Here is a 144,179-nt window from a genome sequence, read left to right as displayed (position 1 = left end):
TGACGACCATCAGAACGACCTTTCCGTCTCAGTAAGCCGCCTACATGGTTTCATGATGTTAGCGGTGTCGGCTATAAACCTGTGATAATATGCACGAAGACCTAGGAATCTTCCTAGCTCCCACTTTTTATTCTGCATTGGCCAGTCGCTGACGGTTTTTAGCTTCCCAGGATCCTTGGCTACTGCTTCCCACTACACGATGTGGCCCACAGACAGCACCTCCTTCTGGAACAATTAGCACGTTCCAGGATTCTGCTACAGGTGAGCCCTTCGAGGTCTCTAGAACACTCTCCGGATATTTTCTATGAGTTTCCCGAACGTGAGCCCTACTGTGATGTTGTTGTTGTTGTTAAGATACACAAGCTGGGCGTCGTGCGTTTGCCCTCTTTGTACAGACTCCATCAGTCGTTCAAAGGTCGCTGGCGCATTAAAGAAGCCGAAGGGCATCACGGTAAACTCTTACAGCCCTTAGCCGGTAAAGTGCCTTCTTAATCTTTTCTTCAGAATGGAACGCCACTTGCTAGTACTCAGATTTGATGTCCAAGGTCGAAAATCACTGGGCTCCAGACAACGTGTCCAATGTGTCGTCTATCCGGAGTAACGGGAAACGGCCTTGTTTGTGGCAATACTCAACTTGCGGTAATCGACGCAGAAAAGGAGCTCACCGTTGTTCATCTTCTCCTTCTTTTTCATCAGGACTCCTGGTGATGACCACGGGCTGTTAGACTCTTCAATGATTCCCCTCTGCTTCATGTAATCCAGCGTCCGGTCTATTTCTGCCTTCTTCGCGAGGGTATACTACGGGGAAATTCCCAGATTGAGATGGAATCACCAGTGTTGATGCGATGGTACACCTTGTCCATCCAATCGTATTCGCCCCATGTAGCAGTAAGTGTGTCCCTGAACTCGTGAATTAGTTCCCTTCTCTCTCTCAAGTACCTAACATCCTGGTGTTTCCGGGTGTCAGAAATAATATTCTGAAACTTATACGAATCTTCACCTGTTGACGGGTATTACCTGTTCTCTGAGACGTGTCAGTCTTGCTGCTCGACGTTGCCTTCCGTGGCGTCAGAGCACCATCTCTTGTCTACCTAATCACAGCACACGCCGTCCCACATCCACAGTTGCCTGACACACCCGTAACGCGTCAATGTCCAAGATGGCCCCGTCATTGATGATTTTCCGTGGTTTAACAGGTTTCACACGAGGCAAATGCTGGGGCTGTACCTTAATGCCACGATCAGTTCTTTCCTATCCCATCGTCGCCTTAAGACCTACTTGTGTCGGTGGAACGTAAAGCAAATTTTAACAAAACCACTGTGACACTTTCATACTAGAACCAACGCACTACAACTCTTCTGAAACTGTCACATGACCCTAGGGTAGTTCGTATTTATGCTCGCTGTACACGATCACACAGTTCTTGTCTTGCTTGCGCGCACCATAGTCTTACAATTGTGAATGTGGTAGGCAGTCCGTACATTAACAGCTGTCTTCGTTCACTGTATCTCGGCGCTTAGCTGCACTGTCCCGCACTTGTCTTCAATTCACACACACACACGCAGAGAACCATTAGCACTCAGTCATCATCGTCCACCAACTGACTCGGTCATTCGCAGCTGACTCACCCGACTGAACATCTAACAGAAATGAACCATCTCGATCACTGGTAGAACTGAACCATCTCAATCCCTGCCAGAATTGAACCACTAACGCTCGTCCGGCCTACCTTAAATTGGTAGGTCGACCATTCCAGATGCTTCACGAAAGGAAGAACCTGTAGAGTCCCTTCTAAATCGAATGCTCTGAGTTCACCATCTAGTCTTTTTCGGTGCCGTTAGGGAAGTCTGTGATGAGATCACGTAGAGGTTGGGCCTTGGCTCGATCCTGACTGGTTGCTGCAGTGGCAAGCGGGCAGTCCGTAACTTAGTGACGTCACTCGCAGCTGGAGCCAGCCTTACAAAGAAATGTTGTACACCGTCACAGTATGTTACTCTTTCATTGCACTTCATGTCTGGTCTCATAGCTAAGTGATCAGCGCGTGTGGCTCGGACTTTTCGGGCTGCATAAGTGTTGCGAATTGCATTTGTAACCACTGACACGACGAAAGATCAAATGTATACGATCCACTAGAAAAGTACCAGCACTACATAATTCTCCCATTACCCTCTAACTATTTGATGGAAACGCTTGCAGCCGAGCTTGAACACTAAACTCCTTTGGGTCAGAGATGTTAAAATGGTGTCACCATCTATACTAAGAGAAGAAATTCCGTCTTTGTTAATAAGTTGAGGACGACTGCATTTCTCATAGATATTACCTTCTCCATCAATTGCAACCTGCAACTAAAATCTCAACAAAAATATCGAAGTAAACGCTACAGGAAACAGGCAACCGCTCTGTAACCACTCCTACAATAGCTTCATCATGAGCTCAAGTCGTTTCCAGAAACTTCACAGCTCTTCAACCACCCTTTGTTTAACCCATCCACTTCTACAGAATGTCAAAAGGCTGTTTTCCTGAATATTTGTGATATTGTGAACAAGCCCCTAGGTAGGAGTTCCCCACTTCGTCAGACGGGTATCCAGCATCAGGATCCAATGATTAGCGAGAGATCAGAGCGTTAAACTGACTCAGGTCCCAGCAAAGTGGCATAAACCTAGTCTACAGTACTTTTGTAATTGTGTGTAAATTGTTCATGCGCCTATTGTGGGTGAATCCTTGTTACGGTCGACTAAGTCCATAAACTATACAGGTTTAACCCGTGAAAACAAATAAATAAATAAATAAATAAATAAATAAATAAATAAATAAATAAATAAATAAATAAATAAATAAATAAATAAATACATCTTCATTACGGACCGTTGTGCCATTCAGAGTTTTGTCTGCAAGCCTCTGTGAATTTACTAACCGCCGACCCAATCGCCTATTTGTAACTAGTTCTGTCGCCTCATCTAGTTCAGTATCTCTTATCTTTAAATCGTTAGAAATTGAGTGTACCCATCATCGTCATGGTTTCCCTCTACTCTTCTTATTCTCCTTAGTAACCTTTCACCGAGCTCGATAGCTGCAGTCGCTTAAGTGCGGTCAGTATCCAGTATTCGGGAGATAGTAGGTTCGAACCCCACTGTCGGCAGCCCTGAAAATGGTTTTCCGTGGTTTCCCATTTTCACACCAGGCAAATGCTGGGGCTGTACCTTAATTAAGGCCACGGCCGCTTCCTTCCCACTCCTAGCCCTTTCCTGTCCCATCGTCGCCGTAAGACCTATCTGTGTCGGTGCGACGTAAAACAACTAACAAAAAAAAAGTAACCTTTCCTCCACCAATCGCTTCACATGACCCCAACACCGAGGCCGGTTTATGCACACAGCTTCATCCATCGAGTACATTCCTAACTTAACATTTACCTTCTCATACCGAGTACCCACCTGCAATTCTTCCCGCCTGCTTTTACCAGCAATCATTCTCGCTAATTTCATGTCTATTACTTCTAGGTTAAGAACTTTCACTCCCGTAAAACAAAGTTGGTCTGAAAACAGACCGATGTAAAGATAAGCTGACTTCTTTCTTACAGAATACTGTTGGTCGCAACTAGAGCTCATTGAATTCCCTTACTGTTTCTACTACAGCATCTCTGTATGCCACCCATTCTCTTTCTATAAACTGAAACTTTGTGCTAATTGTATCCATATTCTGCACCCATATCCAGAATTGATATGAAATGGATGATCATTTTAATCAATATCTAGTCGCAAATATAGCCAGTGCAGCGAAATTCACTTCAAGTGCTGCATGGTGTCTCAAATGAAAAATTTGGGACGGAAGCCTTAATCTCAGTAGGCAACATTAAATCACGTAGCAGGAAGCTTTCAAACTGACAGCAATTTGTTGAGATCCCTCAAATTAAACTGAGATGCCGACAGGTTACCATTTATGTTACTATGTTGTCACGTGATCCGCTTGTCGAGAGCAATAAAGACACTCCCAGTCCCTGAAAAAAGGCAGAGCTGAAGACAAGGAAAGGAAATTTGCAATGAGGGATAGAGCGATACAAGATACCCCTTTTCGCCGGTAGTTTAACCCATCCGGAAGAATGTCAGAAACCCCCAGGCAAAGTTAAGCCAATCACAACGCTCAAAATTACTCTTTTGAAACCAGCGCCTCAGATAATTAAGTAAATTTTAGATGTGTGGATAATGTTAAAGGAGAGATAGTGTGATGCACACAGCAGGATAAAATGTCAGATATTCTGTACAGTTTCTGTTATTAATTATACGTGTTAGAATTATATTTGAGAAAGTGCGTAGCTGTAACGCACATGCCGCACTGTGAATCACGTGTTTCCGTAATACACCAACGTACAGTGCGTTCCAAAGAGAAGTTAGTGCTACCCAAGCCGATAAATTAATTAAGCACTCTACGATCGATTTCCGAGATAAATTTCATAGGGAGTAAGCGCCAATATTGTGAGTTCAGGAATACATGTGGTCAAAGTATACAACGTGTGAAATAAAAATTCATTCTGCTAAGGATATCCACCCCACAGCGCAGGAATATCAAGTGCACGAATCCCCTGAGGTTAGGAAGACGAGCCCTGTCGTGTTCACGCAACTACAAAGGTGACCTGATCACCGCGCTTATCCTCAGCGTGCAGTCAGTCTATTCTCAGTGTGTATTCTCACAGTTCATTCTCAGTGTACTCTCAGCGTATAATTAGTTCTCACTGTTAGTTCGTCCATGTTACGTGTCACCTGTAATCGTCTCGAGTGAGTAAGTTACTTCAAAACTTTCAGTTGTTCTGTTTCAAGCTATAAACCATCATTAGCAACATTAACTTTAAATCAGTCATGCCGACAACTAACTTAGACCAGCAGAGTATCAGTGCTCAATGAGTTAAAGTATTCATTCAGAATAATAGTTTCCAGTGGGAAAATAAACAACCTAAGACTAAACATATTAGTAATTCGACGCTTTGCCGTATATACTATGGCATTGACAAACGCAATAGCAACTTGTGTTCCAGTACGCCTGAAGCAAATATAAGACAGATAGATTACCAGGAAAGCAGACGGGCAGTGGTTAACTAAATGGACGCTTGGTCATAGTTGTTTGTTCAAGAAGAATGGATTCAGTTACCGAGCAGCTCGCTCAGGCCAGTTCAAATTCCGAGAATAGCAGGGTGACCGACCTTCAAACGTAAACAAATGTTAAGCGACCTTGTGGGAAGGGAGCGGAACTAATCCGATATGACTGACCACCACTTTGGTGAGAATATCTCAATGTCCAGCTGATCAGGAGGTTACGAAGGAGTGTTCCGACAGTAGTTTCATCATATGTGCAATATTATACCGGTGTGTAGAGGCAATTATCCATAATCAAATGTGTTAGTATAATATAAATTGTCTAACTAGTAAGTAAGTTCGTCAAGATCAAGTTTCTTGTGTGTGACGAAGTGTACTTGAAGACACCAATCATGTCTGGATATGGCGGTTTTACAACGATGCCCCGTGTCTCAGTCGCCATGGGCTAAACGAAGCAGGGCAGCTGAATAGACTTCAAAAGGCACGCCGTGAAATCTTCAAATGAGTAAGTGGACTGAAATCTATGGTGTTGTTTATTCTAATAATGTACCGTACGTAATTCTTTTATTTAAGACGCGAGTTTGTGAAAGATAAATGTCAGTAGCATAATTCGCACTCAATGTTAGTCGATGTTAGTAGTAATAATATCGTAGTCGTCACCTTGTGAACAGTTTTTACTATTCACGCACTATGATATTAATTATGTTATTTAACTTCAGATCGACGAGTTGCCAACAAAGTCTCGAGTTTCATTATGGTACAGAGTGAAACGTATATTTCACGGAGAAAAATTATTTTACATAATATATTCAATTACAGTAAGATCAGTGAATTTTCATTCTCACAGAATAATAATGATATTAATTATCATTTTTCGCGCAGAGATATATTTAGGACGTTTTGACAGTCGTCTTCATGGTACGCTACCCGCTAGTTGTGATTTTTATGTTCATGGTGACATATTTTACGGTATAGTTAATAATCACGTAAGTCCTGGGAACCAGTTGAGATTGTTTTGTTCTTTTGAATAAAAGTAAAAGAGTCATTGTTTCTATATTGAACGCGATGAGTTAATTGTGGAAGTCTGTTGAACATTGATTGGTCCGTTATGATGGAGGATTACGAGCATTTACTGTAAATTGATTCTGAGAGTAAAGGAAGAGATAATTTCTATGCCAGCGGATAAGCTGAGAGTTAAGTGATAGAAATATTAAAAGTATAAGAAATGCGTGAAGCTCTGTATACGAAAGAAAAGGGCAATAATTTGTACACTCAGGAAGATGAATGTCATTTGAGGTCTAAGATGATATAATTAAAGAAAGTGCTCAATACAGTGACAAAAATGACCTAGTTATGAAAAGAGTACCCATGCAACCAATCATTAGATATCTACTTATGCAACGGTTATAAAAGACTCGCTGACACTTGCAGTGAAGCTAAGATAATTTTTAACGAAAATAATATAAAATGGTTTCCACCTTAAAATTTTGTAAGGAATAGTATGTTTCATTGCTATTTAGATTTACGTCGCACCGACACAGATAGGTCGGAATAGGACGTAGCAGGTATAACTATATTTTGGTTTTCATGTCAACGTCATTCGAGAGGTTTTCTTGCTCCACATTTTTGAATTGATAATTACACTTCATGCTGTTATGAGAGATCGTTAAGTTGTTATATGTCAGGAGAGAGCCATGATAAATCCACATCAAGGTCATGGTCGACGCTGATTTCAACGATAACACATCCGTAGATATTGAAATTAACACGCGTCATAGAAATCAGTAAATTCATTGTTCAGCATTTTTGTATTGTGAATAACCATATACGTGAATCGGCGTGTATAACTATTAGTGTATGATATTAGCATAGATGTATTTTTATTTCAGCAGTGTTTTCCCTTTGATTATTTTATTTAGCATAGGTTTTTACTGACTGTGGTTATAAATGTAGATAGGCTTTCTTTTATTAAGATGGGTGATTTTCCGCTGTGTTTTGTATAATGTTAGGTTCATGATAGCTCGCCTCAAATTAACTAGACTGCATCTTAGATTCACTTCTTGTTTACATAATAAGAGCAACATAATTACCTAGGGTATAAACGTGACTGAACAACGCACCCCACAATTACAATTTTTCTCATGTGTAAATTCAGACAAGGTTAATCTAGAAATTATAAATATTTGTTATGTATTTTTGATATTTTCAGGTAGTTTGAGTCCCTGTGAGACCAATTATGATCAACGCTTGTTATATAAATGGAAACAATAGCTGTTCAGTTGACTAGATGCTCAATTAAACTTGAGGTGATTGTCCTCCTATCTTCATGGTTTTACAAAGTGATACCACCTTTAAATCTGTAAACTTGTGATAAAGAAACAAATCAATCATTAAAAATTAACGTTACGAAAAACTTTTGAAGTGTTAGATGGAGATATTCAGCTTTGAGAGGCCATTAAAATATATGTCAAATTCACTGTAATTTAATGAAGATGAAATGTGTAAAGGGGAGAAGTGAATCCCAATGACTATTGAATGTTCTGAGTCATATAATTGCACGTGTGAACACCAATAACTGGTAATTGGTAATGAATAATGCTCATTTTTAATTACTCAGTTTCAGTCATTAATCCATATTTAAAGTTCATGTTAGTAAATAATAATTCAGTTGCGTAAGCAGAGAATATTGTAGTATCTCATGGTTGTCTATAAACAACGTAGTTAACTAGTATAAAATTTGATTAGTTAAATGCATTCGGTGAATTAAGTAGTGATGCCACTTAATTTTGAGCCTCCAGGATTAAATCAGTTAATTGATGTGGAGAATGTGCAATTGCATTTTTGTATGTTTACTTTGAGTTGATGACGAATACACTTGTTACACATATGCTTGAATCAGATTTTAATTTTATTTCAATTCAAATTTTCTGATGCTTGTTCAGTCTTATTTGTCATTTTTCTTTTATGAATTAACGCATTTAAACTACAGAGTGGGCCAGTATTTCTTTTATTTCAGTAGAATAGATTAGCCTATAGCCTAATAGCCTCATAACCTCGTATCGCATTGCACATTGAGAGTCTAGTGAACGAAAACACCCCTGGAGAGAAGAGACGTCGGCGGTGAGTATATTTTATTACAGGGCAGAGGAAGCAGTACGAAGGGTGCAATACTTCTGTCCAATTTTCTTATCCTTGAGATTTTCTACCCTTATTCGTCAGCAGACAGATTTCACTTTCTCTATCTTAGGCCTAAAGATAGTCAATTCACTACAGATCAGATAGTGTCCGTATCATTGAAGACTTCCTGTATCAACCGCACATTTCTAACGGATTTCCTGAATTCAAATTCGGTTAATATATAGCCCATTTTGGATCTGGTTCCCCCACCCTCCCATGTGCAGCGGTGAATAGCCTTATGCTTGAAGAATGTATTCGTAAATGCTTATCCCATACTAGCACAGAAGTCCAGCAAACGCTTCCCATTCGTATTAGGATCCATATCTTCCCCACATTTACCAATCACACTTGCGTATCGTTCAACGTTCACCTACATTTAGAGCCCTACACGGATTTATTCGCGGATATCCGCTATGTTAGTGTCTCGGCGGATGCAAACTGTATGGCAGTGCGGATAATTTTGCGGATAATGAAGTTCATTGCTTTTCACTCAGATATGCTGTTATTTTTACTTGTGGTTAGGCCACCGTTGACATTGGTATGGGAGTATGGTGATATATAAAGAGCCTTGACACCATAAAGCTGTAAATGTGACCTAAGCTTAACTGGCTCCTGCCCGCAGTTAATGGATAGATGGAACAAAGGTCAATACGTCGGTAGTTGTTGCAAAAGAAAAACCCTCATAAACCTGTGACAGTAGGGGGTTCTGATGTCAGGTACCAGGCCTATTGAATTATGTTAACATATCTATCCATTTCAATACATTAGGTGTAATATACTGCAGTTAAATATTTACAATATCCTCGGATAGCCATTCGAGGATGCGAATAACAATTCGCGGATGCGGGTGCGGATGAAGGAAGTGCGGATGAGGATAATATTTTGTATATCAGTGCAGAAATCTACCTATATTCCGCCCGAGACGTCATCTCTCTACAGATTTGTTCATAGTACAGAGTACATGAAATATAACCGTAACTACCTGATTCTCTCGTAGAAGTTTTCAATTAATTGACACACATAAAGATATCGTCGCCTTACTTCTAAAACCTCGTATGTCACAATGTTCTTCCTACCCATTATATTCCTTAAGACTGGTCAAGCCACCCAGCCACGTATTTATATCAATCCATCACAACATTTTTCGTAGTGTTCACTTTCCTATGCTGATGTGTGAAGGAAAATGGACCTTACCACACCGTATTGTAGGGATGTTGTTTTCATGGCGAATTTAAGCACTCCTACAGTTTAATTTATTTAAGGTTAATTTTCCTTTACACACAGCCATAGGAAAATGAACACAACGAAAATTGTTCTGATGGACTCTACATCCATATGTGGCTGGCAGGCGTGACCAGTCTTTAGGAAGAAAATGGATAGGAAGTGCATTGGGAGATACGAGGTTTTAGAAGTAAGCCATCGATATATTAAATACATATTAAATGTTTGAAGCAATGTTACAACTGAGATGAGATCAAATATTATCTCATTCTCAATATCAACGAATCAATTTCATTTTCCTTGGGGTTTCTATGCTCAACTGGGTGTTATTGTTCACTGAAGTCGTCTGGTCTTACTGTACTTTAATTTAGTTATGAAGCTGAATATGACGATAATTTAATGACAGTAAACACATTTTTTCTTTCCTATATGCTCTGTTGCACTTCCTTCTCACCACGTATCAGTCAGTCGAGGTAGTCGTCTGCTCCTTATCTGCCCGACTGCCCATCAATTAGTATGCAACATGGACGCAGCTGCAAGGTAATTTTCATTTATAAATCTTGTAAACATATCATATTTGTTACAAAAAGTACGTTTCAGTCAGCACAGTGGACAAGGGATTTACAGTGATGTGCATTTTAATCTAGGATTGTTTTATCTGCTGGCTGTCATGAATGAGACTATAATTTCATTAACCTCAGTGCTAGGACGTGCATGCCACTGAGGAAAGAAGTAATTCCTCTCCATTTTTGACAGGATACATATCCTGTAGTTGATTATGAAATGAATATCTGTGTCAGGTATTACTGAAGCTGAATATTGACGAGGAGATTTAATTGAAAGCACGTTGATTTTATTACTGCTATATTTAGGAATGAGTATTCTGAACGTTAAGGGAATGGAGTTGTCTAGGAAACAAAACAATTATTTTTGTCAAACTAAGCCTGCATATCGTGGTTCAAAGTAGCTTGAAGTTCCCGTCGTTTAACTGAAAACTACGATGTAGATGTATTCTGTGTCTAGTCTATTAGAGTGGGCCAAATTTACCTCCAATAATTCGTATAAACTGCTTCCAATCTCTTATCAGAGCATGATAGCTGAGTCGTATAACCATTTTCTTCTCACTAGTGTGTCCTGCTGTTCGAATCTCAGCCAATTCAAATGTGATATTTGAAATGGAAAATCACGTCCCTGTGTTTCGAATTCCACGTAGAACTAGAAATCGCATCCCCAAGACTACAATATCAATAGTCACGTTAAACTACAAGCTTACGTAATTCATTCATTTATTTGTTTTCATGGTTAAAAGTTACAATTCTCTTTAACTTTGAACACTTTCCCTCTTATCCAACTTGGCAGCGGAATTTCACTGCCGTTAGTTGGTATGACTCTGAGAAGTTACATAGTTTATAATATAACGTAAAAATCTCGACACAAACAGAAGTTCTTATAAAAAATAACTTCCATACATACTCCAGCTGAACAGCTAGTTGAGTAAAACACAAATGTTTATTTTTTAAATAATTTTAGTGTTCGTTTTGAGTTTCAGTTCTATATTTTACACAGTAACATTCCTCGGTAGCTGTTTGGAACGGTGCGGTCTCCCTTCTTATTTCGAGGTGTATAAGGGCGAATTTCAAGTCCCTGGGGATTTTGCATTTGCTGTTATATATACTAAATATATTCTGTGTGTGTAATAAGTTATTAATTCACCCGTATGCAGAAAAATGATTAGTTTCTTGGACGTCCTTCGAATTAAGGGAAGGTAAAAAACGTCGCAAGTTAAATCACTTTCCTGTAACCGCAAACATTTCTGAACCAATGAGTTCAGTGAGTTTAGAATCACGGGAAGACCATGCTGGTTTAATTCGATCTCGATTGACAAGGACTTCGTTTGATGATACTTGACAATCAATCAAGGAAAGTATCTAGGACAAGAATTTGATGTTCATAATCAACAGACTCAACAAACGATCTGATTATTGAAATGCGCCCTTGTTCGTTCTAGTTAAAGGTTTGTGCACTATTTTCAAATGTTTTATGAAACAGCTATCTGGACAAGTTCTGTGTAAATACGTGCATTTTCTTGTAAGTGATTTACGTGAGAACAATGATAGTCACTCTTGTCTCACGAACGATATCGATGATCGTAAAATTGATAAGTAGCAATAATTCGTAGAATTCAAATGAGAGTTCATTCAGTTATTACGTTTAATACGTACATCAGACAGCACCGGGGAAGAACAACTAATACATACACATGCACCCAAGCACGCTCGAGCACACATACACACATACGCACACGCAAACGCAAAAATACACGGTTACACACCGGTAATTTCAGTTATTAGAAACTCGTATTTCTAGGAGCCTTGAACTGAGTAAGACAAGAAGTGTGAATATATTGAGTTAAATTTAACATATTTCGTAATGCTAGGTTCTTAAATTTGAATTCATTTTAAGACATTCTTGACCTATTGTAATGCTGTGGTACAGACGTTTACAGAATAAAACCCGGTACTTCAATTTGGCTGAAAGACATAATATTACTTTCCTGGGTGTCAATTCTGAGTTTGATTTATAATGTTCCTATATATACACACACGTTAGAAAGCCTCCGTGGCTCAGGCGGAAGCGCGCCGGCCTCTCACCGCTGGATAACCTGGAACAAATTCCGGTCACTCGATGTGAGATTTGTGCTGGACAAAGCGGAGGCAAGACAGGTTTTTGTCCGGGTACTCCGATTTCCCTGTCATTTTTCACTCCACCAACACTCGCCATTAACATTTCATTTCATTTGTCAGTCATTAATCATTGCCCGAGAGGAGTGCGACAGGCTTAGGCAGCCGGCACAATTCCTGTACTCGCCGCTAAATGGGGGCTTCATTCATTCCATTCGTGAATCGGTAGAATAACTGGAAACAGGCTGTAGATTTTCATATACGTCATACTCTGCGCTGTAAACACTCGTGTTAACGACACATCATCATAGACACTTCTTTTACCATACTTAAGGCCATCAGGCCCAAAGTCCAAGTGCTACGAAGAGAGACTGCCTCCACTTCAGTCTGTCTTTTGCTTCACTTTGCCATCCATCTAAGGGTCCAACGTCTTGAAGGTCTTTGAACACATCACGTTCTTGATCATCCTCGGGCCTCCTGCCTATCACCTTGGTGATGAGTGTTATGCTTGGTCATCTACTATCCTGCAATGGAGCGGCATGTCTCGTCCAGTGCAGTGTTCATCGGGTTTCAAGGAGGAGATGAACGTCATAGTGGCAGTGATTTCCTGTTTGTAGTATCGTCTGCATTACCGTTTTGCTAGACGGTCATCCCATATGTTTGAATTCACTGATAGTTTTTCTATCGTGGTCTTTAAAGGTGGGCGTGGTCATCGAATTTAATTATATTTTCGGTGTAGGACCACATATTCTATCGGATGTTTGATTCCGGAGTGTCAGAGTGTCCATTATAGCACTACATCACCAGCGTGTTGAAAGCATTTGACGTTTTTGTCCCCGATTTCAACTCCCCAGAGGTTGTTACAAGTCATCTCTGTCATGGATTCCTTAACTGTGACGTTAAATAGAACTGATGATAATCCATCACTCTATCGTAGCCCGATTTCATGTTAGACAGTTGAAGTAAAAAGAAGGTTGCAGTGTAAGAGCATGGAAGAGTCGGTTACAAAATGTGATGTTCTCTTCTTTTAGAATACAAATTCTGAAGTTAGATTAGAATTTCCCCAGACTAGAGCTCTAGAAAATTAACTATTAAAATTCAAAGTAGCCATTTTCTGGGAATTTCTTCCCTTATAGTTTTTCAAGTGGTACACACTGCCCGATCATATAACGGAACGTAAGACTATATGAGTCTCACAGCTCACTAATTCACTGTCAATCTATTTGTATTTAAGTAAATCAACATTTTCTAAGGATTACTTTCCGTTATTTAATAACGAATTATATACGCAGAACCATAGAACTGTCAGATTCAATGTTTCTCTGGCTAGTACATATCCCAAGTGGTATGACCCTATTCCAATTCCACAACAAATTAGAAATAATTTGGAGGCATGGGAACGAAAAGTGATGAGGAAGATTTATGGTGCAGTATTCGAGAAGGGCGGATGGAGAATTAGGACCAACAAAGAGCTGTATGAACTCAATAATAATCGATAAATAACTGCAGATATAAAGGTTAGAAGACTACGGTGGTTGGGACATGTGCAGCGAATGGATGAACAGCGAGTGCGAAGGACGTTGTTAGTTACCAAGCCCGAAGGAACGACCAAGAATACGATAGATGGACGATGTAGAGGCGGACTTAAGAAGACTAGGAATACGGAACTGCAGAAGGCTTGCCGCTTCGAAAGACGACTGGAGGAGGCAAGTGATCGACAAGGTCCAAGTCCTTCAGGGACCGTAGTGCCAGGTAAGTAAGTAAGTAAGTAAGTAAGTAAGTAAGTAAGTAAGTAAGTAAGTAAGTAAGTAAGTAAGTAAGTAAGTAAGTAAGTAAGTAAGTAAGTAAGTAAGTAAGTAAGTAAGTAAGTAAGTAAGTAAGTAAGTAAGTAAGTAAGTAAGTAAGTAAGTAACTAAGTAAGTAAGTAAGTAAGTAAGTAAGTAAGTAAGTATGACCATATTTTGAGAAGTAGTACAGCTAAAATAATAGAACTAAACGATGCTGCACTCTCAGGACCGAGAAAGTTTTACGCGAGAAACAAAGAATGTATGAGATGAATGCATAAGTTTTTGCCGGTTTTTTGTGATAAAGAAAACACGTAATTTCAAGAGAAATTCATTTTTGATTTATTCAAAATATTGGATATCGGCTTCTACACACTCCGCCCCATCTTTCAAGTAAGTCATGAATACCATGCCATATAAAGTGCTTGTCTTTTGCGGCAAACCATTCATCGAAAAATTTTCCAACTTTCCCGAAATTGCTAAAGTGCTGCTCTGCAAGCGCGTGCCCCATTGATGCGAAGATGTGAGAGTCAGATGGCGCCAGGTCTAGCCAGTACGGCGGGAGCGGAAGAGTGTACCATCCAAGTGATTCCAAGGTGTCTTTCATTGGTTTTGCTGTGTGAGACGGCGCATTGTCGTGTAACAAATCACTTTGCCATGTTTTCCGGCCCATTCCGGTCGTATTTCTATCAATGTGTGATTTAAATTAATAATTTATTGGCGATAGCGTTGTGCATTAACAGTTTCGCGGGCTTCAAGAGTTCATAATACACAATACCGCTCTGGTCCCACCAGAATCAAAGCATGGTCGTTCACATTGAAGTCACCACGTTTAAAGTTTCGAAACCATGTCTCATATGTTCTAATCGATGGCGCGTGTTCATTTGTTTCTACAGCAAACGATGATTTTCCACAACTTTTTTCTTTTGATCAAATTAGAAAAACAAATCGTGCGTGCCGCAAATGTTCTATTTCAGACACAAACGTCGACATGATCATTGAACGATACAACACAGACGCTAGTGTTTGGCGAACTCAACTTTTGTGTGCTGGTAGGCTAATGTCAGACGAACAAACTGACGTATTTGTCAAATTCATAAGCTGCGTACTGTTCGCTGGCTCCATCTCTTAATGAAACCGGAAAAGACTTATGCATGCACATGGTACAGTCCATCAGAACAATTTTCGTTGATTTCATTTTTCTATGCTCGTGTGTAAATGAAAATGAACCTTAAATACATCATACTCAAGGAGCGGGTAAATATATAATGCAAACAAACATTCCTACAGTACAGTACAGTACAGTAAGGTTCATCATCTTTTACACATCAGAATCGGAAAATTAACTCAACAAAGTTTGATCTGATGGACTGCATATCAATATGTAGCTGGGAGGCGTGACCAGTCGTAAGGGAAATAATGGATAGGATGTGCATTATCACATTCGCGGTTTTGGCATTGTAGCGACGATATCTGTAATAATGTGTTGAATCATAAACTACATATACTACACATCGTAGGCTTACTTCTAACACCTCGTATGTTACAATGTTCATCCTACCTATTATATTCCTTAACACTGGTCACGCCTCCCAGACACATATTTATGTGCAATCCAACAGAACCTGTTTCGTAGTGTTCATTTTCCTGTATGCAGAAGAGTAAAGGCAAAAGGACCTTACCATACAGTATTGTACTGATGTTGTTTTCATGGCGAATTTAAGCACTCCTACAGTTTAACGTATTTAAGGTTCTTTTTCCTTTATACGTAACCATAGGAAAATTAACACAACGAAAATTGTTCTGATGGACTGTACATCCATATGTGGCTGGAGGGCATGACCAATCTTAAGGAAGAAAATGGATAGGAAATGCATTGGGAGATACGAGGTTTTAGAAGTAAGCCATCGATAAACATATCATATCGTCGTTGCCGGGACAAAACCTCCTATGTGATAATATTTTTGGAGACATACTGACCCGCAGCACACACATTATGAAGAGCGAGAATGCCTTGACATTATTCACACAATATTGCACCTTAGATGACAGAACATTACCGGCCAAAGCTCTAAGCTAAAAATTTTCACATAGGAGGTTTTGTCCCGGCAGCGACGATATACTACAGAGCTTGGTTAATTTAATGGCTAGTGAAAAGGATAAATTACTGACTAGGTGGAGTTCACCACCTTAAACACAATGTAGAATGTAGCTACATTAAAACCTCCTACATGGCGTTCTAATAAATGTTTCTTTGCCGGTTTGGTTCCTTTCCGATGACTAAATCAATTAGTAAGAAAAGCAGCATCAGCAATCCGTTTCCCCTAAGAAGGTATTTCCCTTGCCTGGTGCAAGGCAAAGATCTACCTTGCTTCTCAGAGGCCAAAGCAAGTGCCATAACAAGATTAAGCTGCTGAGGAACATGTGAGAATCTGTAGTAAAGACTAGCATCTCTGATGTGAACGTGCCACACGCATTCCAGCAGCATGCGGAATGCCACGCTCGCCTTGAAGACAGACCGCCGTATCGGAGACCAGACTGCGGTACCTAACTGGTGAACGGTGAAGTTGTACGTCACAGAGATGGAATGGGATCCATCTCAGGATGCAATACCAGAAATTTAATTGCAGATCCAGTCTGTAAAACGATAGGTACTAATGAGTTTACGCGAGAGCGTGTGTTGGGAATCAGTTATTTCCGAATGGGAAGGAGAGGGCATTGTAGCTTCTGTACTTTGTTTCTCTCTTCGCATAATTAAGGCCTGCACAATGGACGGAAGGAAGTTTAGAATTGAATACCTCATGTTGCCTTTCGTCTGACAACAAAAGTTATAAACTTGACCTGTTCTATTGAATAATTGTGTAGCAAATGGACACGTAATTCTCTAGATCAAAGTGTACACAGAATGACAAACACAGATTGTAATTCAAGCAAGCAAACTGCTCATGACGTAGTTATAGGCATGCGATTACGAAACTTTACGTGGAATTCAAACTATAAGCATTAAACTTCTCTTTTCAAAAGTCATGCATAAGTCGCGATTCCAACAGGAGACATTGTGGCGAGAAGCCAGCTATCATGCCTTAATTCATAATCCATATTTTTCCAGTCCTTTAATAATAATCTTTATGAAATGAATGTTCCTTAACAAGAATTGTGAATATATATGTTCTCCTCGCTCATCCTGAAACAGCTGGTTAGTTGTGCGAGTGTTCATTACACCTGATAACCTGTGGCTGCGGAAAATATTATCCATAAGTAAGCTCTCATAATTCATACACTTGTGTCCAGCCGCATCCCAATGACACCTAACACAGAGAACAGCGAAATAGCTTAGTTGTGTCGAGCATTAATAAGAAATCGCATTAACCCACAATGGCGGTACCAGCATACCACTTCATCATCCTAGGGCTTTTATTAAGATGAGTACACATTTATTTAGAATACTTAAGGTGTACATAGTACCAAGGCACGTGAAATAACTCGCGCAACCACAAAAATCTAAGTTTTTCGTTTCACCCTTTTGAAGTGTCCCAGAGGGTTATGATTACATTATCTCCGTTTACTATTAGTACTATTAATAATCATATTAATATTAGGTATTTTAGGACCTTTGTTTGAGGTTTGAAGAAACATTCAAATGAGACTGGTATCCTAAATGTAAAACATCAATATTACAGAGATGAAATTCTGTGTGGAGAGAAAACCAACTGAACAACGGAGATATACTTGCAAGAACACAAGTTTCAATTCAGGAGATGGTGGATTCGAACCCGACGATCGGCAGCCCTGAGTATGTTGCTTCAAGGTGTCCCTTTTCCACACCAACATTTACTAAGACAACGGTCGACTCTTTACCAGTTCTATACGTTTCCTATCCAAGAGTTGCCGGAAAACCTATTTGAATAGTGCGACGTTAGAACATGTTAAATAGTCAATACGAAGCTGAGTAAAACACTGCTTGAAGCAAATATCTCTTGAGACGGTAATTGAATTCCGGATTTCTCGGAGAGCAATTGATTGTGGTACTAAAAAGACCTAGATTCAATTACTATCTATCTCATTAAGTTTTCATGATTTTAAATATTCACATCGTCGGTCAAGGAGCAATATCTCGTATCGATGGCCTAGAGTGAATACCTCTTATCTCCCAAAGTTCTTGATATCCATTATTTCCCTTTAGGCTGGTCACGCCTCCCAGCCACACATGGATATGCATTCCATCAGAACAATGTTCGTTGTGTTCTTTTTTCCTATGCCGATGTGTGAAGGAAAATGAACCTTTCCGTACCGTACTATAGGAAAGTATGTTTGCATGACGTATTTACTAACTCTTAGAGTACAATTTTTATAAGGTTCATTTTCCTTTACTCGGCAGCATAGGAAAATCTACCAAACGAACATTGTTCTGATGGACTGCATAACCAAATGTGGCTGGAAGGCGTGACTAGTCTTAAGGGAAATAATGGATAGGAAGAACTTTATGAGATACGAGGTATTCATTCTAAGCCATCGGTATGTCACAATGTTCTCTTATCCATTATTATCCTTAAGAATTGTCACTCCTCCCAGCCACCTACGGATATGCTGGTCATCAGGACAATGTTCGATGTATTCATTATAGGTTGCGAAAGTGTAAAGGAAAATGAACCTTATACTATAAGAGTGCGTAAATACGGCATGAAAACGTACATTTCAACAGTACGGCACGGTAAGGTTAATTTTTCTTTGCACACATGCATAGGAAAATGAACACAACGAAAAATTGTTCTGATGGACTGTATATTCGTATGTGGCTGGGAGGTTTGACCAGTCTTAAGTAAAATAATGGATATTAGGAAAATTGTGAGATACGAGATTTTGTTTCTTTAAGGAAGAAATCATCTTATAAACAACGTTAAGAAATTCCAATCTGCTAGTATGTTATAATAATACTCGTATACCTTCAGCTACCTTGCGCAGGAATTTCAATTTTACGCCATTTAAGCTGCCTGCCTGTCAATTTCCACTTTACATTTAGATAACTGCTGGGCGAACTACGTCAGAGACGTAACTGCATTTATCGATAAACACCAAATGTTTCACCAGAAACCATTTACACGCCAACATCGCATGACATTGAATGACGAATAGACTTTTCTCCGCCCTTCAAATATCCGACTACTTCTACCAGGTTTGAACCCGCGATCTTGAGATCCGGAGACCAACTCTCTATCACTAATCAACAGAGTGAGCAGATGTGGTAACATTCAAAGAGCTTGTTAGGCCTATTAATTAACAATATTATATTGAATAAAGCATTTAACAGCCACATAAATTGCCGCTCATCTTCTGAACACATTTTGATGTTGATCAGAAAACGTAGATAAAAGTAATGTTCATGATCATATAATATCCCATGAAGATTCACGGCCAGGTTCTTGTAAAACGAATAGTTGGAGACGACTGCATTTCGAAATGTAATATCGGAAATGGAATTCTAACTAGATGGGTCTGTAAAAGAAAATAACAGTATTGCCCGTAGAAGCTATACGGCTTGAGAAATGGTTCGATTTGTTTTTAGGTAAGGAGTAAATGAATAAGACCTTCTGGACCTGAGGTCAAATTCTCCTTATCTTCTGTTGTTCTTGATTTTGTTGCCACTGCATCGCCACGTAAGGGATTTTGGACATCCTGCTCCACAAGCTAGTACAATTCATGTTTATGAATTCTGTCTAATGACCTGTATTACTAAGGTATCAGTACTGGTGTGCACGTTGGTAATTAATAGGACCATGAGTTGGAAACGAAACGGTCATGATCTAATGTTAGGCATTTTCAAGGCAATAAAGTGGAAGTAACTTCTGGGATGGCCTAGGGGAGGTTTTTAAGCCCCTTGTTTGTACAGCTTTACCCCGAAGTAAGCACACCCCCTATCAGTTCCTCTAGCTACAATGGAAATTGGTAGTAGGCTCCGAAATCATCCGGGTCAAACTAACAAGAAAACTTAGAACACAACAGACATTGCTACAGTAGGATATATCTCCAAACACCGGTAGGTTTGAAGATGAGTTTCTTCACCTCATCTTCGCTTAGAAAAACGCCCATAGAACAATACGCTCATGGCCGCATATGAAACAACACTGACCTTCCTTTCTCAATTTAGAGACAACCCCAATATTATGGGTGATTACAAACTCTGCCAGTGCAATTTTCTCACGCTCTAATCCAAAAATTAACACACTGCATTATGAAGCATATACAATTAGCCAATATGCATAGTGATTGGGCGCAAGGATCAAATAACACACACACACGCCACCCTCTTAACTCCAATTTACGTAGTGAGATGGGGGCGGAAACGAATCAAAGAGTCGGGGAGAATGATTGGAAGGGGAAACTTCACAATAAGGGGTGAGAATCAGTAGGGAGGGTATAACAGTGAGATAATAAAGGAATATAAAGAGAAAAAGGGGAGCCTGAGAGTGTAACGATCAGTAGGCCTACATAAGAACTTTATATTAGCATGAGATACGTTCTAATAAATCATATACTGATATAGTGTCTGACTCGTTGGCTGAATGGTAAGTGTACTGGCCTTCGGTTCAGAGTGTCTCGGGTTCGATTCCCGGCCAGGTCGGGGATTTTAACCTTCATTGGTTAATTACAATGGCCCGGAGGCTGGGTGTTTGTGCTGTCCCCAACATCCCTGCAACTCACACACCACACATAACAGTATCCTCCACCACAATAACACGTAGTTACCTACACATGGCAGATGCCACCCACCCCCATCGGAGGGTCTCCCTTACAAGGGCTGCACTCGGCTAGAAATAGCAACACGAAATCATTATATTACTGATGAAGTTACCTGCTTGCCTGATTTCATTCTTTTAGTACCCCTTCTGTTTCTTATCTCGACATTGTATTGTGTAATTTCGTTTCTCTACTTGTCAGCAGAGTTTTGAAGTTATCGTTCTACGTATTTCGTTCCCAGAACAGTAGTTCACTTTTTACTGTATAGTACCTACTTTTTACTTTCCTATTTATTGTGATTCTTATACTGTAATTTAAGTACAAATTGTATTACTTGTACTGTGTCCTGTATTACTTATATGTACCAATTCTATTTCTGACATTACTGTAACGATTGTGAAAAACCGGGTAATTGTAAATGTACCTCCTAACCATTATTTTCCGTAAGACTGGTCACGCCTCTCAGCCACGTACGGATATGCAGTCCATCAGAGCAATTGTCCTTGTGTCCATATTCCTATGCCAATGTGTACAGGAATATTAAACTTACATGCATTATACGGTAGGAGGGAATCATGCATACATTTCTGCAGCAGGCCTATGCTAGAAGGTATGTAAGGTTCATTTTCCTGTACACGTAGACATATGAAAATGAACACAACGACTATTGTTCTGATGGACTGCATATCCGTACGTGGCTGAGAGGCGTGACAAGTCTTAAGGAAAATAATGGTTTGGGTGTGCATTGCCACTTACCCGGTTTTTCAGAATCGTTACAGATTACAATTCCATTGGTAGTGTTATACTGTATTACTTTCTATTGTTCTGTTAGTCTGTATTGTATAATGTAAATGCATAGTATTCTGTAGATGATATTGTTAAGTACCTGTTCAAATGATATTTTTATAATTACCTGCATTATTGCGTTACGTATATTTTTAAGATGTCGTTACCTTATTCAATAAATTCTCATCTCTTTATTTTTAATTTTTGACTTTTAGCGAGATGATAATTATCTTCAACACTGCATAGATAGATAGAGGGAGCTAGATTGATAGATATACACTGACTGACAGAGCAAATGCAACACCAAGAAGGAGTGGTCAGAACTTTATGCCAATTGCAGGGTAGACTGACGTCACTGAGGTATGCTCATGATGTGAAATGCGCCGCTGTGCTGCGCACGTAGAGAACGATAAATGGGACACGGCGTTGGCGAATGGCCCACTTCGTTCCGTGATTTCTCAGCCGACAGTCATTGTAGAACGTGTTGTCGTGTGCCACAGGACACGTGTATAGCTAAGAATGCCAGGCCTCCGTCAACGGAGGCATTTCCAGCAGACAGACGACTTTACGAGGGGTATGGTGATCGGGCTGAGAAGGGCAGGTTGGTCGCTTCGTCAAATCGCAGCCGATACCCATAGGGATGTGTCCACGGTGCAGCGCCTGTGGCGAAGATGGTTGGCGCAGGGACATGTGGCACGTGCGAGGGGTCCAGGCGCAGCCCGAGTGACGTCAGCACGCGAGGATCGGCGCATCCGCCGCCAAGCGGCGGCAGCCCCGCACGCCACGTCAACCGCCATTCTTCAGCATGTGCAAGACACCCTGGCTGTTCCAATATCGACCAGAACAATTTCCCGTCGATTGGTTGAAGGAGGCCTGCACTCCCGGCGTCCGCTCAGAAGACTACCATTGACTACACAGCATAGACGTGCACGCCTGGCATGGTGCCGGGCTAGAGCGACTTGGATGAGGGAATGGCGGTACGTCGTGTTCTCCGATGAGTCACGCTTCTGTTCTGTCAGTGATAGTCACCGCAGACGAGTGTGGCGTCGGCGTGGAGAAAGGTCAAATCCGGCAGTAAGTGTGGAGCGCCCTACCGCTAGACAACGCGGCATCATGGTTTGGGGCGCTATTGCGTATGATTCCACGTCACCTCTAGTGCGTATTCAAGGCACGTTAAATGCCCACCGCTACGTGCAGCATGTGCTGCGGCCGGTGGCACTCCCGTACCTTCAGGGGCTGCCCAATGCTCTGTTTCAGCAGGATAATGCCCGCCCACACACTGCTCGCATCTCCCAACAGGCTCTACGAGGTGTACAGATGCTTCCGTGGCCAGCGTACTCTCCGGATCTCTCACCAATCGAACACGTGTGGGATCTCATTGGACGCCGTTTGCAAACTCTGCCCCAGCCTCGTACGGACTACCATCTGTGGCAAATGGTTCACAGAGAATGGAGAACCATCCCTCAGGACACCATCCGCACTCTTATTGACTCTGTACCTCGACGTGTTTCTGCGTGCATCGCCGCTCGCGGTGGTCCTACATCCTACTGAGTCGATGTCGTGCGCATTGTGTAACCTGCTTATCGGTTTGAAATAAACATCAATTATTCTTCCGTGCCGACTCTGTTTTTCCCCAACTTTCATCCCTTTCGAACCACTCCTCCTTGGTGTTGCATTTGCTCTGTCAGTCAGTGTATAGTTAGATCGATGGATAGACAGATAAATAAATAAATAAATAAATAAATAAATAAATAAATAAATAAATAAATAAATAAATAAATGAATAAATAAATAAATAAACTACATTTTGATGGAACTGGTCACGGAAAGGGAATCCCACCAGCCTGGAACTAATTAAATCAGTGCCATACCTCCTTGCATCCCCACTGTAAATCTTCCAGTCGATCTGGACTTAGGTACGGCACTGATTTAATTATTTCCAGATTGGTGGGATTCCATTTTCGTGACCATTTCCATCAAAATGGAGTCTAAATTTGAAGAAAATAACTAACTAACTAAATAAATAAATAAATAACTTCCTCATTTTCAGCAACTGAAATGTATTCTTCAGACTTTCAGGCATTTTAATATTAATTTATCGCAAGTTAATCTTATCTTCTATAATACCGGTGTTTGGCCATGGGAATCATCCGTGCGTCATTGTGTGAACATCTAACAAGTGGAGCATAATGACTTGACCTAACGAAGTGAGATTATCAACTTTTACATTGTTTCATGTAAGTTGCCTTTAAACTATTTTGCTCATTTTATAGGAAAGAAGGACGATCATTCCGTAAATTCGAGCACGATCAAATGTCACTGAGGTCAGAGGGAACAAATCTACTATTTTACTTGATAATTTATTCCAACGTATTCATTAAAGCGCACTCCAACTCCTTGCCTGAATGGTTAGCTGATCCTCAAAGGGAGTATTAGATTTGATGACAGAGGTATTCACCTTGGATGCCACTGTACATAGAAACCCGTGATCTAAACAGAGCCAATTCACTACGAATATTACATCACCTCTATACAAGTAAGTACACTGGATGAGTTGTAGTTTGATTTACAATCGCACTAACAGACTTCTCGAGTGAAAGATCACACCAAGCAAGGGTGAAAAATCACAGGGTTAAATTGCTTCATAGCAATAAAGACGGAATTGAGGAGGAGAATTGGACTTGAACTGTATGCGGGCATGGAAGGAGTTTACATCCCCACTGTAAATCTTTCAGTCGATCTGGACTTAGCTATGGCACTGATTTAATTACTTCCAGGCTGGTGAGATTCCCTTTCCGTGACCAGTTCCATCAAAATGGAATTCAATAAGTTGAAGAAAATGATATGAAATGAGATGAAATATTTCCTAACAGCAAAATTGAACAGAATGGGTACCTTCAGGGAGATTTGCTCTTACTGTTAGTACAAAGAGGCTATTATTCTCTAATGGTCCGACTCGTTGGCTGAACGGTCAGCGTACTGGCCTTCGGTTCAGAGGGTCCCGGGTTCGATTCCCGGCCGGGTCGGGGATTTTAACCTTAATTGGTTAATTCCAATGGCACGGGGGCTGGGTGTATGAGCTGTCTTCATCATCATTTCATCTTCATCACGACGCGCAGGTCGCCTACGGGTGTCAAATAGAAAGACCTGCACCTGGCGAGCCGAACCCGTCCTGGGATAACCCGGCAATAAAAGCCATACGACATTTCATTTCATTTCATTCTCTCATGTACACATACACTTACCGCCTTACAGAAAGAGATACGCTGGTAAATTTACATTGGTGAAACGATGCATGTACCTCTGTTCAATATAGGATGTACATTGAATATGTGTCTCATGGCAATCCGCTCAGTTTTCATTTCCTACGATTGGTGCTGCTTCCCTTTGGAGTGTGGGTAGTCCGTATCTCTTTTGGTCCGACGGTGAAAGACTGTAAAAGGGACATACATTTGTCACAGGTCTAAAAGACTATTTTCTAATGAGTTATTTATTTTCATTTAAATTTCCTTGACAACAAACTAGAAGGATATTTTATTTTCTCTGACTCATGATAATGATGTTCTCGATTACAATTCTGGTTGAGGGGATGATCGTTTTGAAATAAGATAACTTATGATAATATTCATTGTGAGAGGTTTGACTGAGGCACACTTAATGAAAGACCGAGCGAGCTGGCAATGACGGTTAGGGTCGCGCAGTTGTGAGCTTGCATTCGGGAGATAGTGGGTTCAAACCCCACTGTCGGCAGCCCTGAAGATGGTTTTGCGTGGTGAGATGTTATATTCGAACGCAGCACATTTAATATGTGGAAGAATGCCTACTCTGGAGGTAAATTTATTACTCTATTACTGTGAATACATCAATAAACTTACTCTTTTCTAAAAAAATATATCGCCTATGAGAATATTATTGAGGTGATTATGTTACTGAAATTGAACGTAATATCTGTCTCCACAGAACTTGAAAGACTTACCTCGTGTTTGCATGAATGTAATTTAGAATATTTAACATCACTCCATAAATCTGGTTCAGAATGCTCTGTATTTGTAGGTAAGATATGAGGCGAGGGAGGGGTGGTAATCCTCCTTCATTCTGTCCTCAACTCTCTTAACTCCTGGCGAGCCGAATCCGCTTCCATATCTAAGTGACCACTCTCGTAGGTTTCCAAGTCCTTTCCACTGGCATTCCCGTTTATCATAATCCAGATACACCATAAATTAGACGCAATCCCATCAGATCTGTCCTGTACTTTAACTGCATTAGAACCCCTTTAGCTGAGCGTCCTGATTTATACGAGGCTTAACCCCGCGGGTTTCGCTGCCATAAACTGGATCCTAAATTTGTTTGTCATAAGATGCGACCTTAGGGCCTTTCAACTGATACCCGGATTAAAGTTGAACTGGAAGAGTTTCTCTGACATTACGGACTTCCCAGTCCTGGGTCAGCCGAGACACAAGACCCTCATTTACATGCGTCAAATAGAAACAATTCAAGTTATGAGAGCCCATCCTTACATAAGAATATAGCCTAAAAAGGCAATGATTGACTCACACATTAGGAAGTTCTGTCAAACTTCGTAAGACATTCAAGCTTAATTGATGAAGATATTGAACCAAAGAGGACACGGTCATTTGCAATGCGACAAGCAAGACGGCTGTTGAAATTAAAGCCCCTCAGAGGCATTCCTCATTCCCCGCGTAGTTAAACGTGTTTATGTTCTTAGAATGTTAATCTCCTTATGACGAGGATGTGACTACTTAAATTACTTGAAATATTTCAACGATTGCTTATGTTGTAATAAATGTTATATGCCGGGCTGAGTGGCTCAGACGGTTGAGGCGCTGGCCTTCTGACCCCAACTTGGCAGGTTCGATCCTGGCTCAGTCCGGTGGTATTTGAAGGTGCTCAAATACGTCGGCCTCGTGTCGGTACATTTACCGGCAAGTAAAAGACCTCCTGCCGGACAACATTCTGGCACCTGGGCGTCTCGGAAAACCGAAAAAGTAGTTAGTGGGACGTAAAGCCAATAACATTGAATAAATGTTATGTGACCTACAGGTATCATGCACTAATGTGCACATATGACTCACAATTACTTTTATGTCATCATCCAATGGCACAGTCTTCAGGCTTAGTGATAATGATAAATTGAAGTAGGAAGGAGATACACCTCTGATAATTTTTTAAGATGTTGAGAGTACTGTGTCCACGCAATGGTTAGTACCGTTAACTTCTGTCCGCCAGGCTGAGTAGCTCTGAAGTTTGATGCGCTGGCCCTCTGCCCCAACGTAGCAGGTTCGAGTCTGGCCCAGCTGGTGGTATTTCAAGGTGCTCAAATGTCAGCCTAGTGTCTGTTCATTTACTGGCACGTGAAAGAACTCCTGCAGGACAAAATTCTGGCACCTCGACGTCTCCTAAAACTGTCAAAACGTAGTTAGAGGGAACGTAAAAATGTAAATGGTAACACAGAGAGGGACTGTGAGAATGAACCAATGTTAACTTAGCACACACATACAGACTGTTGTGCATAATAATAATAATAATAATAATAATAATAATAATAATAATAATAATAATAATAATAATAATAATAATAATAATAATATATACCAAGCAACTGGCTGCGAAGATTGAGTCACGTAGCTGTCAGTTTGCATTCGGGAGATAGTGGGTTTGAACCCCACTGTAGGCAGTCCTGAAGATATTCAGTGGTTTCCCATTTTCATACCAGGCAAATGCTGGGGACGGCAGCTTCCACCACCTAGCCCATCATCGCCATAAGACCTATCGGTATCGGTGCGACGTAAAGCAACTTGTAAATAATAATAATAATAATAATAATAATAATAATAATAATAATAATAATAATAATAATAATAATAATAATAATAATAATAATAATAATCTTGTAAATGGCGTACGGCTTTTACTGCCGGGAGGTGTCCGAGGACTTCGGCTTGCCAGGTGCAGGTGTTTGGATTTGACGCCCGTTGGCTACCTGCGCGTTGTGATGAGGATGAAATGATGATGAAGACAACGCATACACCCAGTGTGGGTGTCAGGAGAATTAACCAATTATGGTTAAAATTCCCGACCCTGCCGGGAATCGAACCCGGGTCCTCTGTGACCGAACGCCAACACGCTAACAATTCAGCCATGGAGCCGCACATAATAATCTTGTGATTTGACGTGACTATTGATATTGCTGCCACCCACGAGTTGTAGGGCATTCCCGGCCAGTCCAAGGGTTTTAATTCTGGACTGGGGGACAGAACGAGATTCGCTGAGAACCGCGACACCAATTGAGGAAGTATCGAGTACGAGTGGCAGCGGACATAGTCACGGAAGCTAAAGAATATGACTTGAGAGGTCACAGGCTGATCACGTGGCCCTCCAGTGCTGCCCATTTGGATGGACAATAGTCGTCTTGTCAGGCCAGCGCCATTAATGTGCTTTATGTGCCGCGGGATTTGTTTGTTTTATTGATATCGCGGTTATTGCCATAGCCATAGCTTTACGTGGAATCCGAACCACAGACACGAGAATTTCATTTTTAAAATCTCATTTTCATTGTCCGATGTCTTCTTCTTCCCCTTCTCGTCCCTCGCGTCCTTTTTCCAATTATCTAGTGCGCAGCTTTGCGGCAAGATGCAATTGCTGACGCCAAAGCCATGTAGAGAGTTTATTGATCTACCTAGGTATAATACCAGTCTTTTTCTTCTTTTTATTATTATTCTCATTACTATTATTGCTACTTATCGGTATGCATTCAGCTATTGCCGTTATTTAATGTTGTTATCTCTCTCTTCCTATCTCGCTGGACTACCTTATCCGAATATAACTGATTTGATTTGTTTGTGTATTGGAAAGCACAGGTCGTTGCTCGTTACCCTTCACATTCTTTTTACATCTCAGGGTAGCTTTCTACCGGAATAAATGGAGCGAATATTGAATCACCCCTGGCAATCCATTTATAATGCTCTTAAACGACTTCCAGTGCCCTGCGTTGCACCAGCATTAAGATGAGTCAGAACGCTTTTACTCACTTGAACAGCTTGTGTAGTGACGTCTGACCGACATTTAGTATGAGGGCAAGTGTAAGCGTTTAGATCCTGCCTGATAAATGGAGGAAGGCAATGGAGAAAGCAATAGAGCAATATGTATTTTGCTTTTTAGGTTGTTGTTGTTGTTGTTTCTGCTTAATATCAGGGGACTGGAACAAAGTGTCCATAGTCCAATGTATTCAACTCCAATAATGAATGGAATGAACAAAATTACTCACTGAACCACGTCCACACAACAGCAGCAGTGGCTACCTACATACACTGCCTGACAAGAAAAATTTAAGCAGCCAGAAGGGGAGGAGGAAACGAAATAATTCTTCACTTGTTGAGAGGGTAGTAATCTTAATTCAGTGATTACAAAATCGAGTCAAACTTACGAAGAACTCGGCAGTACAAGCCCACATATCAGTATGACGTTGCACCAACTGTGGCCTGGATGCAAGCCCTGATTCGCTTGAGAAGGGTGTCATAAAGCTATTGTATTCTCTCCTGTGGCAAGCTAGCCTACAAGCATTGCAACTAGTCCTGGATATCCTGGAACTGTCACTGGGACGGAGTTGACGTCCGAGCTGGTCCCACACACGTTCTATTCGGGACAGATATGGGGATCCTGCTGGCCACGAAAAACCTCAACATCACGAAGACAGTTCACAGAGACACCTGCTGGGTAGCCAGCGACTTTCCATTCCCGAGGGATACAAGTAGTTGAAAGATCTTCCAAATATGACTCCAGTTGTAGTTGGTATACTTTTCCATGATGTGCGGTGGATTATCGCGTCTCTCCATCGCATTATTATAGACTAGCAGTTACCCGCGGCTTCGCTCACATGGATTTCGTAATTTGATAAAAGTAATCGTTCCCCCCGTAATGTACAAAGACATTATCTGAAAATACCTAAAGTATAAAACTTCACCGAAAAATTCAGTTTCATTTAATCCAGAACCTCTTTGTAAACAACGTTTGTGGAATTGCCTTTTGGGGCTAAGATGACTATGTGATATAGAACTGTACATGTGAGAAATAGTCCTGCCTCAAGTCGAAATAAATACATGTTTTTTAATTTTTAAAGGATATTCCAAATACTTATTTCCACGTCTGTAACATCTTCAGTTTGAGATATAAGTATGCTCATAAAAATAATTAATCTCTATCTTTACTACTTTTCACCCCCGTTAAGTGCCTTTATGAAATCAAAGAAATACCAAACCAAACCAAACCAAACCCCATGGCACTACAGCCCGTGAAGGGCCTTGGCCTACCAAGCGACCGCTGCTCAGCGATAAGGCCTGCAGATTACGAGGTGTCGTGTAGTCAGCACGACAAATTCTCTCGGCCGTTATTCTTGGCCTTCTAGATCGGGGCTGCTATCTCACCGTCAGATAGCTCCTCAATTCTAATCACGTAGGCTGAGCGGACCAGCCCTCAGGTGCAGGTAAAAATCCCTGACCTGGCCGGGAATCGATCCTGGGGCCTCCAGGTAAGAGGCAGGCACGCTACCCCTACACCAGGGGGCCGGCTATCAAAAGAAATACACGTTCCTGTATTTTTAAATCATTATCCAAATACCAAGTTTCATGTCTGTAACAAGTTACGTTTTTGACATATACCGTACATATATCAGTTCACCCGCTCTTTCAGTTTTTCAGCCCTTTAGGTTGATTTTACGAAAACAAAGAATACATTTCATTATTTGTAAAGAGATTCCAAATAACAGTTTTAACGTCTGTAACATCTTCGGTTTATTTAGATATAAGTATCCTCATAAAAAATTCAACTCCTTCAATCCATTCCCTCCCCATCCTCCTCAAGTGGACTTTCCGAAAAAAAATACATTTTCTTTCCTTTTAAACGAGATTCAATATATCAATTTTAATGTCTGTAAAATCTTCCGTTCTTGAGATATAAGTATCCCCATAACAGAATTAAACTCCTCTTTTATTTATCCCCCCTTTAAATAGATTTTCTGAAAACAGAAAAATACATGTTTCTTTACTTTTAAAGGAGATTCCAAATATCAATTTTCACTTCCGTAACATATTTAGTTTCTTAGATATAGGTGTCCGTATTCAAATAATTCAACTAAATTTTCAATTTCTTCATCCCCCGTAAGTGTTTTTTTTTTCGAGAACAAACGAAGAAGTGTTTCTTTATTTTTAAAGCAGATTCCACATACCAATTTTCACGACTTGATATACCGTATAAGTATTTTCATGCAAAGAATTCAATTCACTACGTGTTTCCTTAATTTGAAAGGAGATTACAAATACAAAATTTCAAGTCTGTAACATCTTCAGTTTTTGAAAGATAAATATCCCTAGAAAATTTTCCCTTACACGTTTGCACAGGGAATTGAACACTATGCAAAAGGTTCTGATGGACTGATATAAATATGTGGCTGGGAAGCGTGACAATTGTTAAGGAATATAATGGGTAGGAAGAACATTGTAACATACGAGGTTTTTTAGAAGTAAGCCGACGATGTATAGACTAGCACCTACCCGCGGCTTCGCTCACGTGGATTTCGTAATTTGTTAAAAGTAATCGTTTCTCGATACTGTACGAAAACATTATTTGAAAATCCTTAAAGTAAAAAATCTCACCCATGAAATGAATTTAATTTACCCCAGAAACTATTTGTAATGACTTTTTCAGTCAATCTCTACTGATCTGCATTTAGAGCAGTCGCCCGCGTGGCAATTTCCCTATCTGTTGTTTTCCTAGCCTATTCTGAAATGATTTCAAGGAAATTGTACATTTATTAAACATCTCCCTTGGTAAGTTACTCCAATCCCTAACTCCCCTTCTTATAAACGAATATTTGTCTCCTTGAATTCCAGCTTTATCTTCAAATTGTGATCTTTCCTGGTTTTAAATATGCCACTCATACTTATTCGTCTACTGATGCCAATCCACGCCATCTCTTCACTGACAGCTCAGAACATACCACTTAGTCGAGCAGCTCTTCTCCTTTCTCCCAAGTCTTCCCGGCCCAAACTCTGCAATATTTTTGCAACGCTACTCTTTTGTCGGAAATTTCCTAGAATAAATGAAGTTGCTTTTCTTTGGATTTTTCCAGTTCTTGAATCAAGTAATCCTGGTGAGGGTCCCATACGCTGGAACCATACTCTAGTTAGGGATCTTACCAGAGACTTATATGTCCTCTCCTTTACATCCTTACTACATCCCCCAAGTACCCTCATAACCATGTGTAGAAATGTGCCCTTTATTTACATTTATATTTATGTGATTACCCCAATTAAGATTTTCCTTCTACCTATAGAACTGTACAAGTGAGAAACAATCTTCTCTCAAGCCGGAAAAAACATTTTATTTAATTTTAAAAGAGATACCAAATACCTATTTCAAAGTCTCTAACATCTTCAGTTTTAGAGATATAAGTATCCCCATAAAAATAATTCAAACCCTTTATTAGTCCTTCCCCCACCCCTAACCCCTCCTAAGTGGATTTTCCAAAAACAAACAAATTACAGGTTTATTTCTTTTTAAATGATATTCCTAATGGCAATTTTAACGTCTGTAACAACTTCAGTTTTTGAGATATATATACATATATCCTCAAAACAGATTCAACTACTTTTTCACCCCCCCACACCCCCAGATGCATTTCTTTTTTTAAAGGAGATATAAGTATCCCCATAACAGGAATTGAATTTTTTCCCTTCCTTTCACCGTCCCTCCCTTAAGCAGATATAAGTATTTCCTCAGAAAAATAATTCAATTTCTTCATTTCATTCCACCCCTCTTCCCCTTACGTGGACTTTCCGAAAACAATAAGTTCGTGTTTCTTTTTTTTTTAAAGGAGAATCAAAGTACCAACTTTCACGTCTGTAAAATCATCCGTTTCTGTGATATAAGTATCCTCATAAACAGAATTCAACTCCTTCTTTACTTATTCCCTACTCCCCACAAATACCAGTTTTCACGTCTGATACATCTTTAGTTTTCTTAGATACAAGTATCTTCCTAATAATAATAATTCTTTAATTGGATTCTAGAAAACCAAAATACATGTTTAAAAGAGATTGCAAATACTTCTATTCCGTCGCGTCTGCAACATCTTAATTTTTGAGATATAAGTATAATAATATAAAGAATTCAACTAATTTTTAAATTCATTCACCCACTTAAGTGCATTTTCCCGAAACAAAGAAGTATTTTTTATTTCTTTATTTTTAAAGGAGACTCCCAATAACAATTTTACCTCCAGTTCTTGAGATATAACTGTCCTAATAAAAATAATTCAACCCCCCTTTTAGTCCATTTTACCTCCCCATTAAGAGATATTCCGAAAGAATAATACATGTTTCTTTATTTTTAAAAGATATTAAAATTGCCAATTTTCATGTCTTATCATGTTAAGTTTAGGAGAAGTTCCGTAGATATTCTCATTTTAAAAATTCACCCCCTTTTTCAGTTCCTTATAAGTGGATTTTCAGAAACTAAATTATCTATGTTTCCTTAGTCTTACAGGAGATTCCAAACGATTTATGTTTCTGAAATATACTGTAGATATAGCCTTTCTTTAATTCACCTCTTCTGTCATTCCTGTTCACCCCCCCCCCCAAATTAATTGGATCCTCCAAAACCAAAAACTACAGGTTTCTTTATTTCTAAAGGAGATTCCAAATGCCAATTTTCATGTCTGTAACATCTTCGGTTCTTGAGATATAAGTATCCTCATAAAAGGTATTCAACCCCTCTTTAATCCTTCTCAATCTCCTCCTAAGGTTATTTTTCGAGAATAAAAATACGTGTTTCTTTATTTTTAAAGGAGATTTTACATACCAGTTTTTACATCTCTAGACATTTAAATGTTGAGATATAGATATGCTCATTTAAGAAATTCAACCCATTTTCAGCACCTTAGCGACGGAATATCCAAAACCCCTCCTTAAATGGGCACCTACACTGTAATATATACGTACCCCCAAAATATCATTTCTTTATGTCCCGTAGTTTAGGCTCGGCGATCTGTTAGTCAGTCAGTCAGTCAGTAGGTCAGTTAGGACATGTTATTTCATATTTATGTAGATTAGTTTTTCAGTATGAATGTTGTAATTAGGTGGATAAAAAATCTTCAATGCCTACAGTTCACATTTAAAACGAGTTGAGGGTAAATATTAGGTACTTTTCACAACAGGTGAATTCTAAATTGGTGTGTTCTCTTAACAAGCTGAAGACTGCAGCATTTCTCTGAAAAAAAAATGGGCTTTACATTTTTGTGAGAACACTATGAGGCCAAATCAACCTTTATCAATGGGTTTCCTCAGTTGTCACCTGGCTACACGAAATGTATATCCTTGCCGTAACTAATATCCGGTACAGAGTTCTGTTCGATGGAAATTTCTTTCGGCACAGGTATTATTTGTGCAGCATAACATCATTTTGAAAGTGCAAACAACTTATATGCCAGACCGTTTGTACGGTATGTTGTTAAGATTTCTACAGATGCCCATTGGTGTTGAGCGCAACATTTTCGATTATATTGTTCCAATTTAATTCGACGACTTGTTTAATTTTCCACGTAAAAATTCCTCTTAACATTTTTATTCATTTTTTGACTGGTAGAGCGTATAACGTAATGGACTTTTACCAACTGCCAAGTGGAAGATGTTTCGATTTCTGATAGTTGACAAGAGCGTTAGATGCCATTTCGTAACTAGTTATTGTTTTCATTAGCTATTGGGCGACCTCCGGTTTCCGAAGTAGAACAGTCAGATCATCAGTGTGACCTATGATGGCAAAGTGCTTGTTTGAATTTTGTATTGAATTCAGCAAATTGTGAACGGTACTTACGAATGGTTCAAGCCTCAATGAAAATAGGATCATGCATAAGGGACATATTTTCTGGGGCTGTACCTTAATTAAGGCCACGGTCGCATCCTTCCCACTCATATCCCTTCCCTGTCTCATCGTCGCCATAAGGCCTATCTCTGTCGGCCTGTCGGTGCGACGAAAAGCAGATTGTAAAAAAATATCTTTGCCGTAGTGGCGTTTGAATGGGAATCGGTCGGGGGAAGAAGCCGTTGAGAAGTATTATAGATTGGGCAGATTGGATTTTTTTTAAATTAACATCATGTTACAGAAGGAATCTGCCAATCCCATATTTCGCATCACAGCAAGAAGGTATCAATGATGCTCTCGATCAAAATATTTTTGAAAATCAAGCCTTAAGATTGCACCTGTCAAATCCGTGTTCCTTTAATATAAAAGCACCGTGCTCCTTATAGCTTGGGGATTTTGCGTTATTTTTCTATTTGGAATACAACATGCTGGATGACTCTTTCCATGTAGGGAACTATCCGACTTGCAAGAATTTTCATAACAACCTAGTAATCGGTTTTAAGTAATGTTATTGGACGGTAGTCTGATAATGTTGTAGGTGTATTACTTTGAGTATCCTATTTATAACGCCTTCGTTTAACCCGGTACATTCTGACAATATTTTGAAAAGTTTATGCATTAACTCCACATAGGTAGTTTTGTTAATAGGCCCGTACGTCTTGTAGAAGACGTAACTGATGCCGTCAGGGCCTTGGGCGGACCTATTACTTGCTGCATGTTGTGGCCTTATACACTTCCTCTCCTGTGATAGGTCAGGTGAGGTGTTGTTCATATTCCTCAATTAAGTGCTGCTCAACAAATGATAGGATTTTGAATTGTTATAATAAAGAATTTCCGTAATATTTGAATGTTCCTTTGAAATACTTCTCGGCTTCCTAGCGAGAACCTTGTGTATAATTAAGCTGTCTACCATCTCTTGTATGTAGAGCGTTTACAAGATTACTTCTCTTTTCCTTGGTTATATGGTATAATAGTGCTCTTTATTCTGCCACTAAAGACCTAATGACAGACAGCACAAGAGAACCTTCAAGGATATGGTTCTGGATGGATTATATTCTACGTTTAAGATCTGCTATATGATTGGAGGCATCAAGACCTGTTTCCGGTCAACCCAAAATATAATTGAATATTACGTAATATGAATGGAGAGTTTACTTCTATTGTTAGCCATTTCTCCACCATGTCTCTTAAAAAGAATTTATTAGCAGGAATGAGCCTTTATATCCATGTTGTGATGGTGAGTGACCCGTGATATTATAATCTGTGATGCACACCTTCATGTTTTACGGGTCCGATTACCTTAGAAGTTACGCCCCTTTAAACAACAAGCATCATCAACATCATCACCTTTTATGTCATCATTTTTAACGGGGAAGCAGCTGGAACCTACATCGTACCTAATTTCCCTAGAACATCTTCTCAGTGATGGCTTGAATTTCTATCACACGTGATGGTGGAGTTTTGGGGATCCTATGGGCCTTCGCATTGTGAACTCAATGCAAAGTACTTACATCAGAGATTTCTAACTCTTTAAAGGCCTAGGAGCTTCTAAACTTGTTCTCACTTTATTTCAAATGTCATGTGTTAATGAGCAAACAATGAAATATGACGAGAAGAACTTTTAGGGGTAAAATTATAATGTTTTATATGGAAAGAAGAGCCTCAGTGGCTAAGGTGGCAGCGCTCAGGCCTCTCACCGCTGGGTTCCTGGTTCAAATCCCGGTCAATCCATGTGATATTTGTGCTGGAAAAAGCGGAGGTGGGACAGGGTTTTCTCTGGGTTCTCCGATTTTCCCTGTCATATTCCATTCCAGCAACATTCTCCAATATCACTTCATCTGTCATTCATTAATCATTGCTTCAGGGGAGTGCGGCAGGCTTCGGCAGCCGGCAAAATTCCTATCCCCGCCGCTAGACGGGGCCTCATTCATTCTCTTCCTGACACGGTCGAATGATTGGAAACAGGCTGTGAATTTTCATTTTTGTATGGAAAGATGCTATGATAGTTAATAACTTGACAAGATTCATTCATACCACAGCGTCTTAAACCTTGGATCGTTCAAGAGAAGGAATGGAAGAAGAAGAAGAAATTTTATAATGTCTATCGTGGACGTTGTTGATATTATGTCCCATCAGTATAAAGGATTTACAAGCAAGCATTAAGAGTTCTTCTAGATTTCAATACATAATCACTTTAACATTGAACCAAAAACTCACTGCTGAAAAGCCAGGCTACTTCCAGCGTCCAAATACATTTTCATTCATTATATTAACTTTAATTTTGTACTCGTAGCTGCGATTATCACATGTGGGTCATGTGGAGATCACTTCCATTTCGCACTAAGTCGTCAATAGTATCACGTTAAAAAAATATTTTACGATCTTATGTAAAGTAACTGGAAATGCATCTATGATACTGAGGTTTAAAGCCACTTTATTTAGATAATTTCATATTTCTCGAGTTAAGGCTTGACGTTACATCATCAGACTCAATGATTTTGTTATTTTGTTCATGAAACGGACATTTTGTGCAAAATTATTCCTACACCTGTTAGTATCTTCTTGTAAATCATGTGTTATTGTCTGTATTGTGCAGGTCTTGTAAGTAAGCATCTCTCTTCCGAAGTACATGCAAATTTAAAAAAAAGAAAATATTGTGGCTTCATTGCAGTTATTACTAGGTTACACTAATTGTTAAGTAATATTTGAAGTTACGATGTTTTCTGTACATTTTCTTTGACTTCCCACGTTACTTGATTGTTACGTTACTCTAGTTATACTCAGCAAATTGATTGTGAATCCCAGTTATTATGTGACTTTACAGGTAAGAGAATATTTTTCCTAATATTTTGTTCATTTCTTGCGAATTCCCATGCGAATGCTTATCTACAACAATATTATAAAGAGAGACAAAAACTGATTTTTTGATTTCAAGTTATACACAAGAAAATGATATTTATTCTATAGCAGCACTGATTTCTAGTTTCACTTTAAAAGGATATTCATTAATATGACATCAGTCGAAATTTACGCCGACAAACAAAAATTAGTGTCCAGGGATGACTGCCTTTTTCTTAATTTCAGTCTCTCTCGTTCCATGGATAACAGAGATTGCCTCGACTCAACCTGTGGGGTGACCTTCTGTTGTCAGGTTTAATGCGGGTGGTTGTAGTTTATTATTCGGAAATACTTCGATTAGGTATTGGGAGTTTAGAAGGGTGGTTACTAGTGGTGCTATAAAAGTCTGCAGCACCGTCAGAAAACTTAATCGGTATCAGGTACCAGCCTTGAATCCGATAATATACCTTAATCAACTTAATATTAATGGTTAATCAAAGGAATGTGCGACTGGCAAGTAGCGAATGAAAGGAGTAGTGTCCTCGGGACATTGTAAGTGGTTTTATAATATTTATTCCAGTTACTACTATTGTTGTTTTTATTGGTTTCGAATGGTTTCTAAAAAATTAGCACTTTGCTGTCAATTTCTCCTCCTCCTATTTTTGCACAAAGTGAGAGGAAATGTATTCCTGTCAGTTGTTTTAATGTCTAACACCATTTACAAAATCATTTCCACATCTGGGTACAGTATCAAAGAAACTAAATCAAATCAAACAACAGTCATGATCGACATAATCAATAATCGCTATGGGATGTATGGTATATTCTTTGTTTACGTACTGCCTACATAGACCTAGAGCTAAATTACGATTTTATCGATGTACGAAAAACGTTGTTTTAGCAATAGAATTATATGTGAAACTTATCTTAGCGACGAGAACATGTATAATGAGGAAATAACAAGTCACTTGGAGGGTTAGAGGCGATAATTAAAGCAAGCACAACTCCCTGAGACTGTCAGCGAACTGGTTAACTCTAGACCTAGCCTCATCACTCCAATTAATTTACCTGCTTAAGATTATTCCGTATAACTGTAGCACATCACATCCTGGAAAGGCTAATTAATACTCTCGTTCAGCATTTGGTGTTGTCAAACCTGAGAATGCTCCGAAATATTGTTACTTGGAACATGGAATAGCGTCATGTATGGAACGTCTTATACGTCTTATGACTTTATGAAGTTTCATGCTTCGTTAGTTCATTTTTTTGTTTATATAAATAAATAATATGTATTTTATAAGGTGTGTCATTTCGCTCAATTACATCACGGAATGCTTATAGATAAGCTAATGCAGCGTAAAAAATCCCAATATTTTTGCTTAGATGTTTACAGTGCATCTGAAATTTAACGTCAATTTTAGTACACCTTATGAAAATAAATTTAAAATATCAGAAATGATTTGGATACACTATGTTTTATACAGTCTTACACATCTTGCTGCATTGCACACTTACGCTTTTACGTAATTCAGTCAGTGCCAACATACATAATACATGCATCATTTTCTCATGTGGTTTGTCGTCTCACCAACTCAGAAATTTATAGCGGCGATAAGATAGGAAATGGTGAAAATGGGAAACCACAGAAAACTGCCATTATGCCTTCGGACAGATTGATTCGAACTCAATATCTATCGAATGCAAGCTAGCTACCCGGTCCGAACCGCGTAGCCAAATACCTTGGTCATGTTTCTTTCGTCTTAATTCTACTTTCAGAAACTTTCAATTATTGGCAATTATCTTTTGTTCACATCCATGAGTCACACACTGATTACGTAAGTTATAACACTACATCATATATAATATCATTTCGTGTGGCTATTTCTAGCCGAGTGCAGCCCTTGTAAGGCAGACCCTCCGATGAGGGTGGGTGGCATCTGCCATGTGTAGGTAACTGCGTGTTATTGTGGTGAAGGATAGTGTTAGGTGTGGTGTGTGAGTTGCAGGGATGTTGAAGACAGCACAAACACCGAGCCACTGGAATTAACCAATGAAGGTTAAAATCCCCGACCCGGCCGGGAATCGAACCCGGGACCCTTGGAACCGAAAGCCAGTACGCTGACCATTCAGCCAAGGAGTCGGACACACTACATCATGAAACTGTTCTATAAACATTTGCAGACGTTCTGAACTGAAGATGTAGCTTGGGTAGTTTATTATATTAATGATTTCCGATAACTTTTCGAGAACACGCAATACCATCCAGATTACTCACAGAATCTGGCAATATATTTCACGTTTCACTTGTCGATATATTCCCTGAAACCTATACATAGTTCGGTAGAAACGTCTGAGACCGCGTAACTGAACAGTCAGCGATCAGTACCCGAAACTCTGTGTTATCTCTAATTATATAGATATTCATATTTTCTTTGTACTGTATCGATAGGGCTATGACTCTAAGAAAACAATGAATGAAAGTGCATCTCGACAGATTACAAATGTAGCAAAAATTTTAACATGACCATTAAGATATGAACTACCGAATTTATTCAGCAATGTCAACAATATTTGCATTGATGTGACCTACGTACAGGTATCGTCAGTGAAGGCAATTCCATGTATACAAAGGAATTGTTCGGCGGGTCCTTCCCAATACGTGTATTCAAAAATTAAACCGGTGCTTTGAGGTGCCTTATGTTGATGCTTCAATCCCACCTGGCCAGAGAGTGTGTTGTATTTTAGGTGGCCTACCTCACCCCTACAAGGTGAGAAATAAAATCTTCAACCGTCGCCATCGTCTTCAAACGCACTGGTGACCAGATTATCTAATGGTTTAGATTCTGGAGATTAGTGTATTAGTAAATTTATCTAAACGGTGCATTTTAGGCAATGCAGAATAAGTTACAAACCTGTGTTTTTCAGAATTTTTGGAAGGTTTAAATTACATAAAGTTTTAAATGTGCATAAGTTGTGCGAAAGTGAAGAAATTACGAAACTTCAACCATTCAAACCAAATGAAATTAACAAAAAAATGCGTATTTCAATCCTACCTAAGGAATAACACACTTAAATATTTTCAAGCTGAAAAAATACATTTTAAATGCTGCTTTTAGTGTATAAAATATTTCAAATTATACACACAAATAATAAACAATATTATTTAAACAACCTTAAAGGAAATAAAACAATCCATAATTCTTATTCTTAATCGACTACCAGTTTTTTCAACACCTGTGGCGTGGCGGCTACGAACTGCGCGTCGCACATATGGACTGGGTCCTGTTTGGCGGCCGGATGTCCTTCCTGATGCAGGGATGTAATTTATATTGCATGTGTCTGCGTTGGTTGGTAGTGTGTTGGGTTGTCTGAATATGAAGAGGAGAGTGTTGGGAACAGTCACAAACCAAGTCCCCGAGCCAGAAGAATTAATCGGAGGTGATTAAAATCCCCGACCCGTCCGGGATTCGAACCCTGGACCCTTCTGATCCGAAGAGCACTAGGCTGATAATTCGGCCAACGAGTCGGACAAAACAATCCATCATTATTGTAACAAATTATAAGTTATAGGCTACTATTAATTTTCCTAAATATATTTTCAGGGTAAGAAAGTCCAAATTATTCAATAATGTCGACCGCAAGGAAAGCATTTTCCTCAGTTGCACTTGCGAAAGCACCGGAGTCGTGCTATTTATGGGGTAAATGGTCCACCACTGTATTAATTAAAGAATGTGCTATTGCTAGTAATACTGCAGCAGGATGGCGACACTGCGTTTTTTTACATCGACCTACGATCGCTGGGGATGATTAAATAGAATTCAGTCCATACGATTACCACCTTTGTCTCCATGTTATAAACACTGCATATAATGTTCCTCATTTAACGAATCCACATTCATTTCCGATATACAGACGCGCTGTGCGTATTGAAACAGGAATGATAAGTCAATCAACTAAGTTTTGACGTACATGTAAGATTTTCACCCTTTTCAATGAACCAAATAGGAATTAACTTTATGAATACGGAGATCTCGGTGTAACCGAACAGATTGACTAGAATATCCAATTTTCTTCCAAATTGTAATTTTTTTTTTTTTTTTTTGCTAGGGGCTTTACGTCGCACCGACACAGATAGGTCTTATGGCGACGACAGGATAGGAAAGGACTAGGAGTTGGAAGGAAGCGGCCGTGGCCTTAATTAAGGAACAGCCCCAGCATTTGCCTAGTGTGAAAATGGGAAATCACGGAAAACCATTTTCAGGGCTGCCGATAGTGGGATTCGAACCTACTATCTCCCGGATGCAAGCTCACAGCCGCGCGCCTCTACGCGCACGGCCAACTCGCCCGGTCAAATTGTAATTGTTCAGATCATCAACAACTGTTGATTGGAATGAGAAACTACTGATTTCTTCATCGAGACGTTGCGTAGTTGTAAGAATAGAAAAGGTAAGAAAGGGGAAACTAAAGGCAAACAAAAATAGATAAATTAAACACTCAACACTCCGGGGGTATTTGAAGATGTTCAAATACATCAGCCTCGTGTCGTTAGATTTACTGGCACGTAAAAGAACTCCTGCGGGACTAAATTCCGGCACCTCGGCGTCTCCGAAAACCGGAGAAGTATTTAGTGGGACGTAAAACAAATAACATTATTATTAAATCCACAAGGACTCGATTTATCGCCAAATTTGAGGCCATTTTTCCCTCTACACCTTAAATTAATTCAAGTGCGAGAGAACTTTGTGCATGGCCAGTCTGACAGTACCTTTATTATTACAGAGATATCTTAGTAGTGTTTGTAGTAGTACCGAGCTGTAAGCTTGCGTTCCGAAGATACTGGGTTCCAACCCCGTTCACGGAACCCCTAAATATAGATTTACTTTTTTTTCCATGTTCACATCCCTTAAATTCTGGGGCTGTACCTTCATTAAGGCCACGGTCATTTCCTTCACACTTCTATCCTTTTCCTGACCATTCGTCGCCGTAAGACCTATCCTGAATCGGTGCGACATAAAACAAATAAAGAAATAAGAAATAATTACGATCACTGCTTCATGGAACCAAACACTTTGGTCCACGTTCAACTCCAGATTTTCGTCTAAGTTCTGAAACTGAGCTGTGTAGATAAAGCATAATGTGATATCTTGTTAACTTCTCGAACAATAACCTAACCTTAATGCACAACTAAACGTTATGGCGTCTGTTTCTGTTAATTCCATTGGATTTCCTTACATTTATATCTTGGTACGCAATGTAAGTTAAATTATTTTCATGGTTCAGCGATATCTTCTAAGAATAATCAAACTACCTAGCATGTTGGCTACGTAGTTTCGGTCACGTAGCTGTCGGATCGCATTCGTGAGGTACTTAGTCCGAACCTCATTGTCGGCATCCATAAAGATGGTTTTCGTTGGTTTCCCGTTTTCATACCAGGCGAATCCTGCGGCAGTACCTTCATTAATACCATATCATATCATATCATATGATGACAATGACATTTACAATAAGATACAAAAGTTGAAAACTAGAAAAGCGGCTGGAATTGATCAGATTTCTGGGGATATACTAAAGACAATGGGTTGGGATATAGTACCATATCTGAGGTACTTATTTGATTATTGTTTGGTCGGAGGAGCTATACCAGATGAATGGAGAGTTGCTATTGTAGCCCCTGTGTATAAACGAAAGGGTTATAGACATAAAGCGGAAAATTACAGGCCAGTAAGTTTGACATGCATTGTATGTAAGCTTTGGGAAGGCATTCTTTCTGATTTTATTAGACTGGTTCGATAGAAGGCAGTTCGGTTTTAGGAAAGGTTATTCCACTGAAGCTCAACTTGTAGGATTCCAGCACGATATAGCACATATCATGGATTCTGGAGGTCAAATGGCCTGTATCGCGATTGACCTGTCTAAAGCATTTGATAGGGTGGATCATGGGAGACTACTGGCAAAAATGAGTGCAATTATACTAGACAAAAGAGTGACTGAATGGGTTGCTATATTTCTAGAAAATAGATCTCAGAGAATTAGAGTAGGTGAACCTTTATCTGACCCTGTAATAATTAAGAGGGGAATTCCACAAGGCAGTATTATCGGACCTTTATGTTTTCTTATATATAAAAATGATATGAGTAAAGGAGTGGAATCGGAGGTAAGGCTTTTTGCGGATGATGTTATTCTCTATAGAGTAATAAATAATTTACAAGATTGTGAGCAACTGCAACGTGACCTCGATAATATTGTGAGATGGACAGCAGGCAATGGTATGTTGATAAACGGGGTTAAAAATCAGGTTGTTAGTTTCACAAATAGAAAAAGTCCTCTCAGTTTTAATTACTGCGTTGATGGGGGAAAGTTCCTGTTGTGTATCATTGTAAGTATCTAGGTGTTAATATAAGGAAAGACCTTCATTGGGGTAATCAAATAAATGGGATTGTAAATAAAGGATACAGGTCTCTGCACATGGTTATGAGGGTGTTTAGGGGTTGTAGTAAGGATGTATAGGAGAGTGCATATAAGTCTCTGGTAATACACCAACTAGAGTATGGTTCCAGTGTATGGGACCCTCACAAGGATTACCTGATTCAAGAATTGGAAAAAATCCAAAGAAAAGCAGCTCGATTGGTTCTGGGCGATTTCCGACAAAAGAGTAGCGTTACAAAAATGTTGCAAAGTTTGGGTTGGGAAGAATTGAGAGAAAGAAGGAGAGCTGCTCGACTAAGTGGTATGTCCCGAGCCGTCAGTGGAGAGATGGCGTGGAATGACATTAGTAGACGAATAAGTTTGAGTGGCGTTTATAAAAGTAGGAAAGATCACAATATGAAGATAAAGTTGGAATTCAAGAGGACAAACTGGGGCAAATATTCTTTTATAGGAAGGGCAGTTAGGGATTGGAATAACTTACCACGGGAGACGTTCAATAAATTCCCAATTTCTTTGAAATCATTTAGGAAAAGGCTAGGAAAACAACAGATAGGGAATCTGCCGCCTGGGCGACTGCCCTAAATGCAGATCAGTATTGATTGATGGCCATATCTTTCCCAGTCCTAGCCCTTCCCTATCCCATCGTCGCCACAAGATCAGTGTCGCTGTGATGAAAAAGAGAAGATAAAAACAATCAACTAAAATTAATGTTTCTCTTGTAGTACCTATATCGCTTCTCTTTCTACCTGGAAATAACCTGTGCCACAACAGTCAATTTTTAGGCCGTGGCTAGCCGGATGGTCTGAATAAATTGGAGTACAACGTGCGTAGCGTACTTCAGCCGTATTACTTGCCTTTTGTGTTTGGACAGGGTCCATTGTCTCTCATATGAGACAGCTCCTCAGTTGGTATCGCGAGGCTGAGTGAACTCCGTTCCATAACTCTGTCCAATTGTTGAATCTTGGATTTCCAGGATGACTGCTACCGAGCCAGATGGTCTACAGATGTTGGAGTGTCACGTGGTCACCCTCAGAATTAAAATCCCTGGGAACTGAGCCCAGGGCATGTTGGCTCCCCACAACGTGAAGTATTACATTGTACCTAGTTACAGTTTTTAATCGTTCTGTACATTCTTGCATAGTAGGCCTCTTTCAGGCTTCGTGGTCGAAGTGGAATTTATTGCAGTAATAGCAACAAAAGTAATATTTGCTCTATACGACGAATATGATGACTTGTAGTTCAGTGTTTTTGTGCTGTGCTTACATTAAAATAATGATACACAAGAACGTTCGACATAACATGTGTCAACCACTCTATGTCATGCATTGAGCAAAGATGCAGAACCATTCTATCTAATTTATGAACGTCAGGTACAAAGTTAATAGTTCATCTGACATGTACTGTATGTGTAAACACACAGGGTTAGTCAGCTACGTTGTCGACCTAAAATATCTTCTGATCCATTAAAGATATTGACATTCTGTTTTCAAATTCTTAAATCGCATTAAGGGATTCATAAAAAACCGCCCAATTCGTCTCATGCACGTAAGTAATTAGCTAGGAACCGATAGGAAATTTGTTGTTGTAATTAGGACTATACTGTACCGCATCTTGTCTTAAATTCGGCCTAGCTCAGGGTAAAAGCGCGTGGAACGTCCGGATAAGGGCAATACAATCTTCATTTACTAAATTATACTAAATGTATATGGACAGGAAATACGTACATATAAACTAGTGAATGAGAACGCAAGAAATCGGGTACGGTATGATAGATATATTAAGCTAAAAGTATGAATTAAAATCATACTAATCAAATAATAAAAACAAACGAATAACAGAATTTTACCGGGCGGTACACCTCCACGCCGCTATTTCAAAAGGTGCGCCAGTTGAAACTCCTCTGCTGGAGGAAGTCTGAACCTTATTGACGGTATTCATTTTCTACTTTCTCAGAAGATGTCACTACCTGTAAATTTTGGAGTTTTAGAACTGTGTCATTTTTGATGTGTTTTTGTTTTGCTTGAAGTAAGAAGTGTGAACTTTCTCTTCTAGAGGACACTACTGAAGAACTACAATAGTGCACCCTAGTGCGAAGAAAAAGAACTGTTTTTTGGAGAAAATTTAATTTCAAAAGTTTGTTCCTTGCTAAATTTCTTTCAGTCATTGTTTAAGTTGGCAATATTAACCCTTTCTTTCCCCTTGTTTTAAATCTAGCCAATCCCGAATTTCTGAAATTAATTTTCCACCAATAATGTGTTTCTTCTTCATCTTGTGTAGGGGTTTCTCTTTATTCTCCAATAAAGTGATTGTGGGCGGGTGTTCTCATTCCCCTAACGCCTAGAACCTTCCGCGAGAGTATATAAACTGCTGATTTTAGGGTCTCTGCGCCACTTCTGTTCCATCTTTCAGTGCGTAAGGTACATAGCAGGGGGCGGGAAGCGCCTCTTTCTTCGGCAGCGGTCAACAACAAGGTAATGGCCGATTAATAACTTATTTCTTTGCTAGCTCAGCAGTTTAACTCTCGGGGCGGGTCCGAAGCTTTTTCCATTATGTAACCTTCCTTAAAATGTAAAGAAACTTGTATCTATTTCATCTTTTAAACTGCATATCGGGATAGAGAGTGCTTAACCCTCTCGAGCTCCCAATCATATTATTTTGAGGTGAACTTATTTTTCTCAACCTATTCTTCGTTAATATAATGTAAATTGTTATTTTCTGAAGTCGCCTCTGTAGTATGGGATTAGCCCTTGCATAAACGGCCTAGTGCCAAGTAGGTTTGAAAATAAAGTGTATTAGGAGTGCGGAGAGCCTCCTGTCAAGTTGGTATTTTAGAGGCCATATAATTAACCTTTTCTCACTTAATAGGCCTCAGTAGATTGGGTATTTTACCCCTGTGTTTATGTCCGTTGAGGACAGATTGAAGGTGGAGTTTGGTGTGGCCTGGGAGAGGCTTAAATTTGAGAGCGAGTGGCTCTTTTCCCGGAAACTGAGTCTTATATGCCTCGAGGAGGCTTTACGGTGTAATTTGGAGCAAGTGCTCCAGGGTTTGATTGGAGTCTTCTGCCCCGTTGTTGAAATTTGTATATCGTAAAGTTGGGCTAGTTTCTCAAGAATTATGTTTTCAGGGCTCGAAGCCCAAATCCTGTAAATACTGTAATTGTACTTTGTTGTCTTGCTACTCCGTACCTGCCATTCTTGTTATTTCTGAATTTTGGAAAGAAAATATAACCTTGTTAAATTTTACATTTAACTTTAATTCCGTAGTTGGAGACCTATTCACACCCGCACCTTCTTTCACCTCTACCTACCACGGAAACCTCCGTAACAAGTGGTAGCAGAGCGTGGTTGAATGGGTCTCAATTTAGCCCCTTTTGACGGCTAAACATTGTTTTGTTCCGAACTCTAACAATTTTCTCAGTTGCTGGAATTTTTTTTTTAGTTTTTCAACATTGTTCTGTCATCATGCCCGGACCTCGCGATGTTCTCCATCTTAACTACTTGCGCAAAGAGGAGTTGATCTATAAGTTAACTATCAGAAATGTGCAATCTGGAGGCACGGTTGCAGTAGACACAAATAAGCTTAGAGAGTCCCTTGATTTGCCCATTTCCATCCCCACCTTGGGAGAGAAAGAAGTTGACGACTCTCTTTCCACGATCGTCGAGAATATTACTGGGTTAGCTTCTGTAGTTAGTTTTTTTGATGAAAATGATCCTTCTCCTAATCAAATTAAGCGTGTGCAAGCCAGGCTATATCACTTTTCAAATAGAGTTAACGATCTGTTGTCTGTGAAGTTGAATGACGTTCAGAGGAAGGAAGCTAGTACGCTGCTTGAAAATATTTCTGAATTATCTGGCAAAGTCACTCAATTGTTAACTGGGGAGGTTCCTCCCAAAAGCGATCTACCCACCACAGTGAATGCAGGTAGTGAGGAAGCGCCTCCCAAGGGAGAAGTCAATAGGATAACCGTTGCTGCTCAAACTATCCCTGCCCCATTGGACAACGAATCTGAACGCCGTGCATCGTTGAGTAACATCCGTTCTGAATTAACTTCCTTGCCATTGAAACCTTTGCCTACTATGTCACCCGGGTTCAGCAGCTTGCCTCATCCATTGGCAATGTTGCTCAGAGGTATATCTAAGTTTTCCGGTAATACCACCAGTGACGTAATTTCATTTTTAAGATTTCTAGTTGAATTTCAGGATCATGCTCTTGTGTTTTCTCTTTCTCCATGTCAAATTTTGCAAATCATCTATCCTTATGCAATTGGTATTCTCTCTGACAAAATAGTAAGAGCCATAGCTGAACAGTCATCTATTGAAGATTTTCACGCACACTTGCTTGCAAATTTTATTCCTGCTCGCGCGAAGTCATCTCTGATTCAGAAGTACTATTACCGTGTACAGCGCTTGGATGAAAACTTGGCTGATTTCATACAGGACATTAAGTTTTATACTAGGGTGTTTGCTCTTCACTTCCCCGAGGATCAGATTGTACAAGCCATTGTAGAGGGAATTTCACCTCCCTAGAGGTCATATTTGTGCTTCGCGGCGTGCCCGCAAACTTTCTCTGAACTTGAAGCGTTGGCAGTCTCAGCGGAAGGAGTGAGATACGCCGATTCCTTGCGTGTCGCGAAAGAACCCCCGCCTTCCTTTCGTAATACTCGGCCTCCACCTCGCCGACCAGTCACATCCCGTAAATGTTTTGCTTGCGGGTCGCCCGACCATCTGCGCAATAAGTGTCCACTGATCAAGTCTAGTAGGGCAAATAATGGAGCTGGTTCATCACAAGGCTGTTTTAAATGTGGGGCTTTCTCACAAATCGCCAAGAATTGCCCAAACTCAAATAGCACCCCCTCCTGCTCAACTTCTGGTGCAAATTCCACCAATGCCAATAATAAAAAAATGACTAGTGACTTCGGCTGAGTCAACTAATCCTGCTTCCCAAGGCTCAGCCCCTGGCAAAAAGGTCGTGAATTCAGGGAACGATCAGTCTTCAAATTCATCTTTTGAATGCCCTAAAGAATGTCTTAGGATTGCGGCGGATACCCCCGCACCTGTTCCTTTTCTTAAGATTGAGTTAAATAACGAGCCTATAACCGCTCTATTAGATTCAGGCAGTGTTTGTTCAATTATTTCGGACCAATGGTATTCAAAATTTAAGTCTGTTTGTAAATTACCTGACTATGATTCATCTCCTGTTCAATATGTTTCGGCTAATTCATCCCCATTAGAAATTCTAGGTTCTGTAAATGCCAAAATTCGTATTTTTAAATTTACATGGAAAATCAAACTGTTTGTGGCTAAGCACTTGTCTTGCCCCATCATACTGGGAGCGGATTTCATTTCTCACACTGGTCTTGTGCTCGATCTCCAGAGTAAGTCGTGCACATTCAAGTTTGCGTCCAATTGTAAAATTCCCTTGTTAAAGTGTAATTCTGTATCATGTTCATCTATTTCGCCTACCCAGGATGAGATGTTGTTAGACCTTAGACATCTACCTGAGGAGCAGGCTGATAGTATTCGTAAATTATGTCAGTCATTTCCAGAGGTGTTCTCTGATACTCTTGGTGTTACTGACCTTATTGAATACAAAATTGAGGTCACGGATTCGATTCCTGTCCGTTTTCCACCATATAGGCTATCTCCACCTAAAATGAAGGCTCTGAAAGAAATCATCGATCAGATGTTGAAGGATGGTATTATTAGGCCCTCTAAGTCGGCGTATTCTTCGCCTATTTTTCTAGTCCCGAAACCCCAAGGAGGCTTCAGGCCTGTCATTGATTATAGGGCTCTCAATCGGAAGGTGGTGTTGCAATCTGTGCCCCTTCCTGACCTTCATTCTTGTTTTTCATGGTTTCGTAAGGCCAAGTTCTTTACTATCTTGGACTTGAATCAGGCCTATAATCAAATTCCCCATGCCGAAGAGTCTAAACACCTTACGGCGTTTGCCACGGACTGGAACTTATACGAATACAACCGCGTGCCTTTCGGGCTCCCCACGGGAGCAGCTGTACTCACTTGGCTACTAGATAGGGTCTTCTCCGACATCAAATTTGAGTACTTATATCACTACTTGGATGATGTCGTCGTATTTTCAGAAACTTTTGAAGAACATCTAGATCATCTGCGAGAAGTTCTCGATCGCCTTCGTAAGGCTGGGTTAACTGTCAAGTTGTCCAAGGTTGCCTTTGCTAAGCCCTCTATGTCATTCCTAGGGCATATTGTGTCACCTGATGGTGTTGCCGTCGATCATTCCAGAACACAGGCCATCCGTGATTTTAAACCTCCTAAGGACGTTAAAGGTATCGCCAGATTCATTGGTATGGTGAATTTCTTCAGGAAGTTTATTCCTAACTTCGCTAATAGAGCGGCGCCCTTGAACCTTCTTCGTAGGAAAGGCATCAAATTCGAGTGGGGTCCTTCTCAACAAGCCGCTTTTGAAGATCTGAAATTAGCTCTCTGTAATGCCCCTGTCCTTGCTATGCCTGATTTCTCAAAGAAATTCATCGTCCAAACGGACGCGTCGTCGTCAGCAGTAGCTGCAGTCCTTCTTCAAGAGACTGAACTAGGGAGGCGACCCATCGCCTATGCATCTAGGACTCTATCGGCTCAAGAAGCAAAATACTCCATATATGAGCTCGAAGGTTTGGCAGTCTTATTCGCCTTAGAGAAGTTCCATCTCTATCTGGAACATGTCAAATTTGACCTGGAGACAGATAATCAAGCCTTAAGCTGGGTCTTAGGTAGGCCGCGTCGTACTGGTCGTATAGCCCGTTGGGCCATCCGTATTTCTGCCTTCCAATTCGATGTCAGGCATATCCGAGGCACCGAAAATGTTGTCGCTGATGGACTCAGCCGTATGTTTTCCAACGACGTCGAGACCCACGAACCGGTCGACAGTTCATCTCCTCCCGAGTCCATGTTATCTAATGTTAATGCCATCTTAACAGATGCCCCCATGCTTTTTAGGGATATCGAGAAATACCAACGTGAAGATCCGACGCTGGCTCCGATAATGGAAACCCTTTCTTCTGGGGAACGTGTGGTCCCTTATGTTCTGAGGAATGGTGTTCTATGTTGCCCTTCGAGGCAGGATAAGATGATGAAATTTGTCGTTCCAGCTGTTCTTGTACCTATGATCTTCAAGTACTACCATGAGACCCCATTAGGGGGGCATCTTGGAATCTTTAAAACTCGTGAAAAGATTCGTGAAAGGTTCATCTGGAAGGGTATGGACGGTGAAATCCGTGAACTTGTAAAAGCTTGTAAATCTTGTTTGCTTAGTAAACCCACCATGTCCACCAAGGTAGGCCTTCTGTCTTCGCATCAAGCGTCGCGCCCCATGGAACGCCTGTATATCGATTATGTAGGACCCTTCCCCCAGTCGAAGGGAAATGCCAACAAATTCATCTTTGTATGTGTAGATGGTTTTACAAGATTTTCCTGGTTATTTCCGACTAAGCTGGCTACCGCTCAGTCCACCATTACTTGCCTAAATTCTATTTTTGCTTCTTTTGGTCCGTGCCAATATATTGTATCTGATAATGCTAAGGCGTTTACATCTAATTTATTTCGTAAATTCTGCTTTGACCTGTCCATCTCTCATGTGACAACTTCTGCTTATTACCCTCAACCATCTCTGGCTGAACGGGTTAACCGTAATCTCAGGTCCGCGCTTATTGCCTATCATCATGAAGATCATTCCAGGTGGGACACGTCCCTGCATTGGTTAGCTTTTGCTTTGAATTCGGCGGTTCATGAATCACATAAATTTACTCCAGCCTCGTTGATGTTCAAGTTTGTTCCCAACACGCCGCTCTCTAACCTCTGGTCTCTGAGCGACATTCTACCCGAGACAATAGATCCGGACAACATTAAAGATCTTTGGAAGAAGGCTAAAGCCAATCTTAAAGTGTCTCATGAAAAGGTTAGGGAAAGATATGATCGTGGACGGAGACCCACCCCGTTGAAGGTAGGTGACCAAGTTATGGTCAAGAACTTTGTTCCCGCGAGCAAGCTTGCCCCCAGATTTCATGGGCCTTGTATCATTCTCGATTTTCTTACGCCGGTTACGTTGTTATTAAGTAATCCAGCCACCGAGAGGTTATTTAGGGTTCACCTGTCACAGGTGAAACCAGTGTAAAGTTTGTGTCAACTTGCTTCATATAATTTGAAAGGAATATGAAGGTTATTTTTTTTTTGAGTTTCACTTTTAAGGCTTTCTGCCCCTTCTATAATATTTTCTATATTTAAGCATTTTTGTAAACCTCCCCCGATTTGTTAAACTGCCATTCTGTCCTTACCACGGCCATTACCACGCTCCCGTCTCCTGCTATACACACTGTGGCTTGCTTATATTAAATGCCATGGATATCTGCACGCCGCTGGCCCCTCAACCTGTCCACAAAGTCTGTGCCCTCAAAAGATGATGGTCCAACAATATTCTGCCGCCTAGCTTTAATGTTTCAGTGCCCCCGCAGCCGCGCGGCGCTGTGCCGCGACTGGGTTTGAGGATGGGCCCCCTCGACCCCAGCGAGGACGACATGTGCACGGCGAGCCGGAGCTCTCCTCCCGGCCAAGGCTGATGTGCGGCGCACGACCTGCTACTTGCCCCCAGCCTGTATATCTTCACCGCGGGCGCTGCGTGTTTCAACACCACTGCTCCCCTCATGGTGCGGGCGAGCGGTATCTCAGGGTACTTGAGGGGTCCGAGCGGCCTCTCCTGGACGCAAGCGGCAACGGCCGATCTGGCCATTCAACTTAGTCTACATCAACTACATGGACATTCCAGTTCGACATTACTACCTTCTCTTGGATTTTTCTGCAATACCTGGTGGACTTAGAAAAATTTTTTCCTCAACTTTAAAAACTAAAGTTTTCCTTCTGAATTCAACTTCTACAAACATAAAAACTTTACTTCTCCAGTTACAACAAAAATTTTGAAACTGAATCAAACCATATGAAGAAAATCTTAAAAATACTTCTGCTATTAATCTCCACATCTACATCAAAACTTGGACCTAGTTTTCAAACAAATTTCATGTGTCACCCCTGGAGGAACATTTGGGGGGGGGGAGGTCTGTACCGGGCGGTACACCTCCACGCCGCTATTTCAAAAGGTGCGCCAGTTGAAACTCCTCTGCTGGAGGAAGTCTGAACCTTATTGACGGTATTCATTTTCTACTTTCTCAGAAGATGTCACTACCTGTAAATTTTGGAGTTTTAGAACTGTGTCATTTTTGATGTGTTTTTGTTTTGCTTGAAGTAAGAAGTGTGAACTTTCTCTTCTAGAGGACACTACTGAAGAACTACAATAGTGCACCCTAGTGCGAAGAAAAAGAACTGTTTTTTGGAGTATATTTAATTTCAAAAGTTTGTTCCTTGCTAAATTTCTTTCAGTCATTGTTTAAGTTGGCAATATTAACCCTTTCTTTCCCCTTGTTTTAAATCTAGCCAATCCCGAATTTCTGAAATTAATTTTCCACCAATAATGTGTTTCTTCTTCATCTTGTGTAGGGGTTTCTCTTTATTCTCCAATAAAGTGATTGTGGGCGGGTGTTCTCATTCCCCTAACGCCTAGAACCTTCCGCGAGAGTATATAAACTGCTGATTTTAGGGTCTCTGCGTCACTTCTGTTCCATCTTTCAGTGCGTAAGGTACATAGCAGGGGGCGGGAAGCGCCTCTTTCTTCGGCAGCGGTCAACAACAAGGTAATGGCCAATTAATAACTTATTTCTTTGCTAGCTCAGCAGTTTAACTCTCGGGGCGGGTCCGAAGCTTTTTCCATTATGTAACCTTCCTTAAAATGTAAAGAAACTTGTATCTATTTCATCTTTTAAACTGCATATCGGGATAGAGAGTGCTTAACCCTCTCGAGCTCCCAATCATATTATTTTGAGGTGAACTTATTTTTCTCAACCTATTCTTCGTTAATATAATGTAAATTGTTCTTTTCTGAAGTCGCCTCTGTAGTATGGGATTAGCCCTTGCATTAACGGCCTAGTGCCAAGTAGGTTTTAAATAAAGTGTATTAGGAGTGCGGAGAGCCTCATGTCAAGTTGGTATTTTAGAGGCCATATAATTAACCTTTTCTCACTTAATAGGCCTCAGTAGATTGGGTATTTTACCCCTGTGTTTATGTCCGTTGAGGACAGCTTGAAGGTGGAGTTTGGTGTGGCCTGGGAGAGGCTTAAATTTGAGAGCGAGTGGCTCTTTTCCCGGAAACTGAGTCTTATATGCCTCGAGGAGGCTTTACGGTGTAATTTGGAGCAAGTGCTCCAGGGTTTGATTGGGGTCTTCTGCCTCGTTGTTGAAATTTGTATATCGTAAAGTTGGGCTAGTTGCTCAAGAATTATGTTTTCAGGGCTCGAAGCCCAAATCCTGTAAATACTGTAATTGTACTTTGTTGTCTTGCTACTCCGTACCTGCCATTCTTGTTATTTCTGAATTTTGGAAAGAAAATATAACCTTGTTAAATTTTACATTTAACTTTAATTCCGTAGTTGGAGACCTATTCACACCCGCACCTTCTTTCACCTCTACCTACCACGGAAACCTCCGTAACAAGAATAAAAATTGGTCAAAGAATGTGATGCGTGCATTTACATCAATTGGCATTTAACAATTGTTTATATTTGATAAACAAGGGCAACGACCCGAAAAATACGATTTCAATTTGAATGGAGTTAGAATGTGTTACATTGTTTCATTTGTTTGACTGCTTCGTTAAGTCCCGAAGCCCTTTGCCCATAGGCTCGATCAAAAACCGTCTATAAAATGCGAAAATACAGTAATATTCGATGCACTAGTAAATGGCCTAAATTACGTATGTACATTCCGATCACTTGGGCTCAAATATGTATTTTTTGAAACACTTATTCAGGACTGAGTCTAAACTACCCATCGAAAATAACACAGATTCTAATCATATGGTTCCGCACACAAAAACAACGGACAGGAGCAGAACCTTTCTTCCCTGAAATTAGCCGATGGGTCAAGGTATCTTAGCTCGGGACTAAACCATGCAAACTGCCCTGAACGTATTTAATTTTACTAAAACAGAGCAAAGCAAATGCCGCACTGGCTTACATTTAACAATTAATTAACTGACTTGAGAGAAGCCTATACTAAGCTTTGTGCACGAATATTACTTCACATGCTTATAGAACATAAGGACTTAACTTAGTAGCCATCTCTCCATCAGTGACGAATCACATGACCGCTATGTCATGCCTGCCTAACCCATGTTAACACAGCTCTGCACGGGGTTCATTGTCCTCGCCTCGAGTACGGGATACACCACGGTCGTCGTCTCCTTGATCCTGGAATCTTCTGGAATGGTGATTTACTTTAGAACATCTACTTCACTGCATAGCGTGATCGTACACAAGATTTCACCTTAGTGTTAGGCTACCATTGACTATAGCCTCGGCGCAAATTTTAGTCCCGATCTGTGCGTCAATAATTATAGGAGCTAGCCCGGTTGAAATCAGACCTTCACAGTGGTTACCCTTTATACGGCTCGCGGACCGTGTATAGGTTATAAATGTTTATGCTGCTTAATGTCATCACTAGCTCTTGTGAGTGAACTCTCGGCGATTGAATAATAGTCTTACAACAGTTTCACAAATAAGTGTATTTAATAAGTTCACGAATTACGCCATGACGCACTTTGCGTTTCAAAACAGCGAACGAACAAGTAAGAACTGACTATCGCTGACGACTGAGAGTTACACAGCGCTGAGAATCAATGAGTTTCTGTAACACGACTGACCGAATGAGTGTCAATGAGAGTGGGCGAATAACACCAAGAGAATGAGAAAGCTTCCCCCTTGAAGCATCCTTCTATAGTCTTAGGAAACGCCGAGCTCTAGGTAATTTCAGGCCTAACAGAGAGTTCTCAACGGCCTCTCCTGAAAATATGCACTTCTCTCAATTAAGCACAAGTAAATAATACTGTCGACTCCTGGCATTCGATAATTCTGTTCTTAATTATGTGTAGAGTCAGATATGTGGAATTTAGCTTAGTGGCGGATTTATTGACTTAAATTCAGATGATTCCACCCCTGGAAAGAGAGGCTTGTCAACCTGTGACAATTGTTCAGTAGATCCCCTCACCTCCAGGTTGCAGCGGTTGGGCTTGGTGATACAGTAGGGGCCTGCATGGATGAACTCACGTCTCGCGGCTCAGTTCCAACACGAAGAACTCGTTCCTTCCGGACCAATACGGAGTTCTCATGGCCTATGTCATTGCTATCCAGCGTTCCTGCCTTCACTTCCCGCGACTCTATGACTCGCTAAATAAAATTATGCCAGTGTTTTAATAAACAAATTGAGGTATAATACGATATGGCTCAATACTGATTTCAGTCCATACAACAACTATGATTTGTGCCATAATTTCAGTGATGTGCTTATTTTGCAAATCCTTTGAGTACTTTTGGAGATATTAAAGGGTTTCATATCGGTAGGCATTAGAGTAAAAGCGATTTGCCACTCGCTGGGATGTCGAGGGTATGCTGCGTGACTAGCATCTATGTCATCGTCCCATTCTGACAGTGTATTGTACAGAAAATGGTGTTTCCAAGGAAACAACATGTCGTTGGCTTCCGACACGTAAAAGAACTCCTTCGGGACAAAATACCGACACCCCGTGTCTGTTAGGAAGTAGCATTTAAGACGGACATTAAACATTATTATTGTTATCATTTTTTTCTGTGCAATACGGACGGAAAGATAACTGGGGCAACAAATAAAACGAAATGCAATTAATTTACTCTCTAGCGAACCACCGGGGACCACGGGTCCCTTATACCAGTATCGTCAGAAGGTATCCCTGAACAACCTACGAACGTTTGTCGGTGGAGATCGGGTTCACCTTGTATCAATACTTCAGGAAGTATGCTCCAAAAGAAACTGATTAATGAAGATTTATGTTAAATTCCGTTCTCAGTCATCCTAGAGGTAATTATCTGTGATTCCCTACCTTAGCTCCAGACAAATGCTGGGTTAATACTTCACATATATATAATGGTTGCTTCGTGCCTAAGCCTTTCTACAGTAAATTGCAATATAATTCACTGTATAGCAACACCACATTCATACATTAATACAAACTAGACGAACTAATACCTATTTTTTTAATATCTGTATCACGTTATATGAAATAGCAACAACGCATGAATTGATAAATAAAGTGGTACGTGTCCGTAATAATCGATTAATAAAAGGGATTAATTACCAATTCTCACTACCTGAGTGATACGTATGACCCATAAGCATGTCCATCGAGTTCATTCCTAACTTAGCCTACATCTTCCCATTTAAATTACCGTCCAGCCATTGCTCCTCCCCCCACCCCCCTGTTTTCACTAACAAACTATTTTCGCTGTCTTCGTGTTTGTTAACTTACTTCTAGCTTATGAGTGAGATATCCTAAGTTCACCCAATTTTCCCGTGCAGCAATGTCGGTCTGAAAATAGATCTTTCAATACATCTTGCAATGTTTTTCTTACAGGTAGGGAAAAAGTAACATGGAAGCAGGTATAAGGTAAATAAATTCGTGACCGGTAGCGTTTACCCTACGATTTATTAACTAATACTAATTGCAAAATAATTACACAGGCACGTAATCACTCTAATTAGTGCTCTCTTTCTCTGTTCTCGCCATACAGTCACGCAAGCTGTTTACTCTGAAACTTACAAAGTAAAGAAATTGCAATACATACATTTCTTCAGCGGTCCTTTAGACTCTGTCTGGTCCCTTGACTGAATGGTCGGCGTAATGTTATTCGGTTAAGAGGTCCCCGAGTTCGATTCCCGGCCGGGTTGGTGATTTTTACTTTAAATGTTTAGTTTCGTCGGCCTGGGGACTGAGTGGTTGTACTGTCCACAACATCCCTGCAACTCACACACCAAATACAACTACCACTATAATAATACGCAGTATAATATGTACACGGCCGATTACGCCCACCCACATTAGAGGGTCTGCCTTACAAGGGCTGCGGCAGGCTAGAAACACCCACACGAAATTATTATAAACTTGAACTCTAGGGCAGTTCACGATTAAATTCACTGTACTAAAATAGCGGCCGCTCAGTCCACATTTAGTGCACGTGTAACACAGTCTCACGTTCACACTCACAGCGGTCATCGTTCACTGTCCTTTGCCGTTTAGCTGCATTGTTTCCCCTCGTCTCTCAGCTGTTCAGTTTGCGTTCAACGTCAATTCACATACAACAGCACTCCCGTCGACACTGTCCACTCGCTGATCCAGTATTACACAGCAGTACTCACTTCACAGTGCAGTCTACTCACAGTCGGTCTCAATCACTGGTTGAACTGATCCAAACGGAACCCAACTGGATCTCCTCCGCCCTGCCTTAAGTAGGGGAACCGGCCTTCCAGATACTTTGGACGAGGAGAAACCCCTGGATTTCCCTGAAAATCCAATATTCTGGTCAAGCCTTCCAGTCTTTTCTTTTCACCGTCAGGGAGGCCTGAAAAAACGTCACAGACTAGTGTCAGAGTGGCTGACCTTACGCGCATGGTACATTCTGATTGGTTGCTGCAATGGCGAGAGTGCGGGGCCATAATCAGATTTTGTCACCACCGTTGGGGCAGGCTAGCTTACTTCTCCTATGGACTTATAAAACTCTGGCGGACACCATCACAATATTATATTTAATCTTTTGAAGGGGGTATAGAGTGAACATAGCGCCAAAGAAACGTAATTTTATTTAAATTTATTGATATTTTTGGCACTTTCATGATCAGTTGCAACGTCCTTCTTGAGGTCGAATGGTTTATTTTAACTATTTTTCTCCATATGTTTTGCAAAATATAAATTATACTTAAAATATGGTCTATGGCATTAAAATCTGTAATTAATTATTACATTGAAAGACTGGGTTCGAATAACGTGTTGTATGCACAACTAAGCAAGCGCCCTACTATTCATTTAATCGTCAACTTTCACCAAGTAGACCTACTACTTCATGGAATTAGGTTACCGAAAGCAGAAGCAAAACAATTCTACTTGTGGATAACCATCGTAAAAGTTGTAATCTGGGGCTTAGAATATGGGATGAACACAAAATATGTGTACCTTATACTGGGCATTAAGTCTAAATTGGTTAAGACTGAAAAATTATTCTGCAATGTAGTTAACGTGTGAATTATTGCATAGATTTCCTTTAGACTATATCGTTGCTGAGGAAGAATACCGTGTGCCGTATCTGACAATGCTTTTCCCATCCATTATTTCCCTGAAGACTAGGTATGCCTCTCGGCCACGTATGGATATGCATTCCATCAGGAAGCTTTTTGTTCTGTTCATTTTCCTATGCTTCCGTGTAAAGGAAAATTAATCTTAAAATCATTATACTGTAGGAGTACATAAATTCGTCATGCACACATATAATTCTACAGTACGATACGGTAAGATAATGCTGATAAGAGGCTGCAGAATTAATTATGTTACGTTTGACATGCCATTCTAGTCTTTAAACTTTGAATACCCCACACATTCATATGCTTATCCATGGACGTGTTCATAGGAACATATCGATGGCTTACTTCTAGAACAGCGTATGCTCGAGTACTCTTCCTACCCGTTATATTCATTAACTTCCCAGCCACATATTTATATGCAATCTATCAGAATAATTTTCGTTGTGTTCATTTTCCTGTGCTGATGTGTAAAGGAGAATATACCTTACCAGACCGTATTATAGGGATGTTGTTTGCAAGCGAATTTACGCACTCCTACAGTTTAATGTATTTAAGGTTCATTTTCCTTTACACAAAACCGTTGGAAAATTAACACAACGGATATTGTTCTGATGGGCTGCAAATGCCCATGTGCCTGAAAGGCGTGACCAGTCTTAAGGAATATAATGTACACGAAGGGCATTATGACATACGAGGTTTTAGAAGTAAGCCATCGATATATTCAATCTATGCAAATTTCTTTCTAAAACCTTATTTAAATCGTTTAATGAGGCTGAAGACAGCAACTTCATATTTTTCAATATTTCGGTAAAAGTGGGTGAAAAATAAATTACTTTATGTTTCACTCATGGATAATTTCTAAGTCGGGTATCACCTGATGATGACAATTTCGTAACTCATCACCTCATCAGTTATCCGATAGTGTGTAACAAAGAACACAAAGTGAAAATGGGCTATAAAAACCCTACCTTGCCAGGTGTCTATAGACACTTAATATTCGTTAAGCAATGCTTGATATAAATTCTACTTTTATAATAGGTTAAAATATTTTCTTCCTCCAAGTTTCTTTCAAGTCACTGAAAAGGGAAACTTACAAATTCATATTTTAAAGTGCAACCTTAGAATAATTTCGTTCTCTCTTCTGTCTGTCTGTCTGTCTGTCTGTCTGTCTGTCTGTCTGTCTGTCTGTCTGTCTGTCTGTCTGTCTGTCTGTGTCACTCTCTTTCTCCTTATGTAATTATGTGACATGTAGATGGTCGTTAGTTCGGCAAAATTCTCCCTCCCCACGAATAACGCACATGCTGAGAAGATGACAAACAAGTGCATGACAACCATTAACACGCTCCAGGCGAACTTTGATGATGAGCTGATTCCCTCCCCTCTATGGGAGTCCCTTTGCATACACACTACCCACTACAGACTACACCACTATAGTAAACCCCAGGAATATATTTATAATTTTATCTTACGATTTTCGCAACTTCTTACCTACATCATTAATAAATGAGCTAATATCACTCAGAAGCTGATGATCATTACTTGGAGATTATTCCAACCACCTAATAGTGAGGAGCCCCGTTGGTGTTTTAATGAGGGAAACAGGGGCAAGCACATCGTTAGCACAAACCTTGAGAGGACGTAACTCTTCAAGGGTCAGGTTATAATGACCTAACGGCTCATAATTTAATCCATCGTTCTTGTTAACAGTTTAATTATTATTTTACTGCTGCAGTGAACGTTAATGCTGGTATATTAAGCACACAATTTACCTCAGTTCAAGACTCCTATCAGCAGCTTACCGTGAAGTGATTTTTGAATGACAATATACCCACAAATACTTCGCATTAATTTGAAATAAAAGATTCCTAAACACGAGGAAGTGTCATCAACACCGAGAAGACAAACACTCTATTTATAAATATTAATTTCGCTTCTAGTTGCAGGTATGGTATACATTTTGTCTTATTCGACCTGCAACACGTCTTACGATATTTCTTTGTATTCATGTCACCTACAAGCAATTTTAGGTATTGTTTCAAACTGATTTCCTGATCATCGTGAAATACTAATTATGTTTTATAGTGTCCAGGAATAAATCCATAGCTACCTGTTTATGGATACGGAACAAGCCATTGACGTAGATCTCTGAACACAATAATATACCGGTAATACCTTACAGTGAATGAAGGAATATCTAACCGAGATTGGAAGCATAAACACGAATCAACATCACACTAAGCACCAACAACTGTCCATGAAATATTCGTCAAATGAGGGAGAGTAGGCTACTAACATTGAACAACGACTTTGAAAATAAAATCTAAAACGCCGTGAGTTGAAAATGCCATGCTGCTCAAAATTAGAAGACGATCTTATTGTGGGTAACTATGCATACTGAAAATAATGTTTTACACTCTAGCGAGAAATTAAGAGAAAGCCCAAAATCACTTCTCACAGGATATGGAAATTTCATTCACACAAACGTCAGTAAATATACTGTATATGATCACTGGTGCGTATGGAAGGACTCTTTCAGAATACCATGAACTCTCCCTTCCCACTAATGCAGGCCGCAATTATCGCATGGAAACGAATCTAGAGGTTCATTACACAATTGCACTGGGTGACGAGTCGATGACGAAGATAGAGCCAGATGATGTCCAGTCCAGTCGCACTCATGATCAATAGGGGCAGATTTGTTTGTCATGGCAGCCAGAGGATTTGTTGATGACCTATAAAAGAGATTGATTTGCACACCTCACTCCTGCTAAAGAACAGCCTATGGACATTTAGGCTTCAGTTCCTTACACCACGATTTCAAAAGTTGGTTCAGTGTTTCAGCCGTACACAATGGAGAAAGCATTACATACCTAGTTAACAAAGCATTTTCAGACGACTAGCATTAGCACTGAGCCATAATCTACTTTCGTCACTGAACACCATTCTTCACCATTCATCCCTCCTGACGCTTTCTCGGTACTACGGGAGACAATCTGTACGCTGGTGAGGTACGACAAGAAGTCTAACTACTGATAACAATCATCTTTGCCTAACATCAAGTAAATGGTGTCGAATGTCCCTAATAAACTATTCCACTTGAACATTTTGGTATGGATTGGTGGATCAATATGCGTTCTTCAAGAGTGGTTTAAAATCTGTTCGGCCACATGGTTCACCGTAGTGAAGGAGTTTGCTTTCGAATTACTTGGATTGAAATTTCGCCATCAGTGCAGAGACTCGTTCTTCATTCAAACGTTATGGTGCAAGTTAAATGACAACTCTGACGAATATGTGAATTCTGACGATTACTTATTGAACTCTAACTCCTGTTCTCTGCGATTCATCTTTCTACTTAGAGACAAATATTTTTCACACCACCGACGGTAAAGTTTTTATCTTTTTCCATCAGTAGCCTACATCGTGCAAGCAAACTAGACACTATGTGAAACCTTCAACGAAATCAAAATATTTCTCTTTTCTCCGTCTCGTAGTGGGCTGACAGAGGATGCTTCACTGAAATCATCGCTAGTTACCCGAAATTTCGATTATACCTATGTGCCACGAGATGGTTATCCACTAACAATTAGCTGCTAGTTGTGACTGGAAGTTTTCGAAATCCACAACGAATATGGTGAAAACTACAGGGTAAGAAGTGCCAATTGTGTAAGGACCAGACAAAATGCAATAAATCGTGCGCATACGGCAAGCTGCGTGAATCACCGTAATCGTCAGCTCTTTGTCCTCTCTTCCCCGAAGAAACAAAGGAGAGCGAACATCAAACCTTAGCTGACTGCTAACATACCCCTTCGCCGCATCGTATCCAGTCACCAAATTCACGACAACGTTCATTTTAACTGGCATGCCACGATGTCACGCGAGATTCTTAGCCTCGGTTTTGGAGCATTACAGCTAAATTTGCTGCTAATTTTTGACGTAGAATGTTCTTACACGATATCCATTTTGTCAGTGAAAATTCAGGTAAGTTTTGACGTGGTGCCGCTTAGGCTTCCCTTGTGGGTCCCCTGGCAGTATTTCAACATGTTTTTCCTCTTATCCACAATTAATGTTACAATGCCTCTACATGGACGCCGCGTTGCCATAAACTGATTCGTCGTGATGTATATTGAAACAATAATCACTTGCTGTCCGTGAGGTGCTTAGTGTAACATCCTAGTAGAATGTCAAAAATGTTTGAAAATTTTATTTTAAAGCACTAGGGTACCTTTGAAAAAATAAATTATTTTATTAGTAATGATGTTCAAAAGTCAATAGTTTTCTTCTGTATAAAATAATATCCGATTTACTTGGTAGGATATCGATGGCCTAGATTGAATACCTCGTATCTCACAAAGTTCTTCCTATCCATTATTTCCCTTAAGACTGGTCTCGCCTTCCAGCCACATTTGGATATGCAGTCCATCAGAACAATGTTCGCTGGGTTTATTTTCCTATGCTGACGAGTAAAGGAAAATGAACCTTATAAAAATTATACTCTAGGAGTTAGTAAATACGTCACGCAGACATACTTTCCTAGAGTAGGGTACGCTAAGGTTCATTTTCCTTGACACATCGGTACAGGAAAAAAGAACACAAAGAACATTGTTCTGGTGGACTGCATATTGATGTGTGGCTGGGAGGCGTAACTAGTTTTAAGGCAAATAATGGATAGCAAGAACTTTGTGAGATACGATGCATTCATTCTAGGCCATCGATGTGTAGCCTAGGAATGTATAGTTCCTACACCATGATTTCAAGCGATGGTCCTGTGCAACCCTACCGCATATACTGGAGAAGATATTACCTCATCACCGGGCGAGTTGGCCGTGCGGTTGGGGGTGCACAGATATGAGCTTGCTTCCGGGAGATAGTTAGTTCAAACCCCATTGTCGGCAGCCCTGAGTATGGTTTCCGTGTTTTCCCATTTTCACACCAGGCAAATGCCGGGGCCATGGCCACTTCCTTCCCATTCCTAGGCCTTTCCTATCCCAACGTGTATATAAAACCTATCTGTGCCTGTGCGATGTAAATCAAATTGAAAAAAAAACTCAGCATCAAAGTCCAGATCATAATAATGAGAATCTAGTGGAATGGAAGTGTACTTAACGCAGGGCGCGAATTATCTGGAGATGACATAACGCAGCACTGTTACGCTAGTTGTGGTCCAGGCCGGTATCTAGGCTATCGATTGGTGGGACCAGCTTGGCATACCACTCACGCTATAACGGCTTGGATAATGTGCATGTTGGTAGTATGGACAGGCCATCTGAAAGACCACTTGCACAGGAGAGACAAAATATGTTACTTACTTGAACTGAATATTCGGACGTTGATACATCCTCGCCTTATTTTGGATTTGACCCTGTACGTGAACAAGTAGTGCGGTTCATGTTTATTTAATTTCGAAGTTTTCAAAATCTAAGGTATCAGCCACTTGGGCTCCTGTGGGTATGTATACACGAAAATGTGACATTCGATCAGTTGAATGAATTTACCATGCAATTATGGCAAAACACTTTTATAAATGGACAAGATACAGAACGGTGTAAAACGGTGTAAAATTTCGGCTTTGGTTATAGCCCGGACAGCTGATGATCTTAGATCATGTTGAATGATTTATCTGTATTAGAAATTGTTCCTCACTTTTGCTTTTTTTTTTCAAAACGATACTACGAGGAATAAATTATTGAAACGAGAATACAGAAAAGTTAAGTCTGAAACCACAAGTTTATCACAACTTTCGTGTTTCATTTCAATTAAGTGAATCTGCAGTTACAGGACGGTACAGAAAAAAATAGTTTTCGCTATAGCAATATTACATTGTATGAATCCTCAAATGGTACATATGGAAGGTGTAATTCTAAGTAAATTATATGACAATAGCGATTCGTAGGGAATAATTTCATTAGAACAATTTGACTTATAATTATCCTGTTCTTTTATCCCCTTGCAGCCAGGTCTTCACAGAAATTATTTTAGTAAGATCTTGTGGAAGTCACAATGTAGTGCTCTTCTTGATTACTAAAGGACACACGCACGTTAAGTAGCGAAACAAATCTTTTACATTTAAGATCTTTGTTGAATTGGAGCCATTACACAAGAGGAATAGCTCTGGTGAGATACAACTGGGCGTGGTTACCTTAGAAACAATCTAATCCTATCTGGTTCTCGCCAAGTATCGTCTTAATGGATGAAGCCCCAACCTGTGTGGAAGCATTGGGGCGTGCTGTGTAGTGAAGCCTGTAACACACTGACAATATGGTAAGGAAGAAGTGTACAACATACCTAGAACGAATGTAACATGGGAGAATTGGGGCTTCCTGGAACAACATAGACGGTGCGCGAGGAAAACCTCGTATCTCACAATGCTCTTCCGATTTATTATTCTCCTTAAGACTGGTCACGCCTCCCAGCCACATATGGATGTGCAGTCCATCAGGACAACGTTCTTTGCGTTCACTTTCCTGTGCTGGTGTGTGAAGGAAAATGAAACTTAAATGCAGTATACTGTAGGAGTGCGTAAATACATCATGAACATATCGACGGTGAGCGAGGAAGACCAGGAAGACCAGTCTATGGTTGCTTGTAAAGGAAAATGAACCTTAAATACATTAAACTGTAGGAGTGCTTAAATTCACCATGAAAACAACATCCCTACAATACTGTACGGTAAGGTCAATTTTCCTTAACACGTTAGCACAGGAAAATGAAGACCAGAAAAGGTTCTGATGGATTGCATATAAATATGTGTCTGGGAGGCGTGACCACTGTTAAGGAATATAATGGGTAGGAAGAACAAATGATGTTTTAGAAGTACGTAAGCCGAGGATATGCTGCAAGACTGACTTTCGTAGACGCCAATGGACATTCGGCCGTATAACAGAACCAAGTTTAATCATGTGGCACAATTCGCACCCGTGATCCCTCCTGAGTCTGGAATAAGCGCCGGAAGGAGAAGACGAACGACTTTCGTAAAATTATCAATTTCTACTACTAAAGAACATCTAAATCATAGGCCTGTTTTCTTTTATGCTAGTGAGAATGGAAATTCAAAGAACTGCTCTGTGTTCAATGACAGGCAAATCTAGTGAGGGAGACGAGAAAATGCCTGTCAAAAAGCGCGGTCTCACAAGTTAGGACATCATCCTGGAGGATGCCTTCAAACATATTATACAGTGAATTTCACTTTACAAATTTCAGTGCAATGTGTGATGTTTTAATATTAATCCACTAGAAAATATGCATATACATCTTTTATTCGCATGATTCACGATTTGAAGAAGTACAGCTACGCAAAGAGGTTGAAAGATAGTCAACCAGTAGATAGCAGGCAGCAGACAAAAGCTAATAGGTGAGAGTGTGTCCCATGGCTGAGTGGTCAGCGTCATGTCCTTCGGTCTTCTAGAACGCTGGTTCCCTTCGCGATCGCGTCGAAGAATTTTAAACTATTAATGCCCTTGACTTAGGACTGGGTGTTTATGTTGCCCCAAATATTTACGGTATTCACTAAACACACACACCACTATCCTCCTCCATATCAACACATACGTCCCCATGCATCGCGCATGCGACCCACCCTTGTCAGAGAGTGTGCCCTACAAAGGTTTCTATCAGGCTACAAATAGCCACACACGATTGTATTGTATGTACGAAAGGGGAGAGGGTTAAACATAGTTCCTTGATATCAATTATCGCGAAAGTGTAAAGAAAATGGACATTCATTTTTGAAATGAGAAAAATGTATTACTATGAAGTTAACTTTTGTAGGTGCAAAGGACATCGTACTCATCATTCGTGTGCACTGCGTGTGCAAACAGTTGTATGACATGCTATAGCGTTGTGTTTACACTAGTGATTTTTCGTTATTTTTTGACAGCTCAACTTAGGTTCTGTATTAACACCTGTGTGGATTAAATGTGAAACCATACTTGCCACAGTAGTCAGCAATCGCGGAGAAATGGAATAAAACATTCATAAATGAATATCTAGTTATTCCAGGTATGACTACGGGATTGTATAAATCAAATCTGAAATTTCAGTCAGTTAGCATGATCAGAGACTATATTCTTGTTTTAAATATTTTCTAGTGCCCGAAATTTGAGAAAAATATTAAGAGGAAATTGCAGTATTTGCAGGTAGCAGTAAACGTTAGATGTTCAGAAAACAATTATATATAAGTTTGATTCCTGTCCACGGTGATCTTTAGATGGTTGTCCTACGAGTAGTGTCTCCGTGAATATTTGTACATTAGTCTAAATAAAATGGTTGAGATGAAACTTATTTTGTTTTACGATGAAATCACATAATTCTCCTGCTACAACGTTTGAGAGTTAAACTTAGTTGAATAAAGAGCACTATTGGCCTATAGTTCACAGTTGGTAATATGAATATATTTACTCTTATTCCACTTTAATTTTCAAATTACCGCGTCTTAACCATTGAAGTAAGGTTTCATTAAAAATGCCAGAAGCTAAGTTCAACCTTCTACCAAACAGTCCGCGATGGAGTGGTGAAAATACTTGCAGTCATTCAGAAGTTTAGAGAGCAAACGATTAGAATCCTACATGAAGACTAAAGGTTAAATGAAATAGTCTGACGCCAGGCTATACCGGCAAACCATCAAACGTTTTTGGTGAGCAGTGTTGTATACTACAATCGAATACGGAATATGCAGCAGAGTCTGTTTATGTGGTCCTTTCTATCTGTGTCAAATCTGTCCCTTCTGGAAAATCCTTTGTGTACCGTAGAATAGCAACCCCACCACTACCACCACCACCACCACCACCACCAACAACAACAACAGCAACAACAACAACAACAATAACAACAACCCGATAGCAGCAACAACAAAACTAACGACTAGTTATACGGTGTCGTACTTTTCCGAATTCCTATTGTAACCATACCACACACGCCATTGCCCCATAGAACCATACGACAGCATCATTGTTCCCAAAATTTCGGGCTACCGCCATATAGCACCATATGCCAAGGCGTTCAATGGTATAGCACCTTTTTAGTCTAGAGTCAAATGCCACCTCATCTAGAAAAAACATAAACTTCAAAGTGATTGGTGAGCAAAAGCTCTTTCGACCGTGCAAGGATCAACTGCACTCCTCCGTTCCAAAGAATCAAACCAACGGCCTCCCAGGGCCATGGTGCGTTCGCGACAATAGATCATAATGTACCACATAACTAACTTAAAGGCATAAATGAACGGAGGGAAATTTAGGATGCAATCTCTTTCCGGAAAAATGACAAGCAAATAAAAGTTTATAAAACCTATTTATTATTCCTTGATAAAATCACGATTAATTGAAATCAACCCTGAATAATTATACTTTAATGAAAACAAAATATACAATGCCCGATGGACTAAATACGTATTTGGAAATGTCACTCCTTTCATTGAGAATTTTTAATAATTCATATTTTAAATATTTATCGATTAAATGTTGTAGTTATTCGTTCCATTCCCTTTTTGACATGACTTAAGTATTACATTAAATAATCAGTACAAAATCCTTTTTAAGAACAGAAATATCCTTGTAAATGAGACGGTTCTCATTACAAGCCTTCTTCACTATTAGAAGAAACTATTATCTATGCAAAAAATTCGAGACAACTTGGAGTGGTCGCCTAACTAATTAATTATACTACTAAATAAATAAATAAAAGAATAAGCGAACACTAGTGGACATTTCATAATCACCAAAATAAAATTTGACTGATGTCGGGTCCAGAAATCGAACCCACATCGCAATGAATCCGATGACAAATACAACAACAAAAATCCAAACAAAAAAAATTAAACACAACTCAAGGAACATATTCAAAAATTATGTACACATATTTTAAAACAAAGTATAAACAATATTCGCATGCAACTGGCTGTATAACACAAAACAGAAATATTGTGTGACAAAAAAATCCATGGTCTGCCTTGGAGTTCGAACCGATGATCTCCAGGATGCCATCGACAAACGGGTTTCTAAAAACTCCCTCTCTCAATTATTCATAAGGTCAACAAATCAATAATAATACTGGCCTTCCAGTTATTTAATTTCTTTATAGAAATAAACATGAACGAGTTAAAAAGAATCCTTTAAATGTAATCGGGTTTATGCGAAACTCCCAGCTTTCAGTCTTAGTGGACAGGATTGAAAAATAATATTAGCAGTGACCCTGCTCACAAGGGAAGTGCTGACGCACCCTTTCTAAAATCATAAATCATATAACGTCTAACCACACCTAATAATGGTCGGCCGCAGAATACTTCTTGTCAACAACACAAGGCGAGACCAAACGTCTCCCTCAAAATACATCATGGTAAATAATATAATTTCAACTGATATCCTCATATCATATTCCAAAGCTCCACTGGCTTATTAATTCTCTGCCCTGTTACATTTTTTAATTCAATATCAAGCCACTCTTCATCTTTTCAATTTCACATCCATGGACTTAGAAGGTCCAGGTTCACATCCAACTACATAAAATATCTCAGCCTATGTTTTCCTACAGTTTGAACTCAGACAAAAATCAAATATGGGTTTAAACGTATCCGTAATATTATTCTAATATTGCAGAAAAGCAAACACTTGACTTAAAAGGAAAAGTTTTATCTAAAATGGGAGGGCGTTTGTTCGTGTCCAGGCTTGTCACAAGTTGCGCATATAATTAATGCAGCCATCTACATATTCTTATCATGCAAAATTACATTAAAACAAGGGTGCCTTCCTATCCCCATGATTATGCCGATAGTGGCATTTTGAAGACACTGTCACCACGCATTACCAAAATAGGCTTGAATATTCCATTAAAAAAAATATACATATCACGGTTGGAAATGATCAATAATACAAATCTATATTTTGCCCTCCTAATCTAAAGTACTCTCAGACTTACTGATATATTTCCATTAAATCACGTACATGCATTACATTAAAATTATATTTTACAGGCCCGAAATTTTAGCTCTATAATAGAATTTGCATTTCCATCTCGATGAGCTATGACGGACTCGCGTTTACCAAGTTAGAGGCGTTGTGCAAACAGATGCAACCTAATGCAACTTTACGTAATATGGACAAGGGAGCTTAACGAAAGTTTCCACCGCCTAAACTAATTATTAAATAAATATGTACATGACAGATACTGTCACACTATTATGAGTGAGAAAATAATTTTGTTCCAAATATTATTACACTGAGCCTCCTTGGCTCAGGCGTCAGCAAACCGGCCTCTCACCGCTGGGTTCCGTGGTTAAAATCCCTGTCAGACCATGTGAGACCCTTCTGGACAAAGCAGGGGCGCGACAGGTTTTTCTCCGGGTACTCCGGTGTTCCCTGTCATCTTTCAATCCAGCAACACCCTCCAGTATCAATTCATTTCGTCTATCAGTCATTAATCATTGCCCGAGGGGAGTGCAACAGGCTTCTGCAGCCGGCACATTTCCTATCCTCGTCTCTAGATAACAGCTTCATTAATTTCAATCCTGACCCGGTCGAATGATTGGAAACAGGCTGTGGATTTTCATTTTTTAAATTATTACACTATTCATTGAAAAATGAAATGTCGTATGGATTTAGTGCCGGGATATCCCAGGACGGGTTCGGCTCGCCAGCTGCAGTTCTTTCTATTCGATGATGAAGACAACACATACACCCAGCCCCCGTGCCATTGGAATTAACCAATTAGGCCTAAGGTTAAAATCCCCAACCCGGCCGGGAATCGAACCTGGGACCCTCTGAACCGAAGGCCAGTACGCTGACCGTTCAGCCAACGAGTCGGACATACTATTCATTAATTAATATAAATATTTTTGTTAAAAAACGGTGAGAATGCAGTGAGAATACAAGGAAAACGATATTTAAATCATTTAGAACAAGAATAGATTCCTTCTGTTATAAAACATTAATTTTAGAGCGACAAGTTACGAATGGCAAATTCCTATTGACGCAGTCTGTTTGGCCGCATAAGAACCAGTACCACGCAAATTCTATTTTACACTGGAAGGAAGGAAACGTATAAAACTGTGAAAATGATCAAGAAATAGTAGAAATCGATTTCTATAATAATAATAATAATAATAATAATAATAATAATAATAATAATAATAATAATAATAATAATTCCGTCGCTCGGTACAGTCTTTTTAATGCAGTCCTCCCGACAAGGATGGGTGACATCTGTCATGTATGGGAAACTGCGTGTTACTATAGTGGACGATAGTGCTGTGTGTGAGTTACAAGAGTGTTGGGATGTAGCGAACAGTACAAATACTCAGTCCGCGAGCCAGGAGAAATAACCATTCAATATTCAATTTTCTGAACATTGGGGGATCGAAACCTGGACCCTCTGAACCGAAGGCGACAACGCTGACCATTCAGCCAAGGAGTCGGAAGACTCTTATAATGAAATAGCTCAACTACTTTGTAAGTTAAAGAGAAACACACCATTTCGGTGCATCTATTTTCATGTTACGCGATAGTGAACAGCTCAATTCTCCTGTATTCTGTTGGGTACGCGGTCTCTTTTCTTAAGCTCTGATATACTCAGGGGCAAGACCGGCCTGCTGCGAAATGTTTGGCCGAGTACAATTGTCGCATTATGTTTTATGAGCGGTCGAAGTCGAACCGCATCTAAACCAGTTCATACAGTCCTCTACATCGTTGGCTTACTTCTAAAACCTCGTATGTTACAATGTTCTTCCTAGCCTTTATATATCGTTGGCTTACTTCTAAAACCTCGTATCCCTAAATGCACTTCCTGTCCATTTTCTTCCTTAAGACTGGCCACGCATCCCAGCCACATGTGAATGTACAGTCCATCAGAACAATTTTCGCTGTGTTCATTTTCCTATGGAAGCGTGTAAAGGAAAATTAACCTTAAATACGTTAAACTGTAGGAGTGCTTAAATATAAATATGTGGCTGGGAGGCGTGACCAGTCTTAAGGAATATAATGGGTAGGAAGAACATTGTAACATACGAGGTTTTAGAAGTAAGCCGACGATATGCAATCCATCAGAACCTTTTTCGTAGTGTTCATTTTCCAGTGCAAGCGTGTTAAAGAAAATGGACCTTGCCATACAGTATTGTAGGGGTGTTGTTTTCATGGCGATTTTAAGCACTCCTACAGTTTAACGTATTTAAGGTTCGTTTTCCTTTACACATAATCATAGGAAAATGAACACAACGAAAATTGTTCTGATGGACTGTATATCCATATGTAGCTGGGAGGCTTGACCAGTATTAAGTGAGGAAAAGGATAGGAAGTGCATTGGAAGATGCAGGTTTTAGAAGTACAGTAAGCCATCGACATACTGGATGTGTTAAACACACACACACTCATCCTCTTTCAGGTGAGTTTCGAAATTATTTCTCTCTCACGTTACGAAGAACTCTAAAACATTTTTTATGCCGGGCTGAGTGGCTCAGACGGTTGAGGCGCTGGCCTTCTGACCCCAACGTGGCAGGTTCGATCCTGGCTCAGTCCGGTGGTATTTGAAGGTGCTCAAATACGTCAGCCTCGTGTGGCTAGAGTTATTGGCACGTAAAAGAACTCCCGCGGGACGAAATTCCGGCACCTCGGCGTCTCCGAGGACCGAAAAAGTAGTTAGTGGGACGTAAAGCAAATATTATTATTATTATTATTATTATTATTATTATTATTATTATTATTATTATTATTAAAACATATTTTAATCATTCAGTGATAAGTAATAAAATAGGTAGCCGCCATTTGAATTGCGGCTCTTATCAAGCACTAGTGTTGAAATATAGGAACGGGCCTGAGTGACAATTTCGAACTCCGAACGGTGCAGTTGCTGGGTCTTGTCATGATGCGTAATGTTCTATCCTACTTATGAAAGTCAGAGTATTCTTAAAGAACAACACTCTGGGCGTTTATCTGCTGCATGGAAGGGCAGTTAACACACACAGTTCGTGCGATGAATCATGAATCCTGTTAGATTACAACGTAATCATTCGTGGTATTATATAAATTCTGCTTGTTGGACATGAATGAGCTTGTTTGTGTAGACATCAATACGTGTTATCATATGTCTTGATTTCTGGCCCTCTTCTTCAAAGTTCCGAAGACTACATTTAAAAAACAAGGCTAAGGGTCAGGCGATAAGTCGTATGACGCAGCCATATTTCGTGGCCAGAGACTGTAAGATCCCGAGAGTTAATGTGTACGGGGAGTTCCAGAAGACGACTTACTGTATCGAAATGCTGAACCAGGAGTGAGAATCGTCACAATGTGTTTTTAAGGTGTGGTAGTCGTAGATTCAGTTTTAAAGTTCGGGATACCTTATAGTATGTAGAATATAGTAACAGTGTAACTGATTTTAGGTCCCACTGACAATCTTTACGGTGTTTGGAGACGTTGATGTGCGGGAGTTTTGTCCCGCTACGTGCCGGTAAATCTGACGAAGTTAATCTGGCTTATTTGAGTACCTTCAAATACCGCCGGACTGAAATGGGATCAAATCCGTAATTTCTTGCTCAAAACACCAGGTACTCTACCCGTGATATATATAAATCTCAGTCGTTTCAGTTCTTGGCAGATCAGACGCCAGCTGTCTTTATTTTGGGATAGATCTGAGCCTGATTATCAAATAAAATCTATTCTAGAGAAATATGCGCTGAGGTATTTAATAAGGAAACCACACGGCGATGAAAGGAACATGTACAAATGTATATTTTCCTTTCCTTTTTTTACAATTTGTTTTACGTCGCACCGACGCAGAAAGGCCTTACGGCGACGATGGGCTACAAATAGTAAGGAAGCGGCCGTGGCCTAAATTAAGTTACAGCCCCAACATTTTCCTGGTGTGAAAATGGGAAACCATCTTCAGGGCTGCCGAGAGTAGGGTTCGAACCCTTTATCTCCCGGATGCAAGCTCACAGCTACGTGGCCCTAACCGCACGGCCAACTCGCCCGGTGTGTATGTATGTATGTATGTATGTATGAGAGAGAGACAGGTGCTTGTTGTTTGTTGTTTAAAGCGACCGAACATCTAAATCATCGACCCAAGAGAGTGATATATAGCCCTTGCGAATTCAGATGGTTGTTACTATGGCCCATATTAACGTATGTATTTACCTCGAGTGTCCGACTCGTTGGCTGAATGGTCAGCGTACTGGCCTTGGGTTCAGAGGGTCCCGGGTTCGATTCCCGGCCGGGTCGGGGATTTCAATCTTCATTGGTTAATTCCAATGGCCCGGGGGCTGGGTGTTTGTGCTGTCCATGACATCCCTGCAACTCACACACCACACATAACACTATCCTCCACCACAATAACACGCAGTTACCTACACATGGCAGATGCCGCCCACCCTCATCGGAGGGTCTGCCTTACAAGGGCTGTACTCGGCTAGAAATAGCCACACGAAATAAAAAAATAACCTCGAGTTGGAATCGGAAAGCAATGAAAATTATTTATACGGTAAACAGTAATGGGATTGGAACCAGTCATAGCCTTTTCAATTATGATACGTTATCAAATGTTTTTCCCAAAGATGAACCTGTCGATGGCTTACTTCTAAAACCCCGTATCTCCCAATGCACTTCCTATACATTGTCTTCCTTAAGACTGGTCACGCCTCCCAGCCACATATGGATGTACAGTCCATCAGAACAATTTTCGTTGTGTTCATTTTCCTATGGTTATGTGTAAAGGAAAATGAACCTTAAATATGTTAAACTGTAGGAGTGCTTAAATTCGCCATGAAAACAACAGCCCTACAATACGGTATGGTAAAGGCCATTTTCCTTTACATACCTGCACGGGAAAGTGAACACTGCGAGAAAGGTTCTGACGGATTGCATATAAATATGTGGCTGGGAGACGTGACTAGTCTTACGGAATATAATGGGTAGACGGAACATTTTAACATACGAGGATTTAGAAGTAAGCCGACAATGTATTTCTCTCATTGCAGTCTGTAAATTAATACGGATGAATATTTTCATTACCACGCTCGTTCATTTCATTTACTATTCCCATCAGTGACCTCCATGTATTACATTAACAAGTGTCAAATAAGGTACATTTTTAGTTAAATATGCCCTGATACATTCAATAAGAAAACCATTGCCGTCTACAGACGGTGATGAAGGAAACGTCCATGCATTTCCCTGCAGTGAGTATCGCCGTAACCGAATCAACGAGACTAAGTTTTAAGAGCTCAGCATCAACTCACTAACTACAAATTCACCACTGTTCAGGCACTGAAGGTTCCTGGAGAAGTGGAAAGTAAAAGCTTCCTCCTTCTGTAACCTCAGCACGAAGTGGAACAGAGTGCTTAGATATATGATCAGCCAAGTTTGTCCCCCAGGAGTTAACCTGGTACTCATTTCTCTTGTAGGCTGAGCGAACCTCAGGCCCATGTACTTCTTCAGAATTGGAAATTTCGTGTCTACATTATTACTGACGAGGAATCGAACAAACATCCTTCCGGATGAAACGTGCACATCCTTACAATGTTGGTGAGGCAGTCGTTGAGCATTAATTCATTAACTCATTTTCTTCCTGCGTTTCGCATACCACAACACTTGGCGTGCTGGACAAGACCAATTTTTCATGTATCAGTCACCTGCAATATTCTAAGAGAAAATAATTACATTTACAGAGTAGATGCAAGCACAGTATTGCAAATTTAGTAACCTTAATGCAAGGTGTAATACATCACCACTTTTACTAAAACATTGTCATTCCAGCAACGTTTTACAATAACATCCAGAACTGCGATGTCAGCATTCAAATGTTATTTGGTGATATATTCGATGTTTATACGACAAAAATAATTACATTTCCTCTCAATAAGTCACCTAATGGAGTTACAGTTACAGTTTACCTGCCATCTGGTAGAGTAGAAAGGAAAATCGAAATAGAAAGGGACCCTAAATGGTGTAAATTCAAAATACCTGCATCGTTAATCATGACCTGATTATTATTATTATTATTATTATTATTATTATTATTATTATTATTGAGTAATTATGCCCAACTACGGAGTGCGTATGAGCATACTTCATTACAATGATCCTTTTTTATTTTCAATATATTTATTCATTGACTGAGTTCTTTCTGTGTTATTCTGTTCATCTTGTATATTTCATTTTATGTTTCTCTGCAATCATGTTTTGCTTACTAAGTTCCTAAAATTTATTCCACCTTGAATTGCTACTCATTTCGGGTAGATCTCCTCATATATCCATGTTGCTGTAATGTTACAGTTTTCGGGGATAGCGATAGCTTTAGACGATTATATTCAGCCTCTTGTTACACATTCTGTGTAGGTGTCCGTCGAATTGTAATCGCTTTCTCTAATTTCTGCGAAATTCTTCTGTAATGAGATAAATGTTATCCAAATTCCATTTCCGTATTTTTGTCCTAGGAATTTTCTGAGTATTCTTTCTCTTTTTTCGATGTTATTTATTTGTGACTGCTGCCAGTTATCAGAGTTAGCATGCATAAAGTTCCTTTGGTTTGATGACTGCGTTGTAATGTCGTACTTTTGTTTTGTATTCCAGGTGATTTTGTAAGCTATTTCAAGTTTAGCAGTTCTCTGTTTGCTCCCTAATTTATCCCTGCTAGTTGAATAATCTCGTCTAGATATTTCAATTTATCTACTTCAAGGTTTTATCTCCTCCGAATTTGGTGATTAATTGTTGATTGTCGAATCCTGATTTGGTTCCTTCCGTTATAGTGTGTCTCTTCAAATCAAATTTGGAGCCTTGTTTTTGCCGTTAATTCATGAAGTTTTTCTGTGGACTAGATTTGTTCTTGTCTGTTGTTGGAAAGGGTTACGAGGTTGTCTGCAATAGCGCAATTAAGGTGATTTTTTTAAGAAGTCTGCCAATATTTACTCCTTTGGTTCCTTTTTTACCCATAAATCGCTTTTTTCCCCAAAATTAGATGAATTTGTAGTGGGGATAATCTGCCTCCTTTTCGGACACTGGTTCCGATTTCGAACGGTTCAGAAATTTCTCACAGAAATTTAACTTTTGATACTGTGTTGGTCAGAGTTTGTTTGATCAATTCTCCTATTTCTCCGTCGATTATGAATTAATCTAGTGTGTTGAGCAGTGTCTGTCTAGCTATGGAGATATGTTATTCTTATTCTTATTCGAATATGGTAACTAATAACACGTTGAAACAATTATTACAGATGAATGGTAGGGAAAATCACATTAAAATGAAAAAACAAATGATTAAGTAGAAAGAAAGATAAAAAATGATGTAGTCATCCTGAAGCACCGGATCCCGCGAGACCTCCGAAGTTAAGCAACATCGGGAGTGATCACAACTTTGATGGTAGCCCACGTGCTGTTGGCTAGGGGAGTGGTAAGGAACTGACCTCCGTACGACGTGTAAACTCCGGCTCAGGATGCCTGATAAATGGTCCCTGACTTAAGCTGGGGGCCGTGAATAAGTCACCATTGTCCATGTTTGGATAAGTTACTTGGATGGTAAAGATAAATAATATACATCTATAGTTAGAATTCCGAGTAAAATTGTCACAAGAGTTTTCACCATGTTTGAATTATGTCCAATGCATGTGATATTCCTTAAAACGCCAAGCCCTTGTCGTTCAAAATTCCACGTAAAGGTCAAAGAGTCTTTCAAATTTCCAAATTAGATTCTATATTTTAATTTGTCTATGCGAGTTGATAAGAGAGTGAACTATTTTACAAAACAACAATTTAAACTTCCCCCTATAATTAATTTTCTGCAAGCCATCAATATCGTCGCTCGACCGGTAAAAGGTTGTATCCCACAATACTCTTCCTATCCATTATTCTCCTTAAGACTGGTCACGCCTCCCAGCCACATCTGGATACGCAGTCCATCAGAACAATGTTCGTTGTGTTCGTTTTCCTATGTCGACGATTAAACCAAAATAAACCTTACATGCATTGTACACTAGGAGTTCGTAAATACGTAATGCAATCGTGCATTCCTACAGTACGGTACTGTAAGGTTCATTTTCCTTCACACGTGCGCATTTCATTTCCTTCACCGCCGATATTCCTGGTCAATATTACATTTTTCCTAACTTCGCAAATATTTCCGTGCACATTCCTACTCTTAATGATAAAACATTATATTTGCTACTTTTCCTAACTCCATTACTGTATTCGAATAAAAGTAAAGTGGATTCAACACCTCAAACATTAGGTAACATTGTGCAATATATCATCAACGCTATATTTTTAAAATTCTTTTTTGACAAAGAGTACACCAAAAATCTTCTCTGACGGCTCATGATATTCAAACGGAGACTGAACCTCGAACCACATCCTAACCTAAACTCCCACTGAGAAGCAGAGAGAGAGAGTGGTTTATTATCAAAGGCGACGATAGGGTATTCCACAGTGTAGAATGGATGGTGAACAAAATATGAATACCTTCGTTCTTGGAGATCATTATATTAGTGACTAGCAAGATACCCGTGCTTCGCTACGGTATTATACTGAAATTTATAATTGAATGTTTATTGTTTTAGATATATAATCCGCCGAAATTCGCGGTCTGACTCGTTTTCTGCGAGAACCCACCAATTCCCAATCTGACTCGTTTTCTATTAGATTACGGCACGTTTCCTACCATTTTTCAATCTTCTTTTCCAGCAATCGATTTCGTACTTCCCGGGCTAGACTCAGGTATTCCTCCCGGTCAGTTGGGTCCGTAAATCTTTGCCATCTTTTCCTATAATCATTTTTAATATGGATAAAATCCTTTAGGAGATCCGGCGTGGTGTCATATTGGGTGCCTAGAAGGCACTGAACCCGCGGCCGGACTGCATTCTTAGTCATTACCCGTCCAGGAGCCGTTTCCAGCGCGGTCCGCACATTTGACGACGGTCCGGAACATTATTATTATTATTACTATTATTATTATTATTATTATTATTATTATTATTATTATTATTATTATTATTATTATTATTATTATTATTATTATGTGTTTCTGGAATGGTTGATGACAGGAAAACCGGAGTATTCGGAGAAAAATCTGTCCCGCCTCCGTTTTGTCCAGCACGAATATCATATGGAGTGACCGGGATTTGAACCACGGAACCCAGATGTCAGAGGCCGGCGCGCTGCCGAGGATCCTTATAAGTACATAGAACAATAAAATCAATTGGTCTCGCCTCCTTATACACCCCACCGCCGTTAAGTTTATTTACCACCCCCCCCCCCCAAAAAAAAATTAAAAGAAGGCTTGTTTCTTATGTTTAAAGAAGATTTCAAACACCAATGTTCACGTCTATTACCTTCAGTTTTGAGATATAAGTATCCCCATAAAAATAATTTACTTTTTTCACTTCATCTCACATTACTCCCCCCCCCTCCCTAAGTGAATTTTCCCGCAAAAAATACTTGTTTCTTTAATAGTAAAGGATCTTCTAAATACCAATTATCACGACTCTAACTTCTTCAGTTTTTGATTTATGTGTCCTCATGAAAGGCATTCAACTCCTTTACACTCCCGCCCTCCAAGATGGTTTCCCCCCAAAACGCGTTTTTCTTTGTTTTTAAAGGAGATCCAAATACGAATTTTCACGTCTGTAACAACTTTAGTTTTTATTAAATGTATGTATTCTCATTCAATTAAGTCAATTAATTTTTCAATTCTTTCACACCCAACTTAATTGGATTTTCCGAGAATACGTGTTTCTTTATTTTTAAAGCAGATTGCAAATATCAAATTTCACGTCTGTAACATCTTAATTTTTGAGATATCATTAGCCTAATTAAAAGAATTCAACACCATTTTCAGTCACTTTTACCCCCCCCCTCCACCCAAATGGTATTTCCGAAAACTAAAAATACACGTTTCTTTATGTTTAATAGAGATAAAAAATACCATTTTTCACTTCTGTAACATGTTAAGTTTTTGAGATAAACTGTAAAAATTCTCATTTTAAAATTTCACCCCTTTTGAGTTCCCCTTAAGTGGAGTTTCCAAACACAAATAACCTATGTTTCTTTAGATTTACAGGAGATTACAAACACCCACTTTTTACGTCTGTAACATTTTAAGTTTCCAAGATATTCTGTAGATATAATCCTACAAAAATTCACCCAATTTGTCACTCCTGTTTAACCGCCATTAATTGGATTTTCCAAAACTAAAAAATACGTGTTTCTTTATTTTTAAAGGAGATCCCGTATACAAATTTTTAGTTCTGTAATAAATTTCGTTTCTGAGATATATGTATCCTCATTAAAGGCATTCAAACCATTTTTCACCCTTTTACACCCCTCCTATTGGGATTTACAGGAAACAAAAAAAGTGTTCCTTTATTTTTAGAGGAGATTCTAACTATCAATTTTTACATCTGTAAATTTTAAAGTTTTAAGATGTATACACACTCATTTTAAAAAATTTATCCTCCCCCCCCTTTTACCCCCCAATATTTGGATTTTCCAAAAACGAAAAAATACGTGTATTTATTTATTATTAAAGGAGATTCTAAATACCAATTTTCACAACTATAACCTTTAAAAATTTGGAGATAGATACACTCATTTTAAAATATTACTCCCTTTTCACCCCCCTAAATTGGATTTTCCAGAAACAAAAAAATACGTGTTTCTTTATTTTTAACGGAGATCCCAAACACCAATGTTCAGGTCTGTAATATCTTCAGTTTCTGATATATAAGTAGCCTCATTAAAGGCATTCAACCACTTTTTAGCTCCTTTTCACTCCTCCTATTGCGATTTTCCGAAAACAAAAAATACGTGTTTCTTTATTTTTAAAGAAGATTCTAAATACCAATTTTTACATCTGCAAACTTTAAAAGTTTGGAGATATAGATTCACTCATTTTAAAAATTCACCCCCTTTTCACCCTCCCATTAATTGGATTTTCCAAAAACAAAAAATTACATGTTTCTTTATTTTCAAAGGAGATCAAAAGTACCAATTTTCAGGTCTGTAATATCTTCAGTTTCTGAGATATAGGTACCGGTATCCTGATTAAAGGCATTCAACCCATTTTTCCCCATTTTCCCCCTTTTTCACCCCTCCTATTGGGATTTTCTGAAAACAAAAAAATACGTGTTTCCTTATTTTTAAAGAAGATTCTAAATACCAATTTTTACATCTGTAAACTTTTAAAGTTTTGAGATATAGAGCAACTCATTTTAAAATTTCACCCCCGTTTTTACCCCCTTAGCGAAGGAATATCCAAAAATCCTCTCTCAGCGAGCACCTACGTATTAATATGAATATATCCCCAAAATTTAATTTCTTTATGTCCAGTAGTTTTGGCTCGGCGATGATGAATCAGTCAGTCAGTCAGTCAGGACAAGTTATTTTATATATATAGATTATTACATTATTTTGTTTGAGAGGAATAAATATATCTGCAGGTTTAAAAGCTTCAGAACAATTCTATAACAGACCCTAATTGTGTCTATTGTTACTAGGCCGATATGTACTTGTAGACTGTAGAGTAAAATCACAAGGCCAGATATAAACAGAATTAATTCTAACAATCAGAAAAATCAGGAGAGTGTTGACTTGGTGCTTCACATAGCGCTCAAGCACGTGACGTTGTGTTCGTGAATGGGTGTACATGTTTAGTGGTCATGATGGCGGTGGTGGTTACTTACGTACATACTGTGTCCTGAGCATATGATGCAAGAGGTAGCAGACAAAGGGAGCATGATTTTAAGGCACAGGCTACCAGCGATACAGCACGCAATAGGTGGGTGAACCGAGTGAACTTCTGCATAGAAAGAGTGAGAGAGAAGTGTCTATTCGCTCCTCTTTAGAGTGCTGAGACCACTTCAGAAAAGTTTCTTCTTTGGATGATTTCGACCAATAGGGAGATTACGTTATTCAACTGTTCCACGCAGGCGAACTCTAACGGAGGAGAAAAATTGACGTCACGTGTCTTAATTATTAAAGCCGATATCTAATTAAAAGAGAAGCCTTTATGAGGAATTATCAGTATATTTATTGTAATATGTAAGGTTTAGTTACGCAGATACCAGCCTTCTGCATACTGTGAGTTGCACTCGATACCATAAAAACATCTAACAGTGGGCTTGTCTACATGAAAGTAGTGATGACTGTTAAGTGATCGACTGCGTAAAGAAATTAGACCCAGTGACGCAACACTTAGTAATTACATTTAAAACATGCTTTGGGGCAGATGACCTAGATGTTAGGCCCCTTTAAACGACAAACATCATTGTCATTACCATGATCATAATAAAAATCTGCTGAGAACGTAAGTCGTTATGGGAGAAATGCATGGATTTTGAGAAAATTAAGAACAGTGTTAAGTAATATGCAAATTAGGTAATCAGATTAATCAACTATGCGGAATAATCCCTTAAACCAGAGGGAATCACCGAGCCTGGGCGCAGCCTACACTCGTGACGGAGTTAGTGAAGTCCTCAAATGGAGGGTACTCCTCCACCCAGATCGTCAGTTCTTCGGAATTTTCAACGCAGACTCCACACCAGTGTGATGTGTGGTTGGATAACTTACAACATTTTAACTAGGATGTTTGAAAGTATGAGTAGAGTTAATTTGATGTGCTGGGATCGAATATTCGAACGGTATAACATGGACGATTGAAAGATAGAATTCGTGTCACACAGCATCGCTAGCCGTAAGCCGTGTCAAAACCAGTCTTGTGTGGACAATAGCAGAAATATTTCTTTATTATTCCTAAGATAAGGAGGGATAATTCTTTCTTGGTGGAGCAGAGTGAATTTTACTACATAACTTAATAAGAAAACACATAACAGGTGAAGTTGCGAAGTTGTGGAGGATGACCTAAGAGAATGCTAAACATATAACAGGATCATCTGGCTAGAGGGAACGTCGAAGATTTGTATTAATAGTCACGGTGTTAATATGTGATCTGCTGTAGAATTATATGCTGCAGTACTCTTCGATAATAGTCCATTGCAAGGACAAAAGGGTCAGACTAGGAAGTGAAGCTAGATTCTAATTTACAGGTTAAGAATATGTTTGTGCTCTGTAGAGAAAGTATAGGGACTTATTAAATTATTTCCCCCTTAGGTGCAAATTTTAATGATAATCTGTTGATGTTGTGGCCAAGCTTGTGAAGTGTTATTCATATATAATATCCTCAGTGAATTAATATGATTAACGTAATGGGATCATCTCTAAAATAATCACTTTTAATGTGAATGAAATCACGGTACTAATTAAATTTTTGAATTAATAATTATGTGTAATATGGTGGAGTGTGTAATAAGACGTTTAAAATTTTTATTTTAAGCAATTTTCTTAAAATCGTGTGCCTATTTTGATTTATAAACCATCGTAAGGGCTTACTCGAGCGTGATAATCCTCCTATTCTATGAATATTTAAAGAAAAGTCGAATTTCTCATTCATGGAACCCTAAAATGTTTATGTTTATGTGGACCACTTATCCTCGGTTGGATACAGTCATATGCGAATGAGAGTCAAGCTATTATTGTCCAAGTATGTACAGTATATCGTCGGCTTCCATCTAAAACCTCGTACCCATTATATTCCTTAACACTGCTCACGCCTCCCAGCCACATATTTATACTGTATGCTATCCATCAGAACCTTTTTCGTATTGTTCATTTTCCTGTGCCAGCGTGTAAAGGAAATTGGACCTTATCATGCAGTATTTTAGAGATGTTGTTTTCATGGCGAATGTAAGCACACCTACAATTTTACGTATTTATGGTTCATTTTCCTTTACACATAGCCATAGGAAAATGAAACACAACGAAAATTGTTCTGATGGACTGTATACCCATATGTGGCTGGGAGGCTTGACCAGTCGTAAGGAAGGAAAATGGATAGGAAGTGCATTGGGAGATACGACGTTTTAGAAGTAAGTCATCGATATAGCTTTCTTTAAGTACAATTTTGACTCCCAATAATTCGAGAAAGCAGTAATTTGATGTCAGTAAAACAAATGTGCGATTCTTGGATTTGTATATAATAATAATAATAATAATAATAATAATAATAATAATAATAATAATAATAATAATAATAATAATAATAACCAGTCCAAATTAAATAGATATACATTTGGAACTTGTATCGATTCTTTGGCATGCATCCTGGCAGATATTAGTGTACTTAATTTCAAATTTCATCGTGGGTTCTATTGCGTTGTCATTTTTAATGTTGCAAAGATGGTTTTGTCCATCTCATGGTGTCGTTGATCTGTAACTATGTGTTTAACATGTGTTTGGGGCGTTGGAGCATCAAGCAGCCGGTACGTACAGCATCTAATAATGGTCGAACTCTCCACAGCTTATCTTTATCTCGCTGCTCTTGCGTTATATCACTGTCATTGGCACACATCAAATTAGTTCTGATGTCAAAATACATTTACCTTGAAATAGAACTAGCAAACATAGCAACCCTAGTGCTTCTCTTCGAGAACATTTCAATTTGTGGGTAATTTAAACTAGCCATGAGAATGCCAGCACCAGTAAATTTCCTAACTTCACTCTTGATTCACACAAACTCTTTCCACTATTCTATACAGATCGTAAGTTAGTGTTAAAGGTAGGCGCGGCTTCATAATACGATCTCCAGAGCTGCAGAACAACCAGAAGTAATGATATGATATACAGAGATTAGCTATCCCATCCTTCATATTGAGTGTTTTTATCGAGCCAGAGATCGATATCCATTCAGATAATGGTGATCTGGCATCGTTGTTAGGATCTATGAACGACAGAACATCAGCTTGAAACATGAGAGACAGCACTTAACTGCAGCTTTCTGCGACAGGTTTCTGAGAGTCGCCCATAAGTATTTTTATGAACTGCTCCCCTTGCAACACGGCTGGCCTATTCGCGAGTATTGGAGAAGCTGTGTCGCTGAGACCACATATTTAGTAAATAATACACTAGAGGTAGCACCAGCGCCACCACCTGAGAGAGATTCACTGAATCACTACAGCAAGAAGAGCATCTTGAAATCTCAGCTGTTTGGCAAAAAGCTCCCTCTACTGTACTCATCAGCGTAAATGGAGAACTTTTAAATCTGTGTGGATATGGTTTAAAATTCTTACATGTCAACATTCTCAGATACTGCAGTACAGGGCCTAGTTGTGTGATACTTCTGTTAAATAGAAAGAAAGCACAAATAGCTTATATGTTGATAAAAGAGGACGGTGTGTATTTATGATTAAGTAACACAAAATCAATTTACTGTTCGTGTTAAGTCTTCGAACAACGTACTATAAGATTGGTGGTACGTAGATTTCTCTACCTTTTGTGTGAATGGCCAGGATATAAGCATAATTCTATCCACTGACTGAAAACATTCTCTCTCGTACGAAGCGAATGTGCGAGTTCTTAGGCCTACAAGTAATCATGAATATGTTTCTCCGCAATGGTAGTGAAATCTTCCGAGTTAAGTAGACATAAAAATGAAAAAAAGGAACGTTAATACCATGAGATGGTGTTCCCCCTCCATTAACAAATTCGGCTCCTGAAAGAACCTCTCAGAACCTCTGTAAATATGAGTGTGTCGATACTGGATCAACAGTTTCTCGATAAGCGGAAGAGCGACTTTTTTGAAACATGCTAATTTTTTTACAATTCAGTTATTTTTAACGTCGATTTCCCTCGAAATTTGAGTCTTACATATTGAGATGTATGTTTACCCTCTTTTTCTGTATATTTTCGGGAACTTCAAACTGATTAGAAATGGAGTAAGGTGTTTCTGCGGATTTGGAAGACGGATGCACACGAGCTCAGTTGACACTTCCCGTATACAGTACGAATTTAGATTTTTCTATTACACTTACTGCAATAGGCCGAGTGTCACAGAGCAGAACCACCAACATAATTCAGCACGATCCACCACTGCTCCAAGGCCACTGTTTCACAAATGTATTCAGTCATATATTGTTGAAAATGATGAATGGCCGTGCGGTTAGGGGCACCCAGCTGTGAACATGCATCCGGGAGATAGTGGGTTCGAACCCCACTGTCGGTAACCCTGAAGATGGTTTTCCGTGGTTTCCCATTTTCACACCAGGGAAATGCTAGTGCTCTACCTTAATTAAGGCAACGGCCGCTTCCATCCCACTCCTAGCTCTTTCCTGTCCCATCGTCGCCTTAAGACATGTCTGTGTCAGTACGACGTAAAGCCAATTGTAAAAAAATAATAATGAATGGCAAACCACTCTCTCCTGTTAAGAACATCTTTCACTGAAGGATGAATATAATCCCCAGTTTCTGGATTTTGAAACTGGTAGTTTTTTCTCCATTTGTGAAGGTTTAAATCGTCTTCCACCCTCACTTACCAATTTTCTACATCTGCCTCTGGCTCTTGTAATTGTAGATTATTCTCAGGGGTTCCGGGTTCTTAAGTCACTTGTTGACGAATCGGCAGGTGGCGTAAGGAAATATAATTATTACTTGAAAGAAAATTGATGAAGTGGGCTAAAATGGATATATTATAAAAATAATTAATACTACGTCCAATGATGTGATGATGTGAAGCATCGAATGAAATGTTTTGTGTTAACGAAACAGTTGATAAAAATTTGACACAAATGTGGATAAAATGAAGTTAAGTTAAACTTGAATTGCCATTCCAGAATATTATTCAATAACGAAAACAATGGAAAGAGAAAAACCTAGAAATTAATGTATTGCAAGTAACGCCGTTGGTCGATTCACTTGGTCCGTGAAGATTCAGTTCCGTAACCGGATTCCGAATTGTTTTAGCTAATATTATCCACCGATCACAAAACACTACGTAGGATATCATCAGCCACCGAATGGACCCTTAATCGAACCGAACCAACCTACGGTTATATTTGAACCGATTAATTATATACAAAAGAACATTTCGTCGGCTTCCTTCTAAAACCTCGTATGTTACAATGTTCTTCCTACCCATTATATTCGTTAGGACTGGTCACGCCTTCCAGCCACATATTTATATGCAATCCATCAGAACCTTTTTCGTAGTGTTCATTTTCCTATGCTAGCGTGTGTAGGAAAATGGACCTTACCACACCGTATAGTAGGGATGTTGTTTTCATGGCGAATTTAAGCACTCCTACAGTTTAATGTATTTAAGGTTAATTTTCCTTTACACGCTTCCATAGGAAAATGAACACAGCGAAAATTGTTCTGATGGACTGTACGTTCATATGTGGCTGGGAGGCGTGGCCAGTCTTAAGGAAGAAAATGGATAGGAAGTGCATTGGGAGATACGAGGTTTTAGAAGTAAGCCATCGATTTACTTTACAAGTTACTTGCTCCTTGGAAAGTCATGGTGCTCAAAAATTCGATGTTATGAATCCCTAATATCTCTGTAAAGCACATAATCACACCATACTGTGTCATAACCAGGCACCCAGAAATGAAGTTAGTTTATTAATTATTTTAAATTATATAGAATACTAGCATGATACCCGTGCTTCGCTACGGTATTATACTGAAATTTATATTTTAATGCTTATTGTTTTATATATAATCCGCCGAAATTCGCGATCTGACTCTTTTTCTGAGAGAATCAGCCAAAATTCTCGATCTGACTCGTTTTCTAATAGATTACTGGAAGTTTCCTCCCACTTTTCAATCAATCCTTCCGGCAATCGATTTCGTACTTCCCGGGCTAGTTCCAGGTATACCGCCCGGTCACTTGGGTCCCTAAATCTTTGCCATCTTTTCCTAAAAGCATTTTTAATATGGAACAAATCCGTCAGATCAGGCGTGGTGTGGTCTTGGGTGTCTTGGCGGTACTGAACCCGCGACCAGACTGCATTCTTAGTCATTAGGGCCTGCCCGCCCAGGACCCGTTTCTAGCGCGGTCCGCACATTTGACGACGGTCCAGAACATTATTATTATTATTATTATTATTATTATTATTATTATTATTATTATTATTATTATTATTATTATTATTATTATTATATATGTTCTGGACCCCACAGCAATATGCAAGACCGCTACTTGGCGGTAAAATACATCTGCTGCCATTGTCATTGCTAACAATGTGACCAGCACCATTGTTGCGCGTAGGCAAGTGTGCGGAATTTCTGGCGATAAGAATGACATACCTCCGTGTATCATTGACCTTATTATAGAGGTGAACAATTTGACGGCCAATCTCATTCCTATCGTTTATTTCAAATGTGTTTAAATTTTTATTTATACGCCAGGAGAATCTACTCTAATCTAAGAGCGTTCTCCGAAGGAAAATATGGCTGTTGAAAAAGAACCCAGGAAAGATTAAAAATGATCGGTTTATGATCAGAATAAGTACATCGCAAGTCTACAGCCTGTTTCCTATCATTCGACAGGATCAGGGATGGAATGAATAAAGCCCCATCCAGCGGCGACAATAGGAATTGTGTCGGCTGCCGAAGCTCCCCTCTGGGGCAATGATCGATGAGTGACAATTGAAATGAAATATTGGACAGTGTTGCTGGAATGAATGATGACAGGGAAAGCCGGAGTATCCGGAGAAAAATCTGTCCCGCCTCCATTTTGTCCAGCACGAATGTCATATGGAGTGACCGGGATTTGAAACACGGAACCCAGCTGTGAGAGGCCGGCGCGCTGCCGACTGAGCAACGGAGGCTCCTTATAAGTACATTACGAACAGTAAAATCAATTGGTCTCACCTCCTTTTACACCCCACCGCCGTTAAGTTTATTTACCCCCACCCTCCAAAAAATTAAAAGAAGGCGAGTTTCTTTATGTTTAAAGGAGATTCCAAATACCAATGTTCACGTTTATTACCTTCAGTTTTGAGATATAAGTATCCCCTTAAAAATAATTCACTTTTTTAACTTCCTTCCACACTCCCCCCCCCCCCCCTCACAAAGTGATATTAAAGCAAAAAATACTTGTTCCTTTAATAGTAAAGGATCTTCTAAATACCAATTATCACCACTCTAACCTCTTTACTTTTTGATTTATGTGACCTCATGAAAGGAATTCAACTCCTTTTCACTCCCCTCCCCCCCAAGGTATTTTCCCCCCAAAACGCGCTTTTCTTTGTTTTTAAAGGAGATCAAAATACCAATTTTCACGTCTGTAACAAGTTTAGTTTTTATTAGATGTATGTATTCTCATACAATTAAGTCAATAAATTTTTTCTATCCTTTAACACTCCAAATCCCCTTCATTGGATTTTCCGAGAATACGTGTTTGTTTACTTTTAAAGCAGATTCCAAAAATAAAATTTCACGTGTGTAACATTTTCATTTTTGAGATATCAGTAGCCTAATTAAAAAAGAACCTCCTCTGCGAACCATGTGACCTTGCCGCGGTGGGGAGGCTTGCGTGTCCCAATGATGCAGATAGCCGAGCCGCAGGTGCAACCATATCGGATGGGTATCTGTTGAGAGACCAGACTAACGAATGGTTCATCGAAAGGGGGGTAGCAGCCTTTCGGTTGTTGCAAGGGCGGCAGTCTAGATGATTGACTGATACGGCCTTGTAATAATACTCAACATGGCTTAGCTGTGTTGATACTGCTACACGGCTGAAAGCAACGGGAAACTACAGCCGTAACCACCTCCCGAGGACATGCAGCTCTCTCTGTATGAAAGATGTACTGATGATGGCTTCCTCCCGGGTAAAATATTCCGGAGGTAAACTAGTCCCCCATTCGGATCTCCGGGTGGGGACTACACGAGAGGGGGCGATCATCAGGAAGATGGATACTGACATTCTGCGAGTCGGAGCGTGGAATGTTAGGAGTTTGAATCGTTGTGGTAGGTTAGAGAATCTGAAAAGGGAGATGGATAGGCTAAAGTTAGATGTAGTTGGTATAAGTGAAGTACGTTGGCAGGAAGAACAGGATTTTTGGTCAGGCGACTACCGAATTATCAACACGAAATCAAACAGGGGCAATGCAGGAGTTGGTTTAATAATGAATAAGAAAATAGGTCAGCGGATAAGCTACTACGACCAGCATAGTGAAAGATTTATTGTCGCCAAGATAGACACCAAACCAATGCCCACCACAATAGTGCAGGTCTATATGCCTACTAGTTCAGCGGATGATGAAGAAATTGAAAGAATATATGAGGAGATAGAAGCTTTAATACAATATGTCAAAGGTGACGAGAATCTAATTGTGATGGGAGACTGGAACGCAGTGGTAGGCCAAGGAAGAGAAGGTAGCACAGTAGGAGAATTTGGATTGGGACAAAGGAACGAAAGAGGAAGTCGGCTGGTTGAATTCTGCACTGACTATAATTTAGTCCTCGCCAATACTTGGTTCAAACACCACAAACGACGGCTGTATACGTGGACGAGACCTGGAGACACTGGAAGGTATCAAATAGACTTCATTATGATTAGGCAGAGATTCAGAAACCAGGTGTTGGATTGCAAAACTTTCCCAGGAGCAGACGTGGACTCTGACCACAACTTGTTGGTCATGAAATGCCATCTGAAGTTGAAGAAATTGAAGAATGGAAAGAATGCAAAAAGATGGGATCTAGACAAGTTCAAAGAAAAGAGTGTGATGGATCGTTTCAAGGAACATGTTGCACAAGGACTAAATGAAAAGGCCGAAAGAAACACAGTAGAGGAAGAGTGGAGAGTCATGAAAAATGAAGTCAGTAGGGCTGCTGAAGAAATGTTAGGAAGGAAGAAAAGATCAACTAAGAATCAGTGGATAACTCAGGAGATACTAGACCTGATTGATGAACGACGAAAATACAAGAATGCTAGAAATGAAGAGGGCAGAAAAGAATACAGGCGATTAAAGAATGAAGTGGATAGAAAGTGCAAGGTAGCTAAGGAAGAATGGCTGAAGGAGAAGTGCAAGGATGTCGAAGGCTGTATGGTCCTGGGAAAGGTAGATGCTGCATACAGGAAAATCAAGGAAACCTTTGGAGAAAGGAAATCTAGGTGCATGAATATTAAGAGCTCAGATGGAAAGCCACTTCTAGGGAAAGAAGACAAAGCAGAAAGATGGCAGGAGCATATCCAACAGTTGTATCAAGGTAACGATGTAGATAATTTCGTTCTGGAACATGAAGAGGCTGTTGATGCTGATGAAATGGGAGACCCAATTTTGAGGTCAGAGTTTGACAGAGCTGTGAGTGACCTAAATAGGAACAAGGCACCTGGAATTGATGATATTCCCTCTGAATTACTGACTGCCTTAGGAGAAACCAGCATGGTAAGGTTATTTCATTTAGTGTGCAAGATGTATGAGACAGGAGAAGTCCCATCCGATTTTCGGCAGAATGTTGTTATACCTATTCCCAAGAAAGCCGGTGCTGACAGGTGTGAAAACTACCGCACTATTAGTTTAGTATCTCGTGCCTGCAAAATTTTAACACGTATTATTTACAGAAGAATGGAAAAACAAGTTGAAGCTGAGTTGGGGGAAGATCAATTTGGCTTCAGAAGAAATGTAGGAACACGTGAAGCAATCCTGACTTTACGTCTGATCTTAGAGGATCGAATCAAGAAGGACAAGCCCACGTACATGGCATTCGTAGATCTAGAAAAGGCATTCGATAATGTTGATTGGACCAGGCTATTTATGATTCTGAAGATGATAGGGATCAGATACCGAGAACGAAGAATTATCTACAACCTGTATAAAAATCAGTCTGCAGTGATAAGAATCGAGGGCTTTGAAAAAGAAGCAGCAATCCAGAAAGGAGTGAGGCAAGGCTGCAGTTTGTCCCCTCTGCTTTTCAGTGTTTACATAGAACAGGCAGTAAAGGAAATCAAAGAGAAATTTGGAAAGGGAATCACAGTCCAAGGAGAGGAAATCAAAACCTTGAGATTTGCCGATGATATTGTTATTTTATCTAAGACTGCAGAAGATCTCGAGAAGTTGCTGAATGGTATGGATGAAGTCTTAGGTAAGGAGTAAAAGATGAAAATAAATAAGTCCAAAACAAAAGTAATGGAGTGCAGTCGAACGAAGGCAGGTGATATAGGAAATATTAGATTAGGAAACGAAGTCTTAAAGGAAGTAGATGAATATTGTTACTTGGGTAGTAAAATAACCAACGATGGCAGAAGTAAGGAGGACATAAAATGCAGACTAGCACAAGCAAGGAAGAGCTTTCTTAAGAAAAGAAATTTGCTCACTTCAAACATTGATATCGGAATTAGAAAGATGTTTTTGAAGACTTTTGTGTGGAGCGTGGCATTGTATGGAAGTGAAACATGGACGATAACTAGCTCAGAAAGAAAGAGAATAGAAGCTTTTGAAATGTGGTGTTATAGAAGAATGCTGAAGGTGAGATGGATAGATCGAATCACGAATGAAGAGATACTGAATCGAATTGGTGAGAGGAGATCGATTTGGCTAAATTTGACGAGAAGAAGAGATAGAATGATAGGACACATCTTAAGACACCCAGGACTTGTTCAGTTGGTTTTTGAAGGAAGTGTAGGTGGCAAGAACGGTAGGGGTAGACCAAGGTATGAATATGATAAACAGATTAGAGCAGATGTAGGATGCAATAGTTACGTAGAAATGAAAAGGTTAGCACAGGATAGGGTGGCATGGAGAGCTGCATCAAACCAGTCTATGGACTGATGACTCAAACAACACAATTAAAAGAATTCAACATCATTTTCAGTCACTTTTAACCCCCCACCCCCCACTACCCAAGTTGTATTTCCGAAAGTAAAAATACACTTTTCTTTATTTTTAATAGGATAAAAAATGACCATTTTTCACTTCTGTAACATGTTAAGTTCTTTGAGATATACTGTAGAAATTCTCATTTTAAAATTTCACCCCATTTTAGTTCCCCTTAAGTGGAGTTTCCAAAGACAAATCACCTATGTTTCTTTACACTTACAGGAGATTCCAAATACCCACTATTTACGTCTGTAACATTTTACGCTTCTAAGATATTCTGTAGATCGATGGCCTAGAATGAATACCTCGTATCTCAAAAAGTTCTTCCTATCCAATACTTCCCTTAAGACTGATCACGCCTCCCAGCCACATTTGGATATGCATTCCATCAGAACAATGTTCGTTGGGTTTATTTTCCTATGCAGATGAGTAAAGGAAAATGAACCTTATGAAAATTATACTCTAGGAGTTAGTAAATATGTCACGCAGACATACTTTCCTATAGCACGGTACTGTAAGGTTCATTTTCCTTCACACGTCAGCATAGGAATAAAGAACTCAACGAACATTGTTCTAATGGACTGCATATTCATGTGTGGCTGGAAGGCGTAACCAGTCTTGAGGGAAATATTGGATATGAAGAACTTTGTGAGATACGAGGTTTTCATTCTAGGCCATCGAGATATAGTCTTTCAAAAAATTCACCCCAATTTGCCACTCCTGTTTAACCGCCATTAATTGAATTTTCCAAAAGCAAAAATATACATGTTTCTATATTTTTAAAGGAGATCCCATTTACAAATTTTCAGTTCTGTAATATCTTCAGTTTCTGGGATATATGTATCCTCATTAAAGGCATTCAACCCATTATTCACCCTTTTACACCCCTCCGAATGGGATTTAGAGAAAACAAAGAAATACGTGTTCCGTTATTTTTAAGGGAGATTCTAAACACCAATTTTTACATCTGTAAACGTTTAAAGTTTTAAGATGTGGACACACTCATTTTAAAAATTCACCCCCCTTTTCACCCCCCATTATTTGGATTTTCCAAAAACGAACATATACCTGTTTCTTTATTTTTAAAGTAGATCCCAAATACCAATTTTCAGGTCTGTAATATCTTCAGGTTCTGAAATATTAGTAGCCTCATTAAAGGCATTCAACCTATTTTTCACCCTTTTTCACCCTTCCTATTAGGATTTTCCGAAAACAAAAAAGTACGTGTTTCTTTATTTTTAAAGGAGATTTCTAAATACCAAATTTTACATCTATAAACTTTAAAAGTTTTGAGATATAGATACACTCATTTTAAAAGTTTCATCCCCCTTTTCACCCCCCAATATTTGGATTTTCCCAAAACGAAAAAATACCTGTTTCTTTATTTTTATAGTAGATCCCAAATACCAATTTTCAGGTCTGTAATATATTCAGTTTCTAAGATATAAGTATTCTCTTTAAAGGCATTCAACCCATTTTTCACCCCTTTTCACCCCTCCTATTGGGATTTTCCGAAAACAAAAAAATACGTGTTCCTTTATTTTTAATGAAGATTCTAAATACTAATTTTTACATCTCTAAACTTTAAAACCTTTGAGATATAGATGCATTCATTTTAAAAATTCACCCCCCTTTTCACCCTCGCATTAATTGAATTTTCCAGAAACAAAAACATATGTGTTTCTTTATTTTTCACAGCGATCAAAAGTACCAATTTTGAGGTCTGTAATATCTTCAGTTTCTGAGATATAAGTAGCGTATCGTGATTAAAGGCATTCAACCCCCTTTTTCACCCTTTTTCAACCCTCCTATTGTGATTGTCTGAAAACAAAAAAATACGTGTTTCCTTATTTTTAAAGAAGATTCTAAATACCAATTTTCACATCTGTAAACTTTTAAAGTTTTGAGATATAGACACACTCGTTTTAAAATTTCACCCCCCTTTTCACCCCCTTAGCGACGGAATATCCAAAAATCCTCTCTTAGCGAGCACCTACATCTTAATATAAATATATCCCCAAAATTTCATTTCGTTATGTCCGGTAGTTTTGGCTCGGCGATGATGAATCAGTCAGTCAGTCAGTCAGTCAGGACAAGCTACTTTATATATATAGATTGTTCCTATGAACTGAAATATTTGTAAAATTATTTTAAAACTTGAGTTTACATTTAAGGTAACACACAAATAACTTTCAAGTTATATTAGAATAGACCCATTTAAACTGAAAAAATCAGTAAGCATGGCTTTTTGAAAATTAATCTTACCGCATCACTGAATAGTAATTAAACTAATTTGAACCGACAGTTTATGAACGGTACCAACAAAACTGAACTGAAAAGAGTAACGTCATGGACGACGTCATAATAAGCATCACCATGTTATCAATAGCAACTAACGAGAACTTATTAAACAAAGGGTCTTCATCAAATGTGGAAAACATAGTTCATTACAATAATCATAACCACTACTGTGGTAAGAAACAATGAGAAACGTCTCACTCATGTAAAAGAACTATTTGTTATTTATTTAAACAAAAAACATCTTGATCATTCGAGAACTGTGCTACTCAAAACATATGATCAGTACTATCACAAACAGAATTAAATTTTATCTCAAACATTTAACTTCAGTTATCAACACCAATAAAATTTAGCTTACGCACTATCATCGCAGACTAAACTGATCGTGTAATAATTATCCACAATATGTTAACTCTCACTGCAATAAACTAACCATAAGTCATAGCAGACTGAGCTAACTATCTAACTTAGATAATGAACACTGGTAATAAACCGGACACTGATCATTGCAGAGTGAGCTCACCATATAATTGAATAATGAACATTTAAAATAAACCCGAAACTGGTCATTGGAGACTGAGATAACCATCTAATTGAACTCATGAATGTCACTAAAACAACTATCATCAAACATAAAAAAACTTTGTAAACTAGTAACCTCTCCCGTGGTGGATGTTAATTCATTGCTATTACAAGGTATGGGAATAAAGACATGACCAAATCTTTTCGGCACAGTTACGTCCTTTTACCCCGAAAAATGTTCAAATTACTTACAACTGTCCGTGTGGTCCACTAAACAACTAATAAAAATACGTATGGGCCGATGACTTAGATGTTAGGCCTCTTTCAACAACAAGCATTATCATCATCATCAAAAATACGTATGAGTCTAGCTGCAGTCACTACATTTTAACAGGCTACTGCTGTACAACTTAAGTAACATGATGATTCATTAGACAACCTGAACTGATACCATCTAATAACTAAACCACATATCTCAACTGTTGGTGCGTGACAGACGAGTGCCGTCATTTACCTGTACCATTCGATAACTTCGTCACAACACACACTAATAATTTACTTCCACAACAAACTGTGTGAAGATTTCACCATAACAATCTCTTCCGCCTATCATAAACCATTAATTCAGTATACAAAATATCATGTCTATCATTTACGAGGTTTACATAATGTTATTATTACTTTTTACCTTCTTAAATATTATTCTCAGTCGTCTGGTAACGGGCTAGCAATTTTCCAAAAATATAACATCCCTTCGGTCTAATGGCTTGCCAGTCCTTCTAGCCGAATAACACATCGTTTTATACCTGCGGTAATTCTACACTTTGAAACAAGCCAAATTACAATATTCTCATTTCAAATGAATGTATTTCTCATAAACAGGGTTAGAAATCTAGGTGCAAATTTCAGATGAAAAAGGGAAGGGAAAATGTGCTCAAATAAGGTAAAGAATGGTGCTGGTTTATTCAATTAATTGAACGATTTCTCTTTCCTCTATTCTAGTTTATTGAATTACAAACAAGTACATCAAATTATCACCCACCAAAAGAAGGAAAATCATGAAGCTGTTGTATTTCAAGACATTAAGCATCTCACAATTTTAAAAGTAAGTCTGTTTACATTAGGAGATAGATTGTCTTTGTAGATGCTAAAACTTCTTTGGACATCCACAGAACCCAGTGGGGCAAACCTTGTATTCACTCCGAATTGCAACTCTACAGATGTGGCGAATTCCTCAATGTCTGTATTCTTCTGAAGACTTTCTCTTTGGCAAAGACATCTAACTGCTCCCTCACGGAAGTAAGCATATCCCATTGTTTTTCCTTTTCCACACTTTGTTCTTCTAATTGTTCAATAACTACAGTCAGTCACTTGTAACTATAGACACAGTATAGTTCTGCCTTAATATTATATAATTTCTCCGGTAACAGAAGTTGCTGTGCATTCGAAAATGCACCTCAGTCGACTTGATCGAAAGAAAGCACCAACTCTCCAATTTTGTCAAAAATCTCGCACAGCACAGCAGCACACTCAATCCACGATCCCCAGCAAGTAATGACCGGGAAATTTGGAAGGGGCAGGCCAGTGGTTTCCCTGTAGGCAACAACATGACTCGCAGTTTTCAGTAGAATCTTCTTCAGGGCGGAGATGAATTGATTTGCGATGTCGTATTCGTTCCTTATGGATTCAACAACCCTGTGAAGGGCGTGAACCAAGCGTGTCACATGATTCAACTTGGGAAATAAAGGTTTCAATTAGTTAATAACTGAAACCATGTCCGTAAACAGGTACGTAACCACAAGAAGAAGTTTTCCAAACTTGATACCAGTAGGCCAAATTTTTTGTCGGAAGTCCATAATTGATTGCACTACTGTGCTGGCTTTAGCTTTCTACAGCTCACTAATATTTAACAACACTGGATTAACGTTCTCCCCTGATAAGCAAAAAACTAAAATGTGCAAAACACACCGTTCCATTGAGTCTATGGTTTCATCCACAATCATTCCCACATCGCAATCAGACACTTTCTCCTTGATTCTTTGTATAGTTTCTTGGTAAACAGGCTCAATGTACGTTTATCATAAAGTACTCTCATCGAGCATTGACATCTTTGTGTATTTTTCAAGAAATCCCTTGAAGGCTGGATGGTTCGCCTTATTGAGTGAAATTCCTGCTTGTGAAACACATATCAATGTTTAATTCCTTCAAATTTTGGCTTTTTGAAGACCTCTGTTGAAACGCATTTCCTAATAAAGGTTGCAGCGATTTGTTTGCTTGAAGAGTATTATTCATTTGATGCTTAGAGCTGGAAGTATGTTGTTTGATGCGATCTCGCTGGTGTTTTTCATCTAACAAAATTCTTGAATCACAAATAGTACATCGCATAATACTTCCATCACTGTCTATAGAATCATGTTTTAATTCCTGAGCCAGAGCAATAAAATGGGCACTGACACCTTTGGCATGGTAAAATTTAGTAGTACACTCGTTTAGTAATGTAACAAAGTGCTAACACCAGTTCCTTCGCTAACACAATGCGACTATCACACAACTGAATCTTGCGCTCACTCGCTCACTTTCTAACCACACTCTCTTATAACATCGCGACAGTTACCAGAATGTTCTCATTCATGCTGTAACTGCAGTCTCAGCGATATCTAGTAGCTTCGAGCAGAACCCAGTCCAATTCTCGGAACTACGCGGGTGCGGTTGCTGACATCTCTGCGTCACCAATCGCCGCCTTCATGTGATAAGTTGACGTCTCTCACAGTAACATACTCACATTCACGTACAGCAGGCTACAGATTCTGGTGGGATAGAATCACTCAATGTCAATTACATTATAGCGGTAAAGCGGGAGAAATTTGTCGAACACACAATTATTTTCCATTGTTGCAGGCGTGCTTTTAATTCCCGGGCGGTGCTTATTGAATGAATTTGGATAACTATTCACACGTACACAGCCAACTGAGAAGACGTTAACTGAAAGTTAAATATATTATATTCATGGGCGCCCGCAAGGGGGGGCAAGGGGGGGCACTTGCCCCCCACTGGAATTCTAAAGATATTGATGTTCAATTGTTTAATATCATACCAGATTATTTAATAAACTGAAATTACTGACAGTCATCTAGCATATGTTATAACTGGAAGTTTCTGTAAACAATTTCATGTTGCTGACGTTATATTGGTTTTTATATTCAAGAAAATTGTTAATGTGCCCCCCCTGGAAAAGATCCTGCGGGCGCCCATGATTATATTGATAAGAAATCTTATGGAATAAATTGGAATTAAACTTAAAAGAAAAGAGGGGGGAAGGGGGATTATGCGCATGGATGGGGGAAGAAAGAATAAAGGTCCCAAAAAGTGAAAAAGGTGCATGAAAAACGCCTCTTTTCGCAACTAGAAACAAAATATCACACTGAGATATCTTTCCGAACAGCTTTAATTTACCCTAAAAAAGGTGCGCATCTACAAATTCTAACCCTGTTCATATGCTCCAACATTTTGAGTTCACACAATTCTTTGAACCAAACGTCTTCGAACCCTGAACGTTGCAAATGCCTCTCATGACATTCTAAGACATTATTTCCTCGGGCATCATCCCGGAACTCGTTCCCCATTATTTCATCCCGGAATTCAACTCCACTCATTTACTTGACACTGTCTCTACTGGTTGGTCTTTTCTTCATCATGGCTATTGGATTTATAGTTAATCTCAGAGTAGTTTCTTGCACAATTTTATGTGGCCCATCTTGATCTCTTTTTATCTTTTTTTATATCGTGGCTTATTTTACTGATTCGCCGTCGTATTGAAATTACGTAAACTACTGGAACGAACTTCTAACAAATATCACGGCGATCTGGACTTAATTTAGACATTACGATATCTCTATCCGATACTTAGAAAACAAAATTTACCAACACACAACTACAGTTTACATTACAGTATAATCTGAGAGTAAACCTTTACACAATAATTCTTTAACGACAAACTGACATAGAACTTATCTTTATCCGATACCTCCTTTAATCCCATTTAAAATAATCGTCTGAAATTTTGGGATTTTAACATAAAATCTACGCAAACTTCCCATTACTCTCCACACGCGAAACATCTGTGTGCCACAGATCACTTAATACTAACACAAAAGCAAAGAAAAACAACGAGCTATCGGCCTGAAACTTCTACAATAATTTACACAGAACATAACGAAGCAGAACACACTTTAGAGAATACAAATCGTGTCACCTACCTGGATTTCTGCTGAGCAATGGCATGTTATCAGACAATCCGTTCGCCGATCGCTCAATTATGGCTTAACACACCATGTTGACACACACTATGCACATTTCACACATTTCTTCTGGGAGATTCTTAATTTAAATAATATTCATTTTTATTCCTTACATTCTTCACATTGAAAATTTTAATACCTAAAAAACATAAAACACTGTACACTTATAACACCTAATTCATTATCACTTCACTTCTTATTCATACTTTAATATTTACACCATCCGACACATTTAAAAGGCAAGAGGAATGTATTGAAATTAACATGCTGAGATATGCCGATAATTTTTTATATTGTTTCCCTCACCAAACAAGGGCAAATTTTACATTTACACGAATACGAGTATTTATTTCATTTCACACTCCACCAGTTCTTACCATACCCTTTCTAGGCTGGTATTCACTCTTGCCATGACCAGTCATGAGTATCCGATACCATCAGCACATAAATAAGTGATCATGAGGAACACAGGTCTGGACTTCCGAATTGCCAATGATGGAATGCCCCCGGGCCTCAATCCTATTATGCCTCCGGTTTGGCGCGAGAATGCGCTATGAAGATGCCCCACATTAGACAATTTCATTATCCCACGGCTCTCATCTTTGTTGTTGATATCCACAATGTTCAGAAAATTCGAGGAATATGAATCTCATGGTTTTATAATTTTAATTTGCCTCTAAACCGTCTAAAATTCTGAAGCGTTAGTTGGATAAATAATTTTCTCCCACTACGACGACATACACATCTGGCTTCGGATTTTCCAACGGTCTAGCACAATCTTTCCGTCTTTGGCCAGAAGATAATGAATAACATGATAATTCCTTTCGATTTACTGGGCGCTCCACTGTACTAATCCAAGTTTTAATTTACGTCTGGTTAATCATCGTATTTTAGAAATTAGCCACGGTCAAACTCGAATCCATCCAAAATTTCCCCCTAGGATCTTATAAATCTGGATTCCTTTCCTGCCCAAAGGATTGCAATTCAAGCTCAACGCTCTGGTCTCGTTGGTACGAAATATGAAGAAGACACAGGGTGCTCCTCAAGTTATGATGCAAAAATGGATACTCCTTTCCCAACAACGTATCTCGCGGCTAGATGGTTAGTAAGTGTAGGGTCCCATTTGATGACTGTGAATGATGGATTCAATGTCATAATCCCCTTGAACTGCTTCCCGATCCTCAATATCAATCTCAAACAATACAATGCCAGGAAAGTAATGGTCCGAAATGTTGTGTTCAATATTATTGCCATCTTCAAAATCAGGTACATTGCCACTTTCAATAAAATCCGGAATTGCATCTGCAGATAATGCCTTCCTCCGTGATTTTCTCTCTGCAAACAAAATAAAATTTTAAAAATAAAGACTAAATAACCCAATCTGAGGAGTTAGAGAAAATATTGAATGAAACAAGTAAATTCTTTGAAAATACTAACTCGAAGCTTGATGTCCTCATTATAGGATAAACTCTATGATGATGAATGCAGAGCAGAATGTCTTCAATAACCTTCAATAAACAATCAGGGACTGAGAGAAAACTTCAAACGCACCACATCAACAGAGAAAGATTGAATACTAGCAATCGTACAAACAAGCAGATCCTCCGTGGCTCAGACGGTAGCGCACCGGTCTCTCACCGCTGGATACCATGGTTCAAATCCCGGTCACTCCATGTGAGATTTGTGCTGGACAAAGCGGGGCGGTAGAGGTCTTTTCTGGGTACTCCTGTTTTCCCTGTCATCTTTCATTCCAGCAACACTCTCCACTATAATTTCATTTCAACTGTCAGTCACTAATCATTGCCCCAGAGGAGTATGACAGGCATCGGCAGCCGGCACCACTCCTATTGGGAGCTTCATTCATCCAATCCCTGACCCGGTCATTGACTGGAAAACAGGATGTAGGTTTTTCAATATCAATAATTTGCCCTGGAGTAGCACTTACAGTAGGCAAACAATGCGACTTGTGAAGTAAAATAAACCGTTCTCGCCACATTCAGTTGAAAATTCTACTACTAGAGGGCAGTCTAATGAGTACAGTTGGTCTGAAGTATTGTCAATGGATTTAAAACTGTAAATTTCGTAAAACCCAATGTCCTGAATTGAGGACCCTTTATATAATCGGGCCTCAAGAGAATATTAAAAAACATTCAACGACAAATGCTTATGGCGTGTTTGGTTATCACAGATAAAGTTGTAAAAAATTTGGACTGAAGGAAATTTGCATAATATTCCTCTTATCGCCTTAACGCGCTGTGAAGTGTGAACTCAAAATAAACTTACATAACATGTGAATTTCTCTTAAATATTTCATCTGTATGGATGAGAAGTCTAAACTGCACTCAAGTAAATTGCGACATGATGAACAACAACAATTCACAATATATAAAACCTCTAATAAACCTTAACCACAACACAGTGAAAAACATCTAGAAACTGTGAATACGGAAATAACTGAAATACGCTACTCACTCCAACATCCGTAGACCAATGGTCGAAACTATTCAATATTAAATTGTGCCCGTCATAGTCAGTCTGCGAACACGAGACACCCCAGGGGTGCTCAGTCCGGTGGCTGTAGGCTTATAAAATAAATGAATGTGGTAGGATTATCATAGGGTTCATCAAATAAGCACGTTCCAGGTATAGAACATATATGACACTTTTATTTAATTAAATGCAGTATTGGCCATCCTGAAATCTATGATTATGATTATGATCGTTACGTTATGGAATTTAATATGGCTCTTGATGTAACAAACCTAGGCACAATCAAATGGGATGGTACACGACAGTTATTTCCCTGACATTCTAACAGAGTATTTACATTGTGAAAAAAATTTTTTCTCGTCTTTAAAGTTATTAAGTTATTGGTTTAAAGTTGAATTAAAAATTTTCATTCAGAAAAATGAGGTCTGGGCCAAGCCTTCATCGACAATCTGGAAAAAATGCAGTAATTGTAAGAACGAGTATAATAAAGAAATATCCAAGATTCAAAAAGTTAACACTCATAGCAAAAAATAAAATTTACAGTCGTTGCCTTAACAATAAAATGAAAAGTTGAATTTGCCTTGGTTTTCTCTAAGTTAATCCGAGACGTCGGATATACCTGTTCACGTCGTCTCACATCTTTTTCCGTGAGAATTATACTGAACGTTAAGTATTTGACCAACAATTAAACAAAATAAAACGCCTTCTGGGTTTGCAAACGTAAGTAAATGGGGAGAATACCATCCATGTGGAAATCCTGTCCACTATCAATCGATAATATCAGTGTCACATATTTCAGAACAGAACACATAAAAAAATAATCCTCTAAATACTAACAAATTACTACTTCTACAGCTAACTACGGAAATTGTCAAGAAGACTGTAAGTACCAAGAAGAAAATATCTACACTATGTACATGTCGACGAGTGTCGATCAACCGTATTACTCTCCTGTTAACGAATTTATTGAGTTACAGCAGGATTGAGTTATCACATGAGAGCGAAAAATTGCAGCAACGAATGAGCTGATATAGTCACGAATCAGATATTATTTAGATATTTCGTCGAAGACCTGTTCTTTAGACCTAAGGCCTTCTCGAACATTCATCTGTACCTTGAGCTTGAAATGACTGGATTACTTGAGAAAATTTGGGATATTCCCACGAATTAAAAAGTACATCGATTAACATGGACTTTCATTTTCTTCGTCTGAAGACACCAATATTAGGCTACACTGCATTTATCGCGAATAATCCATTAACATGTGAAAAGCTCAGTTTCACGAAGATTTGTGTCATGCACAATTATTCCATATACTCTACACGCACAGTGTACCACAATGACGACCCTAACTTGTCGCATCCTAATCTCAAATATGTGTAGTCATGAAATATCAGGACCTACCAACGTCCTACAAATACATAATATCCACTTAAAAGTGTCTCGATGATTAATTACTCCAACTAATTATCACATGCTCCCAATGCACATGTTCACATTAAATTCGTACATAGAATTCGGACTCAATATCCCGATGACACGTTGTCTCAGACACGAGGTACAAGTAGAAGTTCCAATACAAGGAAAATATAGAAAATGTGGACGAAATATCCTACCATTAAATCCATCGGACATAAATTAATTCATATTCGTGACGAAATTTACTCAATAAGCAAGGATGGTGTCGATAACACATGGATAACTCTATCAGAACCCTCACTGTCAAATTCATGGCCACATGGTCATTAAGTAATCACATGTATCAGTTTTACGACGTATTCGAGCAAATAAACAACCATAAAATGTGTCAAAATAGCTTACTAAGAAGAAAGAAAGAATAGAACAAAACTACATAGAACAGATATAAATGAGACGTAATCGACTTAACTTATAGAGAAATCTTCATGTCTGGAAGTCTGGGTTCTCAATCAGCCATGCCAGGAAGGAAGAATCTGCATCCCGACGCCGCCAACGATGGTCAAAGGTTTAGAACTTCATGGTGAAGCACTGGTAATCCATAATGCGAAGTTCCATCCTCTTCTGGAAATATTCACGTCCACGTCTTCCGCGTCCACTCGTAAGAAAGCTGAAACTTACACAAAATGCTTTAGAGTAGGCTCCAAACACACACGTAACTGTATTTTGGAAATGACACGTACTTAAGGGATTAATATCTGCACATTCGACGTCTGATCACAGCACTGTTCTAAATTGTATCCAATTTTCAGACGTGTAGAGCACAGGAGTGAAGCCAGTATTCACGACGTTCCACGCTGAGCGACTGAAGGTGATAGTCCAGGAACACGCCAGTGTGTGTGTGAGAATGAGTATTCGTATCACATGACTTAAATATCATGTCTGGTGCACATGCACGGAAGTGAAGTCAATTTAGGAACTAAATTCTTCTACTGTACGAATCTACAACTTCATCACCATTTTAGCCACAAGGTCGTGCAAATTATTTCAAATTTCAGTTTTTAATTTATATCCTCCAAATGTGCTATTCTTTTATCCAGTTTATTTTACTTTAACCCTTGAGCCTTCCGTAATTATGCACGTCGCCACCGAAGATATTACGAATATTTCATTCATATCGTTCCTCGCAATTACAGGTGACACGCGCTGGCCTCCTTCTTTCACTCGCCAACCTTCATTTTTTTATTTTTATTCCGTTAGCCAGCCGGCCGCTCTCCGCACAAAAAAACTCGTACTCGCCCTTGTCCAAGGTCGCGCGCACCCCATCTCGCCGACAAGCGAACACAAGCCGCACCAACACCTGTTCACTCATTTGTGGCCTCACGGTCACAATATGGTATTTCATGTGGTGACATTAAATTACATCACCTAGGTTACGCAACACTGAATCCGAATGACTATACCAGATGAACCTGTAAATCATATCTACCACGACCTATTGTGTACCCCACTCATATCGATGGCTTACTTATAATGCACTTCCTATCCATTTTCTTCCTTAAGACTGACCACGCCTCCCAGCCACATATGAATGTACAGTCCATCAGAACAATTCTCGCTGTGTTCATTTTCCTATGGAAATGTGTAAAGGAAAATTAACTTTAAATACATTAAGCTGTAGGAGTGCTTAAATTCTCCATGAAAACAACATCCCTACTATACGGTGTGGTAAGGTCCATTTTTCTTTACACGTTAGCATAGGAAAATGAACACTGCGAAAAAGGTTCTGATAGATTGCATATAAGGCTGGGAGGCGTGACCAGTCTTAAGGAACATAATGGGTAGAAGAACATTGTAACATACGAGGTTTTAGAAGTAAGCCGACGATATACTCCATTGGCATAACTCAACCATTAACATCACACGCTGATACTTCAGTACAACAATCTTTTCCACAACTCTCCACGATAACTATGACTACTTACAAACCAAGAAGATATCGGCGTGAATATGAATCATCTCTGTGTCGAACTATTCAACAAAATAATATGATGGTTAATATAGCCGCGGTGTTACGAATGATCATTGATGAGGATTAAACTAACCTTCATCAGGCATTGTCGCTCAAGAAGATCCTCTCAACCTGCATTACACCTAGCCTCAACTGAAAAGGATCCGTCAAAGACGTTACAAACTCAACTGACTGTAATTTATTAAAATTGCCCCCAAAACACTAATATCTATCAACGCCTAGCGATATTACCACCGAACTAGGTGCTCTAAGAATACAGAAGTACAACGATATGAACATCATTAACACAGAACAATTTTAACAAGAAGTTTTCAAACAAGCCCTTACCTCATAATTACGAATTTCAACTCTTTGAGACCTAAGGTGTTACTTAACATTCCAACAATCTTCACTCTGACATTTTGGATCAAATCTACCGCAAAACCCTCTGGACAAATATAATTTATCACGGATTACGAACCACAGGACCCTAACAAAATATCACTTCAAGCCGTATTTTAACATCAGGGCATTCCAACAGTTCCAGGTATACTGCACATAACATTTTAACGCGTCTCAGGGATTTACAAACTCATCCTGGCCACAAAATCATGCACTAAACAACGAATTATCACATTGGCTCTACAAGCTTTCATGGAGAGAATTCACTCAAAAACAACAGCTTAAAGTCAGCTAATTAATATCTCACAGTTGAAAACGGTACATATTAACTAAGACCGATATTATAAACGTTCACTTATATTCGGGCCACAAATCTGTTTCAAATTACATGCAAGTACCACATTTCACTCTTAATTCTGAATCTCTGTCTTATCCAAAATTCCTCAGGATTATTCGTATTTTACGGGAAGAGTTACACATTTATTATTATTTCGAGCAGACATTGAACACAGACAATAATCTATATAAATAAAATTGTAGGGGGTCCGCTGTCTGTAATTTCTTTTGTTTTGCCAATTTTTCAGATATTTATCCGTTTTAGGTCAACTCAAGACCGAATCGGTGGTTTTTACTTTTCGTGTCTGTTTGTCTGTTTGTTTGTCTGTTTGTCTGTTTGTCTGTTCCACCATCACGTCGAAACGGCTGGATAGATCTCAACCAAACTTCATATTTAGAGTATACTCATCCCGGGGAAGGTTTCGATATGCATATCATTTTAAAATCTTTGAATAGACGGGGGATTTATAGGAAAACCAGAATGGTTTTTCCACCATCACTTCGAAACGGCTGGATAGATCTCAACCAAGCTTCATATTTAGAGTATATCCAACCCGTGAAAGGTTTCGATATACATATCATTTTTAAGTCTTTGAATAGACGGGGGTTTATAGGAAAACCAGAAAGTTTTTCCTCCATTTTCTCTTATACAATTGATTTTCTGCAAACTTCGTTTACCGTACGTGAAACGTCTCTTCATTATAAACAACTTTCGTTATGTTCATAATTTACCTTACTCTTCACATGACGGAGAAATTTACAATTTTCTGCTGGTACCATGCCCTGCATTGAGTGACCGACAGACCGACAGCGAATCTACAGGTTATCATGGCAACGTCTCTGACTGCATGCCAGCAGGGAAGTAACGTATTGCCATTTTCCTCATCATACTTTTAAATTCGTGGTTGTTCCTTGGGTAGAAGGCAATAGAGGCGTCAATCGGCCTATCTGCGGGATATTGGCGGAATATCGTTGGAGGTTATAACCACCCTCGAATAGATTAAGTAATAACACCATTAGTCACCTTCTTATTATTTGTTTACCTAAGAATCACTGGACCTAAATTTCTCCTCTGTTACCGCTTTATTATATCCATAACTCACACTAGCATAATTTATTGAGGGGCATTTGATTTTCCAATACATTCATTTGGCATTTAAATATTTGTCGTTATCCAGCTGTCCTCAGTTATAATCCATTTTCTATTACTTTCGACTTTCTTAACTGCATTATTTTCTTCCTTAATTACGCTGCATGTACGCGAGTGCTAGAAACTACTGGATGTATTTCCACCAAGATTCATATTTAGAATACACCTGTCCTTAATAGGTTTTAGGGCAAATATTGTTTCTAAATCCCTGAACTGACTGGGGGTTTATACGAAACCGAAACAGTGATTTTGCACTTCCACAAAATATACACAACCAAACTTAATGGAAATCTACCTACCTTGGTAGAAATTAATTTCTAAACCTTTTTCTCATGTGCATCATTTCGATACGAGGATTAATAAGGGAGACTTTAACTCACGAGCGGGTGCGTGTAAAGCGTATTCGTTACAACTTGAAAACTAATGAAGACATTCGAACCAAAATTTATATTTAGCATCCATCTGTCCAAAGGTAGTTTTTAAACGTAAATAACATTTCATGTTCCGGAATGGACTGGCGGTTTATAGGGAACCGAAATGGTGATTTTACTCTTCCACAATATATACAGAACAAGACCAACCTGACTGGAAATCGACCAAACGTGATGGAATTCCACCTCTAAACCTTTTTTTCATGTGCATTTTTTCGTCAGGAGAATTAATAAGGGAGATATCATGAATGGTCAGTTTTGCAGGTTAAGTACAGCGGACATAGCCCAAAAGGTGTTTTACATGGAGCAGATTCCTTATCTATATAAATCAAATCGTAAGGACTGTGTGCCTCTACACTGACTATTTTGGCGAAATTTTCGTACAGCTTTCCGTTTAAGGGGTAATAATGACCATCTACATAATTTTTGGTTTAGTTTCCTGAAAGTCCTAATTTTTACCCGCCTTGCCCAAATCCAGATTGCGGCATATACTGCCAGAAGAAAAAGACGATAATTGAAATTTGACAAAATTATACATTTTAGCCTGTAACGAACGGAAAACATCCAAGATCATTAAATTTTTTACTTTTTAACCCCGAAGAATATCGAAATATGCAGGCAATTTTAGTGATGGTGCAGACCTTCGGAAATTCCTATCACATAACAGATTGCACAATCTCCGTTCAATTTGGAATGATCTACAACCTTGGTCTTATGACTTTTTGCCGTATCTGTATCCCTTTCACGTTTGATTTTTCTCTATTAATCGATGTTAAGTCAATTTGGAATTTTCACATGCATAATTCATACTTTCGATTACTTATATGAAATACAGAATCATCAAACTCTTCACGAAAATTGGCCCACCCAGTAGCCATATGTGAGCCAAATGCTATGTATGTAGCTGTCACATAATTATCCGAAAAGTAATGTAATGTGAGATAATCTTACAAAAACGTTACCCCGTTCCACGTTTCTAACTCAATCTGACCCAAGAATAGATGACATATCATAGGCCGAGCCATTTAGGCCACTAAATCCGGCGTGTCTTATGGTATAATCCTTTGTCGATATGACGTACGTTTGGTAGCAGTTAATTTGTAAATGAAGGTCTTCAATATTGTAAACACGCATATACTTTCGTATGTCGATCTATATATATTCACTGATGTCGATTTGTAGCGATCGAGAAAGGGTGGGTCTGCTATTGTAATCCGTACTCCCAACACCAATTTTGACTGGCAGTAGGAAAGGGTTCCTTCTCCAACTCCTGTGTAACTGTCATTAGTAAGGAAGGTCTACAATTGTAATGAATAGTTCACTTCTCGATTTGACTTGCAGAAGGCAAGTGAGCATGCAGTTTTGTTTGAAACTCCTCTACCCGGTTGTGTTTGGCAGTAGGCAAGGGAGCCCGCCATTATAAAGGAAAGTCCTCATCTAAAATGTGACTGGCATTAGGCATAGTGGCCTGCTATTTTGATGGAAACTCACCAACTTGGTGTGACTGGCAGTAAGCTGGCTGGAAGTAGGAAAATGGACCTGGCATTATAATGATAACTGCACAACTCAATTTCGAGTGATAGTAGGGTAATTGCCTGCCATTATAATAAAAACTCCTCAACTGTAATCTGTCTGGAAGTAGGAAAGGGGGGCTGCCATTTTAACGAAAACTCCCCAAATCGATTCTGTCCGCGTAGTAGGCAATGGGGCCTGCAATTATAATGTAAACTTCCCAACTCGATTGTGAATAGCAGTAGGCAAGTGAGCCTGCCGTTATATCACAAATCCATAACAAACACTTTACATTGGAAACAACGTACGGGGACCTCCCCATGCTCTTTCTCGGATAACGCTAAGAGATATGCAATTTTAAAACAATCTTATTTACTGCATGTATACTATTTACTTCGATATTCGAATATACAATGTAGAATACCGTAGCGAAGCACGGGTACATTCGCTAGTAATTAATAAGCAATGCATAGACTACTTATAAGATAAACATATTTGAAAAATGTACTGTGTAGGAAAAGAACAATCATGTTTTCTGTACATGGACTAACACATTAACCAATCATTGGCTGCTAAAGCGTAGCATTTTGCTCCTTAGTTCATAACATTAGAACTATGCCAGAGATTTACAAAAATATTTCACCAGAATTAACTGCTATAGTTCGGCCATAAATGGATATGTAGTTTGAGAAATCGAATTATTGAAGGTTTTTAACATACAGCATAACAATATCCCAAATTTTCCCAACTCTCCCGGCTGTTCTTCTGATGCTCAACAGCTAACGTTTTGTATGTTGGTATATTTGTACATCTCACAGCATATGTTATGGGTCTTATTTCACAAATGGAATCCTCATTTCGGGCGCTTGTCTTGTAAGTTATGTGTGAAGTAAGTTAGAAGGAACTCGTAATAGTCAACTTCCATTTTGTCCAACACTTTGCACGTGGTCTTACCAATATTTCCTGTGAAGGTCCACGTTGCAGTGTGACACACTGATTTCATCACGGGACACGCGGCAGTAACATTAAATGATGTTCATTTATAATTGCAGAACCAGTCGTTACCTCATATTATAGTTGCAGCCATTGTGTACATCAATATTACACTGTGAAATCCAATTTACATTGTAACAAAACGGAACAATATATTTGTGCCTATTCATCCCATCTACGCAATGAAGCTTTCTATATTTACCGTTGCAAATCAGGTTTCAATATGTCATTGGTGCTCTGGGTTGAGATGGACTCTACCATACTTCACCAATGCGTTTCCCTGGATGAAATGTCCTGTTAACGCTCCATGCAATGAAATACGCTACGTACGGGGGTTAACCTTAGATAACATGGACAAGAAGTGAAGGGCCATTACATCCCTTTATAGTCTAAGACAGGGCCTCTCAGGGTGCATGCGCCTGGTGTATGCACTGTGCACGATGCAAAAGACGACTTCGCTTGGTTGACCAGAGTGCAGACCCCCACTTCTCGATTTGGAGCAATAGGGCTGTCTCGCTCACTCCCCTGTCTCCCTCTCCCTCACTTGCTCCGTAGCGCTCCAAATCCGAGGCGAGTTGAGCAGAGTTGAGTCGAGCTTAGCCGAGTAGCCCAGAGATGAAGAGTTGGTCCGAGCCGAGCCGAGCGGGATCGATGCACAGTGCACGGAGCTCTTGCGCCTCGATTTGCACACGTGAGATTTTGGGCGTTTGAGAGGCCCTGGTCTAAGAACTAACTTCCTAAAAGCTGATTTCAGGGACTGGAATCCAGTACAGTCGGCCTCGGTTGACATTAATGAAAAGAGAAATTGAATAAAATTTCCTCTCGGCCTTTATAGAAGTGCTTTAGTGTGTTCCCAACTTCAATTCTAAGTGAAAGCCGGAATGGCAATACAGTCTCTTTTTCTTTTGGGTACAAATATAGACTACTCAGCAGTACCGACAGCAAAACAAAACAGACTTTTGTGGATCTCCATTAGACAAAACCCTCCTACACACACAACTCATTAACGGCCTTGCTTGCTAAGATGACTGCTGCCCATCCAGAAGGTAAAATTTCTTGATCGTGTGGTCTAATGAGCTGGAGTGAACTTAGTTCTAGCCCTCAGTACTGGATTGAAATCCTTCGACGAGTAATGAATCGAAACCGAATTTCCAGGTTAAATAGCAGACATGCTACCCTCATACTCTGAGGGAGGCAATAGAGAGACTTAAAATATACTATGTATACAATATTGTTCATCATGATGTTAGAAAAAGAAGCAACAACGTCAAATACCCACGAACTTCAACGGGTGAAAGTTCTGTGGTCCATTAAAAGGAAAACTTCGAGTTCTGATGACAGGTTCTGCAAGGATAAGTTCGAATAGCTAAAATACATGGTGTATGGAGACATTGGTGGCTGTCATGACTATGGCCTTTTCGCAGAGTTTACACTACTCGGTAGAACAAAGTCTGGAGTAATTCCTCGTTTCATGTTCGAACGCCCAATATTGCAAATTCCACAGTAATGTACCCTAATCAGACTGTACACAAATGATAGAAGAGACCCGAAGAAGTGCTAAAATAATGCCTTAAAATAGGTGTCATTATTATAAAACTCCAGTTTTCGCCTACTTTGTTTAGCTGGAAACGTTTCTATACGTATATGCATAACAAATTTAATTCTCCACAGTGCCAAAAAATGTTCCTAGAGTTTTTTCAACCATCTGGATTTCAGAAGTATGATGTAACTTTCAAGTTTGATCTGTTCATGCTACAGTAGTACAGTACTGACATGATACTTCTAGTAAAAGGGAATCACTAAAATAAGAAGAGCTTTTCTCCTTTGTTAGGAGACACCTGGATATAGTAATAATTTAAATTAAGGTACGAAATACTGAAAAATAAATATCTCTCTAAATAGAAATACTTAAAGTATATAAGGAATTGTAATTAAGATGTATTTCTAATTACGTAAAGTTAAATACTAATTGACGTGTGTATGTGCCTGTTTAAATACGCATTAAAATTCGATGGCCGAGAACGAAAAGGTTACCATTAAAAATCAATGCATTTTCAGGAGAAGAATATAACGTTTTCTCAGTTTATATCATTGCCTCTCAAAAATACACTTGTTACACAATTTTTATGAAAACTGGTGTGTACATAGTTCTCACATCATGTGTTATAATGTGGTACACAGTTACAGCTCAAAATGACCCTTTCGAACTAAGCAAAGCGGATAATATCACAACATTGAAAACCGTTAGGTGTGCTTCCTGGCATGAGTATATCGTCGGCTTACTTCTAAAGCCTCTTATGTTACAATGTTCTTTCTACCCATTATATTCCTTAACACTGGTCACGCCTCCCAGCCACATACTCATATTCAATCCATCGGAACCTTTTACGTAGTGTTCATTTTCCTGTGCAAACGTGCAAAGAAAAATGGACCTTACCATACAGTATTGTAGGGATATTGTTTTCATGGCGAATTTAAGCACTCCTACAGTTTAACGTACTTAAGGTTCATTTCTCTTTACAAATAACCATAGGAAAATGAACACACCGAAAATTGTTCTGATGGACTGTACATCCAATTGTGGCTGGGAGGCGTGATCAGTCCTAAGGAAGAAACTGGATAGGAAGTGCATTGGGAGATACGAGGTTTCAGAAGTAAGCCATCGAAATGACAGAAACAAAACATGTACACTCGTACGGTGTTGACTATGCGAGCGAGGCACGCCAACTGAAGTCCAGCGCGGGAAATGATTACACACACTTTCCCAGGAAGGAGAGTGGCAGGGGGAGGGGAAAACAAAGGCACAGGGGAGGTGGAAACGTACGTACACGTGACGCTCGTATTCCGAAACCTCACTCGCTTATCAAGTCACAATTTATTTAAAATATTTGCTCGTGTTGTAAAACACTCGTAAACCAAGTTACTCGCAATCCGAGGTTCCACTGTATTCTCCACGCTGCTCTGCATCGTACATTTACACATGGTCTTGGATAAAATCGTAAAGCTTTTGTATCTGTTTCAGCTTCCTAGAAATGAAGTGTAGACCTTCCTGACAACTCAAAGTGGACTCTGCAGTGCTGGTTGAAAGCCCAATGTAACATCTGCAAAAGAATTTCAACGATATGAAGATGATTACAAGTGGTGAATTATTCGCGAGCATGTTCAGCTAAAATAGTAGCGCTACCCTGATTGCAAGAGTGGACCACTGAGGAATGAACCCACCACGAGGTTGAACGCCATCACCAAATATGAATACAATTTAATAATGTAAACTTTCTCTCACCCATTCTTAAAAATATGCCATTCGTCCTTTCTTCTTCTTTCTCTACATCTATTCCCACACCTGCGGGGATGCGGGTGCGAACTGTGTCGCACGTGTGGATTTGGCCCTGCTTTACGGCCGGATTCCCTTTCTGTCGCCAACCCTATATGGAGGGATATAATCACAATTGCGTATGTCTGCGGTGGTTTGTAGTGTACTGTGTTCTCTGAATATGAAGAGGGAAGTATTGGGACAAACACAAAAACCCAATCCCCGCGCCAGAAGAATTAATAAAAGGTGATTAAAATCCCTGACGGGGCCGGGAATCCAACTCGGGACGCTCCGAACCAAATGCTTCTAAGCTGACCAATCATCCTAGTAGTCGGACTCCTAAAATGTCATTATCTTTCCTTATTTTTTAGTGTAAATCCCAATTAGCTAGCACTGTTATTGTAGTGAACTTTCCATTTTTACTCCTTACTTTGGTAGTGTTTAGAATTGTAGTAACATGCGTGGGGGTTATTTCTCCAGAGGCGAATACTTTTTCAGGTTAACGTTGATAAACAATAATCATGAAATAAGAATAATAGTAATAATCATAATAGCAATAATAATAATGACTGTGCAACTTGTAAGTGCGATTAGATGCGCGCAGCTGTGAGCTTGCATCCCGGGAGATAGTGGGTACGAGCCCCACTGTCGGCAGTCCTGAAGATGTCCTTCCATGGTTCCATCGTTCCTATTTCGTAGGACGGTTAAGGCCAGATATCGTTCCTGCTGTGGGGTCGTTACCCTACGTCGACCTGGTACTGGCCTACGACTAACATCTCCTGTGTCTCGAAATCGTATCCAAAGCCTGGAAATAACACGGATACGGCGACTTCGGTCTGTGTCTGGCCTGCTTCTAGGCGGCCGAGTATTCTACCCTGCAAAATGGGGTCCAGATGGCGTCGTTGTGCCATTCTGTTGTCACATTCACCACGAGGCTACACTCCGCACACTATAACATGGCAAACACGATTGAGGGAATATGGGGCGCAGGCACTGGCTGTGTTAACCATGCGGTTACGCCGCTAGTCAAGCAGGGAACACTCCTTTCCTATACAGAGCGAACTCGTAAGGTTGGTAGGTGCATATGTCGTGCGATTTGTGGTCTATTTCCTGTTGCCGTGCTCACTCGTAACATACGCTTAACCTTTGGACACTACTGTGTTAAGAGGAGCTTGTTGAATTCTTCTTGAATTATTATGCTACGCCGAGGACATTTTATTCAAGACATCACATTTATTCTTGAATAACCTTTGCAAGGTTGGGTGACAGGAGTTATAATACAAATTATAAATTCAAAATGTGTATTTATTTATTATTAACAAGTACATTGGAATTGGGAATATCTCGTTGTCATAGACCACTTACAGTAGTGTGATAATAAGATAAAGTTATAACATATTTACCCAACAGGAACAACAACAACATCAACTACAACAAGCAATTCCATGGAAAGAAAATATTACAAAAGATGTTAGTTTAACGGCGAGTTGGCCGTGAGCGTGGAGGCGCGGCTGTGAGCTTGCATCCGGGAGATAGTAGGTTCGAATCCCACTATCGGCAGCCCTGAAAATGTTTTTCCGTGGTTTCCCATTTTCACACCAGGCAAATGCTGGGGCTGTACCTTAATTAAGGCCACGGCCGCTTCCTTCCAACTCCTAGGCCTTTCCTATCCCATCGTCGCCATAAGACCTATCTGTGTCGGTGCGACGTAAAGCCCCTAGCAAAAAAAAAAAGGTTAACATTCTAAACACAGAATTATCACATAAAAATTGATGAAAGGGAGCCTCCATTTCATTTTCATCCATTATTTTACAAGCTCCAGTCAAACTGATTTCTCGTAAGTTCACAAACAGTGGACAAGGGATCACACACTCTTAGAATAATTTACTAACTGGCAGTGGAATTTAGAGGCGTAAGAACTTATAAGATTTAAATGCACTGTTTGTCTCAGATCAGTCAGTTTGCAGACGTCTGCATGGTGCACGATCCAGGGAAGATACCTTGCAGCATGGAACAGCGATTTATGAAATATTGACGGGGAGGAACTCAGGATACCATAATTTCGTTTTTTAATTTGCCATACCCCTGGATAACTCATATTCTGATAATTACGTGTACTTGACCCACTGGTCCATCACACCTTAATGATTTACTCACTAAGGAGCCTACCCCTTTAGAGACAGACAACAACAAGAACCAAAATTTCCCTCCAGCCATGAACCAGATTACCTTTCTCCATTAACTCAACTACCTATAACGTCGGGAGTTGAATAGACAAAAGGCTCACACAAGCAATTTGTTTTAACAAAACGCCAATTCGAGCATTATGCTACCCATGAGCAGCATAAAAACGTAACAACCATCCTTTGAAGTTTGAAGCAGACTACTAGAGAATTTGATAAATGTTCATGGGTATATACGTGACTGTTGCTATTAAACTTAAGTGTCAAGGTCTGATGAATATAGCGATTATAATTCTACACATACCGTAATTCAATCCTTACAGATACTTCAAAAATGAAAATAAAAATAAAAAGGAACCAGAGCACAAGTGTCCAGTAGTATCATTTGGTAAACTTTTGTAACGTAACGGTCAGCACATTTAACTGGTATCCTCAGAGGTCCGGATTCGCTTTCTGGACTTGCCATAAATGCAAAATTGACAAGGTAAAGGTATACAAGGTCATAATGATGATGCTCAATTCTTGGTGTGTAATATTCTGTTATTGGAATTGACAGATAAACCAAGCGAGCTATTATTATTTCAGCCACGGTCATAATAACGCGGAATTACCCAAACACTGTAGACGTAATCCCTCTTAATTGGAGGATGTGCTTTACAAGTGCTAAATCCGAATTCCGAAGTCACACAAAATGAATATTATTTCTTTAACTTGTGCTTCCTCTTTAATAATAAGAAGAATAAGAATTAAAATAATAGCAATAATGACAATTATAGAACGTGTTCTTAATGAAACTTTACGAACTTTGTAGATTTCTGTAAATACGAGCGCGGATTCACCTATTTTCCTGGAACTCACATTAACACCTCTTTCCTAGAATCAATATTCTCCTCATCAAAATCTGAGAATGATAATGGTGTTTTTGTATTCTTAGACATTGCAAAAGCATTTCACAACGTAGGATCAACCCACATGGAGAAGACCCCATCTTCTGCAAGGGTTCCTAAGAGACTATTCAACTTTATAATGCCAATAATTATAATACTGGAGAAATAAAGGTTCACCCCTCTTTCTTGTTCTCTAAAACATCTCTATTGATCACACTCTCCAATAGCTTTCTTCAGAACAACATTTAGAAGACTTTGGCTTCTAGATTGCACCTGGACTGCCTAACATCAGAGGAATGGGCTTAGTTGATGACACTGTGATAGTTTCTAAGGATATGAACGCAGTCATGAAGCAAACTAAACTTGCATTACACATATTTGAAGATATTGGTTTGAATATAAACATATATAAATCCAAATGCATATCGTCCCTGTTCTTCCAAAACGGCGAATGTTGCAATGCTCTTCCGATCCATTATTTCCCCTAAGACTGGTCACGCCTCCCAGCCACATGTTCATATACAGTCCATCAGAACAATTGTCGTTGAGTTCATTTTCCTATGCGCGTGTGTAAAGGAAAATGAACCTTAAATACATCACACCAAAGGAGTGGGTAAATGTCATGCAAACATACATTCCTTCAGTATTGTACAGTAAAGTTCATTTTCCTTTACACACGCGCATAGGAAAATGAACTCAACGAAAATTGTTCTGATGGATTGCATATCAATATGTGACTGGAAGGCGTGACCGGTCTTAGGGGAAATAATGGATAGGAAGAGCATTGTAACATTTTCCCTTTTGGCAAAATAGGGACGATATCTAGAGATCATGGTGCGAGCCATGTGTGATGAAATGCGATACAGTTATAACGTCTGTAAAACCTGATTAAACTAAGATATCTTGGTGTAAATTATCACAACATTACTATTTTCGAAACCAAGTCAACTATTGAGAAGTTGAACAAGAAACTAAGCATACTAAAATCCTCTCCCTAGCTACATCCATATCAGAATTGTACTGTATTACCCTCGTTTACCCGTTCAACTTTCGTGTGTCCGCTTCAGAAAACACCATTGCAAATGGTGCCGACAAATTTTCACTCGGATGTTGGTGTAATAATGTGGACCACACTGAAGGAAATATTACAATTACCAACAGATACCCCAGACAGCATGTTGTGTTTTCCGACGAAATGCAAAGGGTTGGGACTCTTCAGAGCTGCCTGGTAAGCATACTTCCAATAAATCAAGGTATGCCATGTCTTTATTAGCACTAATAAGATTCACGTGGTCCACACGCGCAACATCAGTGCTAAAATAGATTAATGTTTACATCAACTAAATCTATGTACCGACCGTTCAGAACTTGTAAGTGCCCGTCTGTTGAGAAAAGGCCTACACCTGAAAGGCCCCTTTCCTTACTCAAAATTATAACTGACCTTTATCCAGACCGGACGTTGCCAGGCAGGTCCCATGATGGCGAGCACTGCTGCCATTGGTACAGTGAGATAGAACTTCTTGGCACACATCTTGGGTGCCTTCAATCATGGTGAAGTCCTTAGAAATTCCCGCCATCACCGTATTCGGACCTCGATCGCCGATGCCTTACGGGATCGTCAATATAAAGTACATGAGGAAGTACCTGGACATCTGCGGTCGATGGATTCCGTAAGCATATAGACATGATAGCCATTCCAGTTGGCTGGACTGATGGTTTTTATAACTGACCCTCCAATTAACGTAGAACTGAGGCCTCTAAAAACAACCAGCGGATGTTCATAAAGAGAAGTGCGAGGCCTAGAAGCCCACAATTCCATGCTACAAACCAAAATATAAGTTAATATCTATATAAGTAATGGGTTTTGTGGTTTGAACTCGAGCAAAATGCCATCCTTATTTATACAGTTCTCTAAGCTGTTCAGGCTTGACAATCATCTTATGAACACGATGGCCGTGGTGACTGTTAAGGGTTCTGTTCCTATATTGGGGAATCATCTGTAAATGTTATGACTAAAGTGCAGTTATCTCATTTACCATCTGATTATAAGATATACTATAACTCATGTTTGGAATTATTCGACTACTAGGCAACCTTTATCTAGGGGAAGCTGAATAGCATATGCTGTTAAAAGTAAAAATGTTCCTTTAATTGATGTTGAGTGCCTGAATTTTGTATTCGTAGTTGTTCTTCAGTGAAGTCACGATAATGAAGACACTTAAATACCTACCTGCTATGTTTGGACTCGATCTCATAACACTGGGCAGAGGAAGCGACTACTTAAGCAACTGACGTACACAACCACTCTCTAAATTACAATTCACAACTCCTAAATATATTTTATAAAGTGAATTAAAATCACCGATTTCTTATAATAAAATGTATTTTACGAAAACTACAAATGCCCACATATTATTCTATCACACATCGACCATATCGTCGCTGTATGAGAAAAACATCGTTTCCCACAATGCTCTACACATCCATTATCCTCCTTAATACTCTCACGCCTTCCAGACACAAATAAATTCGTTGTGTTTATTTACCTGTGCTAATGTGTAAAAAAAAAGAACCTTAAATGATTATACTGAAGGAGTGCTCAGATTCTTCAAGAAAACATACATTAATACAGTACGGTACAATACGGTCCATTGTCCTTTACAAAGTGACATAGGAAAGTGAACACAACGAACATGGTTCCGATGGACTGTATATCCATGTGTGGCTGGGAGGCGTGACGAGTCTTAAGGAAAATAACGGGTAGGAGGAACATTGTGGGATAAGAGTTATTGCCATTACAGCGGCGACATCCAAAATTAAGAACTAAATTGTTCATAGACATAAAAATCAAACCGCATGGCGCAACAGCCCGGAAGGACCTTGGCCTAACAAGCGACCACTGCTTAGCCCAAAGGCCTGCAAATTTTGAGGTGTCGTGTGGCCAGCACGACGAATCCTCTCGGCCATTTTTCATGGTCTTCTTGACCGGGGCCACCATCTCACCGTCAGATATCTCCTCAATTGTAAATACATAGGCTTAGTTGACCTCGAACCACCCCTCAGATCCAGGTAAAAATCCCTGAGCTGGCAGGGATTCGAATCTGGGCACGCTATCCCTACTCCGCGGGACCGGCATTCATAAACATATTTGATCTAAAATAGGTCGCGACCGGGCGAGTTGGCCGTGCGCGTAGAGGCGCGCGGCTGTGAGCTTGCATCCGGGAGATAGTAGGTTCGAATCCCACTATCGGCAGCCCTGAAAATGGTTTTCCGTGGTTTCCCATTTTCACACCAGGCAAATGCTGGGGATGTACCTTAATTCAGGCCACGGCCGCTTCCTTCCAACTCCTCGGCCTTACCTATCCCATCGTCGCCATAAGACCTATCTGTGTCGGCGCGACGTAAAGCCCCTAGCAAAAAAAAAAAAATAGGTCGTATCTATTGCCTTCATAAGAATACATATAGACCTCAAGGTCTATTATACAACACCCTGGAAGCCAATAATAGTAAAAGTTGTAATACTCAACAGCTCCCTTACGTAACATTACCAGCAAAATAGCTCGATATTCACGAATACAATTATAGGTGGAACATGAGTGCTGTATTCATATCAACACTGAAAGGAAACATTGAAAGGAGGGAAGTGTATTCGTGAGAGGAGTAATAATGGGAAAGGATATGAATACTTGACTTCTTGACCTTACCTTGGACTTCCGTCGATGTTGATCCAATTAAATTCCTACCCCCATTTTAACGTTGTTTTTATTGTTGGCATGAGTTGAAATCGAACCAGTGGACTTCTTTACGATGGCCTACTTGAAGTTCAGAGGAACGTTATTTCTTTACTACTCACTTCAAATGATTACGGGCATCTCATGGACAACTGATTTCACAAGTTGCAGATTACATTTCGTTACATTCATCTATACAGTGAACTCCCGGTTATTCCTGTGCGGGTTATCCGGTTTGTCGGTTATCCTTGCAAAGTACAATTTTAATTAAAAATGTAAAAACATAAATGAATAAATCAACGACTTACTTTTACAATCTCGTATCGATGGCCTAGAATGAATACCTCGTATCTCACAAAGTTCTTCCTATCCATTATTTCCCTTAAAACTAGTTACGCCTCCCAGCCACACATCAATATGCAGTCCATCAGAACAATGTTCGTTGTGTTCTTTTTTCCTGTACCGATGTGTGAAGGAAAATGAACCTTGGCGGACCCTACTATAGGAAGGTATGTCTGCGTGACGTATTTACTAACTCCTAGAGTATAATTTTTATAAGGTTCATTTTCCTTTACTCACCAGCATAGGAAAATAAACTCAACGAACATTGTTCTGATGGACTGCGTACCCAAATATGGCTGGAAGGCGTGACCAGTCTTAAGGGAAATAATGGATAGGAAGAACTTTGTGAGATACGAGGTATTCAATCTAGGCCATCGGTATGTCCCAGTGCTCTTCCTATCTATTATATTCCTTACGATTGGTCACGCCTCCCAGCCACATATGAATATACAGCCCATCAGAACAATTTTCGTTGCGTTCATTTTCGTATGGTAGTGCGCAAAGGATAAGGAACATTAAATGCATTACATTGTAGGAGTGAGTAATTTCGCTTTCAAACAATATCCTTACAATATTGTACGGTAAAGTCTATTTTCCTTTACACGTTAGCACAGGAAAACGAACCCAACGAAAATTATTCCTATGGATTGCACATAAATAGGAGACTGGGAGGCGTGACTTGTCTTGAGGAATATAATGAATAAGGGCAGAATTGGAACATACGAGGTATTAGAAGCAAGCCATCGAAATGTACTATAGCGTACATTATTTTCCCACTTTGATGATGATGATGTTATTTGCTTTACGTCCCAATAACTAATTTTTAACGGTTTTCGGAGACGACGAGGTGCCGGAATTTAGTCCCGCAGGAGTTCTTTTACGTGCCAGTAAATCTACCGACACGAGGCTGACATAATTGAGCACCTTCAAATACCACCGGTTTGAGCCAGGATTGAACCTGACAAGTTGGGGTCAGAAGGCCAGCGCCTTAAACGTTTGAGCCACTCAGCCCGGCATTTTCCCAATTTTGAATTAGACTTTCCGCAGTTAAGTATTTATGATGACTGCAATAAAACTCGCCCGTCGAGACAACAGTTTACTGCATCCATTGTTGCCGTTCCAGCAGTTTCTTCTTTATTTTGTGTGAAACTGATATCAAGGTCAGTCTAAATGGTATTCATTATCACCTCATCATGGGTAAAAAATCATAATAAAACAATAGAACAAAAATGTTATGGTATTAGTGGAGTTTCAAAAGGAACGATTTTAAAGAAGTGTTTGAAGTTCAATTTCTGAAGTGGTTAAAAAGAAGGTTGAAGGATTATGATCACCAGTACAATGTGTGCAGAGAAAGTAATTTTTCATATATTTTTCATAGAACTGTATCGTCCGCATTTGTCGATTTTTCTCCTCTTCATAATTCCGAATAGCTGAGCGTTTATTGTAATTGAAGGGAAATCTTCTGTCGAATCTATGACTATACATGCAATACAGGACAGAGTCAAAATTTGGATTCCTTCAATATTATAGGAAGGAAAACATCTATTAGTCTGTATACTGTACATGTATAACTTAAGAGAAGATGCCCAGCTGAAGCGGAAAAAGGATGCTTTGTTCACCCGGAAGAATGTAGATTCGATTGCCCGCTAGGAAGTCGAAAAATTTAGAAAAGGTACTTCCACATCTGGAACGGCACATAGTCTACAACCAAAATGAGTACCGGTAGTAGTCTAATTACTGAATATAATGGCAGTTAGGTATAGTAATTTAACTACTCTATCCTACTCATTGCCGACATTCAGATAGCGGGGACCCAATTCCTCCACCACTTCTCCATGGGCTGTACGGAGATCGGTTAGCCTTCTTCAAGAGAGAAACTGAGATGGAGAGATGCTCCATGTTTTCGGTCATTTCAATCAAATATTCCTTGGTAACTATCACCAACAGCGTAGCAATGTTGAAATACTGAATCCTGTGAGATTTCCGAAGTTAAGGAACATTGGGCATGTTCACCAATTGCATGGGTCGCTCACGTGCTGTTGGTTAGAGGAGGAATGGAAACTCCGGCTCAGAAGCCTGAACAGTGAACTCTGGCCTAACTAGCGGGCAATGGCTAGGTCGCCAACGTACAGGTTTCCATAAAGCATTCATTATTGAAATTTACTAGAGGGTTAAGAATGGTAAACCCCAAACGAATACTAAGGTAGTACAGTATGAGAGTATCTATTAAACAGTAATCAGAAGTTAAAGGCGAAGTAGTTTCTGGTGTTAATCTCCAAACGGTAAAATACGAAGTAGCAATTAATTTTCGTGATGAAGTTTATGAACGTCTTCTTTACACGAATATGGGGAAATGGATAGCAAATTGATATCCCTGACGTTTTTGTAAATGGGCTATTATCTGACTACAAACAAATCTCAGTTATATGGGCTGATAAATCTGTTTATCATGTTTAATTTCGTTAGAGCTTTAACTTTGCTAATTTTTGTCTTTGATTTTATGTTCTATAAGAGCTACAGAGAAATGAATAATAACATAATTCCTAACAACAAAGGAGACCACAATAGAGCGGATCACTTCATGTTAAAGTGAAGGTCAATGGAGTTCTTTGCCTCCCATTTCTCCATGTGCTTTTATAACCTGTACAGAAATGGCTTTGCAGTGCAATTTTCTCCAAAATGCGCGGTAAATCCACATAAATGCCGAGTAATCACACATAAGTTTATGTCAGATATTTTTATACGTTACTTACATTTTGTCTTTTTCAGTAGATGCGCATCGCCCTCGTTTTGTGTTGTCATAGTTGGTTGCTGCCTAGTTGGTCCTACAAAAGCTTTTTTGTCTCCACTTAAGCTACTTATCTTAGTATGAATATCTGGAACAATGCTGATTAAGAAAACCATTCACAGTCATTTTGAAATGAAAAATAACTAACATAATAACGAAAATAACGTCAACTACCGTCGGATTCGTTGACTTGGTACCAACTATTCCATGGAAGACGACCACTGGTCACTACATTCAGGACCATCTAGAAGTTGGTTTAGAGAGTTTCCTTCAAGTCGCAGATTGAGTTATGTTGTATGTTATTTCTTTACTATGAGAAATTCATATATCATTCTGTAATATTTATTGACATCATTCCTTGATGATGAGCATAATTAAATCTGCGAATCCTTTCCTTGAGGTCTGATTTAAAATCGATGTCATCGAATGTGGTTTATCTTTGGCGGTGTAGGGCTATAATCATCATGAAGTCAAATATTTATAATCGTGAACGTACGGAACAATAGTAGTGCGGCTAATGCTAGGCGTAGTGATGATATGTTTCTAACATGACAAACATTTCTCGGCCGCCCTTACTTACCGTCTGAAAAATGTCATCCCAAGAGCCATACGTTACATTAAAAGAAAACGGTTAATTATCCTTCTCGAAGCGGAGTGTGGAGCTGGGCCTCGTGTCATCAGCGGCTGAATTATCAGCAAAGTGATTCGACAACGCCTGTCCTTTGTTGGTTCGGTGGTTGGGTGGTTCGCGGCAAGTGGGTGTGTGAGGCCATTACAAAGGAAAATCAATATTTCGTTTTAAACTGTGTTTATTGAGGTAACAATGTGATTGCCTTCTGGCAGACAGATCTTCTCTCCCACCATTTGGAGCGAATGTAGAGTACCATTATCTAAACCAGGGAGGATACTAACGAGCGTTCAAATTGTGGGGATATGCATATTTCTCTCCGGAGAGTAACTTTCATTTTGAGCCAAGCTCCACTTGTCGAACGAGCCATACTGACAACTCAATTGTATATGTATAAAAGAATGTTTAGTTATTTAATTCCGAATATTGAATTATTATGAAGTTCTGAGGACAGTTTCTTCTTTAAATTTATAATACCACCTTAAGTTATTTGTCCTTATGTACCAAGCCGAGTGTCGGATTGGATCCCGTCTCAGTCCATTTTTAATTGCAGGTTCTCCGTTATATCAGCCCTGTGTTAGCAGATTTGGCGTCTCAAATGAAATTCCTATGGGACAACATTTCCGGCACTACAGCGTCTCCAAAATCCGTACCAGTAATTTACGTTGCACGGTCCAAAAGTGATGTTTTACGTATTGGTCTGAAATTCGATACGAATACGGGAACAATTCCGCCCTCGTAACATACTGTACAATACTTAATTTCGTTCTCTGCAGAATTTCTTTCTTTTTATTTAAATAATATCCATATGAACACATCATGCTTGCTGCAGGACACGCCATTCAAACAGTCGACGCCATAATGAAATAATCGATATCCTCCAAGAATCAGTCGGGAGATGTATTGATTCGCACACATGATGCAAGTTATGAGCTTTTTCAGTCGAGCACGAAATAATACTTAGGACACTATAAAATACTTCATTTCTTCAGGTATGCTGTAGTATGATCGCTTTCCTTTCCATTTTAGAAGTATTTTATAACGTTCTAAGTGTTACATTTGGGTTCTGGTCACATTTACAGTACAGGTATTTAATGTGTTATTAGTGTCATATTACGTGCTGTACCTTTTTACAAGTATTTTATAGTGTTCTGTTAATTTTTACAGCCATTTCATTGTAATCTAAATGTTAGACTACATTTCGATGGGTTACTTCCAAAACCTCGTACCTCTCAAAGCATATCCTGTCCATTTTCTTCCTTAAGACTGGTCAAGCCTCCCGTCCACACATGGATGTACAGTCCATCAGAACAATTTTCGTTGTGTTCATTTGCCTATGGTTATGTGTAAGAGAAAATGAACCTTAAATACTTTGAACTGTAGGAGTGCTTAAATTCGCCATGAAAACAACATCCCTACGATACTCTATGGTAAGGTCCATTTTCCTTTACACGCTTGCACAGGAAAATGAACACTACGAAAAAGGTTCTGATGGATTGCATCTAAATATGTGGCTGGGAGGCGTGACAAGTATTAAGGAATATAATGGGTAGGAATAACATTGTAACATACAAGGTTTTAGAAGTAAGCTGGCGATTTGTATTCTGTTCATTTTTGCAATTATTTCATAATGATCTAGGTGATATATTCCCCTTGTGTTCTTCTCTACAGAAGTTTTATGACGTTCTAAGTCTTACATTCGAATCTGACAGACTGGAAAGCTTATGAGATATATCGATGGCCTACTTCTAAAACCTCGTGTGTCCCAGTGCTCTTCCTACCCGTTATATTCCTTAAGACTGGTCACGCCTCCCCGCCACATATTTATATGCAGTCCATCAGAATAATTTCCGTTGTGTTCATTTTCCTGTTCTCAAGATGAAAGGAAAATAGACCTCACCATACCGAACCGTAGAGATGTTGCTTGCTAGCGAATTTACGCACTCCTACAGAATAATATATTTAAGGTTCATTTTTCCTTTACAATTGACCATAGGAAATTGAACACAACGAAAATTGTTCTGATGGGCTGCATGTCCACATGTGTCTGGGAGGCGTGGCCAACCTTAAGGAATAGAATGGATAGGAAGAGCTTTGGGACGTACGAGGTTTTAGAGGTAAGCCATCGTTATTTACTGAGTCAGCACTGGAATGGAAGGGCTTCAGTCTTAACAAATCACCCACATGACGTAGTCTATTAGTCTGGTAAATGTCTTAAGTGTTTCAAGTGCATTAAAGGAAAGGTTTCAGATGGCTTCTTTTAAGTTGATAGAAGTTGCGTGCTGTAAGTATAGTATCGTAAAGTTCCAACGTCCACATTATTTCGAAGATTATGAAAATTTCAACTGGACATTGTATGAAATACAAGTTGTTACTGGGTTATAAAACCAATAATAAAATTGTTCCCAAGGGTTCAGGTGGTAGTGGTTGTGAGTGGTGTCTTTCGAGGCATCAGAATTAAGTTATTAGCCCCAAACATGGGGTCATTACTGACTGTACTGGAACGTAAGCCCTACGTAGTGTATAACGCAGTACCTCGACGATAGGGACCTAATCGCGAGTTCCCAGCTAGAGCAAGGGCCACTGATCAGGCATACTTTCACTCGGGTGACCAGTTACTTACAGGTACATTGCTACCCATCCAATTGTTGACCAGTCAGTATAGCTTAACTTCAATGATCTCGCAGAAGTCGATGTTTCAACATGGTTGCGTTGTAGGAACTACTTACTTTAAGTCAACTTGTGGAACTGTAGAGTGGGATGGCTGTGGGATGGTGAGTTATTGTATACAATTAACATCTGTCACGGTATTTAGTATTTTAGTATTAATTGTCAAATGGTAGAAAACAGCAGCTTCATACTACATAGCACATAAAAATAAATACGTTTAAAGCGGATCGAATGAAATGTAGGCTACCTGAAGAACGCTATACGATTATTTAAAAGCAAGCAAGCTTAGAGGTTCACGCGATTGTTAAAATCTTGACCACAGTCACGGGTCCTACAGTTCTACGTGGAATACGTACCACAGAGACGTGATTCATTATTTAAAAATCCTACTCACATTGACCATATTTCGAACTGCGGCAACGCTGTTAAATACGCCCGCCTGTAAGACTATTTTTAAATTCATTGTTGTTCTTGAAAACCTTATACATATAACTAACAGTTTATAGATTACTGGAACCTGAATAAACTGACACCAAAATAAAAAACATCAATTCTTAAATCTTAGTGTTTTTGATTCTTGTATGGGCAACTGCTTGCAAATTTTTACTCAATAAAATACGATAACCATTGTGACTGAGGCATCTTTATAAAGGCTCAAGTCCATTTCAGTAAAGTGCCATCTCGATAGCGATCATGAGGTGAAATTCGAGTTTCGACCCATTTCTCTTCTTGACTACGCGATTTTAAACTGAGTACACCCTGTTGTAGCCAATAAAGCTAGTCGTATATTTGTGACTCTTTTGAAACTCAATCATACTCATAGAACAATCAGACGGGAAGCTTACCAGCTAAATTCTAGCCTCCACACAGAGCATCCGAAACTTCACAGCTCTGAGTATAAATCTATATATACAAAATAAGGGTTTTGTCTGTACATTGCTCAGAATTTGAAAAGAATGGTATTTCTGTATCGGTCACGTCCACAGTAACAAGAAAATGCATTTTTTACTTTTCCGTAATTTCTGTCTGTCTGTCTATCTGTCTGTTTGTCTGTATGTATGTATGTATGTATATATGTATGTATGTATGTATGTATGTATGTACACGCATCACGAGAAAACGGCTGAAGAGAATTTAATGAAAATCGGAATGTAAAGTCGGGTGATGAACCGCTACAATCTAGGCTATAAATTATTTTAATCACGCTGAGTGAAATGGTAGTTTAGGGGAAGGCCTGAAATTTCATTCTCAAATATTTATGTTATTAGTGGTCGTGTCTTAATGAAAATCGCTAGACAAAGATGGGAAATAAGTCGCTACAATATAGGCTATACACGCTGAGAAAAATGGTAGTTTAGGGGAAGGCCTAAAATTTAATTGTCAAATATTTATTTTATTAGTGGTCGTATCTTCACGAAAATTGGTATGCAAAGTCGGAGAATAGGTCGCTATAATCTAGGCTATCAATAATGTTATTCACACTGTATAAAATGGTAGTTTAGGGGAAGGCCTGAAATGTAATCTTACATATATAAAATAAGAGTTTTGTCTGTACATTGCTCAGAATTTGAAAAGAATGGTATTTCTGTATCAGTCAATTCCACAGTAACAAGAAAATGCATTTTTTACTTTTCCGCAATGTCTGTCTGTCTGTCTGTCTGTCTGTCTGTCTGTCTGTCTGTCTGTCTGTCTGTCTGTCTGTCTGTCTGTCTGTCTGTCTGTCTGTCTGTCTGTCTGTCTGTCTGTCTGTATGTATGTACACGGATCACGAGAAAACGGCTGAAGGGAATTTAATGAAAATCGGAATGTAAAATCGGGTGATGAACCGCTACAATCTAGGCTATAAATTATTTTAATCACGCTGAGTGAAATGGTAGTTTAGGAGAAGGCCTGAAATTTAATTCTCAAATATTTATGTTATTAGTGGTCGTATCGATAAATCTATATATCTATATATATAAAATAAGAGTTTTGTCTGTACATTACTCAGAATTTGAAAAGAATGGTATTTCTGTATCGGTCATGTCCACTGTAACAAGGAGATGCATTTTTTACTTTTCCGTAATGTCTGTCTGTCTGTCTGTCTGTCTGTCTGTCTGTCTGTCTGTCTGTCTGTCTGTCTGTCTGTCTGTCTGTCTGTCTGTCTGTCTGTCTGTCTGTCTGTCTGTCTGTCTGTCTGTCTGTCTGTCTGTCTGTCTGTCTGTCTGTCTGTCTGTCTGTACACACATCACGATAAAACGGCTGAAGAGAATTTAATGAAAATCGGTATGTAATGTCGGGTGATGTACCACTGCAATCTAGGCTAGAAATTATTTTATTCACGCTGAGTGAAATAGTAGTTTAGGGGAAGGTCTGAAATGTAATTCTCAAATAAGTTATTTATGTTATTAGTGGTCGTATCGATACTACATAACTAACATAACTTTAGTTATGTCGTAAGTTAGTAGTAGTTATGTAAGAAGTTATTAAATTTCCGATCACTTATGTCTTATACATTGTTACCGTACCACATATAATCGGAGATATTCATGAATTTGGTTTTTTGTTACTAAGTTCAAATCAGCGCCGAGTCACGAGAAAATGGGTAAACAGAATTTAGTGAAAATCGGTATGTAAAGTCTGAGAATAAGGAACTACAGTCTACGATATAAATAATTTTGTAAGACACCCTAATATCACAGAGTCGAAAGAAAACTAATGTGAAGGCCTGCAATATAGAAAGCTCATAAACTTTATCAACAATAACATTACATTGACCATTGTTTGTTGTGATGTGCTTTTTGTCTTCTGTTTCCTCTCATCCTCGATAGGTAGGATTACTGCAGCGCACCGACACAAGTAGGTCTTATGGCGACGATGGGATAGGAAATGAATAGTGGTATGAAGCAAGCGGCCTTGGCTTTAAGGTACAGCCTGGTGTGACTGGTGTGAAAATGGGAAATCACGGAATACCATCTCTTTTTTTTTTGCTTAACGTCGCACCGACACAGATATGTCTTATGGCGACGATGGGATAGGAAAAATCTAGGAAGTGGAAGGAAGCGGCCGTGGCTTTAATTAAGGTACAGTCCCGGCATTTGCCTGGTGTAAAAATGGGAAACCACGGAAAATCATAGTCAGGGCTGCCGACAGTGGGGCTCGAACCCACTATCTCCCGAATACCGTCTTCAGGGTTGCCGGTAGTGGGGTTCGAATCCACTATCTCCCGGATGCATGCTCACAGCTGCGCTACCCTAACCACACGGCCAACTCGCCTGGTCGTACCGACTGTAATAGGCTGCCTGTATATTGGTGGGAAGTAGCTGGGGTGTATAATAACTTTCTTCTTTAGCATGCCATTCCTCTGGTTCATACATTTTCTGATATATCTGGTACGTAACACACTGGTTCATCATAGTATTCGAGCTATACAATCCCTACTCTGAGCCACTGACTGGAATGAGTAGTGTGCATATTTAACGGAATAATGACAAAGGAGTGTTCACGGCAGTCTGCGTCCTGGTTATTCCAGCTCTGGAACTTTGGACTCTTAGATCGGCACCGTAATACTGTTCGTTGACAGTGAGAAAGTGCGCGGGTTTTTTTGTTTTTTTTTTTTTCATTTGATCGAGTATTTTATATGATAACATTCCTTTCAATCGCTACATTCCTACTGACGTTTTTGTAATGACCTATGTTGAATTCAGTTAGGAAAACCACCAAGTCAGTCTTTCTGAGAATCCCGTAGCGAAGCAAGTGTACATCAGCTAGTAGGTAAATAAGTTGAAGTTACCTTGGGAAATGTTTCCGAACTTACTGCTAATTAATTGCGGGTACATCATTACTACAAATGAATTCTTCGTCAGACAAGATTAATGCTTACCTGAATGCTGAATACCGAGATCTCTTCGTGACATAATCAACTTACGATGTTTGCAAAAAGAAATGTGTGGACATTCTAAATCTCTTCTTGGCAATTATCGACGAGAAGTTTTGAAGCTTTCTTTTTTCCAGTAAATAGCTTAATATCAAAATCATTGGTCAAGGAGAGGTTTTGGAAACTAATTTAATATTCAAAATTTCAAAAAATGCTTATTAAACTGCTTTGAAATGCCCTAACAGCAGTGAGACTCTCAGGAATTAAGTAACATTGGGTACATCTGAGCTGTTGACTACGAAGGTCACACTAATAATTTCGTGTGACTATTTCTAGCCGAGTGCAGCCCTTGTAAGGCAGACCCTCCGATGAGGATGGGCGGCATCTGCCATGTGTAGGTACCTGCATGTTATTGTGGTGGAGGATAGTGTTATGTGTGGTGCGTGAGTTGCAGGGATGCTGGAGACAGTACAAACACCCAGCCCCCGGGCCACTGGAATTAACTAATGAAGGTTAAATTCCCTACTCGGCCGGGAATTGAACCCGGGACCCTCTGAACCGGAGGCCAGTACGCTGACCATTCAGCCAACGAGTCGGAGGATCACACTGAAACTACATAATATTCTCACACTTGGAATATCTGTTCATGAAATACCCCTAACTAGTGGGAATTGGCTGTAGAAATATTGATCATTAGTTGTTTTTCTATTAATTTCTGCGCAAATTTAAAAAAAAAATATTAAGGCAAAATTGAACAAACAGTTCTAATAAAGGATGATCCGATCATTGATACCGAATGGAGAAGATCATCCTTAATTTGTTGCCCATTTTAGGCAATATATAGTGTAATTGCTGTTTCATTCTATCATTTACCAACATCGAGAATAGAATACATTATTTTACCCAACTCTTTGCTCTCAGCGGCTAGATTAGAACATTGGAACTTCGTCTTTAATCTAACGTGTACTGCATCAGTTTTTGCCCAGCCAGGTGTTATAAAATATCTGTAAATGGAAATCCAAAAACATGAAATAGAGAAATGACATGGAGTATCTGGATGGAACGATAGAACCACACGGATAAACGATGAGAGCATTCAACGAACCCTCTTCCATTACACACTGGTGTGACTGGCATGAAAAAAGGAAACGTTGGGAATAAGATGATAACTATTTCGAAAATAGACATGATACTGTATAGGCTTTTGGGCTTATGCCGTGTCAAGAAAATCAGGTGAAATTATTTACGTTTCGTAGACAATTGTGCTCTGCTTCATCAGAAGAAAATCTCGACTGTCCACGAGAAAGGCTTACTCGTTACTCGGAAGAGTTCTATATCAGCAGGAATTTTACCGCAGCTTTTCATAACCATAGAAGCATGTAAATATATATAAGTACATATTTCCTACCCCAAGGCTTAAGCGGTGTGATAGAGCCAAATATAGAGCATCTGTATTCGCCTCCCAGCAGCTGGAAACGTTAAATTGATCGCTTTACTTGTAATTACACTTTAATTTCGATTTCAAAGTTACTTGCGGTTATAGACATGTATGAGTAAACCCTGTATGCCGTAGGGGAGATACAATAAAACGATGTTGAAATGGTATGTGAATTTCAATCTGCTGTAGAAGAAGAGACTGGTCGCATTTTATCCAATTGGAAATGAGATCCTATGGCTGAAACTTACGAATGTACATAACGTCCTAACAATATTGTTACGACTTCTATAGAAATCTGACTCCCTGGTGTATTGTGCTACATATCCAAGTGATGGTTGACAGTCCATCATCCCGCAGATGAAATGTTGCGGGATGAAACGAGCATATGCACAAAATATATGAAGTACATGATCCCTAAATGAAATGTATAATGCCTATCAGGCTGTGATCATTATCTCAGCCGATTGGTGCTGGAGGAATATCTGATTGTTTCTTGGTACCTTTGGAAGTTACCGTGTCTCTATATGACTTTTTTCCACTAGGATTTTAAAATGCATGTCTAGTAATTTAACTTTTCACTTTCTGACTTAGACATTCTGCCATCTCACCTAAAATGATATGTATTCCTCAATCAATCAAACACTACTGATCTGCATTTAGGGCAGTCGCCCAGGTGGCAGATTCCCTATCTGTTGTTTTCCTAGCCTTTTCTGTAATGATTGCAAAGAAATTGGAAATTTATTGAACATCTCCCTTGGTAAGTTATTCCAATCCCTAACTCCCCTTCCTATAAACGAATATTTGCCCCAATTTGTCCTCTTGCATTTAAACTTTAAATTCATATTGTGATCTTTCCTACTTTTAAAGACACCATACAAACTTATTCGTCTACTGATGTCCTCCCACGCCATCTCTCCACTGACAGCTCGGAACATACCACTTAGTCGAGCAGCTCGTCTCCTTTCTCCCAAGTCTTCCCAGCCCAAACTTTGCAACATTTTTGTAACACTACTCTTTTGTCGGAAATCACCCAGAACAAATCGAGCTGCTTTTCTTTTGATTTTTTCCAGTTCCTGAATCAAGTAATCCTGGTAAGGGTCCCATACACTGGAACCATACTCTAGTTGGGGTCTCACCAGAGACAAATATGCTCTCTCATTTACATCCTTACTACAACCCCTAAATACTCTCATAACCATGTGCAGAGATCTGTACCCTTTATTTACCATCGGTCATGTTTATGTGATTACCCGAATAAAGATCTTTCCTTATATTAATACCTCCTCTGCGAACCATGTGACCTTGCCGCGGTGGGGAGGCTTGCGTGTCCCAATGATGCAGATAGCCGAGCCGCAGGTGCAACAATATTGGATGGGTATCTGTTGAGAGACCAGACTAACGAATGGTTCATCGAAAGGGGGGTAGCAGCCTTTCGGTAGTTGCAAGGGCGGCAGTCTAGATGATTGACTGATACGGCCTTGTAATAATACTCAACATGGCTTAGCTGTGTTGATACTGCTACACGGCTGAAAGCAACGGGAAAATACAGCCGTAACTACCTCCCGAGGACATGCAGCTCTCTCTGTATGAATGATGTACTGATGATGGCTTCCTCCCGGGTAAAATATTCCGGAGGTAAACTAGTCCCCCATTCGGATCTCCGGGTGGGGACTACACGAGAGGGGGCGATCATCAGGAAGATGGATACTGACATTCTGCGAGTCGGAGCGTGGAATGTTAGAAGTTTGAATCGTTGTGGTAGGTTAGAGAATCTGAAAAGGGAGATGGATAGGCTAAAGTTAGATGTAGTTGGTATAAGTGAAGTACGTTGGCAGGAAGAACAGGATTTTTGGTCAGGCGACTACCGAATTATCAACACGAAATCAAACAGGGGAAATGCAGGAGTTGGTTTAATACTGAATAAGAGAATAGGGCAGCGGATAAGCTACTACGACCAGCATAGTGAAAGAATTATTGTTGTCAAGATAGACACCAAACCAATGCCCACCACAATTGTGCAGGTCTATATGCCTACTAGTTCAGCGGATGATGAAGAAATCGAAAGAATATATGAGGAGATAGAAGATTAAATTCAATATGTAAAAGGTGACGAGAATCTAATTGTGATGGGAGACAGGAATGCAGTGGTAGGCCAAGGAAGAGAAGGTAGTACAGTAGGAGAATTCGGATTGGGACAAAGGAACGAAAGAGGAAGTCGGCTGGTTGAATTCTGCACTGATCATAACTTAGTCCTTGCCAATACTTGGTTCAAACACCACAAACGGCGGTTTTATACGTGGATGAGACCTGGAGACACTGGAAGGTATCAAATAGACTTCATTATGATTAGGCAGAGATTCAGAAACCAGGTGTTGGATTGCAAAACTTTCCCAGGAGCAGACAGGGACTCTGACCACAACTTGTTGGTCATGAAATGCCATCTGAAGTTGAAGAAATTGAAAAAAGGAAAGAATGCAAAAAGATGGGATCTAGACAAGTTGAAAGAAAAGGGTGTGAGAGATTGTTTCAAGGAACATGTTGCACAAGGACTAAATGAAAAGGCTGAAGGAAACACAATAGAGGAAGAGTGGATAGTCATGAAAAATGAAGTCAGTAGGGCAGCTGAAGAAATGTTAGGAAGGAAGAAAAGATCAACTAAGAATCAGTGGATAACTCAGGAGATACTAGACCTGATTGATGAACGACGAAAATACAAGAATGCTAGAAATGAAGAGGGCAGAAAAGAATACAGGCGATTAAAAAATGAAGTGGATAGAAAGTGCAAGGTAGCTAAGGAAGAATGGCTGAAGGAGAAGTGCAACGATGTCGAAGACTATATGGTCTTGGGAAAGGTAGATGCTGCATACAGGAAAATCAAGGAAACCTTTGGAGAAAGGAAATCTAGGTGCATGAATATTAAGAGCTCAGGTGGAAAGCCACTTCTAGGGAAAGAAGACAAGCAGAAAGATGGCAGGAGCATATCCAACAGTTGTATCAAGGTAACGAAGTAGATAATTTGGTTCTGGAACATGAAGAGGCTGTTGATGCTGATGAAATGGGAGACCCAATTTTGAGGTCAGAGTTTGACAGAGCTGTGAGTGACCTAAATAGGAACAAGGCACCTGGAATTGATGATATTCCCTCTGAACTACTGACTGCCTTAGGAGAAACCAGCATGGTAAGGTTATTTCATTTAGTGTGCAGGATGTATGAGACAGGAGAAGTCCCAGCCGATTTTCGGCAGAATGTTGTTATACCTGTTCCCAAGAAAGCCGGTGCTGACAGGTGTGAAAACTACCGCACCATTAGTTTAGTATCTCATGCCTGCAAAATTTTAACACGTATTATTTACAGAAGAATGGAAAAACAAGTTGAAGCTGAGTTGGGAGAAGATCAATTTGGCTTCAGGAGAAATGTAGGAACACGTGAAGCAATCCTGACTTTACGTCTGATCTTAGAGGATCGAATCAAGAAGGACAAGCCCACGTACATGGCATTCGTAGATCTAGAAAAGGCATTCGATAATGTTGATTGGAACAAGCTATTTATGATTCTGAGGATGATAGGGATCAGATACCGAGAACGAAGAATTATCTACAACCTGTATAAAAATCAGTCTGCAGTGATAAGAATCTAGGGCTTTGAAAAAGAAGCAGCAATCCAGAAAGGAGTGAGGCAAGGCTGCAGTTTGTCCCCTCTCCTTTTCAATGTTTACATAGAACAGGCAGTAAAGGAAATCAAAGAGAAATTTGGAAAGGGAATCACAGTCCAAGGAGAGGAAATCAAAACCTTGAGATTTGCTGATGATATTGTTATTTTATCTGAGACTGCAGAAGATCTCGAGAAGTTGCTGAATGGTATGGATGAAGTCTTGGGTAAGGAGTACAAAATGAAAATAAATAAGTCCAAAACAAAAGTAATGGAGTGCAGTCGAACGAAGGCAGGTGATGTAGGAAATATTAGATTAGGAAACGAAGTCTTAAAGGAAGTAGATGAATATTGTTACTTGGGTAGTAAAGTAACTAACTATGGCAGAAGTAAGGAGGACATAAAATGCAGACTAGCACAAGCAAGGAAGAGCTTTCTTAAGAAAAGAAATTTGCTCACTTCAAACATTGATATCGGAATTAGAAAGATGTTTTTGAAGATTTTTGTGTGGAGCGTGGCATTGTATGGAAGTGAAACATGGACAATAACTAGCTCAGAAAGAAAGAGAATAGAAGCTTTCGAAATGTGGTGTTACAGAAGAATGCTGAAGGTGAGATGGATAGATCGAATCACGAATGAAGAGATACTGAATCGAATTGGTGAGAGGAGATCGATTTGGCTAAATTTGACGAGAAGAAGAGATAAAATGATAGGACACATCTTAAGACACCCAGGACTTGTTCAGTTGGTTTTTGAAGGAAGTGTAGGTGGTAAGAACGGTAGGGGTAGACCAAGGTATGAATATGACAAACAGATTAGAGCAGATGTAGGATGCAATAGTTACGTAGAAATGAAAAGGTTAGCACAGGATAGGGTGGCATGGAGGGCTGCATCAAACCAGTCTATGGACTGATGACTCAAACACACACAGGTATTTACAATTATCCCCAAATGGAACTTTCACCCCATCAACGCAGTAACTAAAAGTGAGAGGACTTTTCCTATTTGTGAAACTCACAACCTGACTTTTATCCCCGTTTATCATCATACCATTGCCTACTGTCCATCTCACAACATTATCGAGGTCATTTTGCAGTTGCTCACAATCTTGTAACTTATTTATTACTCTGTACAGAATAACATCATCTCCAAAAAGCCTTATCTCTGATTCCACTTCTTTACACATATCATTGACATATATAAGAAAACAAAAAGGTTCAATAATACTGCCTTGAGGAATTCCCCACTTAATTTTTACAGGGACAGATAAAGCTACTCTAATTCTCTGAGTTCTGTTTCTAGAAACAGAGCCACCCATTCAGTCACTCTTTTGTCAAGTCCAATTGCACTCATTTTTGCCACTAGTCTCCCATGATCTACCCTATCAAATGCCTTAGATAAGTCAATCGCAATACAGTCCAATTGACCTCCTGAATCCAGGATATCTGCTATATCTTTCGGGAATCCTACAAGTTGGGCTTCAGTGGAATAACCTTTCCTAAACCCAAACTGCCTTCTATCGAACCAATTATTAATTTTGCAAACATGTCTTATATAATCAGAAATAATGCTTTTCCAAAGCTTACATACAATGCATGTCAAACTGACTGGCCTGTAATTTTCAGCTTTATGTCTCTCACCCTTTCCTTTATATACGGGGGCTAGTATAGCAACTCTCCATTCATTTGGTAAAGTTCCTTCATGCAAACAATAATCAAACAAGTACTTCAGGTATGGTACTGTCCGACTCGTTGGCTGAATGGTCAGCGTACTGGCCTTCGGTTCAGAGGGTCCCGGGTTCGATTCCCGGCCGGGTCGGGTATTTTAACCTTCATTGGTTAATTCCAATGGCCCGGGGGCTGGATGTTTGTGCTGTCCCCAACATCCCTGCAACTCACACACCACACATAACACTATCCTCCACCACAATAACACACAGTTACCTACACATTGCAGATGCCGCCCACCCTCATCGGAGGGTCTGCCTTACAAGGGCTGCACTCGGCTAGAAATAGCCACACGAAATTAAATTTATTAGATATGGTACTATATCCCAACCCATTGTCCTTAGTATATCCCCCGAAACATTATCAATTCCAGCTGCTTTTCTAGTTTTCAACTTTTGTATCTTACTGTAAATGCCATTGCTGTCATAGGTAAATTTTAATACTTCTTTAGTATTAGTCACCTCCTCTATCTGGACGTTATCCTTGTAACCAACAATCTTTACATACTGCTGACTAAATACTTCTGCCTTTTGAAGATCCTCGCATACACACTCCCCTTGTTCATTAATGATTCCTGGAATGTCCTTCTTGGAACCTGTTTCTGCCTTAAAGTACCTGTACATACTCTTCCATTTTTTGCTAATATTAGTGTGGCCACCAATTATGCTTGCCATCATGTTATATTTAGCTGACGTCTTTGCTAGATTCAATTTCCTAGTAAGTTTCTTCAATTTCTCCTTACTTCCACAGCCATTTCTAACTCTATTTCTTTCCAACCTGCACCTCCTTCTTAGTCTCTTTACTTCCCTGTTATAATATAGTGGATCTTTACTATTCCTTACCACCTTTAAAGGTACAAACCTATTTTCACATTCCTCAACAATTGCTTTAAAACCATCCCAGCGTCTGTTTACATTTTTATTTACCGTTTTAAAAATTCACCTAAGGACACAGAGAAGTAAGAGATACAAATGAATGATGCGCGATCTGTTGTGATCCTAGAGTATATTAGTTTTGCTACTGCTGCTTGATGTTTTAGTGGCCCAAAATCCTGGTCATCAGTCCATATATATTAATATAACAAATTACGACGCAGAAGAAATCAGAGCTTCACAGCTTAACATTGTCAATACCTTTTCAGTAAGGTGGCTGCTGTTATTGTCCCAAGTAATGAATTTGTGAACTCTGAAATGGAAATTTATATACCTGTGCGTTTTATTTCACAAAATACTTGTGTTCCCATGGTTTATAATAACATTGTTTGCTGCTGGTTTAATGTCACACTAACACAGATAGGAGTTTGGAGAGAATGGGTTAGGTTTGGGAAGGGAACGGCCGTGGATAAGGTACAACGTGGTGTGAAAATAGGAAACCATAGGCAGCCACCGACGGAGTTCCAAACAACCATCTCTCGAATGCAATTATGATCACTTGCTAAGGTCTCACATAAATGTGCAAGCTTGCTTGATTTACTTGCAAAAGGACTCAACACGACAACGAAGTACTAATTCTAATGTTATTGTTTTTACGACCAACTAAATACTTATGGCGGTTTTCGGAGACGCCGATGTGGTGAAATTTTGTCTCTCAGGTGTACTTTCACGTGCGAGTAATTCTACCTACACGAGGCTGTTTATTTGGGCACCGTCAAATATTGCCGGACTGAACCACGATCGAACCTACCTAGTTGTAGTCAGAACGCAAGCGCCTCAACCGTCTGAGCCACTCAGCCCGTCTCTACAATGTATTACAAGGAACACTAGGTCGACTTACTTCTAAAACCTCGTATGTTACAATGTTCTTCCTACCCATTATATTCGTTAACACTGGTCACGCCTCCCAGCCACATATTTATATGCAATCCATCAGAACATTTCTCGTAGTGTTCATTTTCCTGTGCAGACATGTATAGGAAAATGGACCTTACCATACAGTATTATAGGGATGTTGTTTTCATGGCGAATTTAAGCACTTCTACAGTTTAACGTATTTAAGGTTCATTTTCCTTTACACATATCCATAGAAAAATTAACACAAAATTCTTTTGATGGATTATACATCCAATTGTGGCTGGGAGGCGTGACCAGTCTTAAGGAATAAAATGGATAGGAAGTGCATTGGGAGATACTAGGTTTTAGAAGTAAGCCAACGACATATAAGTCTTCAGAGACATTTCATGGCACAGATTTAATTACAAAAATCTAATTCAGTCGATTTATGTGTTAGTGATACGAAATTTATGGAAAATAGCTAGAAATTCTTCCGGATGAATACCAAAATACGGATATACGAAGATACCTCAAAGACTGAGTTTCAGTCCCAAAGAATTTAAGAAATGTTATTTATTTCTAGGTGATTTCAGAGCCACTAGTCTAGTTGTCTAAATGAGTATTAAAAGGGCGGGTTCCTTTCAGTGATCAAGACCGATCGTGGACATTGTCCCAGAGTTCACAAATATTTAGCGTCTAACTGTAATGTACCAATTACCACCGTACCATTGTTGGGTGACAACTGTAATCTACTTAAATACTTTGCCTCATGCTTGGGAGTTAATTATAACATTGAAAATCCACAACCTGTTTCTAGTCATCTGACCGGGTCAGGAATGGAATGAATGAAGCCCCCATCTAGCGGCGACAGCCGAAGCCTGTCACACTCCTCTAGGGCAATGATAAATGGCTGACAGAAAAAATAAAATGTTAATGGAGAGTTTTGCTGGAATGAAAGATGACAGGGAAAACCTGAGTACCTGGAGAAAAACCTGTCCTGCCTCCGCTTTGTCCAGCATAAATCTCACACGGACTGACCGCGATTTGAACCACGGTATCCAGCGGTGAGAGGCCTGCGTGCTGCCGCCTGAGCCACGGAGGCTCCTTAATTGTAATATTATACACAATAATTATTTATATATTAATTTTCGTACCATATATCTGTAACGATTGTGAAAAACCAGGTAAGTGAAAATGCACTTCATGACCATTATTTTCCTTAAGACTGGTCACGCCTCTCAGCCACGAACGAATATGCAGTCCATCAGAACAATTGTCGTTGTGTTAATTTCATATATATATATATATATATATATATATATATATATAATTTCGTGTGGCTATTTCTAGCCGAGTGCAGCCCTTTGTAAGGCAGACCCTCCGATGAGGGTGAGCGGCATCTGCCATGTGTAGGTAACTGCGTGTTACTGTGGTGGATGATAGTGTTATGTGTGGTGTGTGAGTTGCAGGGATGTTGGAAACGGCACAAACACCCAGCCCCCGGGCCGCTGGAATTAACCAATGAAGGTTAAAATCCCTGACCCGGCCGGGAATCGAACTCGGGACCCTCTGAACCGAAGGCTAGTACGCTGACCATTCAGCCAACGAGTCGGACGTGTTCATTTTCATATGCATACTTGTACAGGAAAAGAACCTTACATACCTTGTAGCATAGGCCTGCTGCAGAAATGTATGCATGGTTCCCTCCTACAGCATAATGCATGAAAGGTTCATTTTCTTGTACACATGGGCATAGGAATATGAACACAAGGACAATTGTTCTGATGGACTGCATATCCGTACGTGGCTGAGCGGCGTGACCAGTCTTAAGGAAAATAATGGTTAGGAGGTGCATTGACAGTTACCCTGCTTTTCACAGAATTGAATATAATTATCACTCGGCGACTTCCAATGACATAAAGTGAGTAAATGCCGATATTAACAATAAGACGAATAATAATAATAATAATAATAATAATAATAATAATAATAATAATAATAATAATAATAATATAATTCTCCCTGGCCGCCTGAGAGAGTGCGTAACCCTCTAGCAGGCCCGCCGTACCCCTTTAGGGTACAGAATGAAACATTTTATTAGTAGCAGTAGCAGTTAGTTGAAGGAGTGCAGTATAATGCTAACAATTACATAAGCTATACACTGCGTTTGTCCGCAGTCAGTGTTTAAGTGGCGGTATTCATTATGTCTACATTATATATTATAACTTATTTATAACGATATCTGAGACTTCAAGAAAGTCAAATCTTCAAAGAGGATGACTGGCTACACGAGTACAAAATGAAAATTAAAATATGCATGATTGCAGATGGGTTTGAACCCTTCCCGCTATGGGAAATCGGGTGTCTACATTACATGCGGCTACTTTAGGCGTGCGTGTTCTGATGGGCTGCATTTAATGGACAGGAAGAGCATTGGGTCATACGATGTTTTAGAAGTAAGCCATCGACATGTTTAAGGCAACATAAACGCAGCTGATCCACTCGGTATACTTGAACAGGGAAGGTAAAATGCTGTAAGCTGTTCCGCGCATTACTGATACGGAGTGTTTACAGGACATGGCTGTATGCCACGCTCCGGATTGATAAAGGAAGCCTGCAGCTTTAGCCGAGCGCGTTAGTGCTGTAATAACTCGCAATTAGCTTCCCAAATGGACCGAGAGGAGGCAGAATGCAGGCACATTCCCGCACGGTAATTCCCACTATTAGGCAATGGTTACTGAATGAACCAAACTGTATAGTACGGGTTGTTGGTACTGCTTGGGAAGCATAGCCGAATGGCATTCTGACACCGATTTGTTACATTCATTTCATGAGTAGTGTTTAGGGCTTATTTCCTGTAGAGACTAAAAGAGAGGAGGAGGGAAGAAAGTTAGAAATAAGGAGACCAAAGTAAATGTCGATGAACAATATATTAAATGAGGCCGTTCCTACTGCTGTTGCTACTACCTCACAATTTCTTCACCGTAATTGCAAAGCGAATGCAAGGATAAATTAAACTATGAGTAACCGAACACTGGAAAGCAAAATCATTTCCGTACTGGCGAGAGTCCATAGTGTACTGGAAAGAAAGGCTTTCTTTACCCTTAATCCTGACTCTTACAGGACACGAGTGCTTAGCATTACACCCAACCGAGATTGAGCTTTTAATTCAACACTTCCTTTTGTAAATGTTAGTCCAAGAATTTACGGATTTTTATTGATGAAATTTAATATTTTTTTACAAATATAGGAGAATAATAATTTCCATTTTTTAAAAATAGAAATGCTAATGGGACATTTCTTAAAGTGAGCCGATATGAAAATCCTACATATGGAGTTCGGAATGGAGAAATGAAGAGCAGTTCATATCTGAAACAATAAAAACTTGTGACTACTGATGGATATCACGTCTCTGACAAGCAAGTACTGAAATATCTTGAAACAGGGTGATTAAAAATGTTCAAAAATAAATGTAAAGCCTGGACAGTGCTTTCGACAGTGACTATTACCATTAAAACATTTCGGTGACTGTGCCAGTAAATTACAAGGAAGGAAGATATTTCGTAGTAAAATGAAAATCAAGATATCGTCGGCTAACTTCTAAAATCTCGTATGTTACAATGTTCTTCCTACCCATTATACTCTTTATAACTGGTCACGCCTCCCAGCCACATACAGTATTTATATGCAATCCATCAGAACCTTTTTCGTAGTGTTCATTTTCCTATGCTTACGTGTAAAGGCAATTGGACCTTACCACACCGTATTGTAGGGATGTTGTTTTCATGGCGAATTTAAGCACTCCTACAGTTTAATGCTTTTAAGGTTCTTTTTTTTTCACACACCTCCACAGGAAAATGAACACAACGAAAATTGTTCTGATGGACTTTACATCCATATGTCGCTGAGAGGCGTGACCAGTCTTAAAGAAAAAGTGGATAGGAAGTCATTGGGAGATACGAGGTTTTAGAAGTAAGCTATCGATATACTACAATGAATAAATACAAAGAAAGGTGCATTATAATGAAACATACAATTAAAAGAAAGATATCGTCGCTGCCGGGACAAAACCTCCTATGTGAAATAATTTTACCTTAGAACATTGGCTGGTAAGGTTCTGTCATCTAAGGTGCAATATCGTGTGCATATTGTCAAGGCATTCTCGCTCTTGACAATGTATGTGCTGCGGGTCAGTATACAGTATCTCCAAAAGATACTATCACATAGTAGGTTTTGTCCCGGCAACGACGATATATTACAATGAAAAATTACAATGTAAATCAAGACAGGTAATTTTCAACAATTAAAGTAAAAGAAGAGATATTTTCTGTAATAATTATGAACGGAACCCTTTCAAATGTTGTTTGTAGCCGTACGACATGCTTTGAAGCAAGGGACAATGCAGAGATAGGTCACAATCCAGTGTAAACACATATTGTCGCTTAAGAAACAACAACGCGTATCTGACAACGTTCTTTTTATCCATTATCCATTATTTTTCCTTAACACTGTCACGCCCCGCAGCCATATAGTCTACAGATATGCATTCCATCAGAACAACTTTCATCGTGATCATTTTACTATGCTGATGTATAAAGAAGGAGTGCATAAATACGTCATGCAAATATTCGACCTGGCTCAGTCCGGTGGTATTTGAAGGTGCTCAAATACGTCAGCCTCGTGTCGGTAGATTTACTGGCAGGTAAAGTAATTCCTACAGAACAAAATTCCGGCGCCTCGGCGTCTCCGGAAACCTTGAAAACTAGTTAGTGAGACATGGAAACAATACTATTATTATATTATCAAACATTTGTTCCTACAGTACGGT

This window comes from Anabrus simplex, chromosome 2 (genome assembly GCF_040414725.1).
Source record: "Anabrus simplex isolate iqAnaSimp1 chromosome 2, ASM4041472v1, whole genome shotgun sequence".
In the NCBI taxonomy this organism is placed as follows: Eukaryota; Metazoa; Arthropoda; class Insecta; order Orthoptera; family Tettigoniidae; genus Anabrus; species Anabrus simplex.
Note: the sequence above shows the minus strand (reverse complement) of the source record.